The sequence below is a fragment of the Drosophila grimshawi genome, unplaced genomic scaffold (assembly GCF_018153295.1).
Source record: "Drosophila grimshawi isolate 15287-2541.00 unplaced genomic scaffold, ASM1815329v1 contig_311, whole genome shotgun sequence".
Lineage (NCBI taxonomy): Eukaryota > Metazoa > Arthropoda > Insecta > Diptera > Drosophilidae > Drosophila > Drosophila grimshawi.
Genome location: NW_025063098.1, coordinates 25,163,066 through 25,277,606, shown reverse-complemented (window position 1 = coordinate 25,277,606; position 114,541 = coordinate 25,163,066). Strand labels below are relative to the sequence as shown.

Genomic DNA, 114,541 nt, shown 5'->3' with positions numbered 1-114,541 from the left:
ACAACAACAATAACAATAACAATAATAACAACAACAGCAACAACAACAACAATGACAAAAGAGCACAGCCAAAAGTCCCGAGGCCTGAAAAAATATCCGTTCATATTAATTTGTGCTATCTCAGTGACGTTCTACATGCGTGTTGCGTCATTGTTGTTGTTGTTGTTGTTGCTGTTGCTGTTGTTGTTGTTGTTATTGTCATTGTTGTTGCTCTTATACATGTGTATGTAGTTTCTCATTGTTGCTATGACTTTCGCGTGCGCAACTCTAGCAATAAATTTGATTTGTTTAGCAATTTGTTGCATATCGCATTGCGCATACGCCCCGTGCATTCATCTACAGCAGCAGTCACGTCTGTCGTCGTTGTTGCTGCTGCTGCTGTTGCTGTTGCACTTGTTGTTGACCCCCCTTTTCCGCACACTCTGTTTGTAGTTTGCTTTAACGATGAATAACGTGTTTTGCGTTTTTGTTCTTTTCGCTGGCAACTGGCAATGTTATGCGACATTTTATGCACTCCAACTGACAATAATTTATATTGAAATATGTCTGTATATCTACTGATATATCTGTCTCTCTGTCTGTCTGTCTGTCTGTCTGTGTTGTGTTGTGTTGTGTGTATATTGCTGCTGCCTGCTATTAGTTGTGCACACATGGCATATACTCAGTATTTATGCTCAATTTCTTTACAAATTAGTTCGATTGTAGTGCATAAATTTTGAGCCAAGTGCCTAACTTGACGTAGTTAATATATAGTTAAAATAATTTAAATCATACAAACTTCCAGATATTGAAATCGAAGCAATTAACAAGTTTGATTGTAATTTAAGAAATATTAAATATTAACTGATTAAGATCACCATCGAAATCAAAGCGTTTACTGTCTCCAGTGGTAAATATTATCTTTATTTATCTGCTAATGGTTTGAAGAAGATCAACTATTCTCTGGAAACATGCCACAAGTTCAACAGATAAGAAACATGAAATCTTAAATCAAACCAAATTCCAGCCTGCTGGAATAAATCCCCTCAATAATAATATTTAATGTTTCTGATTTTAAATTACATTTTTTTTCTTTTTTTTCGTTTTATTAACTTTTTAGGTACTCCTCGTTGGTTACTGCGTTTAAATTGCTAATTTGTGTGAACGGCGTTACTTGTGTGAATTTGCAGCACTTGCAACAAACTGTCGCACTTGGTCCGTGGGCGAGGCAATGCAGTTGACTGTGGTCACTTGCTCTGTATATTTTCATAATTAATAATAATTTAGCATGCACTTAATTTTAATTATTACTCAATTAGGTCAGTGCAGTTTTTATTTAAGCGCTGAGCGGCGCCTGCGTTGCTCGTAGTCAAGTGCGCGCGTAATTAAACCATTTTCAAGCCACAGACGGAACATTATAGCCACCCAGTTGTCGTTGGACGCTTTAAGGAGTTGCAGGAGGGGGGTAGGGGGGTGGTTAGGTATACTTTTTCGCATGGTTATGTTGTTCGCTTTTCGCTTGTCGCCTGCCACATCATTAGGGACGCTTTGTGTGCAAATTTGATTTCATAACATTTTGTCAGTTTTCGCCTTGATTTGGCGCCTTTACGATGCACATAAATTTTACGACCAAGTTGAACTTATAAATAGTTGACGAGCTGGCGCACTGCTATCACCCAGTCAAGATGAACTGATGATGACGCTGATGATGAGCAGGCGACGAAGTGATGGGAACGGGGATAAGACTGTCATTTAATGCAGCACTTGCGCTAACATTATTGAGTGTGGTCTACTATTCATAACCGGAACCTCACAAAAATTTAAATAAACACATTGCACATTGCGTGTGCGACAAGCTGCAAGAAAATAAAGTTAAAAGTTGTCAAATCAATTAATATGTAAAGTAGTTGATAGGCAAGGATTAATATTTGATATTATTATACTAGAATTGATCTAAGCAATTCTTGTTGCATTCGAATTATTATTTGAAATCCTTTTCTTTCCAAAATTTCCATTTCAATCCATATATATATATATATATACAGTTACTCTTATCTGTTAATTTAAATTTACCTACAGCAAATGCTGTGGCAACCTTTATTTCACGTGCTCGAATCGCTAAGGGCTAAGGGACAAAAACAATTTGAATGTCATTAGGCAAGATACTGACACAAAAATCCTGTACACTCATTTGTATATATGTACACTTGTATATAGAAATACACATATGTTTGTATATGCAACATTGCACTCCAAATGTTAACGCGTGAAAATGTCGAAAAAATGGAAAAACACAGCAAAAAAAAAAAAGCCAAAAAAATATTTTACGAAAAAGCAGAACGGAAAAAAATTCAACTTCATATCTGATTGAATAATAATGTGTGCTTAAGGATTTAATGCGCTGCTGGCAGCAGATGCTGCCTCGCCTCCTGGTCTGGAGAAGAAGAGCGCTGCTTTGTTGTATTTATTTTGTCTTTTGACTTCTGTTTGGTTGCTGTCTCTTTGCAGTAAATAGCACTTGGGATAAAAAATGCGAAATTACATCAACAACATCATTGAGAGCTAAGGGTTCTGGGCCCAGGCGGGTTCGCCGTCCAATGGGGAATTTGTTGTTTGCCTGATGCTGATTGCCAAAAAGTAAAGGCACGCTGAAACCAGTGCTGGAGAACTACTTCTAAATAAACATATACACAAAAATACACACACATCTGTACGTAATACAATACTTTGACAGGACACATTCACTAGCAAGGAGCTGAAGAAAAAATTGAATTTTCTTATCGCACGTTTTCAAATTAACCCAAAAGAGCGCCAACAGCAACCCCACAGGGCTGCGTGTCAAGCTTATTTGAATTTCTAATACCATTTTTTCTTACATTTTTTTCTCCCCACTCAACACCCCTTCCTCACCTAAAATGGCAATGTGTGCTGTCCCGTTTGCGTTTTGCTGGCTATCATCATTAGCAGCACATTTAGATAGACACCCACATGTGAGATGTTCTGGCATTTACACACACCCAACAACCACAAAAAAAAAAAAAAATAACAAAAAAAAAAGCAAACAAAAAAATATAAGAAAAAAAGCAAACCCAATGGGGAACACAAAAAGATATCACATTAGCTTCCAGTTGTGATTTTTACTATCGAGTTTGTAGTCAAATACTGACGTTAATGACAATTTACTGCAAACTGGGGTTTCTACAGGCCATTTTTTGCTTACCCTTACCATTTGTCTACTACATTTACATTAAGTCTTGACGCTTAGCTGAGCTCTAAGTGAGAAGTAGTAGTTGATGCAGATTAAATGAGGTATTTCTATGCTGAAAACACTTTCATGTCGAGAATCTGATAATTAATTTGTACGCAAAATGATTGAATTAATATTTTGTAATTCTAAAATATTATATTTGATAATTTGTAGTATTATTCTTCTTCAATTTGAATTGGAAGATAAGATTAGGGGAATATTTAACTCACGAATTAAAGACACATTTCAAAATTGAACCCACTCTAAATTTTCTTAAAATTTCAGTATCCAGAGCAACAATGCTGAAAATGTCCAGGAAAATAATATAAAATATTTGGAACTGAATGACTTGCTATATGAAGTTGAAGAGCTGCAAGAAAATGTAATTAAATTAAGTCCTTCAATGCTTTATGCAGAACTTACTTCTTTAGCTTCGGGACATTCTCTATAAACTGGCCTTCAACATTGCCAGCCGGGGAATATCTTCCGACCACATACATGGCACCAGATTTACTAAATAGGACTCGTATGTTTAACTTTTACATTATCAGGTATTCCTTATATATGTATACCTCTTGGCTTTTCCGATGCCTAACCATTTGCTAGACATCCAAATCAATTGTGTAAAATGCCCGGTCTCAAGCGAAAATTTTCCTTCGTCAAAGTTGTAATCCTTAATTTCGTCATACCACATCCGAACACATTTTAGTGGATCCCCTGAAGTCATGCACAGATTTTCACCATAATCTCCTGATGAGTGTTCCAGCTGTTCCTTTTGGGCCAGTTCCTAAAGATTCATTTTCCAAACTACCTTATATGTCCAATACGCAACTAATTTACTTACTTCAGCATATACCCTGGAATCCTGGGTTAGTGCATCGTCCAGAAGAAGTGGGGGACAATTGTGCTTATCACGATACATATTATGTTGCCCTAAAGCAGCAATTTCAAAAGGGGTTTCAGCAGGAATGCACTATTGAATATTACATGCAACATAAACAATTAAAGAACAGCGAATAGTAAATCTACTTACGAAAAATAAAATCCAGCATATCGAAAGCCCTAAGGCAAATTTAGTATTCACGGACATATTTAAAATATTTAAAATTTAAATTAATATGGTTATCGAATTTTCAGAAAGGTATTTTGATCCAAACTGATTTTCACACATTAGAGTAAAGGCATAATTTTTCTAGGGCTACTTTGATATATATTGTCATATACTTTATAGTTTTATTTTTATGGTTTTATTCAAATAAGCAGAATAATTTAAAAACCCCCAATTTTAGAACAATAGTTGAAAATATCCATGAAAAGCAACTGATTGGTTTAAGATTTGAGCTGGAAAGGCTGCAAAAATTAATTCGGATTAATTTTAATTTATATCGATTTAGGATTAATTTACAGACTTTTTGTATATATTCGGAACATTATTGACAAAAGTTCCTCTTAGATTGCCAACAGGAAAATATTTTGCTACAACGGTGATCTCTCCATCAGTTTCACTAAAATCGATTGTTTGACACACTTTTTGTATTAATTATGCTTCAATTAAGTTTACCTAATAAATTTTCCAACGCCAAACCATACACTAGATTTCCATATCATTTGCGTAAAGTCTTCGGCCTCATATACATACGCACCATTCTCAAAGTTGTAGTATTTTATTTCATCGAACCAATTGTCAACACAGGATAGTGGATCGTCGTAGGTAAGGCATACACTTGAACCATCAGGCACATCCTCATCCCGATTTGTGCTGAGGAACTAAAAGTTTATCTTACAGCATTAATAAAAAAAGTATAAAAATCAAAATGAATTACTTTTGCATATTCTCCAGCTGATTTGCAAAGACGATTACTTAGTCGAAGATCGGGGCAGCCAAACTTACGCCGATGATTATTTACCCGTCGCAAGAAATCAGTTTGAAAGTTAGATGCAGTTAGAGTATCCTAAGAAACAAAACAAAATTAAATTTGAATTTTGCAATGGGACGATTTTTGTGATATTACCGATAAAGTTACTAACACCATTAAAATGTGCAACACCTTAGTAATGTGCATGCTTCAATAAAGTAAATTTCAAAAGTTCCAAATTTGTATGCAAGCATTGGACGACTTATAATAAATTGTTACCTATTTTGAAAATTATTCAAGGGTTAATTTACCACAGGTTACTTAGATATATGATAAAATTATAATAGAAAATATATTTAAAATATCTGTTGACACTTTTTGTACTCGAATTCTCGGTTTAAACTTAATATTAAGAATCAAATCTTACGTTTTACGTTGTAGTTTTATTTGTTTATATATCAATTTTTATAGACAATATAAAGGCATTCAGTAACTCGTTCTTTGCTTGAAAATTAAGTTATTCCCTGCATATTATATAATGTCAGCAATCATCATAAATTCAAAAAATATCAAAAAAACAACTTTGTTTTTTCCCCCTAACAATTCGCGAGTAATGCATTTTTGCATTATGGTCCTTAAATGTTCATCGCATTGCCATGTGTCGTTTGACTGGCTGACGGATTATCCTCCAAAAAGAATAGCTCGGGGGGCGTGGAAAAGGGTATGAGGCGTCAGCCTGCAGCAGTTTGCTGAATGTCTCCAATTATGTTGATGCTAGTGCGCAACCAGAACAGAGGATAATGCGATGCGTTCCTATCGTCAACGGCAGCAGCATAACTCTATTAGTGTCATACTCACACTCAGTTGCACACACACACACACACTCACACACTCACACACACACACACACACACACTGAGACACACTCGCACATGCTGTGAGATATTAAATTTTTTGCTTAGCTGGTGGGCGTGGAGTTGTGCCAATAAAATATGGCGGAGAGCCAAGCTTGCTCCAGTGTCCTGTATACAGTATGTCCTGGGATTGACAGCTTCAATGTGCACACGTCAAGTGTGTGCGTGTGTGTGTGTGTGTGTGTGTAAGGCGAGGAGCGGTAAGGGGCTGTCAAACGATGGATGAGTTGTTGCCACAACGTATGTGGCTGATGCTTTGGGCCATCATTGTTGACAACAATATCAGCGACAGAAATTGCACCAACAACAACAACAAAAACTACTAAAAAAAAAGCGAAGCGAACAACAACAGCAGTTGGCTAAAGCGCGATTGTCAGTTGCCTGCGTTGGCAACTGCTGCAAGTTACTTTGTCCTCCATTGGGCTTGGTTGTAAAATGTCAATTTGGGCCCATGACGAAGATTTATCGTGTGCAGCGCTTCAGTTTGATAGGCATGTTTAAATATCGCATTCACCATTCTATAAATATAAACAAATACACTGAAAACTCTACCAAAAGTAGACCTAAATACATTGAATATTTGCAGCAACAATTTACAATTTTCTGCAGGACGTGAAACATAAAAAAATAATTTTAAGTGAAACTTACTTTATTATTTAAAAAGTTTATATGTCTTAAAGGTTGGGGTTTTCTAAAAAAAGATACGGGTTTCTTTTCTTAATTCCTTTTCAAAAATTTAGAAATTAATATTGAAATTCCAAAGTGTTCTTTTTTCATTTCTGAACACATAACCGCCCACAGCTGCTATATTCTAACATAACAGTCAACAGAGCAATAATAATTGGAGAGAGGGAAAAACGCTCAACTAAATGCATATTCAAACATATTATTAAATTGCGAAGAAGATTAAATAAATCGACAATATTCACACATACAGCTCGTTAAAACTAATGAAAGTGTGGTCAAGCCAAACAGCATGCATTAAATGTTAAAAATGTGAAACAAACATTTCTTATCTACTACTCTAAATACATTATATTGCTACTTTTCAAAAACTGCAGCTCTATTTTTTTCTTTTAAGTTTTCTATTTGTGAGTGTTTTTTTATATGCATTTTATTTTGATAACCCATTGATATGCACGGCGCCAGTTCAATAAAAGTTGTCAGCGAAAAGGGCTAGCCGGGGATTTGGGATTTGAGCTAAAAACTAAACTAATTTCAACCGGATTGAAAACAAAGTGAGCTCAATCCACACCGCATCGAAACACACCCTTTGCGTTGTCTGAGCGATTTTTCCACAGCGTTTTCCATGTGTCCTGGGCAAGCGCATTGGTGAAATGACAACTTTGGGCAGTGGTAACCAGCTAACCAGATAACCCCACCAACACCACCGGGTGGATCAGTCACACGCACTCTCACACCCATGCATAGATAGCGTTAGCCGTTGCCCAAGAGGCAGCCGTGACCGACATTCGATGAATTGACCAATGCTACTTGTTATTTTTGTGTGCAACAGCGCGTTTCATTTGCTGCCCAGCAAGCGAGGCAAGCTCTTTGGTTGGTCCAGTTGGAGGCGATGCTGCGAAAGGGATGCGGGGCACCTTTGAAAGTTTTCCATTTAGCTAGTTTTTCTGCCGTTCGACAGGTAACGTCTGTTTCACCTGTTTGCTTTGACTGTTCTTGTTGTTTTTGTTTGTTTGTTTTCGTATTATTGCCTCTGGGTGGGAAATTGCGTTTATTTCTGGCTGTGCCTTAGTGTAGGTGTAGTTGTGTCTGTGTGTGTGTCTGTGTGTGTGTGTGTATATTTGTTGTCTATTCGACTGTGCAGGTGAGCGTGAATTTAATGCTGACAATTGTGATTTCCACGTGAATGTTGGGCGGTTGGGGGAGTCAGCGGTTTTAATTAGATTTTTACCTCATTTTCAGCTGTCATTTAGCGAAACGAGTTCAACTTCCTTCAAACATTCCCATTAATGATTTGTTGTTCTTGTGTTTTTATACTCTTGTAGAGGGTATTCTAGTTTTGTGCTCAAACTTGCAATAATATTAATAACAGTGCACATAATTCTCTAATCAATCTTGTTGCAACTTCTTATTGGCATTGAAGTTATCCTGACCAAACTCACAAGATATGCGTGTAATTTTCCTCATACTGTTAAAAAAAAAAAAAACAAAAAAAAAACGAAATAACATCAACATTATCGGTTCACTATATCAGATGACTGTTGAGTCATAATCTGTGGGATCCGGCTAGACGTAGACATATATGTCATCCATTCTGATACAATATAACTATAATATTTACTAAACAGTCTGTTCTGAAATAGTTACCTATACAAAAATACTTGTTTCAAACGCAAAAACAATTGAAAAATATTTGTGTACAGCAAAAATTTCATTAATAAATCGAGAGAGAAAAATAGCGAAGAATTAATTAAATTTCAACTAAAAATTTATATATCAGCAGCTTAACTCCTGTCAAAAAGGGTATGTAATCTTCGGCGTGCCTAAGATAAACCTTACTTCTTATTTTAATTGGAGCTGAAGCTAAGTAAAGCTGACTTCTATAAATACATATTAACAAATATATAGGCATATGAAAGAAAGGACATACTTTGAGTCAGCACTTTCGATTTAATTAAATATTTTCAATTTCAAAATGTATTCGCGTCGGGTGATACTTCAATAATCGATCAATCGATAAGCGATTAAAGTTATCGCATAAGTTTGCTGAATTCACAGCGCTTTCGATTGGCAAACTACGAATTGAGCAAATTCGGGACAGCGATAGAAATAGAAATTTTCTCATCTGAAATTTACAATTGACATCTTGCTCATAATGTCGAGTAAGTGCGCCTAAGTTGGGACTGTGTCTTGTGTATATTGTCAGTCTAATAAACTCCCAAAATCAATAGAGAGAGCAACATCTGCCCTCCAGTCTTCTGCGGCTGCTCAGGGAAATGCAACACCAAGTGAGATTCATAGTACTTTGCTCCTCTTTCTGGAATATGGTGAAAGTCGCATGGACATCTCCAAGAAGCTAATCGCGCAGTTGGAGACAACGGACATCACATCGACTATCATGTGTCTAAACGTGGATCAGCTGGAGAGATTGATGCCAATGCTGGCGGGTAATCTGACCCGCCTGCAACTGGAGATCGCTGATGTAATCCGCATGGATAGACTGTGTCGGGAGGGAGGCGTCTCTGGGCTGGCCTTAGTGAACACCTGCCTGGTGGGCCATGCAATTCCAATGCCAAGCGGCAGCAATTCCAACATCCATTTGCGGCTGCTGGGAAACCTGCTTCCCGGCCTGCTGGTGCTGCATATGAACGCACCGGTTGCGGCACCGTTTCCAGTCAACTTGCGCCAACTGCGCGCACTGCTGCTCCGCAAGAGCATTACGCAGGAGGTGCTGGATCAGGTGTGCCAGAATTGCCCCCAGCTGCGGCAATTGCTCGTGCGAAACGAGGAGATGCCGCTCACAGTGCTGGACTTCTCGGAGATGTGGCGGTGCTCTCAGCTGAGGGAGCTGCAGGTGCCGCTGATGCTGCGCTCGGCGCAGACCTTGTGCCACCTGGAGCATCTGGAGCATTTGTCGCTGCAGCGCAAGCAGCTCTGGCCCCGCATGGACTGGCTACCGATTGCCAAGGAGATCATCAATGCCAAACGCAGTGAGCTGCTCGCCCTGCGCTTCGATGGCACCTGGCTAAGTGCTCCGTTTGATTTTTCGCTGTTGGATCTGCGCTTTTGTACAGCAATGGAGGAGCTGCTGCTGAGCAACTGCAAGTTGAATGTGCGAACGAGGCGACCGGTGCTGCCCCTGAGTTGTAAGCGCTTTTGTTTGACTGGCTGCTCCCTGAACCAGCTGTTCTGCTATTTGGAGGAAGCAGACCAGCTGCACTTGCTCGAGTTGAATGACTGCCCCCTGCTCGAAGAATGTGACGATTTCTTACATCAGCTACTCAGGCAGTGCAAGATGAAGCCAATGTTTGGAACAGTGCAGCTACGCTTCAGCCACATGCCGACCTTGAGTAGAGAGCTAATCAGCTGGGGTCCCAGGCGACGCGAGTACAATGCGGAGTGGCTGCAGGTCCAGGAATCGCATGAGGCAGAGCCCACTTGGAAAAATACGCCCGGCACAATAAGCATGACATTCGGCAGGCCAGTTAACTATGCGCCAGATCCGGAAAAATGGAACGATTGCCCAGATACAACACCAGCCGATTTACTAAAGGAGCTCGGCATGGATTGAATAAAACCAGGAAATGTTACATTTTTTTTAAAATTTAATTTAATTTAATGTTACATATTTATTATTAATCAGGAGATAACGACTAACTTGGCAAGCCGAAGAGAGAGAGACAAAGAGATAGTAAACCGATCCAACCGGTTTGCAGCAATAAAATGGATATGTTCAAAGTACCATTAAGACATCTTTAAGACTAAGGGACTGGTTCGCATGGAAACAGATGCCTCATCATCATATAATTATAATATCTGCAAGGGTTAATAAAAAAGAAAATAATCCTATTAATAATTGTTCTTCTTCTGCTACAAAGTATAATAAAATTATACACTTTTATACTATCGCATTGCCTCTGTTCATTAAATTCATTGATTGAATTGCAATTAGATAATCATTGTGATTGAAAACTACAAAGTTGCTCTTGTTTAAGAAAGACATGAAAATAATATATATAATTATAATAATGATAAACAATAAATAGATATCAAATATCTTAATAATTGCAAATAAGAAGTTATAAAATACTAATGTTTAATAATAATAGAATTGACAAAAAATATTATTAGAATTAGAAATATTTACATTTTTTTACCATATACTGAAATTAAAAACATAAATACTGGATTTTAGAAAGGCACAGCATTTCCGTTGAGAAACATCTTAATGTGCAATGAGTATAATAAATTTAAATTAAAATGCCTTTATTTAAGGGTATCCGTTGTCGTCTAATCGATGTCAACATTTTATGGGTATTATTATACCATATTTTATTAATTAGCATAAAGCTTCTTTGGCATCCACGTGAGCTTGTTGAGTTCTTTCAGGTGAGTCCTTTTACATTCGCATGAAACGTGTTTGTTGTTGCCATTAGGTTCCATTACGAAGATGAATTGTGGTCAGGGCAATAGGGTTGGCAATCTGATACTGTAAACTGGAACTGGGTCGAGGTTTGGTCGGAAGCGTTACCCACTTGACTGTGTCCACCTTCACCGCTTAGCTATGCTTTTCAAACTTTGCTCACCTGTTGTCCCCTGCCACCTTGTGGCCCACACTCTCCTGTGCCCAGTCGCCTATTGGCCTCCCAGGTGCTTGGTTGCTCGTATGTTTATGTTGGTTTAACTATGTCTGGGTTAAGTGCTCCTTAAGCGCTTTTGTAAATGTCATCCATTGTGAAACGCACACATTGCCTGGGGCAAGTTCTGCAGCTGCCTCAGCTGCCAAACAATACATTTCCAATACATGTCGCATAGTCCAATACAAACTAATCAGATGACCAACTTGAAAGGAATAACTGATGCTAATTTGGACTGCAAGGGAAATCTTTGAATTTTGTCTATTTAATGTGATACAATTTTACTTCTAAGTGAGTAGAATATTTTGAATTTCTAAGAAATTCATACAGAGGAAGACCAAAATCCAGTATAAAATTGGAGCAAAACAAAATAGTCACATTTTGAAAAGATTTCCAGCCATTCTTCAGGTTAATCACACGAATATTTATTTATTTATTTATATTTTTAATATCTACAAATATAGTTTCTAATAAAATAAGCGATTATATTTAATATACGATGTTGCATTAATTTTTTTTGGTGTCTTTTTTCTTAATTGTCTTAAGCAGTATACAAATTATTACTTCGAGTTTTACTTAACCAGAAGATTCTTCAGGTTCATCAAACGACAAATTATATATATATATATATATATATATATATTTGTATATATACAATATGTTTAGATTAATAAAATAAAATAAACAAGGTTGTAAGTCTCCTTTTTCTTTATTGTCACAAGCAGCACCACAATTTGTTCAGTATTATTCCGATTTTGAGTTTAGTTTACTTTGCAACCAAATACAATTATATATATAAATTTGTGATTGCGTTTAATTTCTTAACATTTCGATACATATCAAAATTACTATTTGAAATATATTTAATGGCAAGTTCATCCACACATGAAGTCTGCAGAGCAGCTGGTTTACCCCTCTGTGAACCTGAGTCATCTACTTCCGTAGATGAGGTTCATCCGTTTAGGAAAATTCTGTCACCACAACCGGCAAAGACTTTACTGTGTGACTGTGTTTTTGGAGACGACGGCGATGATGATGAGGGGGGTGAGTCGGAGCTGAGTCTGGAGCAGCCCCTAACTGAAGGGGATGATCTACAGCTGGAAGATATACAGGATGAGCTGGATAAGAAGAAGGCGTTCGTTGATCTCATCGGCAAGCGACTAAGCCTGCAGGTACCCGACTGCCCCATTGGGGATGTCTGTGTGGACAAGCAGCTGGAACTGAACAATTTTGACACCCATCCCGAGATTCTCGAGCTACAGCGCAACAATCACAAGCTGAGCCTGCAGATCCGTGCGCTGCAGCACAGCTGCACGGCTACTGATGCATCCCTGAAACACTTGCGCATGCTTCTGGACCGCGAATTGGAGGCAGCCGTTGTACTGCAGCGTCGCCTAGATCGGCTGGACTCCGTAAGGCGCACCATGGAGCACGAGCAGGCGCTGTGCCGCCAGCGCTATCGCCATTTACAGGAGGACAAGTACGAGTGGCAGGATTGCCATGCGTACATCAAGCGGAGCCGAGAGGAGGCATCGCTGGAGCTGGTGAAGTTTGTGCCACGCTTGGAGTACATCCAGCCCAAACACGATGCTGTCCAGCTGCTCAATCAGACCAAGCGGCTTGGGAAGGAGTTGCACGAATTTCTCGTCGAGAACATGGCCAGGCTGAGCCTGCGACTGGGCCTGCGTGCCTCCACAGGCCACCACGCCGAGCTGGGCAACAATCCGCGGCTGGGCACGTTCATTTCCGAGTTCCTGCAACGCAACGAGAGACTCTTTACCGAGGCGACGCCCTAAAGCGAAATCTGCACCAAATTGTTCAATTTGTCATGGCAAGTGAATGTGCCATAAGGCGACAACAGTGGACCTAAACCTACCATCGAGTTCATTTGCATTTGCCATAAATGGTAGGGGAGCCAAACATAACGAAACGCCTTGATTATGTTGTTGTTGGTGTTTGGTGGGTGTGCTTGACCATTTGAAGCGGTCGCATCCACGTGACGCCAGCTGCTGCAAATGTTAGCCATTTCGAATACCCTTGCTGAGGGTCTTCCAGCTTCATGTGACGTAAAAATAGAAATCGAAATACATCGCCGATTTCGCAAGCGGACAATAAACATTGTGTATTAATATTTAATAATATATTTCAATATTTATATTTATATTAATATCCAATTTCAGCTATAGTAAATTGTAATGGAAAGTTTATGTTATAAATGTCTAGAAAATTGGCGCTCTTAAGTATTATTATTAGCCAGTTAGGTAAAATAAATTAGCACGCAAACATTCTTCAGATCTTATGGCTTATTAGTTCTTGCTAGATTTTTATTTTTAGCTGATGTTTAAAATGCACAAACATCCTTTATAGAAATATACTTTCTGAAGAGTAAGTTGAGTTTCCCTTTTTTTTTTTTAGCAAAGGTATTATTTCTTCAGATTTTGCGGCTTCAAAAAAAATAAATATAATTGTTAGATTTGTATTTTAATATGGAAACTAGGCACTTTTGAAAGCTTGCTTAATTTTTACAAATTATATAAATAATCGATTTCGAACTCAGTTAGTTCAAATAGGAGCAATCGATTAGTTTTTCGTAATTAATTTGATTTAGACTCTCTACAAGGGTATGTAGTTATCGGAGTGCCTAAGAAATCTTTTTTTTTTTTTTTGTTGGTTGTCGGTTTGTTGTTTTTGTGTGCTGTTTTTCGGGACTTACAGCAAAATGTATTTAGCATAAAAATTTACGATAATGATGCCAACAACATCAGCATCAGCATCGGCATCGGCATCAGTATGGGCTGTGGCATCAACAGACAACGCGGCAGATGCCGCCGCCTCAGTTGCCACATGGCCCAATAGACAACAAGCATTTGGCGTCCAAAAGGACAACAACAATCGACACAAAAGTGGGCGGCAGACAACAAAACAAAATCTAACAAGGCCTAACAGCGTGCTGCTTGCTACAGGGTGATTCGGGAGATTATGGGGCATACTGCGGTTTGGGGGCAAATGTCATTGCTCTGTTAACGCAAAAAGTTAAATTAATATTTTTCACACTGACACAAAACTTTGCGTTGATTTTTTCCATTTAAATTGACGAATTTTGCGGTTTAACCGCCGCGTCAAAGTCAACTGTTGTCACTTTTTCCCTGACCGCATTATTTTTGTTTTTTTTTTTTTGTTGCTTTTGTTTTTCTCCATTTTCCTATTTGGAGATTTTACATTTCATATTTCATGTTGAATGTTGGTGGCTGTTGGATTTTTAAAGTAGATTAGCAAAGTTTCCTGCAGTCATTTATTTAAACTTTCCTTTGACGGCACCGCAAAAACCACACTATGACAATGTGGGTGCGTCTGTGTGTGTGTGTGTGGGTGTGTGTGTGTGTGTGTATCGGCAGTGGCAGTGGAGTTTTCCAACCAAATTTGATATCGAGATAATCGCATTGGTATTTCAAATAGCTCGTTGACTGTGCAAAAGAAGCGTTTTAAACTTTTTTTGTTTGTTTTTGATGAGCCACAAATATTTTGCACGGCATATTTGTTGCCGGATATAGGGAATTGCCTGAGATAAACAGTTGATGTACGAAAATGTGATAAATAGATTGCTAAAGTCACATTTAACCAATTTCAAAACAGCAATACGACTTTGAAGAAAGCCAACTCAAACATTGTTTAACAACAGTTTCGATTGATGGGCGTTTTTAATTGACAACATTTCAAAAATTTGGTGTGCCATTAAAAGTCAAGGCCAACTTTTGAAATGTCAGAGGAAAATGAAAGGGAAAGTTTAGTTTGGAAAAGTATGCATTCTCTGGGGCAATATGCGGTAAGTTTTGCTACAGTTTGCGAAACTAGTCTGAACAGTCTAGTTTCAACCAGAAAGAGATCTCATATTTGCCATCATCAGAAATGTAATCAACTTTTCAATTAAAAATTCAAAGTTTTTTTTTCTAAGTTCCTTTTAAAACAACTCAAATATTAATTAATATAACGCGTCGAATGAGTAAGAAGTGTGCCTTAAAATCCAATTTAGTGAATTAGTCAAATCACCTTTAATAAAAATTAATTAATTTCTACGTTAATATGAAAATTATAATAATTTTCCAACCAAAAGTGAAACCACATTTAATGAAATTTTCGTTGCTTTCTTTGCTGAAAACATTAAAGAAAAATCACAACAGTTGTTCATAATTTTTGAAAGTAATCTTTTACTTGTTTCTATTAAATTTGCGTGCCAAATGAAATCTAGTTTCAGCATTTACTGTTTCCATGGATATGTCTAGACACTTTTGTTTTCTGGTTGTTTATGTTTTCTCTATCTGCTTTTAGTATATGAAAATATTCATTATGAGTCCTGTGTGGGTTTACCTTTCGTTCTACTTACTTTTGCATATCAGTGTGTGTTTATGTGTGTGTGTGTGTGTGTGTGTATCTGTGTGTGTGTGTGCTTGTGTTTGTGTGTTTGAATTACCCATCTTGAGTGACATTACACTGCATACCTTGTGGTGCAAGGATGCTGTATAAAATAAATATACAAATAAATTGAAGGCAACCGTGCATTTTGCTATTTTATTTTGTCAACACACACACACACATACACAGCTAGTTGAGTCCTTTTTCATTCATGCATGCCTGCACATCTTGAGTGTATGTGTGTGTGTGTGTGTGAGTGTGTTTGTGTGTGGGTTATTGGTCTTCTTCGTCGATTCAATGCAGAGCCACTGACTGCAGTCGGCTTACGCGACATGTGTCAACCCCCTCAACCTCACCCTCTCCCTCCCACTCTCTATCTCCCTCACTCTCTCTCACACTCTCTGTTTCCCTAACTCTTTTTTATTCCCAAAAGCCTGCTGCGCGGCGCTCTGCAAATGCGTCTATAAATTATTCATTTCGTTTGAGATGTTTGATGTGGCAATTCCTGAGAATTCTACTTCCTTACGAATGACCTTACACACATCCTGCTACAGCTTCTGCTGTTGCTGCTGCTGCTCCTGCGAGTTGCGAGCTGCGAGCTGCGAACTGCTTGCAAATCGGGCCACATTTACCCGCATTTCATTGAATTCATTCATTTTTTAGCAGCTTTACGAGCTCTATGTGCATTTTATTTTTGCCTGTCGTTGTTGCTGCATTGCCTGGTGCTGTTGCTGTTTGCCACAGCTTTGCATAAATAAGATAAACACAAGTATGCGTTGTAGGTTACCCGACCACTCCCCCCTCCACTCAACTCCCCTCTCTCTTTCTCACTGTCTCTATACGAGTGCAGCAGCATCTTTGCGAGATGTGATTTATTTTGCACTCAGTGTGTTTGCTAAAGTAAAATTGATTGAAGCGTTTGTTGGTGCATCAATTGATTTCCTCTATGCCTTAACACCCCCCTCCCTACCCGCTCCCCTCCCTCAACAGAAAATGTGCTGCTTCGTTGTGTTTGCACTGGTTAAATTAACTTTGGTCAATTTGGTTTTTTGTCCGACTTGCATTTGAAGAACTTTTGCTTCGCTTACCCATAATGCAGCAATCTTTATCTTCTGCTTCTTTTTCTCTCCATTCTTGTGAAGAATGCCTCAGCTGAGTAATTGCATAGTTTTGAAATGCGAGTAGCATTGCTGAGAGGAAACTAATTGGAGGCATGCCTCATAACACAGGCTGCAATATTGGGTCGGGGTAAAGCTCTTAAAGCTAATGTCAAATAATTTGCAAGCGGATTTTTAATTATTTATTTATTATTTCCGACCAACATAATAAATAAATTTGGTGACAATATATTTACAGTAATCCGATAGCAGGGGTTCTTGTTTTTATATTTAGGTACAAATAATCTGCAAGGGATAAAAATAGAAGATCGATTTCAAACTATAAATTTACTGATTTATATCGTTGACTAAGCGAATTATTTTAGTTTTTTTCTTTATATTATTTCACATCGACATAAAAAATAAATTAAGTCAAAATATATATAAAATATTATTTATTTATTTATTTGTTAAAAAAGCAATCACTGCTCGCACCTGCAATTGGGGAACATTTACAGATTGGCCAATTGATTCGCACTTGTAATTAACACTTGATTAGCCAATTAATTATTCGATTGGGCAGTTAAGGACAAAGGGTGTTTTATTATTTTTATGACCTATCAATTGGTTAGGTGCCGAGTTCTTGGGTTTAATTGGCGACGGGCGATTGTTAAATGTTTTGCACTTAAAAGCGTTGACGTCAGCTACAAAAATGGCAACAATTCATCACATGTCGTGCTGTGATTTTATTAAGTGACGCTGATGGTGATTGAAGCACACCTGCCACATCAACACCTGGCACACGGCACAGGACACAGGACACAAGCCAGTGGAATTCCAGCATCCTGCAACTCCATACGAGAGATGAACTGCAGGCCGCATAAATCTTGGCTGTCAAGTGCAGAAAACAAAAAAAAAAAAGAAGAAAAATAACAAAAAATAAGGGAAGAGAAAGGAGACTAACAAGAAAAAGTGATCTAGTTGAGAGTAACAGACTATCATATATCCTTTACCCAGTGCCAACACACACACACACATACTCACATATAAACACTCTTTTGTTGCCACTTATACAGTTATATAGCACAATTAATACACTTAGCGCTTACAAAAGTGCCTTTTTCTTTGGTATTTCACTTTTGCTTCAAATATAAAACAGTTTTTCCGTTATGTTTCTCTGCTCTTCGCTGCTCTTTTTTCTTGATAATTGAAAACCACCCAGCAGTAAAAAGACCCCATTACGAATTCGATTTGAAGGTATGCTTCGTAGGCGACTTAGCTTCCAGTATATGGAAAGTATGCGTTGCCGAAAGCTTTTTAAGTGCTTTAAAGGCTCGCATACTTTGTGTGAGGGATCGTAGGCGGAATATTTTACGTCTCCATATACAAAGATAGTCTATTGTAATTTAATTCAAGTACTCCCACAAATATGGAAAGTGTGTAGCATATATATATTCAAAATATATTCATGTATACTCAAAATATAGAAAGCTTACTCTGTAGCAATTTTAAAAATAAAGTTTGGGCTTGGCTTAGAAGCCCCCGCATACAACTCTGCAAACAAGGCCATTACTCGGTAATCAATTACATTCAATGCATACAGAATGCATTCGGTAATGAGTAATCATTCACTAGTTTTGCTGCTGGGTTAGTGAAGTTGTCGTTTGTAAGAATTAAGAGAACCAATTGAGAATGCTTCTTCTTGCCAAAGACATATTTTCATGTGTAAAAAAGTAGAAAAGAAAGATGAAACAAATTTGAGAGCGGACAGCGTAAATATGCAGCATATCTCAAAATAAAAAAGGAGGAAGAAGAGACAGGAGCACAAATAGAAGCACAGGCAGAGGAAGAAGAAGAGATATGCATAAACACGCAACTGCAAAATGGCGTTTGGTTTTTATGAATGGGCATTTATCATAATTAAAAATTCTGGCTTTTGCCGGCGAGCAATTGCCACAGTCGTCGTTTCTGACCTAAGACATGCCGCAACGAGTGCGTCACGACGACAAGGACGAAGCGGTGGCAGTGGCTGTTGCTGTGGCTGACAGGCTGTGTGCATATTAACAGTTAGTCCCGTTGCTCCATTGGCTTCATTTCTGCGCTCAACAGCTGTTCGCTTGGGACAATCATATTTTGGGACACGACCATGCAAATAAGCATACAGCTTGTCAACTGCTAACTGTGGCATTGGAAGCCAGCCATAACTCTCTGGCTCTCTCTTAAGCGCTGTGTTGGTGAATTGCTGTCGTAGGTGTCACAGCGACTGCGCTGCGTCCCAAAAGCCCGCGTACAACACACCCAAAATGCCGGCGCGCTCTCTTAAGTATGCAACACTTTGATGCTATAAACCGAGCTCGCTCTCTCTTCACGCGCTTGGCTCTACTTCGAGTATCGAGGATTGTTCGGCTTCTCTCGGTTGACAGCTGCTGCTTCGGCAATGACGGTGGCTGTTTGACGTGCTCGTTATCGAATTGTGGCCACTTCGCATGCCGTTGTCGTTGGCTACAGTTGTGCAGAGCGCGCGCGCTCCTTAATTTTGCAATTCTTCGTTGTTGTTTTGTGCTTCGTGCGTTTGCCGTCGCTGCGTTTTAAGTGAGTGGCGTCTGCGTCAATTTAATCAGTGATTAAGATGCTGCACTTGCCGCTAACCGAATGAGCCCAAGTGAATGCCTAAAATATTTAGTGCCACAAATGAATACAGGCTGACAGTCTGACAGTCTGACGTGTGACAGAAGGGCAGGCAAGGCAGGCGTCAGTTGAGGCAATTTCAATTTTTTGCCGCGCCATGTGATTTTCAACAATAACAACAACAGCAACAAAACAACAACAGCAACAAAGTCGCAATCAGTTTATATATATAGATGTATGCGTGCGTGTGTGCGTGTCTGTGTGCATAAGCACGCTCGTGTTTTTGCGCGTGTGTGTGTTTGTCAGCGTATGTAATCCAAGAAAATCTGTCACGTGCTTTGGATATCTCTTTGTTCTACTTGCTCCACACACGCAGCGTATTTATTGAATAAAATTAAAGGTGAGCAGCCAGCGTCAACACGGATTACTCTATACGCATACACATACACATATACATATACATACTTATATACATGTATGCGAATGAGATATATTTTGTGACATCAACACACTCACACACTCACACACTGACACACTCACACACTAACACACTTACTCACTCGCACATTAAATATTAAGCATGTGAATACGTGAGACGTAAATAAAGCAGACATTTCGTTTGCGTGTTCAGTAATTGAACAGTGGTCCAAATCTAAAATATTGAATTTTTAAAAACTATAAATATATATTTTGAGTCGATACAATATTATTTGTTTTATTGGCGAACATCAAATCAAGGAAATCGCATTCGATGTATTTAGTTGTGTTCAAATACAGTTTGAATTAAAAAATGCAATAGTGCTTAATAGTGTTAAAAAAAAACCAAATTTAAAAATTAAAATAATTAGTTATTTATTGAAATGAGATACTATTTTAATGAGTGTGGGAAAATAACCATAGAAAATCATGAGTTTAATTCGTTATTTATGTTTATAAATTATTTCGATTATATATATTATTATAATATATTTTTGGCTTAAAAATTGTTATAAACTTTATTATATTATTTAATTTTGTTTTGTTTTGATTATGCTGAAAATTATTTGATATTTTAGAAAGGTGTTTAAGAATGGAACATTCAATCAAAATATCATTCAAAATGATTTGAGAAATAATTGACCTAGTTTAGCCCTTGTATAAATAGAGCTAAGGATATCCGATTTAATAATAGTAAATAAAATAAATGTTTTCTAGCGCAGTCTGCGCTGCAGTGATAAATTTATATAAGGCACTTATAATATATAAGTTGCACCAAGGACTATAGAAGAATAAGAACTATCTATCTGTACAAGGAGTAACCCACACTTTATATATACATTATTCTACTGCGCATAAGTCAATCAATGTTTACTTATAATTATAAATAATTGAAATACAATACGCAATACTTCCCAAGTGGCTTTTAACCTTTTGAATATGATTCACAGTTTGTTTTAGTTTATTAACCTTTCGTCAAATTGGAGCCACAAATATTGAACTGTTTTCGGCCTCGACCTGACGAAGGTCTTCACACTAACAACGTTTAACTTTCGTTTTACCAAGTTGGCCCCAAATTAAATGACAAAATTTGATTATTTTTATGCACGCAACAAACGTATTTGTTGAGCGCTCTTCAAATCCCTACCTTCCGCAACACCCACACACTCCACCCCAAGGCCACGCCCCTCAAAAAGTAACTGAAAATCCCACGAGCATAAAAATAAAATGCAGAACAAGTGAATGAGCAGAGGAAGCAGGCAAATGGGAACGGCGAAGCGGCAAAGGGGCACTGAGAGCAGGTGCCTTCAAACTGGTAACTGTTAAACTTTTCGCCCCCAATTGTTTATTTAACAGCTATGAAAAAGTCATTAAGGCATTTTGAAGCACAACTTCAAAAGGTGAATATGCCATGAAAAATGCAAAATAAAGAAAACAAAAAAGTTCTTAATCCAACAATGACGACGAAGAGGAAAACTAAAAATAAAAATACGAGAAAATGATTTTGAATGCTAAATGAAATGGCAGGCAAAAGTGCCTGTTTCCATTACGGCTTTATGCGTGCTTTATTCACATTTTACTTTATTACGAATTTTATATGCTGTGCAGTTTGTTTCTCTTTCTTTTTTTTTTTTTTTTTTTTTTGGCCTTTGCCTGCGGGCCAAGTTAATGCAATTTACTCGCGCACATTTTGGAAATTGGTCGTGTTTTCTGGTTTGTCACCCGACTCGGCTTCAAGTTCATTGTGCATTAATAATGTAGTTGTCGTTGTTGTTGCCATTGTAGTGTAGTGGTTATTGTTGCTGTTCTCCTTGTTGTCCTTGTTGTCAGACATACACTTCACAATTTTACTGGTCGCGTCATTTTTTTTTTTTTTTTGGCGCCATATAATTTGATTTGGTTTTTGTGTCGCCAACTTTTGGCTAGTGCCAAATGGGTCGTCAGCTGTTGGCCAACAGCATGACCATTGTGGCTGCAAGTGTGTCATTTACATTGCAACACTTTTTGCAATTTTTTATCCCAGAACTTGTACCTGCATACTTCCACCGCCCACTGCCCGTCAATATCAGTGGCTCCATTTGGTTGGTTGCAACAATTGTGCGCAGTTGATTCAATTATTTGTTGCCATGCTACATAAAATAACTATCTTCTTTCATTTATTCAATGCATACTTTATCGCTCAGAACAGCTGCAAATACAGTTGAGGTTTGTTTTTTATATATGGTGCACGCTTCACTTCAATTTGGAAATAAATTGTTCAAATGAATTGGTTTTCCATTTCAAAAAAAATATAGACAAATTTTCAATTCCAATATATGCATATATTATTATATACTTTGAAAGGGTATGATAATTTTCTCTTGAAGTGTGTAACCTAATGAATGAGACTTCATAAAGTATATATATTCTTGAACAGTATCTCTAGACGAGGCAATATACGAGTTCATATTAATAATTTTTTAAATAAATACATTTTTTAATTTCAATTTAATTTTCCGCTTTTATTTTTTTAAACTTTTTTTTTCTTAATTTAAATATTTAAATATAAATTAGTTTTCAGACTTTTAAATATCCAATGAATGATATAAAATTACAAATAAATATCCAATTAAATTTCGAATTCAATTCTCTAACAAAATAAATACAAATAGGCAAATCAAATGACATATTTTATTTGCTGTGAGCAATAATCGGATATATTTCAATGGTCTTTTTAACCGATTTACATTTGTTGTGCACTTGTCCTCGACTCGAAACAATGCAGTGACAGACAAAGCGATTACAAATTGCAAAAGAAATTGAATTGAATTGCAATTTTAATTATTTGCTGAGATTTTTGTTGTTGTTCTGGTTGTTGTTGATGTGCCTCGTTCTTTGCTTGTTAGACAGTCCATTTTCTAATAGTCGCCATTGTTCCTTTAGCAAGTTGTCGAGCTGCAAATACAGCTTACAAAGTGGAAAACGCAAAATTCACAGCAGGAGCTGCTGCTGTTGCTGCTGCTTCTTGGAAAATGCAGAATAATGAGGAAAGTAACGAGCCAAGACTTTTCCATTGTTTACTGGTGCAAAAATTGCGCGATTATTAATTTTCCATGCTATTTTGCAGTCCCCGTTTGTTTTTTGTTTTTTTTTTTTTGTTTTTTTGTTGCCACTGTCTGCGGCACATCCTGCTGCCGCGTGCCGAGTTGGCTGCGCTGCCAGTTGCTGCCGCCTCCCAGACGCTGTCGACAGTTCTTCGTATTATTTTGCTGGCCAACGTTGTTGTTGTTATCGTTGTTATTGCCTTCACTTGGCCGCGTTTACTGGTTCTATTTTGTGCTGCCTTTGGCAGCAAGACTTTTAATATTTTGCAATGTTTGCTACGCTTTCTTTTTGCTAGCTGCCTGCTTCCGCCGGGCGTTCTCAGCCAGAACGCGCGAAGCATACCAAAAATGTTGCCAGTGCTGCTCGGCAGCAGCTGTGAAGTGTGGATCCTCTCCACATCTTTCCACATACACGATAGTCTTGAACAGGATGTACTTATACACATGTGTATAAGTGTTTTATTTACTGCCTTCATTTCATCCGACACATTTTCGTGTTTTTTTTTTGTTGTCTACAAAGTCCTTAAGTTATTTGCTTCTTTGCTTATTTGAGCGCATCTATTACTTAAATCGATGTTGCTACTACAGAATCTTAAATAATATTGAGTTGGAAAAAGACTAAAGCCCAGATGTTTCTGATATTTTATTAATTTTATTAAAAGTGCTTCAAACAGAATTAAGACTATTTGATGTGAAACCGAAACTCATCGCAAATTAAAATCTGGCGCAAATAGAATTTTGCAGCAAATGTAAATTTAAAAATAAAAATATATATAAATAATTGAAAGTCCAACAAAAATGGATTGCAAATAAAAAAGAAAATAAACTTGAGGATTAGATACGATTTGCAAAAATCTAAGGAAAAAAGCTTATACGAAGCAAAATAATAGCAAAATCAAGCCGCAGTTTGTTCACGTAGATAAAACTAGTTTGAATACATTTTAATTAAAACAGTTGTTATATGCAAATATATTTAAATGTTCAAAAATACGTTATACAAGAAAAAAAAAAAACAGAAGATAAATAAAATATGAATACAAAAAAAGCAAAATGGATACAATAAATTCATTAGTTAGTTTCTGCCATTGCCAATTAATTGAGCCATTGAGCTTGTGTGTGTGTGTGTGTGTTTGTGTGTGTGGCACACATTCAGTCCCATAGCTCGCATAAATTGTACATTTTGTTAGAAGTGCGGGCCGGGTCAGCGTAATACAAATGTTGTACAACAACAACAACAAAAACTGTTTTTTTTTATGCATACAACAAAGGCAATAAATTGTGGTATTTTTCTCGTATTTTTTCAGGTGAGAGGCTGCAGCCTAAAATGGAACTTGGTAGCTTGTGGCAACACCCACACACACACACACATAGTCGCAGGCATACAAATTCCAATATACATTGTCGCTTGGTAGATGGTCTTCAGTGTCCCACGTTTAGTTGGCATTTGAGCGTATGTAAATACATTTTTAATTTAAAATAAACATGGTTATTAAGTTATGCCCAGAATCAACGGATGCAATATATATTAAGTATATATTTATATATATATGCGTGTGTGTGTGTGTGCGTGTGAGGCCAGTTCCTGGCAATATCCGCAGCGCCCAAATGCTAAAAGAAAAAGCACGATCGGCATCAAATCCAATTAGTTAATATGAATTTTTGATGAAATCATTTCCGCTTCAAATGCAAAAAAGGAAAAAAGTTTTACGCCTGCTCAACATTCACCAATCATCATCATCATCATCATAACCATGCTGATGACTATGTATTTTAGTTTTTTATTTCATACATTTGATTTGATGGCGCAACGTGTGTTTGGCTTGGCAAACTTTAACGCATGCCACTTTTTGCTGCAAGTCATCGGAGTTGGTTCGTTGCTCGTTGTTGTTGTTGTTGCTTTTCCTTTTTTCTTTTCGTGGCATAAAATTATTTATTGTGTGTTTGCCACAATAACCGCAATTTGCAACTTTTTGTGGCATTTTGTCGGCGTGTTGTCAAAATGTTTGTGTGCCCGAAATATTTAAATATTTCATTTGTCACACACTCACGACAGCGGGTCTAAATTAGTTTACGTATACGTAATTTTTTGCAAATTCGCTCTTTACGCATACACACACACACACACACACCCACACACATACACACATACACAAGCCCCTTTTGCCGTGAGGCGATTTTCACTTTATTTTGTGTGCGTTTTTCTTTTTGCGTCTGCATTTTTAATTCCTTCTTTATTTTTGGTTTTATTTCTTGTTCTGTTTAACTTTTACAAAATGGCTTGCTTTTGTCATTTTGTGCTGCTGTTATATTCTCCCCTTTCTCTTTCTCTGGCCGCTGTGGGTTGTTTTGCCACGTGTTTTGGATGCACAGAGCAATTGATATACAATTTTAACGAGGTGCGGTCGCTTTTTGTGCAGAATTCCATTTGCTTTCTTCTTTTGGGGCTTCCATTTTGTTTCGTTATGTGCCTTTCCTTTTGATTTTCTGAAAATGTCACGCATGCTTTCGTTCCGTTTTTTGTTTTTTTTTTTTGTTATATCAAAGCAAGAATTTGCCAAAATTTAAATAATTAGAAGCCAGACTAAAATTGTGAAATATTTATGTACGCCAACAGTGAAGATATTTCTGTGGTTAATTTTTGCGTACATTTTTAGGTATATAAAACTGAAATACAATTTGTCGCACTTATTAAATGATCAACTTTTTTTACAATTCACACAATAATTAGTTGTGCGCATTATTTTAAAATGTACAACATCGAGTTGGAAGGCCGATGCATAATTTAATTTTTTACATTAATGGTTTTAATTGATGTTGAAGGTTATCAATTAACCAAACCCATTTTATTTTATTGCTTGCCGCATTTGCAGTTCGGTTCCAGCTAAATTCCTACTAGCCCGGCCCTCAGTCACGCCTACTTTTATATTTGCCGGCAAAAAAACAGCGCAGCAAAAAATTGACGCGCAACATATTCGGGCTGTCGCACAAACTGAAACTAGTTAAGCTCATTAAATGGGGAAAACCAACTATTTTAATTAAATATGAGTGCTTCAAAAAAAGAACAACCAAATAAATAATTACTAAAGCATTAAAAGTTTGCCACCAAATAATCCTTAAATTCGGCGAAACCTTAACTTATATGCATTGCAATTTGAAAAGGATTTCTAGAGCGCGAAGCAAAAGCTTGAAACTATGAGGAACGTATTCAACCCAATGTAGGACATAAAGAATTGAAAGCATTCATTTTGTCCGCCAAACAAAAATTTGCAAATTTTCACCATTTGTTAAGCGTGGCGCCGTCTGCAGTTGCCGCAGCGAACCGACAATAAATCACCATTAAACAAATTATGTACTCAACTCAACCATTTTAAATGTCTTTGCTGTCCATTGTATCTGCGCACTGACTGCGAACAGTTAGTTATTCAAAAACAAATATGTATTACATATAAAATGAAAAAAACACCAAACATAATAGAATGCGACGAGCATGGAGTATCAAAATATTAAATGAAACTGTTTCACAGTGGTTTTAAAATAGCACAAACTTTTTTCTGTGCCAGCGATATCATTGCTCGAGTCCATTAATAATTCAACGGGTATTCTAATTTAGCAAAAAGCCTTTACATTTAGGAAAATAAATTTGAAAGTATTTCGAGAAGAAAGCAAATTAATTATAACGATCATGAGCTAGAACAATAAATTTCATATCAACAAAGTAAATAAAGTAAATGATATTAAAATATTTCAGATGGATTCTCAATATACGTCTTTAAAATAATTAATATGATGCACACAAACTTTCCTTTATTTTTATTTAAAATCAGTTTCCAGTCCTCATCATTAAATTATGCAATAATATATTAACATATTTTATATTGCATTATTTGCATTATATTTAAATTAAAATATATGGATTCGGGCTAAACTTACTTAACAGACATCGCCATATAGGTTAATTTAATGCTAAACTTGCTAAATTTGCTAAAGATGTTGTAAATACGATTTTAATGGCTTCGTTCCACTGTGCAGCATCAGCAACGGTTGTCCATTATGGTTATTATAGCGTTGCCGCTTATCAGCGTCGTCTCTGCGGCATCATTGACACGTTTTCCGAGCGCCTGCCACAGGCGGCTAGCTCCCCAGCTGGAGACGCACCTTTTTGAGGCGCTCGTACTCGGCTACTGCCACAAGGTGTAAACATTTATGAGGCTTTTTTGTTGCAGGCGACATAAATTTATTTCTAAACATTTACAACGCCAACTTTGAGTTTTCTTCTCCCGCTTTTCTGTATTTCTTTGTCTTCTTTGTCTTTTGTTGTTGCTGCTGCTGCTGCTGCTGTTGTTGTTTGTTCTTTTTTGTATGTTGCCACACGCCACATTTAGTATTTCACAAATTTGCTCATACCCTGGCAACGGGGGAGCACTTACCCGAGCACCACAGCATCAGCATACTGCCCCTCCACACACACAACACACACAACATCCGCCCCCCCCACACCCCACTCCCACCCTTCATCCCCTGAAAAACCCACACAGCATTCGAATTCTTTGGCGACCACAAATTTTCGTGTAGTTATTTTTCTTTGCCTTGTTTTTCCACTGTTCCTGTTCTTTTTTTCGCTATCCTTTTCGTTTTTTTTTTTTTGCTTAGTTGCAAATGTGTTATGTTTTATTTTTACAACTTCCTTTACGGCCCCCGTCCTCGACACGCCCCAAAACGTGAAAAAGTGCCAAAAAACAACAACAAAAATGTAAAAAAAAAATACTGAAAGGAAAGGAAAAGAAAAACAGTTGCTGCTTCTGGCCTGTTAAAGTGTTTCAATTTTTTTGTTACCGTCGCTCGTCCCATGTCTCTGCATCTGCATGCTATGTGTGTATCTTTTTCTATTTGAAAGACGAGTGTGTTGCTTTCTTGTTGGCATTGCCACATCCGGCCTGTGAAGTGCGTCGTCTTCCACTCTTGCTTTGGCGCAAATTACAACGCATAATTTTCACATTACGTCAGCGCATTCGAAATGCGTACCTGCGTATGTGTGTGTGTGTGTGTATATGTATGTGTGTGTGTGTGTGTGTGTGTGTATATGTATGTATGTGTGTTTATATGCATGTGTGTGTGCGTATTCTGCGATTGCCTCAAGTTTCTTGAGTCGCTGTCTCGACTGCGTTCTCTGACTTTCGTCTGGAAATCAATATTCCTAATGAATATCAGCTGGCATTCAAACAGCAACAACAACAACAATAACAACAACCCACACACTTCTCCACATGCTTCCACATACCTGCTTCCTTGTTGGTATTTAGCATTTAAGTGGCATGACATAGTCTCAAAATATATAAATCGTTATTGATGTGCGTGAACAGATAAACACCGGAAACCACTGGATTGATGTGGAACTGTTGCCATGGAATATGTTTCTATGGTCTTGGGCTATATTATGGCTTTAACAAGATTTAAACAGATCTATTCTACAGCTCAAGCCATGGCAAACATCATTTTACACATTCCAAAATAGTAGCATATTTCCCAAATCCCCACTAAAATGATTCAGGAAATACATATGAAAGTAATTGAGGCCATTGCAACCGACTGTTGAATACTCTGATATCAGTATTATACCACAGCACAGATGGCAAGAAATAATCTAGTTTTCAATTTTGGTAGTCTCAACTCTAAAATTGAGGGAAATCAAATCTTGGCAAGTTTCGTGACTCGGATTCATTTGAATAACTTTTAAATATTGGGATTTGTATAGATATATTTATTTTCCGAAAATGAGACCGATTACTGGTGTCTCTGGCTCAAAAACTGTGGAAGATTTAAGTTGTATCGATTTTTAAGAGCTAGAGGCTGCGGGTCTGGGTCCAGACAGAAACAGCCTACTTTATAACGCCAAAAGAGTCACCTTTATAATTTTGTGATCCCAAGAGACTTACATTTCCTTTAATATGCGAAGTTAAGCAAAAATCGGCTGAATAAGGAATAATGTAATAATGTAAAGGGGAAATGCATCTGCTGCGCTTATCAGAATGCTCAGCAAAGCGTAAAGCACTCGAAGGCCATGAAGATATCAGAGTTCGTCAATATGGAGACATAAGCATTTGTCGGAGACAATTTACGAGTGCTCTAAACTGGTGCTAAACTTGTTGTGGCCATTCAGATACGCTCATATACAGTATGACCCACATATCGCAGCGTTTCATAATACACACAGTGCCGGCGAAAAAACAACGCTCACACAGAGAGCAGAAATGAAGCTGGGTATTTGAATTTGTCGTAACTCGTGAATCGTTACACGCTTATCCAGAGAGTAAACAATGGCTGGGTATTTGGCCAACTTGGCCTAAAAGGCAAAATAGATGAAGGCAGCAAAAGCTGAAAAGTAAACTGCGAGTTGTGGCAGAAAGAGAAAGAGACAACAAAAACAACAACAAAAAAAAACAAACGAAATTCCGAAAAAGTCGCGGTAATTTGAACCTTTTTCCATTTGAGTGACTTTTACTGTGGGCGCTGTGGACTGCCCGAGTAATGGTGGGTGTGGCGCCTGTCCTTGCATAGCCAGCATAGAAATCAAATATCAAAGAAAAACTTGAGCCAGCCTATGAATATGTGTGTGTGTGTGTGTGTGTGTGTGTGTGTGTGTGTGTGTGGGAGTCCTATTTATGGAGGAGCAGAAACATTCAACGCATGGGTAATCCCCTAGCAACAGGTTACCAGGCTTTTATTTTGACAACCACCACTGGCCGTCTGTCTGTCAGTCTGTCTATCTGTCCGCCCTCTCTGGCCTTAACGAGCCCAAAAATAAATGCCATAAAAGGCCAACAGCTTGGAGTGGCAACCAATGCGGCGTCAAAGGACACGAGACTTGCAGTTGATTTGCCAAATCAAAGTTGCATGAAACAATGCTAAGCAATCCGGAAAGGCATAGATAAGACCAAAGACCAAAGCGACCAAAACGGGGCAGAGAGCAAGGCGCAAAGACCAACAGCATTGACAATGCCATAAACGACAAATAAGTGAAATCTTTCGGGAAGAGCGTTCAAATAGAAGGATTTACACAATTTAAACAACGCAACTTAACGATTTCGATTGAAATAAGCTACTTTTTTGTTTCCATATCCACTCCCACAACCACCTTTCCCCGCCCGCTTGGGGTTGTCTGTTGATTTGGGAATTGACTTTTACTTAAGGCTGCTTGCTGCCCCTAGCAGCCAAATATAAAGCAGCGTGCCCCACATGCCCCAGCAGCTTGACAGGATGTAATCTTTCATCTTAACTGAGATTTCTTTTTTTTGTTTTCTGTTTTTTTTTTTTCTGGTTGCTTTTTACCTACGTTTGGCTTCGCTTTGTTTTCCCTTCGGTGTGGCGCAGTTCTCAACATTTCAGTTTCGACTGCTGTTGTTCATTTTTTCGTACTTCTCTTTTACCTTGGCAATTGCATAACGAAAATTCTGTTTGCTGTCTCCGACGAATGCGGAACGGATTTTCTCTTGTCCAAACTATCAGCATTCAAATTTATTGCATTGTTACTTATCGATAGTTATCGATGTTTCCCATGTAACCAGTTATTGCTGCTATAAGTGTAATTGTTAAATCCGATTGGAGAGTATTTTATGGGGAAATACTTATTAAAATATGATAATTAAAATTAAATGGTGCAAAATAATTGAAGCAGCGAAAAAAATGTGTATACAAATATTGTTATTTAACAATAAGCAATTATTTTAATTTTGAAAATATATTTGTCTGCCAATTCAGTTGAAAAATTTAATATTTTTAAGATGTGTATAATCTGTTTTCAATTTTAAGTTGTGGTTATTAGAACTGAGGATAATACGATTAATATTTATGATATTTTTAAACAGTATATGTTCAAAGTTATACTTTAACTATTTCAAATTTTATTTAAAGTTCTGCAGCGCTGTTATAAAATGCACAAATAGCACATTCAATTAATAAATTTGCCTAAAGCCAATTTTATTTATTTTTTCGTCAACTATAGAAGAAATATAATGAAACGTTTCCAATTGTCTGTTAGTATTTTGCAAATGCTATAAAACTTTTTTGATTAATTTTATCATGACAATATTTGCCACACCTTATACGTTTGAATTTTTTTTTATCCAATTTGAAATGTAGGTCGAGTGTTCAGCAAACAATACAATGTATATATGTATATATGTATATATATAGTGTTTGTTTTATGTGTGCTTGTGTCTTTATTTGCAACCACACATATGAGAAATGTGCTGCAAATAAAACCGACTACTCGCCACTGCAATAAAACGAGCAATGAAATTAAATACGTTCCCAGAATAAACGCCAAACAGGAACGCGAAAACTAAAGGAGTCCGCCAACCCCAATCCAAAACTCACACACACACACACACACACACATACGCACATAAATCGACCAGGGTTGCCTACACCATTTGCGAGTGTTTTGCGTTTGAATTTGAAACCAAAACCAACTATATGAAAGCATATAAAATCCGCGCTGAGAAAATAAATAATGAAAATAACGAATTTCCTAATTGCCAATTTACATGCAGTCGCTTCTAATTTTTGCCCATTCGTCGGAAAAATAAACTTCAATTCGCATTACACCGACACTTTTCCTCTCCCTCTCTCCCTCTTACTTCATCTCTGTCTCTCTCTCGCTCTCTTTCAACTCGCTACTGCATTTGCCTTATGTTAATAAATTTGTTTATTTAGTGAGCCGGCTCTGTGTCCATGGCTCGCTGCTGCTGCGGCTCTTCATGCTCGCCCATCTCCTGCTGCCACTGCTCCAGTTTCAGTTTCAGTTTCAGTTGTCGTTTCACGCAAATCTTATTTACACAACTGAGTTGCCACCTACCATATTGTTGTTGTTGCTGTCGCTCTCCTTGTTGCCGTCGCTCTCCTTGTTGCTGTGGCTCTCCGGTTTCAGTTGCATAGCATTCCATGGGCCTTGGCTGTGAGTTTTGTATATTTCCCTCATAATGTTGGAACTCTTTTTTTAATTTGGCCAATTCAGGCGCCAATTCGGGCGCCACATCGAGGCTCCATATGCGAGAGTATATGCGATTATATGTTTGCATTGCTGGCGGCTCTTCGGGCCTACCTGGCCTCGTGTGTTATTTATGCAAATGTCAAATATTTTGAAATTCCGCTGCGATGTGAACGAAACGAAACGGAAGTACATTATAAAGTTTCTGGCCGTCGACAGTGGCCCAGCCCCTCCCAAAATTCCATACATCCATCCATCCATCCATCCATTTATCCAGTTGCCAGTGTTATTTGGCCAACCGACAAACCGAAATGTGCCCTAATATGACCCCCACCACTGCCAACCACCAGTCCCAGCCCCACCCACTGTTTCCGCCTGATCCCCTTTATCCACCTCTCGTGTCTTCCGCCATACTCCTAACAACTACAGTAATTGTGGAATTTTTGGGATGCCTACGTTGTTGTTGTAGTTGCTGATGCGGCAGGTGGCGGGTGGCAGGTGGAGCAGCTGGCATTGCTTGGTTACCAGCACAACCTGCAATTGGGCATGGATAGCGCGTTGCCCTCTCAAAATACATTTTTGAGATTATTGGCACGTTAGGTAAATTACTTCGCGGTGAGAATTTTTAATTTGAAATATATGCTGCTGGAAATTGTCTCAAATGCTTGTTAAATATTTAATGTCTGTGCAAAACTTGTTGAATTATCCCGTGAAACTTTTGGAATTATTAGCCGTAAGCCGCTTGAGTGTTAGTGGGGCAGGGGCATGCTAATTAAGCTGCTTAACCTGAAATGGCAATTATTTTGGGCAATTATCTTTGCTTTGGCAGCTGTACCCAGGAAATCAATCTTAAGAGCAGAAATGAAAATGTTCCCAAAATTAAATAACTTATTAAACTGAACAGATTACGAGGAAAAGGTTTGCAATGACCAAGTTTACGAAGTTCACGTTTTGGTTAAATACCATGTATACATACATATATATTTTGCCACAAATTGTATAAAAGTTTACAAAATTTGAACCCATTTTTAACAGTTTCACAGAGTTCACAATTGTTGGCCCATGCTTGTTGTAGCTTTAATTATTGTTGGCAAACAGTTTCTGGCAAAACAAATGCGCCAAGTAGATATTCCAACTTTTCATATCTCAACTAACATTTTTCAAATGTTGGTCGCACTTCAACACATGATTTAACAATAGCTGTTCTTGTTGTTGTTGTTATGTTTTGCTTTTTTTTTTCGGTATTTTGTAACGCTTGGCCACACATTGAAACCTTTGTAGGCAACCTTAACCTTCGTTCTGACCTTATTGTTTGGTCTGCACATGACAGACAGAGAGAGACAGAGACAGAGAGAGAGTGGGAGAGAGCGAGGGGCAGACAGAGCGTGAAAGAGATTTACAGTTGATTTAGCCGCTTGAGCCATGGCTAATGCATAATAAACGTTTTTGCCGCAAACTTTCACGCCACTTCCTCTGCCTAAAACACAAAAAACACTAACACACACACACACACACACTAAAACTCTAACACACACACGTGTGCATGCGTGCGTGTGTATTGGCCAATTTTTGTGTTGCCCTTTTTTTTGAGCCCGAGCCCGAGCCGGCTTGCTATTCTATTTAAGATAGACATCATGTGCAGTCATTAGATTGTTTTCGATTGGCGTGACATGATAATGAATGATTTTTGATTTTTTGTGCTGTTCTTGCTAAGTTTATTGTTTGTTGGCAACATTTTGGGGCAGTCGCAAGCCACATTTGAAGTTGTTAAGACATGCAATTTGGGGCGACGTAAAGTGGGGTTGTGGTTGTTTGACAACTGCTGGCCGTTGGCACTTACCAGTTGGCAGTTGGCAGTTGGCAGTTGGCCATGTTTTGTTTATGACTGACCATAATGGCCGATGAAGTGTTCGACGCTCTCGATTATTGCTTAAGTTTGGTGCTCAAATTAACGGGGAATTGCAATTCAAATTGGCACGACATGAACACAATTGAACACGATCGTATCAAGGACTTGGCACTGAGCTCGTAATTTCAATTGTGTTTCCTTGGAAATGGGCCTTTCTAATCGCATTGTAATTACGGCCATAACCACAGACCGAAACAAAAGAGCCGTAAAACTGGAATATTCAGTTGCTTGACTCGTTATGCAAATATCCTTCGGGACCAATCGGCCCATTGCTGTTTCCACTTCAAGCTGTCACGTTTGATGTCTGTCCTTGACTGCCTGTCGAAGTCGTGTTTATTATTGGAATATCTCGAAATGAAGCAGGTGTTTGGCATGCTCGAGTATTGATTGTATTTATTTCATCATCACTTGAATTGATTTGGGCTCTAAAAGCAAACACAATTTGAATAGATCTTGACAGTGGGCATAAGCTGAAATTGTACAACTCAAAGAGCTATTTAATGTATCATGTGTCACGTATTATTAGTTCGCTTTGCATTTAATTCAAAAAAGGTTGCAAGGGGCTGATAAGAGATGGGATCACTTCCACTTCCGAGAAGCAAACAAGCAAAACTGGCAGTAGGCACGAATTTATTCTGTGGCGCCCTCAACTCGAGTTGTTTTGCTTTTGTTTAGCGCTTTAATTAATATGCGTTGCCAGTTTACTCATGCGTGTCAGTTACACAACCCACTACATACCACCCAACCACTCCCTTCTCAATGCCTTTGACTGCTTCCGCCACGCCCACTGACGCCCCATAGCAACTGAAAGACTAACACGCAAATGCAATTTGTGAGCGTAGCTTATTTTCCGTGTCTACATCGTGGGTGACATAAGTAAAACTCGGAAGCAACTCGAACTCGTCGTACTTAAGTAAAAAGCTTCCGTTTTTACACCCATTCTGATTAAATTTGTATAAATGGGATAAATATATATACATAATATTTGGCGTTTTCAATGTTTCTTAAAATAGATTTCCCAGCCCTCACTTCGAATTAATGAAATTAGAAGTAATGATCATTCTTTGGCTGTTAGATAACTTTTTCTAATTAATTATCCTCTGTTATTTTTTTCCCTATTTTTATGGCGAATTATTCGCCTTGTACTAAAATGTACCTAACTAATTTATTCACTGTGACAACGCAATCAATAAAAAGTGCCAGAGAAGAACACCGCAAACTTAGTCCTTGGTTAAGAATTTTAAATTGATTTAGAGAGCATTTGGAAAGTTTAAAGTTTTTGTTGCGTTCTTCCTATAGTATTTCCTCTTTACACTTCTCAGCTACATATTTGTAACCCAGTTCGGATGAATATAAAACCACTTTGCATTGATTTTCAATTAAGCATTTTTTTACGCCACTTGTAGTTGATTTTTTCTTTTGTGATTGAATCTACAATTTGTTGTTTCATAATTATGAAGCACAATGCTGAGGGGCATTTGAATGCAAGCAGCTCATTAAAATGGTTTGTGTTGTCAATAAAAACAGCAGCGAACATTGTGAAAAAGTGTTATTATTAAAATAAAGTATTAAAGTAAAGTTATGCGATCTGGTTGCGAACAAAAGTGCTACACAATTAAATTCACAACCCAAATGAATTAAAAATGCCTCATTAAATTTTTTTTAAATATTCGATTGAATGCCGATTGATAAGTGTCAGTTTGATGTAAAAGTTAATTTAATCTGATTATTTATCTAACCATTTTTTTTGCTTTTGCGATTTTTACTTAATTATTACAATAAGTATTCATTAATTTCCTAATTGTTACATATATAAATCTGATTATATGTGCAAACATGATTGCAAATGTTTGTTGTTGCTTAGATGTTGCCTTGACTGCCGTGTGGCCTGCAGCATTTTCATTCGTGTTCAGTGAATTGATTACCACTGAGCGTAATATATCAGATATCAAACGATGGCAAATTCAATTCATGTTTAATTCAATTAAAATGTCGATTTTATCAATATTCGATTGCACAACACACGGAAGCTGATGCGCTTCCGCTGTATGTTGTAATTTATATATTATAATTATTATCAAATGTGCGAATTTCTATTTGGCGATATTTTCAATTCAGTTCAATTCAATCCATCATATGAAAAAATAATGCGATCTTAAATACATTATAAGAAACCAAAATTAATTAATTAACTGATTGCTTATCTCATTCTGAAATATGAAAAGTGTTTATCCGTAAGAACAAAATGAATAGCACCAAATATGAAATAAGTCAGAAGTCAAAGGCCTATGGAAAAATGTTAATATTCAAGGTTCCAACTCGTTGTACACTTGAGTAAAAATTACAAAGACTTCTTTATATATATATATATATATTTATGTTTATTATCAACCCCGTGAAAAGCCTGTTTGTTGAGTAATGCGCTTAAGTGCGTATTATAAGCAGTACAAATAGAAAGTTGGGATTCGTGGAAAACAGTCAGCTGGAAAAGTTTTGTAAAATGCGCAAAATGGAAGGCGACTGCAGACGCTTAGCATAAAATATTCATATATTCATGAATACAAACGGATGGCCGCAATTGGCAATGACTTAAGGACAATGCAAATATTATTGCATGGATTTATGTAAATTTTTCGAAATATACACATGTCCCATTTTCAGGCGAGAAATTTACAATTTGCCGTCAGACTAATGCCTGCTGTCTTTGTTTTTCTCCAACAGAATAAGCATAATAACGCACAAATTTATGATACAAGACAGGTATCAGCAGATTTAAATATGCATTTTAATGAGGTATTTTCTTTATCTCGTTTGCCTATGAAGGGGAAAGCGAAACTGATACCGAGAAAAAGCAGACGTGTTTTTTTTAATGGCGTGTTTCATTTTTATCTGCTTCGCTTGACTTTTGCGGGGCTTCAATATTGCGTGACTGATTGGATGTCCGTGTTGTTTGCGTGTCGAATCAAAGCTATTCAGGCATGAATACTACTACATGGCATCATTAGCGATTAATTAGCGCACGTCTGCAACATGTTGGCCCATTGCAAGTGCAACTGCAACTGCAACTACATGAGCTACGTGTTGGGCACTAACTGGGCTTTCAAATGCGCAGTTTCGGTTCACAGCTGCAGCTGCAAATAGTTACAGACTTCATAATCCTGGCAGCGAGTGGAGTGCATTAGGCAGTCAGCCATTTGGAAATTAGCGTGCCACAAAAGGCATTTGAGTGCAACGTTAAGCTATGCAGCCATAAATGCTCGACGTCTGCATGTGGCATTCCATTTTCCGGCTTGCTGCGGCCCCGGCCAGGGCCAGGGCCGTTCATTGGCGGCCGTTTGGCCAAAAAGGGCACTTTAAGTATTTATGTGGCGCGTGCTGCACGCTAAGTGCAACTCTGCGGCAAGTTGCTGCCCTTTTTGGGAAAGTCACTGTTGTACTACTAAGCTCTGCTGCTCTTCCACTCGTTGTTGCTTCGGTTGTCATGGCGTATGCGCAATAAAATTCATTTTAATAGATTATAACGTGCTCATAACTTCAAACCTTACATCGATTACGGTCGCGACTGTCTTGCGACTACGGTAAAGTTGCATTTAAGCCACGGAATGCGCAGCACGCGCATTATGTCGGCAGTAAACAGCACATTTTCAACATCATCGCTTTGACGCACACTGGTACAATGCCAAGTAAACATAACTTGAATTAGGTTAACTGAGTTTTATAGCTTGCGTTTGAATCGAGTCGTCGATTCGAAAAAAATATATTTTATTTTAATTTTCAGTTGTGTTCTTGAGTGGGTAAATAATTTTTAAAGATTTTGTTTTTAATAAATTTGTTTACTATTCAGAGAATACATACGTCTCTAGTCATTCAGTGTTGCTTATTATGTATTTCATGATTTTTATTGTAATCACCCTTAGAAAATACCAAAGTTAAGCAAATATAGCATAATAAATTTTAGAATTTACTTATATGTATTTTTTCTTTAACTTTATTTTCCCAATATTTTTCACATATGTGCTTTTAATTTAATTTATGAATGAACAATGAATGCCTCTAAGAATTTAGATTTTTCTTTCAGTGGCAGGTAATAAAATTTATAACTAAGAGTTGATTGTTATTTTAGTATTTTGTTGTCACAAACTTGTTCTTTCTGACGTTTTCTTATTAATTATTGTTACATAATTAAATTGTATATATTGTACAACACGGTCTATCCAAAGTAGAAGCAATTATTGATTGATGCTGGGTCACTGTGCATAAAGCATCTTCTGGGGTTACTCGTGCAGCTCGACACTCTGCGGTTACCCAGTGCGTTTATTATGCCATTCGCAGTTTAATAATGATAATAACGGCAGGATATTAAGCTTTTCCTGCCTGCCTGCCTGTCTGTCTGCTCTGCTGAGAACGGTCGACGTCAGCACCACCAGCACCACCGTACAACCTGGGTGGCGGCTAGGCGGTTAGGTGGTTGGCTGGATGTGGCCGCTGGGTCTCGCCAGTGAGGCATTAAAACTATAATCAGTTTATGTAATAAAGTAAATTGTGTACGTAATGCGTGCTGATGTTGTCTTTTATTTATTTATTTTCTTATGCGCTACTTTTTATTACAACGGACCAAGCGCTAAGCGCAAGAGCGCCGTGAAGATCCTTGGATTCTACACGGTTCGGGTCAGACAGCTGGCCACAAAAATGTTCAATATTAATAAAAGTTTGGGCCAAGTTAATTAAATTTGCTTTTTAATGTGCAGCCATGCATGAGGCAAGCGCCAATGTAATAAATTGACCGTGCGCTCCTTAATGCCCATATCCAATGCTCTGGCAGCCAAACCGATGTGAGGCAGGAGTCTCTTGAAGCAGGCCAAAAAAACTTTTCATTGATGGCAAAGGAAATTAACTCACATAAACTTGCATTCGCTGACCTGCTGAGAACGGCAGATTTATATCGCATGGCTAGGAAATAAGGAATGTCCGTCCAAAGGCAATGATGAAAATATTAATGATATATGAATTTGCAAATAATCCTAATTTGTATTGCATATTTTGAAACATAAGGGAGAATGAGGAAATTAAGTTCCTGGATATTTTAATTTTCAAATAATATATGTATTTAAAGAACGTAGAAATTAATATCATAACAAGAGAGGTTAGGCAAATATATTTCAAAACGTTTCACACAAGTTTTATTACAATTTTTTGCAATTTACAAATGTATTAACATTTTGAGACTATAACGCAAGATACAACAAAGACTGATATTGACTCAAGTTAAAGAATTGAAACACAAGCTTTATATTATTTTTCCGTTTACATTTCAAGAAAAATGCTCTGTTTTTTTTTTTAAATCTTGCAACTTTACTAAACCACAGTTTGACGGTCATCTAAAGTCTTCTAATTACATCAAAAGCATTGGATTAACAATGTTTTTAAGTATTTAACGAAAGTTTTGCTTTGTTAAGTACGTAATTGAGGAATTTTAATGCTTCACCTGCCACCAAACTCTGTCTGCCCGCATTGCCTCTCACACTCCTATCACATTGTAAATGCCCCAACTTTGGCCTTAATAAAGCACATAAAGTGGAATTAGAGTGGCATAGCGACGACAGCCAACAATGTCGCCATTATGAGTTCTTTTGTGGCATTTTAGACCTCTTTGGCCACGTCAATATTTAATGGCGCCCCGAGCCTCGAGCTTCGGGCTGCTACACCAGGCCAGGGTGGTGCTGCCTCATTGTTGGCAAAGTCCCAGCTGTACTACTGCTGCGACAGACAAGCTGCCTGTCGAACGAATTGCTGCGCGTTTAATTTATTTCCAAAGAGAAATTTTAAAATATGGACAATAATTGGAATTCCTTTAATCAAAGTTCACAAGTTGAAATTTGTGAATATCTGAAACTATTTTTAGCGCTCAGCGCTCCAGTGTCAGACTCGAGTGCGTTTCAATTAATCTTAATTAGCAGCATTTTATCTATTGCTCCACGCCCACTGCCTGCCCCTGCGCACCACAATGCCCCACACAATCCGTGGCACATTCAACTAAAGCGAAAACAATCGAAGCAATCAGGCGAAATCATTGGCAGCGACTAAGGCGCGTGCACGGGATTTCCTGTGTATTAAAGTCTTAAGCAGACGTGGGCGTTCAACGATGCCAGTACAGGGCGTGACAGCCAGTAAGCCAAAAACTTTTGGTAAACGTGGCGTATGAGCAACGCGCTCAACTTCTCTCAACTTTTCAATTTGATTAAGTAGTTGAGACAAGGCCCAATCGACTGTCCAACGAAATTCTCCTTGCACTTAGACAAGTTATGGTGTTCTGGTCGAAAGTGGGCGACTAAAATATACCCTGTAAATCCTCTATGAAAAACTGATTCTTTAATAACTTGATCATGGCTCTATTACTCAATTTGGATACGGGGTATTATATTTTAAAGAGAATCGTTTGAGAGAGTGTGCGTATGCAAGACTTGCTTAAAGCTGATTTTAATTGAAACATAACACAAATCGCTGAAGGCTTGGAATGTCAGGCAGATTTATGAGCAAGCTGGCCACAGCACGGCACTTGACAGCAACAGCAGCAACAACAACAGTGAATGCTCCTCGAGAAAAGCAAGAAGAACTTGGCTAACCGATTTAATAGCATATTTTAAAGTTGTTTGCATTATTGTCTACCACAAACTGAACGCTCGAAAAGCTTTGCTTCATGTATGTTGTCATTTGAATGGTCTTAAGTAAATTACAAACGGCAATGGCCACAACATATTCTCAGAATGCCAATAACCCTCACACACACACACACACACATACACACACACACACACACACCACGCACACACACATTCACGCACACACACAGACACACAAAAGCTCTATAGAAAGCAAATGTCTGATGCTGACAAAGAGGCAACTACGAGCTGGGGGCTAAAAATTGTCTTGGCCCGGCCGCAAAGGAGGACATAGGCAGCCATGCGGTAAAATTATGTAAAAAGTCAACAGTAAACAGTTAGCAAAGAGGGGCAATGCAGGGAGGGTGGAAGAGAAATAGGACTTGGCTACAGGGCAGGGCAGGTCACTAAAATTGTCTGAGTAGCAACAAAGTGAAAGCGAAAACGCAACAACATGACCTCCAGGGCTTCCAGGCCAAGAGAAAAAGAACACGAAAAGTGAAAAAAAAGCTGAAACTGAAAATGAACATGCGACAAACACAAACAGCAACAAACAGAAAGGAAAGCACATCAAGCAGAGAGGAAACAACAATTTCAGAATTGTGTTAAAGCCGGAAGGTGAATGTTTGCCAAGAGATATGAAAGATTAACTTGCTAGCCAGATGTGTGCACGAAAATTTAAAATAACTAAGAATATTTAGTAAACGATGCATTACGAAATGGATAGAATAAAAAATTAGACTCTTTAAACTAAGCATTGTGTAATTTTAATGAAAATAAATTTATCTGCTTGACTGTTTCGTTCTTCTGTTTCTAATCGTATTAAAACGGTCAATTCTACATTTCAAAAATAATTAGCTAACATGCACTGAGTACAACATGTTGAAATAATAACCAAAGCCTTGCCAAGCGTGGTAGAGTTGTTAATTTTTGGAGCAAACAATATATTGCGGCTATGTAATTTTATCAACAAAAAGAACAAACGCTTGCCAACAAATAAATCCAAAATAAAACAAACCCACAACAACCATAAAGTAGTACAAGGGAAACAAACGCAGAACACAAACAAAACACATTCAAAATTAATTGTGGAATTATGTACAACATTTTATAGAGGTGCTTGCCGCAAAGACAAGGAAGGACCAACAAATGGTAGTGAATTATGTGAAATGTCGGCAGGCGTCGAGTAATCGCAACTCGGCGCTAAATTATTAATACATAAGCCAACAAACGCCGAACATCTGTGAGAACAACAACCAAAGACAATATGGGCGCCCCAAATCCGCCAAGTCAGTTGTGGCAAGCATCAGGAGGAGGCAGCCTGGCTGGAGAAAGGTGGCCACAAATTCCACCTTGACGCTGAGGTGAAATTGAGAGAGAGCATGAAGAAATTGTCTACCGCCCCGTGAAGCTGTCGTATGCGGCTCAGGGTCTTGGATTGCTAACAAGCGAAACGAATGACTAAACGGGGGGAGAAGCCCCCTTGCCTCCTCTGCCCTCAATAGGCATACTCACACACACACACCAACACACACAATTATTCTCAGAATGTATAGGCCAAGTGGGATTTGATGAGCTGCAAGGCCAGGGGCTGGCAGAGACTACTAAGTTACAGTGCATAATCTGCTGGCTGCTGGCTGCTGTTGCGGCTGTTTCTGCTGTTGAGGTTAAGGTGAAATGTGTAAGAGGCAAGTGTGTTCGCATCTCTACACTGAGAAAACAACAGATAAATAGCACGCATATATTAAATATGTAAATAAAAATTGAATCAAGAGGGAGATGCAGAATTCTGCCTAGTTTGTCTGTTGATTGTTCTTTGTTTTTGTGGCATTAAATAAATTCAACCATTATGTCTGACTAAATTTAATAAATTCATTCTCATGCTGGAAACCGTAGCTTCCTAAGCACACTCAGGACAAAAATCGCTCTAAGTTTAGAAAAATCAACATAGAACGAACTATGAACAGTTTTTTTTGGCTTAGAAATAGTTTCTAAGTATACGAAAATTACAATACCAAATTACTATTTTTCAGATCTTATCTTTATGATATAAAATAATTCTGAAATTCAATTTTCTCCCCCGAATGCTATGCAATATTAGAGAATTTGACTTAAATATTATAAATGAAATAAAATTATTAAAAATCTGATGTAAGAACACACATATGTATATGGAAAATATACATATTTTTATATAATAATAAGTTGGGTTATAAGTGTGTCGATGCTTTCAGATTCTGACAGATATTTTTTTTGGAAGTTAGTAATTTTTTCACTGGTATAACAAAACAACAACAAAACAACTTTGTAAGTTTAAATATAAATGCCAAAAAAGTCTACAATTTGCCTACACTCGTTCGTGTATGTACATATGTATCTGTGTACAAGTAACTTAAAGTTTTTGGCAACGCAGCAGCCTTTAATTCATGATGCATGCTTAATGTTAACAATTTAACAGCTATTGGTTTATCTTAATGAAGCTGTCTGCCTGCCTGCCTGCCTGTTTGCCTCCCTGCCTCCTTCCCTCCTTCTTGCTTCTGTTTGGCCGTAATCCTGCCCGTAACCTAAATACACACACACACACACACACTCGCGCACAGTTGAGCGACCTTGCGACATGCCTGTTTGGCATGTCTTTAACTTTTATGACGCGCCCAAATCCGCTTGGCATCGCTTCGCAACATTAGACTCCCACTCATCGACCATGTGTGTGTGTGTGTGCGTGTGTGTGTGTGTGTCCTTTTAACCCAAGCGTTTGCCCAATCCCTCATCATATATAAGGCCCGTTAACTGGGCCCGCGGCTTTGGCTTTTGTCTTTAGCCCCTTTTGTCTTTTAGCTTCTGCATTTTTCAGTCCGCCTTAAATATTAAAGCGCTCATTGCGGTTGGCGCTGCCATCGTCTCAGGGATTTCCTACTCCCCAATGAACATGGGTAGGTGGGTGTGGCATATTTGACGATGGGCGCCGGGCGGCTGGCGAAAAGTGTTGACACTCGTGGGAAAATGTTTTAATAATTTGTGTAAAGAGTTGACAGCGTTGCCCCCAAAAAAGGCACACAACGTGTGAAATGCCAAACTTTTATTTTCTATGCTTGGTTTTGGTGCGGAGGGGTTGGCGCTGGTTCCCATCCAATATGCAAATATACATTTGGCCCTATATACGCATACACCTTGCACATATATCTATTTGAATGTGTGTGTATATCGAAAATGATAGAATTGTTGATTGGAGTTTGGGGTTCGTGTTTTTGACATTCGATTTGCCTTTTCTACAGAGGCTAGTTGTCCAATGTTTAGGGCTGCTGTTTAAATATAGTGTATCTGTTTTTGTGTACTCCTAAACAAAGAAACTTTCAAGAGTCTTAAAGTCAAAACATCTAATATTGATACTCAATCTTGTGACTTTGATATTGAAATATTCATTTACAAATGAAACTTGCTTTGTTAAAAGCAGCTTAAATTACAAAAACAAGTCTATTTTTATGAAACTTTATTTGCTTGTTGAATTAATTGACATGGCAACAATGCTTCTGACAGAGAAGTGGAAAGAAAATTCGCATATCAAATTGAAAATAATATATTTGATATAAAAATACTTAAAGACAAATAGTACTTTTAATTGGTTTTCGTTGAAATGAAACAACGAGTAGTTAGATGAAATAAATAACATATGAATGTTTTGGTATAATTAGCCAAACAACATGGAAAGTTGAATTCATTATTGTTGCTATAGATATGTGTGCATTTTAGGCCCTGCCGCGAAGTGTACTAATTCAGCAAATAAGCCCATTTGCAAACACATAAAGTGATCCCGTTCAGATATTTATTAGTAAACAAGGGATTTATTATTGCGAGCATTTGCAGCATCAGCAGTACACAAAGATGTTCGTATTGTTGCAGTGTTTTGCCAACTGTGTTTGTGCATGATATTGCCACATTAATGTTGTTGTTTTTGTTAGTTATGTTGTTTTGTTAAGCACACAAATGCAGCTTAAGTTGCACGTTGTTAAACAAACACTAAATTTACACTCGGATGCATATGTTTATATAGTTTATTAGTGTGTGGGGCACTGGCAAAAATGCACTTTAATTTAATGCAAATTTGCATATGCGTTCATTTGATTACAAAATATGTACCATACAAAATGCCAGAGCATCCGGCTGCGACACGTTCAGATATAGTGCAAAAGCCCTTCTTGATTGCTTGCACTGCTCGATGTTGTTCTCTGAATGCAATTAAGCCACATTTAAGTAGACGATGCCATGGACACGAAAATACGAAAATACGATACAAAATGTTGTGTCCAACAATTGGCTTTAACTATCTCTATGCATACATGAAAATCCAGTTTTAGTGCTGGCCATAGAAAGTCAGCAAGTCGGTGCCGTTAAGTGGATTGTTCAACAAATTATGAAGGGTTTGGGGGTTGGTGGTTTTTGGGGGTTGTGGGTTGTGGTTGTATATGGGTGTAAGCTTGATTGCGTTTGGGATTTGGGCAGCGCTCAAATTATGCTTGTGCGTTTATCAACTAACACTCAAATGACACACACCACACCTCGCTAGCATTAGAGTGTGTGTGCCTCGCAAAGCTCGTGTCATAAATTAAGTTTTTATTAAGTTTAAGGTAATATTTCTTTGTGCTGAGGGGCCAAGTTTTGCCAAATGAATGAATGGCGCAGATATTTTTCTCACACATGAATGCACATAAATACAAACAGAGTTTTACATTTATACGTATATATATTGAGTCCTATATATACAATGCCAAGTCAAACTTCTTACCCCCTGCAATGATTAAGTGCACGCAATTTATTAAAAGATCAAAGTTTAAGGCATTTTCTACCTTACCATCTGTGCACAACGTGTAATTTATCAGCAAAATTTACTAAATTTAGCTATGTGGTGGAGAGTGAGCTCGACTGGAAGCTGGTGTGTCATGGCATAGAAAATAATAAGCATAAAACAATAGTTGGCAATAAAAGTACATCCATGTATAAGTTAAAAACAAATTTATATCGTTATCTATTGATTTATTTAATTTTCAGAAGTATTTTGTACTATTATATTGAGTTTATTTAGGCAATTTATTTTATTTTAAAGTTTTTTGAAAACTACAATTTTATAAATACAAGCATTATATTAATTAAAAATAAAAATACAATAAAAGGAGATATAAATAGTGTTTTATAGTTCGCTGATAAAATTAACTGTTGCGATGGAGTGACTAAAGATATATCTTTATTATTCTGTGATGATAGCCAGAAACAAAACAAAGTTTTCCAGTTTGCAGCTGCCTTGCTCGTCTATTTAAAACTGTTGGAAGCTGTGTCATCAGCTCTCAAATTAAGTAGCTTCTGGCGTCTTTGCGAAACAAATGCTGCAAAGATTTCGCATAGAAAATTTAAACAACAATGAGAAGCAAAAACAACAAGAGCAGCGGGAAGCTGTACCCATTCACAAGAACTGTTCCCAACAAAAATAAAATATCTAAACCTGAGATTTTTATGGTCAAGTTTATTTTTTGTTATTTGTTGCTGTTTGCTGCTGCTGCTGTCAACGTTCCTTTTTTGTTGCTGTTGTTCATTGATGTTGTTGCTCGTTAGCTGCAGAAAGTTGAGCGTCTGTTGTGGTAACGAGTGGCAGCCAACTGCTGCTCATGTAGTCGATGGAGCAATATTTTCTTTTATGGACTTTACGTTTTGTATCCCAATTGCTGTGCATAACCAACCGCCTAACCGCACTCCCAATTTGACTGTGAAACTGACCTCTCCAGACATATTTTCGCCTAGAAAACAAAAGAAAAAAAATATTGACTTTATTTGTGAAGAATATGGTGTGTGTGTGCGTGTTCCGATAAAGAAGTTTGCTATGTGTGTGTATATCTGCGCAAAGTTTTGAAAACGTGCCTAGCGTTTAGTTATCTTTGGTTTTGGGATTGCTCTTATGGATTATGAAAGACATATGCACTCTATTCGGTTGGTTCTCGTAAAGAACAAGAGTTATTTGCCAGCCGCGTGGTTGCTCATGACTACTCCCAAAAGCTACTCTCCTATGCTATTTCCTGATTGCTTTACTCGCATTTCTGATGCGCACAAAAAGACACGACCTTAATCTCAAGAACTACTATAAGGAAAAGTGACAGGGTACTCTTCTCTGGAAGTTTATTTATTTTATTTTTTAAATAACAAATAATTTGTCGAATTTATTAGCACAATTTGAGGGTATATAAACGTAATTCAGAATATTTTTTATCTAAAGAAATTAGTTCAAGGATACATATGTATATAGTAGCTGTATTAAAATAAAATAAACTCTTAAGAAAAATTCTCTTTATTAAATTGAAATATAAATAAATTGAAAAACATTCGAAAGGGTTAGTTCAATTGACTGACTGGTTACATTTACAACGACATCACTTGAGTTGCAATTTGTTTTCCAATTCGGAAAATATATTCAAATATTGAAAATGAACAAAAAGAAGGAATTGTTTGATTTGAGGTATTGAAGCCGAAGGAGAACAGTGTAAATATTTGCTATGGGTTTTTTTTTACACAACACAATAAAAGGCAGGTAGTATATGCATATATGTGCATGTATTTCGTGTATGTGTATATATATATGCCACAGAGGAAAGCCTTTTAAAAACAGCACAAGAGATGCTCGACTTGATGACAGATTGACAAACCGACAAACAGACAGAGAGACATGGCGACGGGCAACCGGTCAGAAGATAGAGAATTCAACTAACTATTTTGCCTGGGATCGAAAGCCTCAGCGCTGAATGTAGACAGTTGCACGTGCCAGGACAATGGACACAGACACAGACACAGACACAAACACAAACACAGCCATAGACATGGACATGTCAGAGAATAAAGTTTGTGCAAAATTTTTGTAGTATACAATATCGTTCCATGAGAATGGGCAATCCATTCCCCTCGCTGCTCCTATAGTTGTCTATATGTGCCTTTATAGTTGCCCAAGATACGCATCTTTCTGAAGCAGAAGCAGAACCTTGTGTGGGGTAACAAAAACATTAATTCAGTCGAAGGTCGAACAGCTCACCCCGCGCCACCTAATACACAGCCTCACCCTCGCCCTCAACCTCACCCTCACAGCGTGTAGCTCGTTATAAGCCAATGGTCGGGTCTATATTTGGGGCGGGGATTGCTTGCTAGCTTCCTACCAACAACCCCTAGTTGGGGTTTTGTTTTTGGGTCGTCAACGCTCTCACTCACCCCAATAACATAAAAATTTGTTGTTGTAAATCTGCTCAGCACTTTGTGCGTGAGAGTGGCACAGTTTAATAGCAACACACACACACACACACACACACACACACACACACACACACACACACACACACACACACACACACACACACACACACACACACACACACCCGCACACACTTAAATACAACGCCGTACACGTAATCTGTTGTGTAATGTCTTTAGTTGTGTCAACTGCGCTGCATGTTGTGCAAACTGAGAGTGGGCATAAAGGCTGAGGCTGTGGCCCACCCCCATCTAATGTTTTGCACGCTGTCAGCAGAGGCAAAAACAGATTCTGAGTGAGTGCGAAATATTGTAACATGCAGAGCTCTGGCCGGGCGATATACCCTACAGTCCACTCCACACCTCCACACACAAGTTGAAGTTTTCAAACAACATTTAGATAAATTTCCCTTGAGAGTTGGCTGAAGCGTTGAGCAAAAAAAGAAAACGCAAAAAAAAAAAAAGAAACACTAGCTGAAAGAATGATGTAGTTGTTCCAACAACTGTAACAATAATAACAACAGCAACAACAACAAATTGCAGCTGCAAATGTAGTTTATAAAGCGAGAGTTAGTTGCTCCACCAGTCACCGTTTTCCTTGTACACTCAAAAAGCAATGTTTGAATTTAACTCGCAGTCAGCTGCAATATTTGATTCGGATCTCATGCCGTAAAGCGGAATTATTTCACATTAAATATACGTTCTTGCATAATTAGCTAATTATAAATTGCAATTGAATTTCTGTAGCTGACAATTGAGTTTAGTCAGTCAATTGAAATTTTACCTAGTTACAAAAGTATTTTGTAAATAATTAGCTCGGTTGTAATTAACATAGCACCACCGGCTATAACTTTAATTATATACAAAATAAATAAACTTGAAATAATTGCAAAATATAAAGTGTTCAAAGCTATTTTGTTGATTTACGCAGTCAGCAGACTTGAATATTGGAACCCTTTAAAACGAATAAATTTCTGAGAGTTGGGCAAAGTGTGGCATTTAGTAAATACGCAAACACTTGAAGGTGATTCAAATGTGTTTAAGTTCAAGTAAAGTACACTAGCGTGACCCTCAACAAATGATATGTTGCATGCTCTTAATAGTGACATTCCTTCTGTCCCCTTCTACACTTATCAATAGTTGAAGCGTCGTAATGGAGAGAAAGTCGAACGACTTTACTCACTTGGAAGTAAATAAGAGTTGCTCAATTTGGTTGCTCAACTATGTACTTGGTGGTTTAGCCATTAAGCTATTATGGGGGGTCATGTGGTTGGGTGGGGATTTCTGTGTCATGGTATTTCGATGCTTGTTTTGATAGCAGTTAGTCTTACTGGGAGAAGCAAACGACACGTGAGCGACGAAAGGAAAACGCAACACAACCAAATTAAACAACATTTGTGGCATACTTGCTGCGAAAACTTTTACCACCAGACCCCTTTTGCGATATTTTATCAAGCTGAATGTCAAGTCATTAATATTCAAACCGTCAGTCTTACAGCAGCACAGCCCGGAACTCGGCAACTGTTCGACTCGACAGCTCAATGTGAACGACTGGCAAATAATATTTAATTTGAGAATTGTTTAGACAGACTTTTTAATTACGTTCATCGCAGTGTGTGTGTGTGTGTGTGTGTGTGTGTGTTGGGTACGGGTATGTGAGTTTGAGTTATTAAGTGACCCGCATAAATCTTCAGTTGTGCCTGGCGCTTCAAATTTTCGTGAAAAATGCACGCTCGACTGCCATCTCTCGTGCCACGCCCTCGTGTCTCCCTGCCGTCCCACAAGCAGAATGCATGGCGCCAGCGAGCTGCCTCCTATGCTCTTAAACTGCCAGACAGCCGGGACAAACTATGCCCGTCAGCTGCATAAATTTTAAGCGACAGCAACATTAAAGTCAACATTTTGCCAGTGGCCTACTTTCGAGAGGGACACGGCTGGAGCTGCTACTGGAGGCTCTGGTTTGGACTGGCGCCTGCTGCTGGTGATGATGCTGCCACTGGTACTTGGTGTGGGAGTGTCCTTAACGGCAGAACTGTCTCCGCTTTTCGCTTTCGCTGACATTTTGCTACGTTGCAGCGATTCTCTCTCTCACACACACACACATACTTGACTATCTTATATGAATATGGGTGTGTGCCTTCATGTAGATGAGTTGACAGTAATGTGCTGAAAATTATGAAGATGAATTTCTCTCTCTGTCTTCTTTTTTGACTCAAAAAATTTGAAAGCAAAAGTGTGCGGCACTCAAATAGCGTCAGATATACAGACGCAACGTGAGCAACTTGCGAGGCAACATCTGCTGCTGGCATATAGAAAAATTACTTGAACTTTGTTGAGAATATTACTTAAAACTTAATTGTATACAAATATGAGTAACAAAAAATTAATTGACAATTTAAGATGCCATTAAGAAGCAACAATATAAATTGACAATTCTACAAAAAGAAACAATAATGTTTATAAAACTGATGATATATTTAAAGAGATACACATGTGGCATATCCAATGCAACGCACTCTTAATTCGTTCCTCGAGCATTTTTCTATATACTTTTCTATTTTAGTTTTCTTGTTTAATTGAATCGATTTAATTGTGAGTATTATTTTTGTTTATTTATTTATTTCATCTGTAAACAGTAAAACAGTCGAATATTTAAAGCAAATGTTTTAAGAATATATATTTTATTTAATTGAGAGCCACAAACAGAATAATAACATTTTAATAGTACACAAATTTATTCAAGCTTAATTATGTTATTGTTTTGGATTTACAATTTCCTTATGATATTTATTTAAGATCTAGTCAATATATTTCGCAACTTAGGGAATAATCAGATGTCATCTGATGTGAGCAGTGTTGTTGTTGCTGTTTTCACGGTTAATTAGAATTAATGCGAAATACAAATACAACGATGCACTTTGGTGGTATTTGTTTGGGCGTTGATTACAAATTGCAGCGGCTGTGGCATGTGGCATTTGACGAGGCCAATTGGGAGCACTAAGTCCGCAAATGGCGTAACTTGAGATAATTAATTGAGCGCAAAGCTAAACACGAAAGCAGCAATTGCAATTATCTACAATAACAATGAGTCCTATATCCACACATACACACACACATACACACACACACCACACACAATAATGCGAAGGTAGAAGCCTGGGAATACATGCAAGCTGACCACACCCAACAAACACTCACAAGCACAGAGACACACACCCAAACACTTACAGATACATTCATCGATAGAGCTAAGTAGAGTAAATCACTTGGCATTTAGCAGTCCAAAATAAATCGATTCCCGACTAATATTAACGGTACATTAAAACACTGATTGCCTTTTGTTTCATTCCAGATAAATACCCACAAAAACGAATCCAATGGATACGAAATTGGCCAGAAACTGACAGATGTTGTTTTTAGCTACTCCACCAAGAATAACAACTCAGCTGAGTAGGTCAATGTGGCGGAGAGAGTGTGCAAAGAACTAGACAATTTGGCCACTAGAGATGGCAAACAGTCCGTGGCCATTTGTAACTCAGAAAGTGTAGTGCTCATAAAAATACAACAAAAGACACAAGCAAAATAAACAAATGATAAACTAATATAATCTCAACAGGAAAATAAATAAATCGCATGCAAAAATTATAAGCGTTCTGCGATTGGAACTGTGAAAAGCATTTGAGATAAAATTGGCAATAAAATCGAGAGAAACCGTCCCATAAAAAAAGCGCCGATTTTTGCAATAGACGAAACAAAATATATATAACTTTCCTTTGACAATTTGTCTGAATGTAAAATTCAGTCAACGTTTGCAGAACTCAACAATAAAACAATTCACAGAACCAAATCTTTGGCGTACAAATATTTATTGCGTATACGCCACGTGTGGCCGTAGTCAGCAAAAAACGATTTTTTCTGGCTAGGTGTTAAATGCGTTTACATATCAGTGGCGCGGCGGTTGCCGCCTCCTTCAGTGCAACTATAGAATAGAAGTGAAAGTGCCGAGATTCGCATTATTTCTGCGTAGGTGAACATTTATCACTGCTCTGTGGGAGGAGCACAGCATGCGCTTGTGGAAAAATCGATCCAAAATGCGAATAGCCACAATTGGCATGGTGCCCACCACCACCACCAGCAGCTACCCCACCACAGCCAGCTTCAGCGCACCACTTCGCATAACGCAGCTGGCACAGTTACTTATCGGCGGTATTCTCTACACAGCAATTGGTAAGTTCTTAAAACTGCAAATAACTTACACAACAATCTTATTAATTCAGAAAAAAATATATTTCAAATAAATTGCATTAAAATACTCATCAATATTTAAAATATATATATATTGGAGTTCAGTTTTCATTAACATTTTAATGAATCCACGCCAACTTAATTAGTTAATCTACTTGGTTCTCTAATTAATAAAGTGCTCTTTGACCTCTAGCTCGCAACTCTTTTGGGTTAATTAATCAAATTAAGAGCTCAAACAACTTGAAATGTGACAAAGCACATTTGAATAAAGCACAATAAAAAAGTAGTAAAATTGTATGCAAAAGAAAGAAGAAGCATCATCAGTTGAATCTATATAATGCACAATGAGAGCTGAAAAAATGTTAATTTTAACGCCGTTTCAATTCCAGATACACATATTATTAAAAATGAATAAGTAGCTGCTGTTGTTGTTGTCAAGTCATTTGGGAGTGAGGCAATTTGAAAATTTACGATTGTTAGCAGTGCTATTCAACTGCTGAACAAACTCCGATAAAAAATATGAAATTAATGTTAACGAAAAAATCAATAAAGTCGACAAGTCGCTATTTGAATACTCTTTTAAACAAACACAATGTAAGTAAAAATTGTAAAAAATTATTGATAGGGATGCATGTACATAAATAAATAAATATGTACACAAGTTGAGGATAAATTTAATTAAATTTTCACCTGCTGAGCGTTACATGCATGCCAACTAATTAGTTTAAACCTTTGCCGAAACAACAGCCGCCATAGTTGGCTGAATAAATTGTTTTTTGTTCAACACGCGTTCAACACGCTCTGCATATTTCATTTTTATTTTTCTGTCAGTGATTGCATTTGCCACGTGCTCTTGTGCAAATAATCGCATTCACTCGTACGTGCACTCTATGTCAAAACAGTTAACTAACTTAGTCAGGCGTCTATCCTGACACATCCGTGACTTTAATCACAGGTCTATTCAGTGTGCAAGTTAACAATTTCACATAATTGATACGCTTATTAGCATATTCAGCTCGAATGCTGGAGTCTCAATCCACTATTCCATATACCCACTAATATTAAGTATTTGGCTCTTTGCCCTCAAGCTATGCAAAAGAAATTAGGAACACAGAAAAGAAAAAATATGAGAAATGTTCGCTTGATTTCGCTTCATTGCTGTCATAAGAAGCTATTAGCGTACTTTTTGCTGTCACTGCTGACTTGAACGGGAGCGCAACAGAAAAAAAAACACTGAAAAAGTGAAAAAAGGAAAACATGAAAACATAATTCATGAGCTCGAGCAAAATGTTGAATTGTAAATGATCAAGCAAGAGGCGGTCTGAAGAGGGATGGGGCAAGAACCAGCTACAGAGACAGCTACAGGAAAGCAAAACTTTAAGCCAACGCAAATGAGCAGACAAATATGCCAGAGAGAGAGAGAGAGAGAGAGAGAGAGAGAGAGAGAAAGAGAGACAGAGAGAGATAGAAAGTTAAGCTAGCTGGTGACCATAAAGAATTCTGTTGGTTTTTTCAAGCCATTAGTGTGTTTGTTGTTCGTGTGAGGGTAAAAACTTTACAGCTGACCCCCCACTTCAACTCTCCGACTACACCCACCACCCACCATCCGACTTGTATCGTAAATATAAAATATCTTTATAGATTTCCTCTCCATGCCTGTGCACTGCTTCAAGTCTTTCTGTAAATTTACTGGCCTGCTTCTCCTGCTCCACAAGACCCCCCCAGCATCATTGACTTTTACCTCAGCTTGTGCTTTTTGGGTGTAAGATTGATTTATTTGCCTTTTCGCTTTTGGGGAGGCGGTGCTTCGCTTTATTTTTAAACATTATTCATAACTTTTTTCATGCGATTGCGGCTTTGTTGAAATTTATTTCGGAGCAACGTAAAATAAATTGACCGAAATTTGTTAGCATTTAAAAATGATTTGCATTCAGCCAGTCAAAATATTCCGCTTCCTCTGATTGGTTTTCAATTTGACTGCTCCACTGGTAGTTGGACTTGTGGCACAACTAAGACTTTGGCTCACTTAAGTACTCTAAAAGCGCACTTAATGTCTGTGCTCTGCCCAAAAAAAGAAGAAAGCATTACGTATACGCCACATTCTTTGTGAAGTGCTATATGCCCTTGCATATAAATTATGGCAATAAAAATAAAATCAGCAACGCTTTCCTTTGTTTTCTGGCCAGTTTAGGTTTGCTTTCATTTCATTTTGCTTTCTTTCGTGTGCGTTTTACTTATGATTTTTATTTATTTTGTTGTTGTGGTAAAACTTTTCACTTTCCTTTTTAGCTGGGGACATTATTTTTCTTCTTTCATTTCCGTCCGTTTGGTTTTATTGCAGTTTTCAGATGTCGCAGTTGCTGCTGTCTCTTTATCGGCCGCACCCTGCAGTCCCATACCCCTCACCGCCCTTCAACTGATCCACTTTCCAGTCACATTTTGGCTGTGTGTGCGCTCGTATTTTTTGTCACCAAATAAATAAAAAAAAAAACATTCGCTTCCAGTTCCGTCTGACATTTTCACGATTTTTTTTCTTCTGGCAGCATAGAAGGAATATTGTGTGCCACTGTCGTATGCTACTTTAGCTTTTGTCGGCGCTCTTTATCCATTGCGTTCGCACATTTTCCCACGGCGCCAAAAATAGAGCAAACAAAAAACCAAAACAATGAAATGAAAAATTATAGCGTACTTTCATCCCCCCTCTCCATTGCAGCGGCTGCGTCCTTCTCTGGCAGTGTAAATGTGTTTTTGCCATCAATTTTTATTGCAAACAGAGTGTATCAATAAATTTTACAGCAATGTGCGGATTTAAAAGCAAAACTGCATTGGCAAGCTCGCATCCTCTTCTGATTACGAATCTATCTATCGTATCTACCTTCCCACTTCCCCTTTAGCAGCTCGTGCGAATCCCCTTTCAGCACCTTATGGGGCCATTGAAATTGGTTTATCACATTCAAAGTTGGGTATAAAATTCTCTTTCGTATTGTGGCTCAATTTGAATGTAATAATGCCGTCTTTAAGCACTGATTTTGTATGTAGATTGCCCATATCTGTGCTATGAGCCTCACCATCAATTAGTCATAATTGGCTTATGAAATGCCGTAAATTTGTTAGAAAATATTTCTTGTTATTGAACTGTGTACATAAACAATAAACTAACTAAAGTATAAATATTGTGATTGACAGCATGTCTAAGGGGGTAAACAAAATAAAGTATTGATACAAAAATCAATATGCTCAATATCAAAACAAATGGAGTTGTAAGCTCACAAACACACACATACTCACTCAAGCTCTAACTCAGGGAAAAAAAGTGTTGACAGCTGCTTTTATTCACCTGTCACACACAGAAGCCGCTAAGCTTTCTATAAGAAGACAGAACTGGCAGCTGTGTGTCACAACGTGTGGTCCAACACCGGCAGCTATGTATCCGGGTATCTCCAAGCTAACCAGACTTGCCCAGGCGAGAGACAAGCGTTATGACAGCCCAGCCAATAAAAATACTTCACAATCATTTATCAATAAGTTCGAGGACACAACGATGGGCGATAAAACACCCCTACATTAAATACAACACGAAATCCCCCCAGGGTTTTCTAGCTTGAGTTGAAAAAGTGTAAAAAAAAAAAATATGGAAATATTAAATAATCATCTACAAGAGCTGTAGAATATATGTCAAGTACTTGTTGTAAAAAGAAAATAACTTTATCGAGCCGCTGTGCTGATCCAAGTACATCCGCAATGTCCAGGCGTTGCTGGACTCTGTCAGACTTTCAAAGTGTCACAAAGTTCGTATTATTATAAATGGCACGGATGTCACTCGACAGTGAAGAATATTTTGAAGAGCCTGATAAAAAATATTTGTCACAAAATAAATCAAAGTGAGTAAAGAGAGAATATGCAATTTTTATTGGGAAATTTAAGAGATAAGCTACACAATTTATAAGCAATTTTTTCCTTGTTTAATCTCTTAAAACTACCTTAAACTATCTTAAATTTATTAAATCTGACATTTTATTATTCACAAAATGTTTATGCTCTAAATTTGATGACTAAAACTTTGCATCTGAGCCGTGGGTGAAAAGTGAAAACCTGCAAAAGGCATTCAGAAAGAAAAAGAAAAAAACAGAATATTTTAATTAATTTTTATCTGCTCTTCTGCTGCTGTTGCTGCCTGCCTTTTGACGTTGGATCGCTTTTTAGCATAAAGTGAAGTGAAAATGTAATTCAATTTTTGGCGAGCAGCAAAGTCAGGAGTGTTTTTACCGAGAGCACGGATGGCTGGGGATGGAATACCATTGCAGCTGACAGTTCAATTCGGTACAAGTGCCTCTGAGAGTTATTTGCTGTCGGCTCACTTTGTTTACAACGATTGCTGTATTGCTGCTGAACGCCTTTTGCAAGGCAAATGAGTGCCAGTGTGCCACGCCCCAATACCGCATCTATCCAGCGGGCAGAGAGCCCACAGCTGGAACCCAGAGCCAAGCTCTCAAACAATATCTGATAAGCTGCATCATGCATTTGCATACTTCCGGCAAATTTGTTTTTGTGCGAACCAAACGAATCGAGACAAATGCAGTAAGCGCACACAAACAAAAAAATGTGAAAAAAAAAACAGAAAACTAACAGAAAGAAACATGCGACGCATGAAGATAAAGCCGAACGAGTGGATGCACTACCGCATCCTGCTGCTGCTCTGGCTGATGCTCCTGCTGCTGCTGTTGCTATTGCCACACAGAACTGCTCGCATTGTGCATTCAAATTATGCTGCCGCATTGTTCCCGTTCCTTCCGTTTGCCAGCGCGTATCCTCATAACCATTCCCCCGATGCCCGATTCCAGATTCCTGATCCTGATATCCACATTCACCCAGCCATACCATCACTCCCGGCAGCGTGTTGTTTATCTACGTTGCTTGCCATTTGTTGTGCGTTGTCTCGCTCTTTCCCTATCACTTTACTATACAGACATAGTTTTCAAAAATATTGTTAGCCATAAATTTGGAGACACGCGCAGAGACAGAGAAAGAGAAAGTGAGAGGGAGACGGCAGTGAGCATGGAGCATTACATTTGTAGTCACAAATTCCGGCATTTGCTTAGAAACTACTTTACCCCGCCAGTTTAATATTTGAACCCTATTCAAGTGCCCAACCTACAACTCCTGAAACATGTGCAATAACAATCTCGTAAACTCTTCTATGTATATTCAGTCGTAGATCTATATTATCATCTAATTGATATGTATGGAAACAGTATTATATAAAACATAATATTCTGTTATATATAAGATTCATTGTCTATTAAACACTATCAAAGGTATCAAGGCAATTCTGCATGCAAGTTTCTTTAATTAGATAATCCCGATTCATAAAGTGAATAGCAATCTTTAGTCATGCTCTTAAATATATACAAAACGAGATTAAAACTCTGAAAATTATTATGAGAAAATTTGTAAATAAATTATGAAACATATAAGGGAGACTTGAAACTTATCAAACTCTTTCGTTTAAATTCATATACACTTCTTTCAATAAGTATTTAAATCAAAATAAAATGAAATAATTCGGATATGAAATTTACTAAAGAAAGTTCCGATCAAATTTTTTTGCTATATAAACCATACTCTGTAATGAGGAATAATAAATAAAACAAATAACAAATCAAGTTGCTGTCAGTTGCCTACAGATTGAAATACACGTGCAAATATTGATGATTTTCTTATTGTAAATACGTGTAGTCCACTTTATCAGATCTGCATTGGACTGGAGTAAATAATGTAAATCGTTGGATTGTTTGCTCTTTCAATATACGTTATTTCTTTTGACTTCCAATAAAAAAGCAACTAGATCGGAGAGCACAAAAAATATTACAAATTGAAACGGCAAATGCTCGAAAACAAATACGTTCAAATGGAAACCTCTAATAAAAAAAACGACATTTCCATTACTGCGATTAAATCGTCGCTTAGACAAAGAGAATGGAGGAGAGATAGAGAGCTGAATATAATAGCATTGAAAGGGTGGGAGAAAGCGTAGGAATGGGAATCCTTGACAACATGCAGGATTTTGGTTTGTAGTCCTTCCGCATCGGCGCGGCGGAGTGCCAGGATGTGATAGGATACGATTTTGCCATTATTTCAATTGTTATTGTTTATATTCATTGGATGCGGCTGTGTCTGCTGTTGGATGCGGCTCTTGTCCATTACAGCTAAAAGCGAAAGCGAAATCAAAATGTTTGCCATTAAATGCATACATGGATAAACATATATTTTTGTGCTTTTCATGTATATTTTTATGGCTCATATAATATTAGCCTGACATAATTATCAATCTTTACGGCCAGCCGAAATGGCCAAACATAAAATGAATCATGGCCAAGCGCGACAGATAGCTGCCTAAACGTTCGCTAACGTTGCGTATGCGCAATGTGCCGAACAATTGTCTCCTAGCCAAATGCCGGAATTGCGCATAAAGGCAAAAGGATTTGCCATTACACACGTGCACACGCTGATAAAATTAGCAATTCCTTATCATTTGGTCGGCAATATTAGCAGCAGATACATTCATGCTGACTACCACCAGTCGACAGTCAACCAGGCGAATTTACGGCCAACAGGGCGTATGAGTGGTGCCGAGCGTGAATTTGGTGCAGCGCTGTTTGAAATGTGGGTGAATGTTTGCGGTTTGGACACTCCTCAGCTAGGATGCGAGGGCCAACAAGGACGACGCTGTCAATGTTCATGTGGTTTCTTCTATTGCAACACTGAAACAAAATACAATTTAAAAATACAATTTAAGTAGTCAAAATGAGTATTTTGAAGTTCATAAATTGACCAAAATATAATCTGACTTGATGAAAGGTACGTATTTTATGTAGTATTTTTCAAATTAAGTAAACGTACTTCTGCATAGAATGCAATCACTCAAGACAATTCTATCACTAATCGAATCGGTAATTTGAATAGGAATTTAAACGAAAAATCAACATTTAAAACATATTTGGTAGCTAGTTTTTCTTTCTGTGTGCCACCCAAAAAGGCAGCAGTCAGCACCACAGGAAAGCGGTGAGTGCGGCCTGCACGCGTGTCGAAGCATCTCAGCCGGAAAATGGGTGACAATTCATGGCTGTGCAATGCGCGTAATTTGCATATAGAGGTTGGACTCCACTGTTCAGTAGGACGGACCCGTGCTCGTTTGGTCCGCTGTTTCCCGGGCTTCTCTTTTTGTCGTCTCTCTGCAAAATGCTATAGTGAATTTTGTTAGCAATTTCGGCTTGCACACTTGCCACACTCTGAAACATTGGCAAAAAATGCATTTTTACTGCATTTTCGGCGCATAAAAATAAAACTCGTTGAAATTTTAAATGCAAATGACAACCAAAGGAGGCAAAGGTGGGAGCTTTGATAAAGATAAGCTAACACAAACTACTAGATTTAAAACAAAATTAGTTTTATTTTAAAAAGTCAATGACAGCTGTTGAAAGCAGTTTGTTTGAACCCGTTTCACAGCTTATTTAAACGCTACGCAAAAATGGCAAAGAGAAAATTAATCGATGCCAAAATGAAAAAAACAGCGTTTGATTTGATTTGACTAGTGGGTGTTGAACCGCTTATGCAAATAAATATTTATAAAGAATATTAGACTTGATTGAGGACACATAGTATTCATATCATGATTTGCTGACGAATTATCTGCACAAATTTAAAAGAATATCATTATGAAAGTGACTCCTTATGAATTATTATATATTCGAGTTTCGGCAATGTGAAAACAATGTAATAAATATAAGTATATTTGATGTATATGTAAATTGAACAATCCTGAATTTATGACATTTCCGCAATTAAGTCAAACAATTTAAGCAGACATTAAGCTCAAAGCAGCGAACATATTTGAAATGCGAATTGTGTATGTCGCTTGGAATGCTAGCAAAAATGCTGGAGGCGCTCAGAGACCTCCTGCCCGGCTGCATACCAGAATAATGGCACTCATTCAGTTACCATACGCTGCTCTCCTCCGCTCTCTCTCTCTCGCTGTCTCTCTCTCTCTCTGTCTCTCTCTCTCGCTCTCTTTCTCTTTCTTTGTCTTAAGGACCAAACAAATAAACACGGACCGTGTGCGGTTGGTTTTCCTTTTATTTCCTTCGACGGCAAACAATGTGAAATACTTGCGGTCTGAATGGCAGACGAAACACACCAGCAAGTGTGCTATAAAAAGGGCGGATATGGACTGGAGGGGATTGGGTTCGTTGCCATAGGTATCGCTAGGTAAATGTAATGGTAACCCGTGGTGCATTATACAAGCCCAAAGCTACAGAAAGCAGCCATCCAGCCAGTGTTCCATTTTCTAAGGATCTAGGGAAATGCAAATATAAAAGAAAACAAGAAGAAACTACTAGTTTAGGCACGCCGAAGATTACATACCCTTGCCGACCGGAGTCGGCAAACTGCTGAAATGCAACTTCAATTATAAACGCCGATTGTTCCTCTGAAAGCCATATGATCTAGCAGTACTCTCAGAAAATCTGGATTGTTTTTCAAGAAAGCCTTCATTCTAAAGGATGAGCTTGCTTAGAAACAGACGTACAAAGCTACATGTTAAAATTAGAATACCCTCCGCAAGACTCTAAATAAAACTAACAAATATCCAAGAACTTCAACAAAGTAACAGCAAAAACCGACAACTGCTGTGCTACTGCAGCCGATTCATAAGTGCAGGAAATGCTTTATGAGTCGGTCGACGTTTCCTCTGCCCCATAAACAGCGAGCAGGCAAATTGAAATCTCGCCGAGTTGGCCAACAACGCAGCCCAAATTTCAAAGCTGGTTTACTTCTCTCCTCTTCACTAGATTTTTTTTTTACGTATTTTCTCTTCTTCCCCGATTTTGGCAAGTTTTTCAGCAATCGCACAGCCAGCCAAACTGGCGTCGACTTTGACTGAATGCCAAGCGCTCTAACTGCTCATAATTTATGCTAACGGCAATTTAAACTTTGCCTGTTATTTATTAAAGTCTGGCAATGCCCCCACAGTTCCTTTCAGTTGGCCCACTGTAAATCGTTATTTTTATCGAAAACAGCAGCCAAAGTAACGTGTCCACGATGGGTGTGATTCATTTGCTTGGCTTTACAAAATATTGAAATGATTAGTTTAATATTCGTATTTTTGTGCAGTTGAGAAGTACACGGTTTGACTTAAAAAGTTTGGTTTTATTTCATATTTTTCATAATATAAGCAATGCAGATCCCAAAGGATTTGATTCTGAGACATTTCACATTGAATTTTAAACATATATAAGAAATCATCAAGATTTTAAAGTATTTTAAATAGATATTGAACTTAATTTGATATGCCTCAGTGGATAATCTAAGGTTATTTTCCCCTAAAAAGATAAGAAATTCATTTCGAATTATTTTGCCTTCTGCTCTTTTAATTAGCCACTCTGGATATTTGTTTAATCGTTCGTATTTTTGTGCTTCATTTACGTAGCCTATTGCCAATGTTTGTTATCGGCAACCCAGATGGACTAGTGTTCAACTGCTCTCTGTTGTCTGCTGCCGGAAATTGACCCAAATTTGCAGCCAGATTTGCAGCCAGTGCGGCGGGTGTGTTACTCTGACTTTGGGTGGATTGCTGTCCGATTCTTGTGCTTGTTTGTTTGCTTGCGCATCTGTCCCCTGTTTCAGCCCCTAAGCACTGTTCCCTCTCGGAGTGACATCGCTCTGTGACTTCAAATTGTTGCTGCTGTAGACTGCTGTAGCCAGACAGAGTTTGCGGCAAATTGTGTGTAGAGTTTTGTATGTGTCCTTTGGTTTGGTTTGGTTTGCACCATCTTTGGCACGTCCCGTTAAACAGTTTGAGTGAGTCACCGCCACCATCAGAATCAGCTTGAACAGCAGCTTCAGCATAGTTGTTGCCTGCAGTCGAGTTAAGTGTTTTATATTTTCGTTTAGCAGCTGAAAGTTGCATCCTTTACTGGATGCTGACTCTCGTCTGTACTAACTGCTGCCGGCTGCGTTGTTTTTATGTAAAAGTTAAGAGGCAGTTTTGTTGCCAAACACACACACACATATACTCGTATACATATATAAAAACACATACACTAACACAATATGAAGCTGAAACCTGGCATTTACTTTGCCATTGCAGCTTAAAGCGCTTTTAGTTTTCAGATTTCAGAAGCTTTATTGGTAAATTGGACAGATTGAGGTAAAGTGATATTAATGTGGACTCTCGCTTCTGCTCCCTTAACGAACACAGTTATAAATTAAAAAGAAAACTTTGTAATCTGCCGTTGTATGTTTCTAGTGGCAGAGAGAAAAAAATTCTCTTTTAAAATAAAGTTGGCACTCAATTGATTAAACTTTGTCTATGCTTGGTATTCTCTAAAAAAAAAAAACTATAATTAATTAGATTCAAATATTTAACATCTTTAAATTGTATTATTTTTATTGAGAGTTTCGCTGATAAAAAAAAATGTAGTTTTACTTATTATTCTTTACATTTTTTACAAAATGTCGGAGTTATCTTGTCAGTTGCAAGCTTCTCCATTCGCCCCCTGGAATGCAGAGTATCGGCTATAAACACGTATGGCGATTATTTTAGAGTTATTTGCTGGATAGTTATGCAGACATGCTGTTGAAAATATGTAGTGCTCATAATTGAAACACACGAAAAAAAAACAATTGAGTTTATTTTTGCAATTACATATTTTTTATCGCGCGCGCGTGTTTAGAACCCGTAACATATGAATACAGATGTGTGTGCTGTGCTGTGTGCTGTGTGCTGCAACTCCATCATTAGGTGGCATTAAAAAATATAAACTGCTCGCAAATGAAATTTTACCTGCTATCAACAAATTGCGCTACTTTGCAGGTTAACTGCAGCGGAACAGACGAGGTGTCCGTGACGTGGCAAGATGAAACGTTTCGAGACGAGACGAGACGAGCTACCAGCTACAACAACAACAACAATCATATAACATACAACATACAACGCAGAACATGCAACAACAACTTCACTTGATATTCCATGACTTGCAACAAAAGCTAGCTGCTCCGCTTTTGAGTGTGTGTGTGTGTTCTGTTGTGCTGTGCGTGTGTGTTGATTGCTGACTTGGGTGTGCTATCTGATAGGCGAAGGGGGGAGGTGTAAAGTACGTTGTGAACTGTTAAAAGCACCGAGTTTACGACGTGTTGGAATTTTTATACGTTTTAAAGTATTTGCTGAGCATCCGGCGATGTTGTCGTGACAGCGTAGCTGAGGCTGGAGCTGAGCTGGGCTGAGCTGAGCTGATATGGGGCATGGTCAGGATGCTGTGCAGTGCCCGTAAAACTGTATTAAGCGGAGAAAGCTAACTTATGCAACGTAGTGCTGAGTTACGGCCAAAGGCAAGTGACTACGTGTGAATACCTATCCACATGCTCATAAAACAAGAAATTGATGTGCGAATACCTGACCAAAAGATACTCTATAGCAACCAAAACTGAATAAATCCAAATATTTGTTGGGGAAGATGATCGGAATTGTAATTGTCATCAAAGAGTCGCCTCCTTTTACCACACAACAACAATATTACAACCTATTCGCTAAATTTCCAAGTGCAGGGTATAATAAGCAGTGGAATCTGAAGGGGAGGCCTACGTGCGGGTCGGCCAAGGTAGTTGTTCAACTCTATGCAGTTTATGACGGGGAGTTTCACTATACGAGTGGCTTGAATGACACGTTGCGGAAGTTGTGGCTTAGTTAAAACGTGTGTGAAAAGGCATCGGGCGACAGTTTATGTCAGTTGTGTATGCGTCCTGGAGCTTAGCTCAAAAATACACCAACTTGTTTGCTCAAAAGGCATAAAACATAAAAAATATACATCCAACCCCACATTCCACTTACATGGTGTGGTTCGAGGTGCGTGCTTTTATGTCACCATTACCGCATCATAAAATCCTTTTTGTGTTCAACTAATGATGGATGAAGTAGCCACAGGTGAGGATTTACACGTACTCGCTGTGTCATTGAAGCGACGCAGAGATGGGATTGTATGGAATTGCTATTATGTCTGTAACTGGAGCACAGGCTTCAATGCCCATTATGAAATTACATATGAACTCAGTCAAGCCCAACGGCACATTTGCAGCAACAAAAACAATATCGAAGCATGTGAAATGCAAATTATCCCATCCATTATCGAATGCATTTTGCGGATTTCGCAGTTTGTTAATATCCAATGAGTACTACGCAAAAATTAGTTTTGCTCTTACAAATTGATAGCTAATGTTCAGGCGCTACACTCATTTGCAGCATATTTTGTGGTAATGCCACAAAGTTAACATTTTCGCCTCATACATTATGCAACAACAGAGCACAACAACGACAAAAAAAAAACTTTTAATTAACTAATTACATATATGATTTGATCAAACAAATTTCTATAAATTCTCCAAATATGCTGAAATTATATAATATAAGCTTGTTAGCATAACCCAAAAACAAATGGAAAATGTTCAAGTACTTAATGAAAAACCTATAAGGTATAAAATGTTTGTTTTAATATATTAGCTCTCCTAATATACGCCAGAAATGAAACTGAGCTGATCAAAAATGTTAATTAATATTAACCAAAGAAATTAAGAAACGCAATTTTTGAGGCAATTGAATGGCAGAACGATTTAAGAATGAAATAACATAAGCCTTCTTAGATTACAATACATTTATCGAATGAAAATGTGAAGAAATGTATTTTGGCTAAATATTTGATTCCATTTAAAGAATTAGTATCTAGCCAAGGAATTAAATTTTATATTCAATATATTTCTAACAGATAATAAATAACTCATCCGGTATAACACTAATAACAAAATCAAATTGATTACAGTGTTTGATTAATCACCCAATATTATCCTGGAAGCCGCTTGCAACTGAAAATGTCAAACCTAAAATTTGAACAGAACACGCTCGGTAAAAAAAGTAGGGATATAAGCCTATATATGTTTTTAGTTTGCAAATGATAAGCACATAATATGGTGTATAATTAATAAATAAATGAAATAAATGGAATAATAAATAAATGTTGAACAAAGCCCGTCAAATGCATTCATTATGCGTGCGCGAATCCAAACTGCAATTTCTGATGGCATAAAGCGACAAGCGAGGTGCAGAAGAGTAGACCGCATACTATTAGGGTTTATTAAGCATGATCTAATGGCTGTCAGCAATTGTAATACATGTTTGTTTTTGTTTTTTTATTTTATTTTGTATTATATTTTCAACATCACACACATAGTATGCATATCCTTGCGGTTTTTTCATTTAAGCGCAAATATTTATTTATGCATTATAATGGTCGCAATGCGTCAAATGCAAATGTTTTGTATTATAAACCCAAACAGTGGTCAACACTTTTATTTCAAGCATAATTAAAATCTGCCACTATTAAAAATACAAACTATACGATAAACATGTATACATTTATTAAAGATTTACGGCTACCTCTGGCTCCCAATTATGTAACATTTCTGTTTTCTATATTTCTATATTTAGCAGCAAGCCATATATGTAATGTCCAAGCCAATGCGACACTTTATGACCTTTATACAAATATTGAACGATTTAATAAGGGTCGCAATCTAGAAGAGTAGTGCGCTTCAGGCGGTTTGGCTTCGTATAAACAATGTTTCGTGTACACATCCAATATTCAGTTCTGCACTCTATCAATTTGCTTTCATTATAGACAAGTTTTCGTCCTAGGTCCTTGGACAAATTTTTCCCGTGCTGCAGCATAGGTAGAATAGAAAGCAAACAACATCTAAAGGGTATGAGTGAGCTACAGTGCCTGCCATTCGTAACGAGCTAACACTAAGATTGACGCCTCAAGGCCACAGCTTGGCTCTGATGCGAAAAGGAAAGGAACGGAGCCAATGCTTGCGGGAGTTGTAGGAGAAGCGACAACCAGGCGTCAAAATTGGATTTTCCATGTTAAAGGGCGTTAGCATACACAGAGCACACAAACAGGAATACTTATTTTTCTGAAGGATTGGTGCGATGATGATATGCAAACAGCTTGTAGACTTAGGCTGCTCTATGTCCAAAACTGTTATAGGTTGCGTATACGCAACGCCAATTTCGTAGACCAGCCTAATGCAATATATTCTATGGCAGTGAAATTTCGATTCCCAGGGAGCCAGAGCGAGAGTGAGAGAGAGAGAGGAGAGGCTAGCGAGAGCATTGTACACAAAGCAGGTCGCATAATTGCTGCCTTCCGGCCTTTTGAAAACTCATTTCCGGTTTGGCAGTCTCAGCTGCTGCAACAGAATATAAATTGTATGCCAATTTGTCGTTAGCCAATATATCTAACCCACTTGCTCTCATATACTCGCCTCGTATCTCTCTGTCTCCTTGCCGTTATGTGTGTGTTTTCCTAACATTAATTAACCCTAATTAAGTTCCCAGTGACTAGACCTACAGCGCACAGTTTAAATGTATCTATAGCTGTATATGCAGCTGTATCTATAGATGTTTCTGCAGCTATATTTATATCTGTACAAATTGTGTGGAATTGTTAGGAAAATGCTTTTGGGCATTTCAAGTGAAATTTGTTAAGTAACTGCCGCAGAATGTCGAACTTAGTTATTTAGTTTGTGCCGCAAAAGACTGCGGGCAATTGGGCGACATCTAACAAGCATTTATTTAAACTTTTCCCTCTATCTGCCTATGTGTGTATTAATGTGCGAGTGTGTGTGTCTGTGTTTGTGTACATCTGCAATGTAGAATGTTTAATTAGAGTATGCAAAGTTGTTGCAACAGCTGTAGAGGCAGCAGCAGCAGCAGCAGCTGTATGCGGAATACAAAATTGGAGTATGTGTATCTCAAGGATTCTTGTAGTTGTCATCGTCGACTTTTGTGCGTAGCCCCTTAAACTTTTGAATATTTTCGGTGCTCTTTGTGTGTGTGTGTATGTGTGTGTGTCTTGTACGTTTGTTTGTTATCGTGTACTAGCCATCCTGTCATGTTGCTGAAATTGATATTTTAATTAATTTTCCGTACACAAAAGTTACGTGTACTAATGCACATAACTTTTAAATGACCAACTTTTACCTGAGCCAAAACATAACATCAAATCGTATCATCTTTTTACTTCATTAATATCCTGCCAGAAGCAGTTCCCCCTTGTAAACAAGGCAATATGTGTGCGAACAAGAGCTGAAAGTAAAGAAATTGTATTTATTTCACTCCACTCTGTGTGAGTGAAGCCAAAGTGGAGTTAGCCAAAGGAAACCTTTAGCAGGAAAATTTAACAAGTTGAGGAAGACAAGTAAAAAAGGTAATTAAGTAGAACTAGCTTAAGCATCCTTCCACTCTTACACTTTCTCTATCCATTCTTGTGCGGCATTCGCGAACGTTTGCATTTTAAACTAGCAGATTTTACCATTTCATTTACAACACTGGGTTTGCTTATTATTTAATGCGGTATGATTTTATTTTATTTGTTTTTTGTTTTTTGGGTCAATTCTCTAACGGGTTATATAGAATTTATGGTGATAATTTGTGCATGCCACATCGTCAATGGTTGGGTGTCTATTTGATAAGACCTTTATAATTTGGAGCCGCAACAAGAATTGCAGCCCTGACTGCAGCAGGGTCCACAGCAAGGACCGCAACAGGGCCCGCAACATGGTCCACAGCACGGACTGCAGCTGACGCTGCAACATGGCCCACAACACGGTCCACATTTACAGGAACAGCAACTGAAGCAGCATGGACTGCAACAGCAAGAGCTACCGCCGCCTCCAGAACATGGACCACAGCACGGGTCACAGCAGGGTCCACAGCAGGGTCCGCAGCAGGGTCCGCAACGGGGTGCGCAACAGGGTCCGCAACAGGGTCCGCAACAGGGTCCGCAACAAGGTTGGCAACACGGTTGGCAGCAGGGTGAACAACACGGTCCGCAACAGGTTCCACAACAAGGGCTGCACATCTTCAATTCGTAAGCTGATCAACAAAAACAATTACACAAAAGTATAGTCCCATTATATAAATTGTATTTCAAACTACACCTTACCTTCAACCCGTCAGAGAATTGAGATTGCTCTCGAATTTTATGTGCTTTCTTGCATAGAAATTGTATATTATGAGTAAGCGCTGCCATTTTGTCATACATTTGAAAGGTCACACGATTTTTAATCGGAAAGCATTTAAAATTTGAGTATCCAAACAGACTTTTTGTCTGTGTTTTTTTTTTGCTTAACATATGTGCATATGTGATTTTTACATCCCTATTATCTTGATCAGCTTCGTCTATTTCTATTTAAATCATCTCCAAATTAGCATTTCTTTTTTGTATTCCCAAATCTGACAACTCACAATTACCGTGGTAACTGCTACCGTTGTGTTCTATTTTTCGCCAGCGGCTCATTTCCAGGAGAAAGCTAAACAAAGCCTTGGAAAATTGTTTGAGTACGAGAGCTGCCTCAGAGGCAGGACAAAATCATGGCATGCTTTGACAAATCACACACTGCTCCTGTCGCTCAACCAAAAACCGACAGCCCGCATCGATGCCACGCCCCAACAGCTACACCAATGCCGCCTTCAATCCCTATACCTATTCAATGGCAAGAGTCTTCAACTCCCGTCACTGACAATTAAACGGCTTTGATCCTTTCAACACGCCTTCAATTTTGGCGTGTCGATTGCAGTGCATGTGTGTTTGTGTGTCTGTGCATATGTGTGATGCCGCCGGCTGTGTATGTGTGCGTGTGTGTGTGTGTGTGTATGTGTGTGCGAATGTCATTCAAAGCACTCATGTGTGTATCTGGCAGCGAGGCAAAAGGCGACAGAACGAAGCATTGATATCAGATATCGCACAGGCATTCGATGCACACACACTTTCACAAACTACGCCAGCACTGCTTCATATAATCTGTGGCTGTAGGACTTACACAGATATGCAGACGAACACACACACACACACTCGCATACGCACACGCAGACATACACTCACTGACAGGGAAATGGAAAAGAGTCACTGCCAAAGGCAGAAGGACACAAAATGGGCAAAGATGAAATGATTGCTGATTTCTGGTGGAGACAGGGGACCCTCATCCTCCTATACTGCATCCCATATCGGCTCCCTGCCAAGCGTACTGCCAACACACATACGCCTATACGTATGTATCCCCTATCTGCCGGCGCCGCCATGCCAGCCGCTCGCAACTTGAGTGACGCTAACCGTCACCGGTGCCCATCAAAAAAAAGGTCGCAGCAATTAAATTGACGTACGAGTTGTCAAACTCGAAATCATTCGCCCTTTTAATTGGGACACAATTTCGGATCAAATCATTTTGCCGCGGGCAAAAGCGCTTGTCTTTTAGGAGCTTTAGCAAATTGCTCAGGTCTTTTTTTATCGATAAATGTTTGGGGTTGTTTTGCATAACATTTTTCGATCAAATTTTCCTTTTTTTTTTTTACTGTATTTGTCATTTGTTTGAAGTGACATCTAAAAAATAATTGGAATAATTTCTTGGGAACTAAAAGCTATGAAAAATGTGGAAAAACAACAAAAAAAAAAAACATAATTTTTAACAAATGTTAAGCAAATATAAATAAATAAGAACAATTGATTGGAAAATTTAACCAATAAAGTACCTTAATTTAAGACAAATAAAATCAAATATTTGTATATTTTTTTAAATTAAAAAATTGGCGGAATAAGTTGGATTGATCAAATATTTGTTTTTCGTTTTCGAATGAGTTTTCTTTAAAACGTGTGCTTCAGACTCGCTGCGCATTGGGGTCACGGCAAACATTTGCCAATTGCAAACAATCAATTCCTACAACAGTTGGTATACATATGTATAGCCACACGATTTTGCTTTCATAAACAAGCGAATAACTGAAAGTGTCAGTGACAGGCTGTTCAAGTGCATCAAGATTCGAAGTTCAATTGCCTCACTGGGGACAGCGTAATATTATCCAAACATTAATTTTCTACCATCAAGAGGGATCTGTGCACTCATCAGGCAAAAATCAAGTGAAAACGCGAGAAAATCAATGGCAATTCGGGGACTGGGAACTTGGTGGGTGGTGGTTGAATTGAGTTTTAGCTGCGAAGCATTTGATTCGGAGAAATTGCTAGTTAATTGGCGTTTCAGCAGATGCCCAACCACTTCCGCACCACTGGGGCGTCGCCCCCTGAGTGGTTGAGTGCGTATTGCCAAATCATCGTCTGCGGTGACGCCGCAAACAACAATCAATTTTAATGAACGCCATTCATTAAGAAAAAAAAAAAAAAACTTTTCAACGCGAAAATCACAATCGGTGGGGTTTGAAGGGAATGGCGGTGAGTAGCATGGTGGCTGGTATATGTTGTCGACGCATACAAACCACTTAAAAGGTGTTGATTAATTCGAAACCAAAATCTGACAGTCGACGCCAAACCAGACACAAGCACGCCATCCATCGTCACATGCAGCTGCCATATATGTGTGTCCTCTTGTGTATGTGTGTGTGTGTGTGTGTGAAGGTGTGGCAAGTCCTCATATCTGTTCAACTCACTTGGCGGTTTTGCTAGCTGGCATTCTGCGGGCTTTGCGTGCATAAGCATTGAGCGCATATTTGCCACATTTTCAATTAATGTTGTTGTTGTTGTTGTTGCTGTTGTTGTTACTGCTGCTGATGACGTTGTGGTTGTTTAACTTTCCACTGCCACTGGCGGCACTTCATACAGCTTGTCAATTTTGAATGTCAAACAAAACGCAGCATAAATTCATTCATCAGTTGTGCCAACAAATACAGTCCATGCTGGAGATTTAGCTCTTTATACCCTAAAACCATTAAAAATTGATAAAATGGGTATAATGACTTCGTGCAAAAGTATGGAACACGCAAAGGCAAACATCTATGAGGAAGATATAAGGAGCTATAAGGAACATGTATGATCACGCGAATCTTTGATGCTATAGAGCTAGAGTCTTCAAATTTTTAACATTTTCTAGTCAATTTTGTTCAAGTGGCAAATGGGTGAATATCAAATAAATAATAGATAACATAATATAAATATTTTAAAAGTTTATTTAGAAATAAATATGAACATAATCCTAAGCAAGTGGTAAATGGGTGAATATGAATTAAATAATAGATAACATGATATAAATATTTTAAAAGTTTATTTAGAAATAAATATGAACATAATCCTAAGCACATATCATATGAAAAGTGTCTAAGAACAAGACAACAAAACGGCAATTTTCGTGCAGCTTCAATAAAGTTGGTGGCATGCGAAATCTCAGCCTCAAGTCCTGGGCTGTTAATCACACACCTATTAATGGGCGTGGCTCACGTGTGCCACGTACGTGACATAAGCTTTGTCGAAGCAAAGCTCAAATTGCCATTTCGATTAACTAGAAAATAACTTTTCTTGTTTTTTCTTTTCCGCTCCGCCTCAAATCAATTTCAGCATCTCATCCACAGACAAGAGCAGCTGCCACCGCAACAGCCACCGTCGCCGCCAGTTTTGATGCGAGTAATGTGGATACATCTTCGTCGGCGGCTGCTAGTTTTCTGGGAGCGGCTCAAGTGTCGTCCTTGCTGCCAGAGGTTGGCGCCCTGATGGCCACTGGTGTCCTTGTTGAGCCCTATCTGGACGGCTATGCCACATCGAATGTTACCACACAGATTGGCACCCACGCGTATCTGCCTTGTCGGGTAAGTTGTACTCTGATCAGCTCTTCGTCGATTTCTGTTTGTCGTATTTCAAATTTATTGTTTTTCATTTTATTTGATTATTATTATTGTATTTTGTAAGATTGCGTGCTTGACGCTGCTGCGTGCATGTTTTTATATGTAATTATCGGGGACTCCTATATTTTCCCCCCTCTCCATTCTCTGCCCAGCTTATCGCATAAGCATCTCGGTCATAGAAAACACATTAAATTTTATTGCGTCAATATTTGCCGTACAGCTCGAAGCACTCAGCCACAAGGTGTGACCGCATCGTGTATTTAACACAAAGCTCAAAAACAAATGCCACCAATTCATGCCGCCAGGCACTGTTTGGGGCAGGAACACTGGGGGTGTAACCAGGGCCACTGTTTGCGCAGGTGTTTAAAGGTCAACGATGGCCGAAAGGCAGGCAGGCAGTCGAACATGCAAATTGTTTGCTTAGAAGTTGTAAATATTGTATTGTGCTCCACCAACAAAAACCCAAAGCCGAAATTAAATTTTCACAAATTAGTTTTATGGCATTACGTGCCTTGTTCAAATTCAACAAATGAAATAATATCCCATGAGACGCTTAAACTAAGCTAGCACGCAGAGCAAGTCAAATTCATTTCCAAATAAATTATTGTAGCTAAATTGAAAACTAGTCTCATTCGAAGTTGTATTTTGTTATTATAATTGGATATAAAAATTCAATGAATCGAATTATTATTATTTAATCTAAAGTTAAGAGTATTTTTCTAGAATTAATGATAAGTACAATGCTGAATAAGCATGAATTAATTAATGAAATCTGTTAATGTGTAGATAATATATTTTAGAGACTAAATATACTAATACCATAAAATTAGATTAAATATTAAAATTGGTGTTCTTAAATTCTGTAATTTTGAAGTCATTTAATGCATATAATCTAAAGTTCCTGCTTATGTGTATATGTACATAGCTGGTCCTTCGAAATTGGCCTATAATAACAATTATATAATTGAAATAAATATATAAAATTATAGTGGGACCTCTACTAATTAGAGGTTCCCATTGAGGAGCCATTACTGTAGTCGCCAAAATATGGCTACTGTTCAACTGTCTGTGAAATGTAAAATTGTGTAGCGAAAACCTCCCCACCAGCGCCTAGTTAAAGTAACAATTATGATAACCATAGAATTTAATTGCATGCAAATGCCGAGATGCTTGCTGTATCTGTCTTTATACACAATATCTACACAGGGCTGGAGTGTCTGGAGTCATTAGAGCTAATTATCACGCCCCAGTCCAATTTGTATCTCGAACAAAGTCATCAATTTTTGTGGAGCACACAAAGGCAGCGGCCAGTAATTGGCCGCCAGGTCAAAGGCAAAATGAAATTCAAATTCTCGTGCGGCTCGCACACAAATTGTGGTCTTGCCCATGAATCGTGAGGCAGACAGCAGGCAGCAGGCGGCTGGCAGTTGGCAGCTGTTTCAACTTCAAACTGAGGAATATATTTAATGCATGGCGCAAGCAACTTGTGTTGTAAGTTGCCCAAAAAAGGAACAATGTTAATACTTCGTTGTCATGGTCAATTAAGTGCCAGCACACTGTAGACAACTGGCGCATGCCCGTTCCCCTCCGTTCCCCCTCACAGCATACAGTTTGAGAGGAAAAATGGAGAACTCGTATCTGAATGTTTGTCAATTACGGCCACTCGTAGCTATATTCCCACTCATACTTGCACTTATTCGCTTTACACTTTATGCCCATCGCTGGAGTCGTGTGGCATGCGTTGCATACGCCTCTTTGTTCGGCAATCGCATCAAGTGGCACAGTTGAGCGACTTCTTGCCTCCGAACGGGGAACTGGCTGACCGTCTAGAGCTCCATTCAAAATTGTTCTCACTGATGTCAGCTGAAGGACGTCCAGAGCATCCTTTTGACTTCGTTCAGGTTGCAATTGGGTTATTCAGAGTATTCCAAGCAGCAGCTTATTGTAATTCCTCCTTGTTAAAGGCACACAAAGACACAGACTACACGCTGAAAAAATGCCATTGAATGGAGAAAACAGCCAGGCAATTAAAGCTCGTTTTACTTTGTCAGAAAATAGATTTTTAAAATCTGGAATTGTTGATTGAAGACAACCGTTTTTACTTTTAAGAAGTTTAAGCATAGACACCGAATTTGTTAAGATTAAATGTATAAGTTCGTATATGTAAGGATATTTAAATTTTTTTAACAGAGATTATATTTTGTTTATTTATTTTGTGGAAAGTTGAGACTGCTGTTTAATGTGAAATTAATTTAATCACACAGTATTTGGTAAATCTTTACCATAATTAAATGTGGCACACTCACTTCGTGCCTAATGAGTCCATTACGACTAAATTGAGGCCGAACATATTTGACGACATTTGTGTCTAGGTCGAAAATCAATAGCAAAGTGTTGAATCGACAAAACAATTTCCCTGTAAATTCAGCAAGCCCAAATGCAGTCACAAGTGCATTTTAGATTTACTAAATGCGACACATTTCGATAATATCAGAAGAGGAGAGGGGGAGCAGTAGTAGGGATGATAGTCGGTCTGGTTGTCTGTTTGATAAGTTAAATGCTTAGTTTCTGCTTTTAATTACATTTCAATGTTTGTATCTGTGACTGCGTTTTGTTTGCCAAGCATTGCATACATTTCGGTGCATTAATTTACTCTCGGTTTTGGGCTATGGCAATTTTGGTTTGAACCAATTACAAAGTCACCCACCCCGGCCTTTTATCAATTACTTGTTGATAACTTGAAACATTCAACAGTGTAATTGCCGCAGGTTGTCCCTTTGTGTTGATATTAATTAATGTTATCTGCTTCAGGTTGCACGTTTGACCGTATCTCAAATTAATAATTGCATTAATTTGTTTAATATTTAGTTTAAGAAAGCATGTTAATCCGCTTTCAATCACACAATTGATAAGCTAAACGCCACACAATTTGCATTTCTGTCGAGTTGCTGTAAGTGTATTCAGTATACAGAAATGATGTGCATATATTAATTGTGTCTATCACACATTGAAAGTAAAGCTCATCAAACAATCGTATTTAGTTTCAGTATTATAGTGAGGGATATAAATGATAACAAATGATAAATAGTGAATATTAAGAATACATACTAAATCGCTACAGATTCATTTTCTTTCAACTTCCGTAGAAATCATTTTATAATATGCTGAAATTGAAATGTTTCCTTAAATGTTATGCATTTTTAATTTTGAAATATATAAAACACATATCCAAATATACTATTAATGTGAATATACAAATTAAAGATAATTTTTTTCTTCCTTTGCTCTGCAGGTAAAGCAGCTTGGCAACAAATCCGTTTCCTGGATTCGTCTACGTGATGGCCACATACTCACAGTTGACAGGTAATTGATGGATATTTATTATTGGCTAATAAATACTTGGAATTTTGTATAGCTTTGCTCAATATAACAAATAACTGATGCAGTGTTAAAATTCAAAATAATTGCTATGAATTCAGGTTTTGCTGCAACCTGAATCTATTATTATTTGCTCTCATTGACACCAAAAATATTCTTCATTGATGAATCACTTACTTATGTGTGCATTGGCCTTGAAGCTGTACAAAATTCCATTTGCAATCCAGCACGCTTGCGCATTTATTATTTCAATTTAATATTTATAATTATTAGAATTATTTCATATCTCCATTTAAGCACATGAGTTCTAATGAACCTCGAGCTCATGAAACTGTTGCTCATTTCTAATTCAGACTCCGGCTTAATTACTTGAGCATAATGTGTTTATTCAAGTTGTTGGCTGAAGCTTTTGGCAAAGGATATAAAATAACATTGATAGACAAATAACGAATTTAGTTTATTGTCTCACGCATACAAAGGAAATCCGTATTGCAGATGTTTTTACATATGTTTAGGATGAAAATACACAGAAACATAAGTGAACGAATGTAAGTTCTGATATTTGTAAATACTTGTGTAAATTGAAATATTTTGAGAAATCTTAAAATGATGCAGTTAAGAGCCTTTTGCAAAATGAAAATCTGAATTCGAACAAATGTGTCGAGAGAGAAAAACTGTCACAAGATACATTTTACATTGGAATTTACATAGATCTATTTATTTTCACAAAAATTGTCATATTGTAGAATATTTTTTTCCCTTTGTCTTTACTGCAACTGCAGTAATGCTCTTGATACGAAAACAATTTGCAGTAAATTGTATAAAGTGTGCCAAGTGGCAACGTGTATTTCAATTTCAATCTGCGTGTCCAATAACAAACCAACGATTGCTTCAGGTGAGCCCTCAATGAAGCCAGTTTTCTATAAGTGCGCACCACTTGAATATGTGTCCAATGTCCTTTGCCAACCCGTCCACGCTTCATCTCACACACAGTCTCTGGATTCTATATGACATGCGAACCAGAAACACAAGTGTGTGCAATTTCTTTGCATTTTTTTTCGAAATCTAGCAAAACTTTACATTCAAGTGCCTTCGTCTCTAGCTTATTCTTTACTATCCGCTTGCTAGTTGGCCGCCTGCTGTTTTAGAGTATAGGGATGTTGTGAGTTGAGTTGCGGGTAGCAAACATGTCCAGCTTATTACTTTGATAGAAAAGTAAAATCAATGAACCTTTCACATTAGATAAGGCGGCTGCCTGTTTGTCTGCCAAACGGATGAATGGCTGCTCCTGAATGAATGACTGTCTACAGCAAGGAAATGCGATTGGGCACACGTACGCATACAACCACGCTCACATACGTATACACACACACACACAGACTATGTGCAACAGCAACAGCAATAACTGCAATGGGGAGTTGCAGCTGGGCAAACAGTGAGGACCATTGAAATTAAGCCGAGATAGTGTCCTTACTGATTGCTTCCTTTGCCATGCGGCCTTCCTGCACAGCCACTTCCTTTCTCGGTCGATTGTGTGCGTGTCCTTTCCTGCTCCACTGTCTTATGTCACATTTATCTAGAAAGTTTTCTTATTCTACTACTGCTATTTCTCCTGCAACTTCTGCCGCTCTCCCAAAGATGTCTCACATACCTATCTTGCCGTCACACATAATGGAAATAGATTTGGAAAAAAAAAACTTTCAGCCACTGCACGTTGCATTTGCCAGGATCCTCAACTCTCAGTTCTCGGCCCGTGTCCTGAAATGTGTATTGTATAATAGCTCAAATGATGTGTTTACACTATCCTATAAATGTCACGTGCTTGGCGCCTTTTGTTTGCCCGTTGGACGCATCCTACTAGACTTTGTAGTAGTCCCCCGTACAACAGATTACTTCTGGTCAGAAGTTCACACAAGACAGCGCACACTCGTATACACACTCACATACACATACACACACACACACATACAAATGGCGGACATTTGTTTTGTTGTGTCTTGTGCTGAGACTGGGTAATTACGGTCAGGTGTAGCATGTCTACTTGTTATCTGTTATCTTCGCACCAGGGAAACATGTCATTTATTACAGGGGAATACTTAATACATTTAATACACACTCACACACACACACACACACACACACACACACGCACACACACCACATTTGCATTCCGTAATAATAACCGTACAATATTGATGGTAATTTAACAAATATTTATCTTTGTCAGTTGAATGGAAACTTCTTGTTAGGGACACAATTGGTTTATAGATTAGGCTGTGCTCATTGCACTGGTGACATTTCAATTAAAAATATTAACCATTTGTAAATATACTTTCTTATTGTAAAATTTTCTTGCAAAATATTTGAATATTCCACAATTTAACTGCTTTTCATATTAATATTAATTGTAGCTATGAAAAAACCGCAAAAAAAATCGATCAAGAACTTTCCAATTATCATACAATCGTAACAATATCATAAAGTTAAACTCTTGCAGCTTTCATCAGTATTGTGTTACCTTTTATGACCCAGCACAATAAACACATTCAAGCATTTGTATGTACAAACTTTACTGTTTTATTAACACATATTTTATGAGGATTTGTTGAATTTTTTATAGGTGTAGAATTTTATGCATCTAGAATCAAAAACTCATGACGAAACTTTTTACGAAGTCCTGTTTTTTGTGTCCTTTTAGACCCCAACATAAACTGCAGATGAAAACTTATGTTGTTACGGGTCGCTTTCTGACACTTGGGTAAGAAAACGTCCGAAAAGGAAGCTGAAGAAAATCGGACAAACGCAAAAGAAATGCAGCCGAGGAGTACGAGTGGAGGGGGGGCAATAGAATGTTGTAAAAATATGGAAAATAATGTGGGAAGAAGTCAACGGAACAGGGAAAAACTTCAAAACAAGATGAAAATTATAAAGTAACTACAAAATCTGGATAAGAAATACGGTCGTGTTGCAGCCGGGTAGAGGGGAAGATGAGAAGAGCGGCCACATGACTAAGCAAAAAGGAGGGCACGCAAAGGAAATGGCAAAAGTCATAAAATGTCGAGTTTTACGAGTGCAAAACGCAAGGGTCTAATCTGGGCTTAGTATCAAAACTTGTTAGTGCACGGGGAGAGCCAGACACAAGCCAAGGGAGTGGGAGACCGGGGAGTGGGAGTGGGAGTGAGTGAAATAGAAGGCGGGCGAAGTCAAGGGCTTGAAGCCGAGCGCCTAATAAGCAATGTCAACGCATGTGTGCAACGGGCGTATAGGGGGCGTGGCATATACGTTTTAGTTTCAGTTGGTGCACTTTCAACTGGAGACGGAAGCACTTTTGCACTTTGTGCAAATGGCAGAGGGAAGTTTCCGGGCGAGCGCCGCACAAAAATATTACAACAATGACATTAAATGCAACTTATTTTAGTGGACCAACCCCACCACACCTCTCTCAGCATCCACTTATTTGCATGACTGCTGTTGTTGTTGCAACAGTTCATACACAACAGTGTCGTTGACTTTTTGGAGTTGGGGGCTTATTTTAGAGCGGGAGGTTGCCGCATGTTTAAATGCCGCAACTAAATAATGTTGAGTGTCTTTTGAGTGGCCATTAGCAGTGGAGCTTAGTAGGCAAGTGGGCCTGTTTTTATAGCCGCTGCTATTACTGTTGTTGTTTGTTTGTTTGTTCCACTGCCACTTGCGAGTGTTGCACATTCACCATGCAATGCAATTGTGGCACTCGGTTCGAGTTGCTTAAGTGTTGGCGTAACTATAAACTCGTAGACTCGCTGACTATCTAAGTCATTGCTTTGACTTATAAGATTGCCGAAAATACTTTAATTATATTCCTTGAAGACCGTAACTACATTTATTCTCTTTCAAGATTAAGTTGGAAAATATTTAAAATAATTTGAAATTTGTATACCCTGAAACCCCGGGCCACAGGGACATAGCGGAAAACGAGGCGGCTGATAAGCAAGCAAGAATGGGGACAGAAAGGCCCCTAACAGGACCAGAACCGTATTGTGGCATAGTCAGTCACATTATACGACTGGAACTTAGAAACGAGGAGAAACAGAGACGGCAACGGAGCTGGTCAGAGGCAGTAGGACTCCGACAAGTCAGACGTCTCTTGGGTGGTTATAATCTTGACCGATTTAAGCAAGTTATAACCATGGGAAAGAACAGCTTTAGTATACTTACCGGTCTATCGACGGGACACTGTAGACTAAGAAGTCACCTAATAGTAGCGATCTGTGCAGGTTTTGTGAAAGACAGGAGGAATCCTCGATGCACATCCTAGCAGAATGTATCACCTTAACTAGAAGAAAACGCAGCATCCTAGGGGTGCATGTTTTGAAGGAGTGCAGAGACATAGAAGACCTCAACCCAACAAAGATCCTCTCGTTCGTGCGGAAGCTGGGGCTGATGGAAGAACTATAGGCTCAGAAGGGGGCACAATAAATCAAATAGGTCGCGGTGCAGTTTACCCCACAATAATAATAATAATAAAATAATAATACCCTGAAACCTTTAAATGCACGCGTCTGTCGCAACTCGGCGGTTTCACTTCTGGCTTGTGAATAAAAACAAATGCTGCCTTGGTTTTTGTTTTCCCTTTCAGTACGTGTGCCAGCCAAAAGAAAATAGAAAAGAGAAATTCCACATCTGCACTTGAGGGAGCAAAGCTCTTTAAAAGGCAATTCCGCAAAATAACTGGAAATATATATTTAACTATATATATCCTAGTCAAACTCACTCGACTACAGCATTCCTGCTTGTTTTCTTTTCATCTGTCTGCAATTTAATGAGCTTGAAAAAAAATAGAGAATTTATAATACCAGTGTAATTTAATGTTACAAAAAGCATAGAATGCAGTTACTTATCCACATTAAATTATATGCTACCTAATTACCTACTCTACACTTTTATTATTACAGAGCTGTCTTCATTGCGGATCAGCGCTTTCTGGCACTCAAACAGCCAGACAAATACTGGACACTGCAAATCAAATATGTGCAGGCGCGGGATGCTGGCACCTACGAGTGTCAGGTCTCCACGGAGCCCAAAGTCAGCGCGCGCGTGCAGCTGCAAGTTGTTGGTAAGTCACAAGGTCCTTGGACAAGGACACGGACATGGACACGGACACGGACACTAATACGGACACAGACACGGACACAGACTTGAACACGAGCAAGAGCCGAGAACTAGTGCTTGGCCAGCTGCAGGCCAGAGCATATTGGGCGCATGCAATTAGGACATAATATGAAAGGTCAAGAGGCAACGAGCATACGTATACATAAACACATGATATGCAAATATACACATATATATATATATATACATCTCTATATAAATATGAATATGTTCATTTGAAAAGTTTTTGGAATGGTGTGCACTTGAGGGCCTTTGCTCAGAGCCACGTTAGGCACGACTGACCAGTGCCACAGCTTGACAGTCCAACGAGTTGGATTGCGAAGGAGTGAGACAGGTGCTGTCTACATGTGCCGGAATCTTTGCATCTTTGATAAGGCGACTGCAGTTGAAATTGTTCACAAAACTGCATTTAAATTGCGGTGGATGCTGTATTTCCATTGAAAATATTTTTGACCCCGCACTGAGCAATTTCTCCCAAGTTTTTTAACGAGAAAACTTTTATGTGAGCTTCTCTTTTTGGGTTCGTTCAACACACACACAAACACAAGAATACGCACACTTCAGGCCAAAAAAGTTAATTAAATTTCATGTGTGCACTCCGAACACACACACACACACACAGAGAGAGACCCCACACACGCACACAAAACACACAATGCAAATGACCATAAATGCCTTGAGGTAAAATAAAATTGAACCGAATGAGGAATGTGTATTGCTAATTGACATTAAATGACTAAGTGGGCCATCACACTTGGTATTAAATTAATGAATGTCAATTTTCTTACCTAAAATGTTCCAAATGGAAGGATTATATACAATCACAGCAATTTGATTACAACAAAGTATTTTGCAATTTTGCTGGTTTTCTTATAGACAATTATTGTGCTCGTAGAAAGAAATTTAGGTACTGAAATATTTCTGAAAATATCCAAGCTTTATTTCAACTAGTTTCCAGCTGTTCAATCGAAAATACTAAAATTATTTATACGATTATGTCTCTCATGCGCCTCTCGAATCCATACCAAGTGTTAGTTCAGAAACTAAAAGTAATTTGCATTTTGACAACCCAATTGATTATCATGCCATACAAGATACACTTTTGATTTTATGTTGGCCAAGATAACGGAAAAAATCGAAGCTAAAAAGCAAACGGATACGGCGCTAGCAAAGGAGGCTAGAACAGCGCAGACTCGATAATAATGCGCTGCCAAAAGTGATTTTCGCATTTCCGGTTAGGCTAATTTGTATGCCAAGCACTTGTGCCCAAGTGTGTTTGCTTGTGTGTATGCTTATAGGCATCGGGACACCACTGTTATGTGGCATGTCGGGGCCAACAGGTATCCCGTATGAATGGGAAGCCCGTGCCAAATGCTCGACAAGCTTGACAAGCAGACAGCAGAAGAGGGGGCCAACAAGTAAATTATATATGCGCGGCCACATTTTGCGTTAATCTAACGACAAGTTGAGCGCATAAAGGATTTCTATGCGTTGCCGAGATCGACTCTTGAATACAATAGATTTTGGGCGCTGTCAAGGGAGGCTAGAAAAGGAAAACAGCCCTGCAGCCTTTAGCCTTTTTCTATTGGCGGATTTCTTGGCCAGGAACAGGAACAGAAATAGGCAGCAACCATTATTTGCAGCCATTTGGCACTGCGCCGCCAGCTCGTGGCCCATTTCGAACTTGGCTTTGTCTAGTTTGTACACTCGGAGAAAAGCAAAGTCTTGTCGAACATTGCATTTGAATTTTTGACAAATTTAGAGATAAATAAAAATATGTTCATATCCAAGTGCAAGAAAAATTGGTTTTGGTTAAAGCTATTTAAGGTGCACATCTATTTTATTATGTAGAGGATATATTTTTTTTAGTGTAGCTCCTTGAAAGCCTGATTTGGATTGCTGACTGTGGTGTTCACTCCGCTGCCATAACCATTATCGCCAGCACCTAGTTCCCTAGTTTCCCAATGCCCCTTTGCTGTATTTTCTGATTTTTCTTTCTCATGTTTTTTTTTTTTTTTTGGCTTGCCTTTTTTTTTTTTTTTTGATTTTGTGCCCTGCCATGTAATTTGTATTTATTGCATCGTTTTGTCTGTGCAAACGACTAAAACTCCCTTTGCATGTTGTCGATTTGCGCCTGGCCGCCTCCCTTCTTTAACACTCCCGCTGCCTCGTGCCCACTTTAGCGCAGTCTGCTCTGTGGCTGGAACTGGACCTGGACCTGGACCGAGTGGTGTTCATGTTGCTCCAGCACCCAACGTGGACCAATTGCCAATGTATTTTATGCTCGGCTCTGTTTGCTGTTGCTCGCCTGCCTGCCTGATGCTTGATTTCTGAGCCCTCTTGGCCATTGGCTCGTTGGGGTAATGGGATCGTAGTTTTCGGTCAATTTGTTATGCCAATGCGTGCGTGTGTGTTCTCTCGAATTTGTTTTCTTTGTTGTTGGTTAAAATGTCAGTTTCTTTGGTTTTGGCTCATTAACTTGATGGTTTTCTCCGCACAATGGTTAAAATGAACGCAACAACTGGCAAATTATTGGAAACGTTTGAATAATTGAATTTATCAGCCAGTTCGTAACATTCATTGTAATGCTTTAAAAAATCATTAGGCTTAAACATCACTTTGTTACTCAAACAGTGACAAACTGAGCTCCACAGTGTGAATTTGTAATCATTGTGCTCTCAATATGTTTATTCTTTATATAGACTAATCACCGCACATGTCTCAAATCTGTTTTATTTATATACATTTTGGTAAAAACCATTCGGAACAGAAAATTGAATTTTCGCCCATTGTGCGCCAATCCACACCCACATTCACACACACACATACACACACACAAATTCATTTGCAATGAATGAATTTATTTTTTTCTGCATCATTGAACGACAAACTAGATTTGGTTTTATGAGATTTGTTTTCTGCTCATCTCATTTGGCTTCCAGCTTCCAGTTTCCTCTTTCCATTCTTTTTTTTTATGCTCATTCATTTACAGCATTTGGTGGGGCTCTGTTCGTCTGCTTATTTAATTTGCTGCTAATCTTGTATAGCCAAATCCGATTTTTTGTGGGGAACGCATTTCGTTTTGACGCTTTCGGTTTTATCTCGCCATCAAAAGTGACAATTTCGAAATAATGTTCATGGCAGACGCAGCCTTTGCCACCCGGTGGGGCGGACTGCAAATTTGAAACTGTACTAATTTCCCTAAAAGCATTTCGCCATAAACCCAATTAATTTAAGTTGCCGTAATTCTTTTCACACTATTCGCCCATTGCTCCCATATTCCTTTGTCCTCCCTGCATTCAGTTGAGAATTAGCTAAAATTGTGGTTAAGGCTTTTGAAAGTTTTCTCTCTGTTCTCTGTGGTCATGTGGTTTCGTTGACGCTTATCTTACTGTCACTTACCAGTACAAATGCACCCAAATTTAACTTATATCTTAATGAATTTTTGTTAAGGATTCCGTTCACCGTTGGATATTTATACAAATTTCAATCAGTTTTTGCTGGAAATAATATTTTGTCATTTAGTTTGTATACACAACAACTCCTGCAGAGAGATTGCCATAGATTTTATATCATTTTTGACAAATTATTTACTAGAGCAAAAAAAGGAAGGGAAGAACTGACTCTGGGACTGGGTGTGGGAATTGGGATTTGGGGTTAAGGGACGCTGGCTAATAATATTGCATATGCTCTTAGCTGTGGTGTGCATATTCAGTCAAGCGACTGGAAAAACTAACATGCACAACACGACGATTTTGACAAGCTGACACAGTTTGGTGTCAAACCAAAAAAGGAAAGAGCCTGCACACACACACACACACACACACACACACATAGTACACACATGCGAGCAGACAGCAAGCATTTTGTGCAAATTCTCAGCACATACGTTCTGCACAGTGTGCGTATGTGGGTAACAGCAGTGTAAACCCGTCGTATACGTGATTTTTGTCGAATTTGAAAGCGCACGTTGCCGTCGCCGTCGCCGTCACCGTCGCCATCACCGTCGCCGTCAACGTTGTCTAGCAGAGCGAGAGGTGAAGGAATTGCAGAGGCCAGCAACATCCCGTGATGTGATGTGTAAATGTATGTGCCAACAATTTCAACCTTCGTCTATGTATTTTTTATAGCATACAAACTCGCATTTTGACACAACTTGTAAGTTGTAACTTGTAACTTGTAACATGTAACATGCAACTTGCCGAGGCATAGTTTGTTATGCATGTGCGTGCCTGTAATGCTTGGGGTGTGATGGCAAATGTGTCTGGGGTGGGGTGGAGTTGGCCAACTGATGGAATCAGTAAGTGAAAAATTGAAAAGTGGATTTGCCCGCCCAGCAGAGCATGGTGCGCAGATTTACGTGTGCGACGTGACTGGCTGCTGTTAATTCAATAGATTAGTGCCAATGTCACAATTTCACACAGACACGATTCCCATTTTCCATTGAGTTTCACTCCTCATCATCATCATCATCATCAACATCAACATCAGCAACAGCAACAGCAACAACAACAAAATTATGACCTCATTGTGATTAGAACATTTCTGTTTGGCATTTGCTTTGCCGTTACAGTTCCTCGCACGGAGATACTTGGCGAACCGGATCGCTATGTCAAAGCTGGCAGCAATGTCGTCCTGCGCTGCATTGTGCGTGGCGCCTTGGAGCCGCCAACATTCATCATGTGGTATCACGGTGCCGAGCAGCTGGCCGCTGATTCTCGTCGCCATCGCACGCAATTGGATCCGAATTTGCCAGAGGCCAGCGGTGAGGGCCAGAGCACGGTGAGTCCTACCAATTGTTCCCTTGTTGATTTTAATTTAATTACTCTTGATTTCAAATTGCTGTTCGCTGTTTTGTGTGCCCATGTCCGTGTCCTGTGCGTTTTGCTCTGTGTCTCTGTCTCCCCCGCTTCATCTATCTTCTTTGGAGCAGAAAATTACAATATTATTTCATACTTGCCTCACTGATGTGACATTTCCTGCCACGCCCCACAGAAGTTTTTAAGGAAAATTGGATATGCCCTTTGGCAACGTGACTCGCACACTCGTTAAATATTTAGCTTACGTGTCAGAGACTTGTCATAAACGTGGCTATTTTATTCTGCTGTTCAAGTTTAAGTTAATGCGTTAAATAGAAAGCACTCTTTGCAATAATACCTTTAATAAATGCAAACATATATATGTTCATTTTTAAATCCGACATTTGCAGATTGGCTCATTAATCATCGAGTCGGCCAAGAAGCGTGATACTGGCAATTACACTTGTAGTCCGTCAAATAGTCCCAGTGCGACGGTAACGCTCAACATTATAAATGGTAAGTGCAAAAAACCACTTTATGACAGAACACGTCTAAAGACTTAAAACTACATTTCGGAAATAGTAAAAGACTATTAAATTTATATATATGTTTTATAAACTTGACAATAAAAAAATGAAAATATATGAATATTATTATTCTTTTTTTAAATTAAAAAAAATAGATAAGAACGATGTTTTATCAAAATGAATTTCCTTGTTATTGAGCTTAAGTTTTTGTGATCATTTTAGGCGAATCATCGGCCTCGGCGGTGACGTCATCAGCGCCTATTACACGGGCATACACTTTCAGCATTCTGGCATTGTTAATCAGTGTTATACTCATTGGGGTTAAGCAACGCACATGACAAGTTGAGGCTGCAGTCATGAATATGATTTAAGCTAAGGAATATTAGGAAATGAGGAAACGCTGTTGAAGCACAGCAGCCATTGGCTTAAGTAATATACAAATATGCAGCCAAAATTATAAATATACAAAAAAAAAAACATAAATAGAAAAAAAATACAAATAATAAAATGCAAAAAAAAATTAATCGAGTACATGTTGTAAGTTAGTTTATTTTATTTGCTAACTAGTTAAATAAAAGGAAAAAAATACGTGGAGAAAAACGAGGAATCTTACAATGGTACAGAAGTTTTTGACTAGCTTCAACGGCAAAGAAAGCAACAAAATTGTTCTACAAGCTCTAAGCATATAGTCGTACAACTTTAGACATAAGCAAGCATACATATACATAAATATGCATTTATATATTTATCTGATTTTCCATTTGAATGTATGTGGAAAAATATGAGTATGTTTGCATAAATGCATAAGCGTAAATATTTATGCAGCATAAAACGAAATTGCATCGATATTTTTAACAACCACTGCATGACTATTTGGATGGAAGCAGAGGCAATGACTCCAGCTCCAAATAAAGCTGAAATCATATTTGAAAAGAAAAACACATTCAGTTGGACCACAGAAACGCATTCCCATTGCAAAATATTATATTCAGAGTAAGATAGAAACAGCGAGTGTGTGAAAGAGAGGGATAGGTGAAGATGCATGCTGCATTATTCAAGTGGCACTCAAATGTTATTTGCCTTGTTTGTCCTCTAAACAATTTCTACCTTGCAATTGAAGCATTCTATAGTCAATTCTTTAATTGAGCACAAATTGATTTTATTAAAATATGGTCCACTGAACCAATTGAAAGCATTCCTGACCAGATCTATACAGTGGCATCTGTAATATTTATCTAATATTTGCCGTGATAAAACTGAATTTTGTTTTTTTTTTCCAAATAATTTAAATGATGCTTTGGAAGATTACTTATATTTATGTTTTGCTTCACAAAAATGTTACATGGTGGATTTATAGATAATTGTTTGCCATAGTTCAACGATATTTGTGTTGGGTCATAAATACTTCCAAATCAATATTGGACAAAAAAAAAATAACTCGTAAACATTCAAATTTACATAAAAATAAAATTCTATAGATAAAAATATGAAAATAATTGATTGAGACTTCGTATGTAAGCATTAAAGGCTAAGGTTCAACTGTACATATAACTGTATTGTGTAATGTAAAACAAACATGTAAATTAATTGATTATACGAATTAAAAAATATATATTAAATAAAAGAAATATAGCACACGAAACTTAAGCTGAGAATTAAGCGCAGAGTATTCAAAATACTAACAAATTGCATTTAAAACGATACGAAAAAAGTTCGCAAAACAGAAAACAGTTCACAAGCAGCATGCGAATTGCATGAATTCATATTTATTTACTCACTGAATGCCATTTTTAATTATGTGAGTAAAATATTATATAAAAAAAAAAAACAGACGTAAATGTACGCGCACGTAATAATAATTAAACAAGGAAATCCATAAAATTGCGCAATTTAATAAAGGCGCTGGCGTTGTCTTTTGGTTTGTTTTTACATGCTGCAGTTGCAATTAAGTTGAAGTCCAATGGGAGCCAAATAAAGAGCCAAAAGTATAACATGCGAAAAAAAAAACTATCAAGGCTTAATTGCAATTAGTCACTGCGCAACAACTTAAAGTCCAAATAATCGAATGTACATTAATTATACTCAATACAAATATAAAAATAAAATACATAAATGCATATGCATGACGATTGGCGTTGCGGGGCGTGTGAGTAACCTTTCGATCATTAATAAAACCAACCACAAGCAGCTGTGACTAAATGAGGCAACACGGTGGTCAACAGTCTGCGGCACCACGTAATTCCTTTTTATATTTTAAGCCCCGGCAAAAAAAAAAAAATCACGTATCAAATGTTTGCGGTCTTTGTGGTCAGCCTTCTTTGAGCGGATGCAAACAAGTTACAACTTTGAAGTCCCTTTTATTTCGAGAAGCAATCCGTGTAATTTCAACCCCTCTTCGAGTCACTCACATAGTTAACTATTTAATCCAACATCCGTTTAAATGTTGAAACATGAATTTAAACTGTAAGTCAAATCGAAATGATAGCAAAAATACTTCAAAACGAAATCAAAATACATTTCTAAGCTCTTAAGTGTTTTTCATAATGCTAATTAATCGTGACATAAGGAAAGCTTTGTCACTAATACTTAATTAAACTAAAAAAAAAAAAAACTTAATAATCGTAACATTCTAATGCAATCGATGCATGCAAAAAGGTAAAACTGAAAATGTTTCAGTGCATTAGTAAATGTTAAAGAAATACTTATTTGTAAATATATGCCACAGTGAAGGAAAGAAAACTGCATAACATGGAGATACATTTTAAAATACATATACACTATACATATACACAGTTATGTGCAAACATATAGCGAAATTACAGTTAAGTACCAACTAATAACTACAAATAAACAAGTACTTATATGTAAACGAAAATAAACTATGTGAAACTCTCAACGGAGAAAATTTATTGCATTAAATAAATAATAATCTGAATAATAAAACAAAAAGAAATTAGTTTTGCATTATTAATTTTGTTATTTATTATTCAGAAAATAAGTGATATATGGTGATTGGCTGCTGTGAAGATGATATTGAAGAAAACCTGGTTTTTGCAGTTGTGTATAAACATGCGCTGATCCAGCTGAAAGAAAATCAATCTGATTACTCTACATATCCAAACTAATTGTACGGGATATACTCACAGCAAATAATTGGCATAATCAGAATGTATCTAAATTGATATTTCATTGACTGGCAGCATTGATTGTGTTATGGAATCAGTAATGATTTGACGTGACTGATTATCCACGGCACAGCCGCGCACGATGATGATCATGTTCGAGTTGTTGATGTCATCTGCTACCAATTGACCTACGGCGAAGGCCTTCAGCTCGCCTGTGTCAGATTTCATCACAATGGCCGGGACTAGGCTATAAATGGTACGATCAGTGTTCACACCATTTTCCAGCATTGGACCGTATATGGCAGCGGCCAGACTTTTGGCAATAGTGTTTACCAATTCCTCACTGATTGTGATATCCGCAATACAGTTATCGACGGCATTTTTCAAAAGAAGTCGCGTTATTTCCGTCGTATTTATAGCGCACTTCATATTGATAAGACACTCGTTGCTATCCTTAGGCATCACACTATACGCAAACGAAAGTGACTCAATAATGTTTGACTGTGTAGCTTTATCCACATCAATCAGCGTCTTGAATTCGTTTGAGGGGAAATTCATTATATGCGTGTCTTTGAATTTTTCGGCCCGTTTACTAGAGTCATCATAGAGTTTTTGAACCTGGAACTGCAAGGACGGTTTGAATAGCAAGCCCATAGCGGAACTTGAAGCTGTATTTACATTTGTAGTTGGTAAGTTATTATCCATATTCACTTTTATGTAAATAAGATTAGTGTGCTAAGGATAACCACAAACGTATTGACGTTGCCAAAATTAAAAGCACGTGTTCCAAGAATCGATTATGAATGACAGATATCGAAAATGCAACTGCTTATCGATACTTAAGGCTACGGTTAAATTGATGACATACATATGTATATTGAAACAGACCGAGACCACCCTGTTGCTATTCGTATACAGCCTCACGTTCAGTTAGATGCCGCTGATTGTAAATTGATAATAAGTAGAGTTCGCTATAAAAATAAGTTCTGGCTGCACCAATATTGGGTAAACTATCTAGCACAATCACACAACACTAAATAAATCTACTCATCACTAATCAGCTGATTCAAGACTTCACTAATTGCAAATGGGAACAAAACTAGAAAACAATATAAGTCAATTGGTGGTTTTATTATTGTTGCCATAAAAACTGTGTACCATTCTGTGGTGCTAGAGGTAAATTTATAATCAGAACCCTAAAATTCAAATTTAAGATGTTTAAAAGAAAGATTTTGATTCTACAATTTTTTATCCTTAAAATACGCAGTGAAATCGATGCTTTCATATATTTCCGACCGCCTGGAAATATCTGCAGTCAGCTGCCAGGCATGAACCGATATGCGACATTATGAAAAATGCAGTTGCGATCCGTTTTTAAGGCTGGGTGCATATATGAGCTTATAATAGCTACGTAGGGAGAAAAATGAAGGCCTGGAAAAGCTGTGACCCTTAATAAAATCTCACTCAGAATAATAGTAGTTCTTATGTACATACCAGATTCGTTTAAATTGATTTGATTGCTTTTGACTTTAGCCGGTTGCCGGAAACTTGTGAAAAATGTACGTGAAATTGTCTCTAGATAGATATACAGTTTAAAGGTAATACGTTTACTTGTGTCTGTTTTTGCTGACCTTGTATATATAAATGACCTGGCTGAAAACGCAATGCGGCAAGTCTTTCCAGGCGATGCTGTGCAGCAAGGTCGGAAATTGTCAAAAGGATGGTACTTTATAATAAACTATTATACTACTATACCGTTGCTATAGATTTATATATATACATTTAAAATTTACAAAAGCTATGGCTACAGTTGGGCCACTTAAAGAATTTGATGTAATTTAATGGGATACGAAGCATTCTGATTGAATGGACTCGCAGAAGTTTGATGGAAAAATTCAATAAAGGAAATGTGAGCAGAAAAGTTTGAAATAAATGCAGCATCCTTGAGAGAAGAGCACCTAAATAAAGTTACAAAAAATCACAGAGTACACAATTTAGAAGATAGCTCGAATGCTGTTTTTAAAGAATTCAATTCAATTAAAGTTGTAAACTAAACGTAACTAATGCCAAATCATTGAATATCAATTAGCAAAAATTGTAAACAGTAAGAATAGTAAACTATAATCAAGGTAAAGTCTGTTTCACCTATTTATTTTTGCCTTTTGAAGTCTTTCGCATGAATCCCCTAATTAAATGACACTTTCCAAAGGCGGATGCCCCAGCATGTACTTTTAACATTGGCACGTCGTGTTCAAATGCAAAAATATGCTCACAGAAGCCGCGTAATTTTCTAAATAAGGTCTAATGAGTGCACATTTATGGTAAAGGAAGCTGGCAAAGAATACTTAGGTTGTAAGCCGAGCAGAGTGTTGTTGGCTGGCTACATGGCCCAAGTTTTTTTCTACTCTTTTTTTGCGCTTATAACAGGGTCAAACTAAGTAGGAAATGCAAAGTGCATTCACATTTTGATTTCATTATTGCCGTTCACTGAAAAAACCTGACTTCCGTGTGCAACGTGGCACTTCCCCTTTTAGCCCAAACATGTTTCCAGTTTGCGCTTGAATGCATTCTATGGCGTCTATTATGGACCAAGACTTCTCTCGAGGACAGAAGGACGTGAGTCAATGCCTGTGGAAAGCAAAGTCGGAAAAGCGACACAGATTTGTCCGCAAACGCCAAGCGCCTTACGATTTAAAACCTCCCCAATTCAGTGTCTGGGCGCTAAACTTTTTTGGTGTCAGTGTTAGTTGGGCGCTTTGAATAAAAGCTGTGCGGTTTGAAAGAGATTTACGTTTTGTGGCAATCAGCCCAAAGCTATTTAACCAACAACAAAAATATCTGCTTACTGATTTCAGTGTGGTTCTGTTATTGGTTTGGATAAAAGGCCTTAAATTATAAATAGATTGTTAGAACCATGCTTACGAGAATTTAATGAAATATTCAAGCGAGCTTTTGGTGAATGCCAAAATATAAACAAATTCTCCGATTTTTGGAGAACTAAATTATATAAACTCTAATGAGCCCATTAAAGGAGAAACACAGAAAAAGTTTCTTTTCAACCATTAATCACCTAAAAAAAATAAACAATTTCTTTCATTTGAAGGCTGTGTCTGACAGAAAACCAGTTTTCAAGAATTATGCAAAAGTAAGAAGTTTTATGGACCTTTTTGGTCAGCAATACTTTAAGATGACAGTCTCACCCCACATAAATAATGTCAAAAAGGCGGAAACATGCAACACCGCACAGGCAGAAAGTAAACAATAAAAAGGACATTGTTCTGAAGGTCGCTGGTTAGAATAACGAATTTCCTTTCCAAAAAGTTCCAGTTAAAAGTTATACATCAATGGCAAGGAGATTAACATTTGGGCAACAACCCCATTAAAAATGGGTGCCAAAACGGAAGCTTAAAATGGTGACACCGGACTTGAAATAATTTCAATTTTGTGCATTTCCTTGCGCACCAGATTGCTTCCGAAAGTCGAAGAAAAATATTAAAACTGAATTTAAAATTTTAATAAACTTTTGCCACATACAACTTTTCTATGCTCACAATTCGACTCTGTCTCCCTCGCTCTCTCGCTCACTCTCTCTCTCTCTCTCTCGCTCTCTCCCTCTGTCTCTCTCTCTCTCGCTCTTTCTCACTCTGTTTCTTTCTTTCAAGCTAGTTGCAGTTGTTGCGGGTAAAATGTAACCTCCGGTTGCCCTTCGTCTACCTCTCGGTCTTCTGCTTTCTAAAAGCCGCAAAGTGGCGCTGCCTTTACACTACTTGGCTCAAATATCCGCTGGGAATGAGGCGTCATTGCTTTACACTTTTCTTCTAGCGCTTTTCATTCATTTAATTTTGGTTCTGGCACCAGCTCCCTATTCTACTTCTTAGCTGCCACTCAGCGAGTGGTGCAGCGGGGCGTGCGAGGTGTATCCAACAGATGCCACTTGGGTATTTAACGTTCGCTAATGCCCCGCAGCCGCTGCGGTGTAAATGGGGCGTGGCTGTAGCCGCAGTCACAGTAGCTGCGACCGGCACCCAAAAAAACGAAGGCGACAGTTGGCGGCCGTTTCCTAATTACAAATCAGCGGTGGCGCCCGAAAAGCAGACCAAAAAAATATCCTTGTTGTTTAAAAAAAAAAAAACCTCAAAGAAATTACATTTCTCTTTTCACTATATTTTGTTGTTGCTTTCTTTCGACTTTCTGGGTCAACAATTATGCAAAATACTCTTATTCGCGGCGCATACCGTCGCATTTATCTGTCCTTTTGGTTTTTTTTTTTTGTTTTTTGGACCTTTCACAAAGACCGATCCCTCCTCTGCTCCAACTCGCAGACCAAGCACCAATGGGGACCTGCTCGCATCCGTTTTATAATTAGTTTGCTGGCCCGCAACACAACACAACAAGAAAAAAATCAAATATATAACAAATAAAAGCGTAACAGAGAAGAAAACAGTTTCTAAACGAGACTTAAAGATTTAATTGCCTGAAATTTTGTTGAGTGCTTTGCACGATTATAGCCTTTTTTATCAACATCGCCATAAAAATAGCCTTGATTTAATTATTCCTCTTTTTTTTTTTGTTTTACTAATAGTACATCACCATCAGGCATCATAAGTACTCTGTGTAGCAAATATATTTTGGATTATGTAAATAAATTGTTATCTATAAAAAATGTTGTTTATTAAAAGTCATAATTGTCGGAAGTAAATTAAAATTCTATTCCGCAATATAAAATTGACAAACTAAGTTGAGATGTTATTTAAATGTTTTGAAATAATAGGAAATAATTCCAGCATTAAACAGCAGAATTCCAATTTAAGGTCTTAATATTTTGCAGACCTGTTAAGTTGCTTTAACTAAAACTTTTAAACATAAGCTTAACATATTTGTTAGTGTACAAGACTCACTCGCACACAAATTTATAAGTTATTTGAGGTGCTTCCATTAGTAAGCCTGGGGTTTAATTTTGGTAGTTCGACTTCCTGTTCGTGCAGTGTATTGTTCGCAAATTAAAAACATGCAGAGCAAATAAACGAATTGACTTTATCTTAAAGGAATTATATGTTGCTTTCTCATTTTATGTTTATGTGAAAGGAAACTAAATTGTGCTCGCTTTCTTATTGTATTGGCCCACATAGAATATACTTGGCTGATTGCTCTGTATCTATAGATTGCAGTGAAGCATTAAGCCATCATATCAACTCACACTTGCTTTAGTTGCTCTGGGGATATTTGTATACTTATTTGTATAATAAGTAATTTTATAGTAAGGGAGTGCCTCTCTCTTTTTCTTGCGTCTTCTATGCGAGATTACGGCATTAGCTTGAAAGTTGAAACAACTGTCATTCCTATGTTTGAGCTTCGTTGGCGACTTTACCTTATCAGCCAACCCTTTGTTCGATTGTATGAGGTTGCGGCTCTGTGTGTTGTCTGCTGCCTACGGCAAGTGCAAGTGACATCATTAACTTTTTCCACTGACTCCCAGTGACACGGGCCTGGATATATTATGGTCTTGCAGCTTTTCCGTTGCACCTTCCGTTTTTCCTGGAAATCAGTAAAAATAAAATGTCTGAAAAAGTTTTGCAAAACCTACCAGCAAGCAGTCGACCAACCAGTTTGCGGTTCTTATTTGCGGCTGCAGTCTGCTGAATACTTTTGAGGTAGCTTTGCCCTCCTCTTAGTCCTACTTTCGTGGGAAATACGCTATCAGGCTAACTGTTGCCTTTGTTTCAGTTCAGCATCAACATGCTGGGGGGTGCTTATTGATTTGTATATTGAAACTGCATTACAAGCTGAAAGTTGTTTGGCTTAGTTTATTTGAACTTTTTTCGCTTGGTCTGGCAAAGTTGCGGATTCTCGTGTTTTTTGCTTTCTCTTATATTTTGTAGACCCTTCAATAGCCACTTCAGTTTATTTAATGTTATTTGTTGCATGTCAAGGGTTGTTCATTTCGCAGAAACTTCATCATAAAAATGAACACAATTCCACACATTTTTCTAAGCCTGATATATATATTTCACATTTTCTCAGCACATAATACCTTCTGGAAGCCGCAAAGAATGCTTTGAATTGCAACAAGCCGTACACAAAATAGAATAGAAATAAAAAACTGTTAGCCCTGACTAAGGACAGAGTATATTTGCTGCAATAGCAGCATTGCCAAGAAAAAGTAGTATGCATATATATTTATATGAATGCATACAATTTGCCAACACACGCGTTAAGAAAACTATTTGGTTTATGTCAGAATGCCAGCACCCGCCAACGAATTTGTATGCGTCTTCTTGTGGCTAGCTGTCCTGTTCTAACCTGGCCCGAAAAGCCAGTCAACGAGACATGATTTTGAACTTGTACGACAAAAGGGCTGTTGTCGTGCGAGTGGTATTTGCAGCTGACATGGAAATACCTAAATGCACACCCACACAACCAAACACACACACACACACACAGACACCCACATGTTAAGCGCTTGTGGTGCATTTAGGCACTTGGGTACACAGGCACACTCACAACTATTCCTTGGGCTGGGCACACACTAGCTGTCTCCGCAGATGCGACCACCCGCTTCTCAGTAACCTCAACCTCATTCATTTGCCAGTTAGCTGGTACAATGGTTGAACAATTCAAATCTCAAGCTAAAGTTGTTGAGTGATAAATTATTATAAATTTATCATAAATTTAAGAAGGATCTATCTGTTAAATAGCAGATGATATAATCTCAAATATATATATATCTATAATATATCTATAAAAAAAAGAATCATTAAATCATATCCAAATATTAATACAATCTAGTGCAAATGATTCCTTTGAGATTCCATTTATATAATATTATTTGCGACATGCTCAGTTCTTCCTGACAAGATGGTTATGATCTATAACTTCTAAGTCCTTATAAGGAAAAATAATTTATTTCAAGTTTAATCATATTTTTCATCTTTTATCTGATGCTTTTTAGATTCGTAAATTTCATTTACAATGTATAGCTGCTGTCATATTGCAAGTCTCGTAATATGCACTCAGTTCCCTTGTCACACAATTTCATTTGTTGTTATGCACTCGAAGAGGTCGTCGTCAAGTACGTCTCCGTCGTTGAGGCTTCATGATTACGCGTCTGCTTTCACTCCCCCTCCCACATCAGACGCAGCTGTTGGCAACTCCTCCACCCCTTTGGATTGGGACATGTGGAATGCTGCAGCATTTTGTTACTTATATTTGTTGCACCCCGCGGTGATGCATTCAAAAGGGAGCAGCGTAAATCCATTGTATGGGTTGCGGAAAACCCTTGTCAATGGGGAGGACAGCCTGTGTGTGCGTCGCTTGATCTAACATCGTTGCATATCGAGGCTAATACTTGACAATAGTTCAACTCGACTTGCTGCACTCTGACGAATTTATTGTTCTTAGCCGCTTTTAGACTTGGCTTAGCGCATTGGTTGCGTATACGCCGCGTCACCATCTTTGTCGTCGTCGCAGCAGCAACTCTCCCTCGCTCTCAGTCATGCTCGTATCTGGATGCTAGCTTGAGTAGTGCCAACTAATATGCAAGACAGCCCTCGACCAACGTAGCAGCCCCCTTGCCTCGCCTTGTCTCGCTTTGCTTCTCTCCTGCTGTGTGTGGATCGTGACCCAATTTCTTTGCACAAATACAACAAGTAAAATCTTAATCATTCAGAATGATCGACTAAGAGATACCATAGCAACTACCGAAAATTTCAAGCAAATGTATTTTATTTTTTTATTTTAGGTGTTTATGCGAATATTAAGTTCTTTTAAAGTCCATGAATTTGTGTATAAACTCATCGAATAAAAGTAATTTGCGTAATACCTTCGCTTTTGTTATTTACGGGTTCTTAGATGATATCAACAGCCGTGACCATTTTTTACTGGGTACAACACGCGTATGTAAACGGTCTGAGAGGGTGTCTTTTGAGTGTGTGTCTGCGGCCTGCAATCGCAAGAGTCTTCAGGTTGTGTGTCAGCCTCTCCACTTGGTCGCCCTTGCGGCACCACTCCATCTGTGTACAAATCGGCATTTGCCTGTACGCAGATTTTCGAGGTTAATGCGTGCAAAACTTTGAAATTAGTAAATTTCCTTTTTGTTGCATTTGCAACGCTGGCAAATTGCTGCAGTGCCGCCAATCCTCTGCACCGTATCTCTTTGGCCCTGGAAAGCCGTTTGCTGGGTTATAAGTGCATCTAATTTATTTGTAGTTTGTATTTGTGTTAGAGTGCGTATACGTGATGCTTGCTCCTTGCTACCGCCTGCTTACAGAAACGATGAAAAACGAACAGCTGCAATAACAGCAGTAACAAGAACAACAACAACAACAATAACATAAAAACAGTAACAGCAACAATGTAGATGACACTGGCACTCGTTTAAATTAAAGTTTTTGACCCAAATTTATGTTAGAAGTTGATATTTTCCTTAGACTTAGCTCTTGGTTTCTACTCTTTACACTCCGTATGTGATCCCTCCCCGTCTTGCAATATTCTAGAAAGCAGCATACGTGACAGTATTTTGTAATTTTGCGTGCCAGCGACAAAATGAGTTCATTCCGAGTTGCGTCTAAGGAAATGCACTTTTTGCTCATCCTTCCCCTTGACTCTAACCCCTTGGAGACTTATGTGGAAGCTGAAAGTCTTTGTGTGCGACTTTAGTTGCAGTAATAGCAAAAGTAAATTCTCTGAAATGCTCATGTTGTGGCATTATGTGTTACCACGTTGCTGCGTTTGTTCTACTCTTGCAAAGGGTATTTTAATTATGTCACGAAGTGTCAAGAGCCAAAATATTTATTAAATTTCCATATAAATTGTCTTCATTCTTGGTCATGTGCGAAAAACATAATTTTTGTAACTTTAAGCGGCTACAATTCTCTTCATTTTACATCGATTTAATTTTGAAGATGGCATTGGACTTATATGGTTAAGCTTTTATTCGATTTGGAGTTAATTTAGATCTTAGCGTAATGTTATAAACACGGAATCAAGCAAGGGTATTTCATCTTTGGCACTCCGAAAAAAGATGTCTTCTTTTATATCTTCAATTAAATTGGATTAAGGATTGGCACAGAAACTGTCCATAGTATTTTGAGTTTTGCGAGCTAAAATCTTAGTGTACTCGTATATATTTATTTATTCAAAATATAAAGTAGAGGGGAACTAGTTGCACACTATATTTGTCCATGTATACAATATTAAATGGGCGACACTCAGTAATTTGAAAAACATTTGGAACTTAACCCTATATAATTGATAATCGCTTCGATAATTTATGTGTTCATTTGATTGGCTCAAAGCACACTTAATTTTCATCCCATTTAGAAGGAATCTAAAAGCAACCAATATGCATATTAGCACAGGCCTGCTAATATACAGAGAATATTATTTCAACTACTTAAATATTGATGGCCATGAAGATTGTGGGACTTCTTTTGTGCAACTGTAATTAGATTTCGCTTTCTGCTCAACAGATTGTAAGTAGCACATTTAAGAGTAACAGTATCTTATCTGGCCGCTTAATTAAACAGCCAGCGGGAAGGTGGGGGCGGGGGTGGTGTTGAGTTGGGTGTGGGTGTGGATGTGAGAGTTAGTGCGAGAAGGCTGTCTCGCAAATTGTTCAAAATGAGTTAGTCAAACAAGGCGCAAGGCCATGCCGTCGGCAACACTGCATATAGAAACGAAAGCGTAAGCAAAAATGAAAAAATATGTCCAGAAAAAATAATTTACTTTTGTTTAGTCGCAATTTGTATACACTTTGCTTAATGTAAAGCAAAGCAAATAATATACATATATAAAATAAGTTATTGAAGAAATAAATTAAATCAACACAAACTAAAATATTATTATAATAATTTTTAGTTAACCAAAACTTATAAAATTGTATGTTTTGCCACAAGATAGTTTATTTTATACAAAACGATATTTTTGTATAAGTCCAAGTTTTCAACATAGCTAGTCATGCTGATCAACTCGTTTCATATTCATATTTATTTCAGAGATCAGAAAAATATTCGAAAAAATGTGTTTTGTACTCAATGAGAAACTGTTGATACACTTTTGCTAGTGTATAGAAAAGAAAAATGCCAGGCAATGTGATGAAAAGAGAGATCGGGGAAGCGGACTTCAGAGAGCAGTGGACTCTGTGCTGAGCCTGGTCACGCTCATAAATATGTATGTATGTGTGTATGTATGTATGTGTGTTATGTGTGTAAGAGTGGACAACTATGTGCTCTGCGTGTTGGTTGTTGGCCAGCGCCGCGTGCTAATTATGATGAAAGATTTCTGCATCTTTTAGCGTTAATCCATTTGGAAAATTAGAAATGAAAATTTAATGAAATTTCCAGCAACTTTGCCCAGCATTTGCGTACAGTACATATATATTTTCCACACTTTTTTGCACTGCCATGGCTCCCATCGTCAGGCAATTAGTGAGTTCACTTCACGTCCCCTTAAATGCAACCAAAAACAGAAACTAATAATTGAATGGAGCCGGTGGAATAGAAATGCCAAAACTTATTGCCAAAAAAAAAAGTTTACAACTATTGACAGACGGCTATCGCTGAGTACTTTCTGAGTGCAAAGTCAATGTGTATCTTCTTGTGGGTTGTTCAACATTTATAGTGTCATCAGTCATTCATTTCGTTTTATGAAGTAAAATGCTCCTTAAACGAACATTACTTTTGCCCAACAGCCAGCAATTAACGCGTTTCTGTTTTCATTCCTCATTTTGCCTCTAACTACGAACCGAACTCACTCCGAAATGGAAAAAAAAGTCCCTTAATGTACGCAGTTGCTTTATAACACGTTTTTAATTACCCGTATTGCAGCACAGGGCAACAATATGGCAATCTAGCAATACGGCAATAAACGAGTGCGACTTGAAAACAATTAAAAATGTCGTAATTGTCGCATTAATGTTTTTCTGATAACATTTTTGCTCTTGGCACGTGGCCAAGTCACCCCGAACCAGTAACAGACTTCTAATTGCAATCACGCAAGCAGCAACAACAAAAATTACCCAAGGACTTCAATAAAAATTTAATTAAAGGAACTTAAAAGATATTTTTATAGACAGATATCATGCATAGCGCACAACAGTCATTTGTCTCCATATCTCTCGCTACTCCTTATGCGGAATTAATAAAAAAGATGCAGAGTAAAAATTTTCAAAGTTTTTCTTTTATATTTTGGCCAAACATGTTTTGTGGCCATAAAACATGGCCGGGTCTGTGCTTAATGACCAATCCAATAGCCAACGTCCGAGCTTTGAATCATTAAACGCACTTGTGCCCCCAATGTGCACCACGACTCTCTCAGCTCTGTTGTTCACTGCATGGGTGCTGTCATCAACGCAGCTAAATCATAGTAAATAGTTTCAAACTTGTCCCGAAGCGTATGCAATTCATTGCGTTATGTTATAAAAATCGCATATCAGTGGTAGTTCGTAGAGATATATTAAATTTTACTTAAAACTTTAATATATTACAGATTACTCTGTAGATATTTTAATTCAATTATGCTTGAATCTTAATTAGAGCTGTAGGTAAAATATTATATTTATTCATTCAATATCAGGTTTCAATTTTACATATTTATTTACTTACTTTCAAGGAGCTTACTATTCGCTTCATTTCTTAATCATTAACATTGAGCAGCAAACATTGTTATTCTTTGCTTAAGCACATACCTATCCAATGACTTTAATAAAGATACATATTTCAATCTTAATGAAAATAGCTACAAGTCAGTCAAGTCAAGATGGCTTCAATAAACAACATTTTCTTATTGCCGGCGCTGCTGTTAATGTAATTACCACAGCATTTTTCTTCAGCTTACAATGCACACGCACACATCCACACTCTCACACTCACACTCACACACACACACACGCGCACTTGCATGGGCTACTCACTGACATCTCCTTAAAGGATGCGCAGAGGACAAACCGTAACTGACAGACTCGCCGGCACAAGAAAACTTGTTCAATTGCCGCAATGAACTTATCAGAAAATGGGCAAGCGAACGCCCATCTTGAGGAGTGAACTGCCTGCCTCTGCGTGTGTATGTGTGTGTGTATGTGTGTGTGTGTGTGTGTATTGGTGCCATATTACGCAGAGCGTGTGTCCATGTGCGTGCTTCTACGTATACTCATTAAAATTGACCAGCCATTATTACAGGAACGTGCCTTCTTTGCTGAGTAATTTATTCGACTCGTTTGATGTGCTACCCGATGTAGGTGTGACTTTTGTTGCTGAACAGTCCTTTCGTGCAGCTAGCGCTATAAATGTAAACGCTTTAATAGCTACACTACATTATTTTGCTGTTGTAACTATATTTATTTAACATTTACAACATGCTTCCGGTCATTATAATTTTAGTTGTGTGCTTTATTTTTAACTGCTTTTCTAGATTAATATGCATCTTCAATACTGAAATATTCATATTACATAAATTAATAAAACTGTGGGATGCTAGTGTTGTATTGATTGGTCTTTTTAGGTACAGTTTTAAGATTAGTTCCAAGTGGGCGACTGTCGGTTTGTATTTATAAGATGATATGTGTCGCTTTTTGTTTGATTTGCCAAAAAGCTCGAATTGAACGCCTACATCAGAATTGACGTGTCTTCAATGCCATTGAAATTTTATAAATCATGTGCAGATTCAAATATTTTTGCCATATATGTATATTCTTTTTTTTTTGTTTTTTTTTGCTCTTCCGTTCCATACACACACAAACACACACGTATATGTATGGTTTGAATGGCTTCGCGTTTATGGGAGAGGCGAAAAGCCACAAAACACATTCATCAAATCCGCAGAGTCATTCATCATGGGTAATATATTTGACATTGTCAGTGATGGATAAATACTACGTAGTGCCATACGGAGAGAGCAGCCCACTGGGCGCAACTATAACAGCCAAAACCAACACAAAAACAACAACAATGAGCAAGGGAGTAGGAGCAGGAGAGTAAAGCCAAACTGAGGATAAGATATTCAGCAACATGAGCTGGACCGGAAGCATATCGTCTGCATGTTAAGCTCGAATTTTGCGATTCGTTGCATGAAAATTGCCTTTAAATTGATTTCTTTTTGCTCGTTGTACACTCTTGGACACAACGATTGGCGCAGGTGATTTGTTGTTCAACATGATTTTACATATGTTGTAGTCCAGTCAGCATATGGTGTGGAGTGCGAAAATCCGACGAAAATCTATGTTGATTTTATTTTCACTTCTGAAATGATGGCAACAATTAATATTGTTGGAGCGAATCGTATTCTGCAAAGCTGCGTGTGTCATATAAATGAGTTTTGCAATCCAATAAGTTCAATATAATATAAAACATTTTGTTCTAATTTTTTAAAATATATTACGAACTTAAGTTCTTCATTATTAAAAATGCTAAGTCGTAAGTAAGCTGAAATACGAAAAATTATCACATTTTGGGCATTTCGAAATTCAATTCTGCTGAGCAACAATTTTTCAATAAAATTGAAATGAAGTTTGAGAGTTCTTCGATTTGGCTAGGGCTGCTGCATGTAACGGACTAAATAGATTCAACTTTTGTGAAAATAAATGGAAACATGCTAATTTTTGACAATCTAAATTTCGCTAATTGGGCTATACTGGATAACATTTCGAAAACGTAATCTTTGGAATAAATGAATGTAAATTGAACGGGTTTCTGTGAAGCCTTCGTAAAGTTTCTTGCTGTTACAAATTCCAGCATTGTATGAGCAAATAGTTTTTCTTTGAAGGGAATTGTTATTAATGGGCAGCACCCATAAGAAGAGACCAATTTCAGCCGTTTTCCCCAGTTCTTTATTTCAATTTCCGGCAGTTTTCATACACAACGCGATAAGTTGCCATTTGGTGACGGGAAAAGAGCACAAAATAGAAATGTAGAATGGGAAAAAACTTTGGAAATAACTTCAAATGCGCACAAAAAGAAAGCGAGAGAAAGCGGCATAAAGAAAATTGAGGAAAGTGCTTCAGAGTGTTCGTTGCTGGGACTCAGGCTGCCAAACTGTTTTTGTGCTTTTAGAAGGCAACTAAGCGCGAAAAGTTTCGCTTTCGACTGGCACAGGACTACAGCGAAGACGACTGCGATGGCGACGAAGATGGTGTTCTAAATAAAATAAATTCGATTCGCATTTGGTAAGCTGTGAACTCCCTAGAACATTGTGAACTGTAGGGTAGGGGAACGGAGGTGGTCGAATCCACTGCCATGGCCCTGAATCTGGGACTGTCCAGAAGTCTTTGCCTCAGCACATTCATCGCTCCACTGCCTCTATTTTGCCACACTTTTTGTGTAACGATTTTTTTTTATTTAGCTTTCTTTGTGTTTTTTTTTTCGCTTTGTTGCCTTTGCCTTCAAGACGCGCTGCCACATTAATTTCACTTCTTATAAATCTCGCAAAATTTTTTACTGCCCGCTGCCTACTGCCGCAGTGCCAGCGACCAAATTTGCTTTCAACGCCATCGCACATAAATTATTTAAAATTAAAGGCAAGCTGAGCGAATGCGATTCTGCTTTAAAATTTTGGCTTAAAGCTCATATATAATTTATTATCGGCTGAATTGGAAAACGCTCTAGTGCATTCACTTGTTTATTTTTTCTTCAATTCAATATTGTCAATATTTTAATCGCTTTCGATTAATTTGAGTTGTGTACATCATTTTTCAAAATGCACAATTTGTTTGACTCTCCATAAATATTAGTCAATTTTTTCCAATTACGCTGGGATTATATTTGAACAAGTCCTCCTTAATCGCAGGATCATTGTTTGTTTTCATGTTAGGATAATGTGTTTTATGGAAGTAGGCAAATTTGTTCAAAGTGGGGTTTTCGCATCTCTTGCACCACATTTGTTTTGGAAATGTGCTTAGTCATTGACTGTGGACTTAAAGCTAAGACTTCGTTTAAAAAAATAAATTGAGAATCTCTTAAAAAGTGCACAGTTTGTGCTAAGTGGAATTTTAAAAGCACTGCTGTAAGCTGTGCTACATAAATTGTCTTCATTTATATTTGAACTTAACAAGCTTTAAAAATCGATTTTTTTGTAAAGAGTGATTTATGCAGACTTGCTAAAATTCCGTTTTGGTCCATCCACTCTGGAAAGAAATATAAGCAAAGTTGATTGTATTTGTTCCTTTTGAAGTGCTTAATTAATAAAAAGAAAAACCAAAAAAATATGCAATAAGTGAAATTAAAAAGTATATTAGCCTAATGCATAAATTGGGTAGTGGCTATAAAATAGTGCCAAATAAAATGCGGCAAAATGTAATGAAAACAAACAAAACTATAAATTCGAACTGAATCATAAAACTTTATTGGGAAAACATTAAGTGTGTACATAAACATAAAAGTCTTATTGTTTTTGTTTTTGTACATATATATATATATATATATATATATATATACGTATATATATATATATATACGTATATATGTTTGTATATTAAATACATGAGAGTTTAATCATGTTAAAAGCCAAGTTTTGCAACTTCTCTGAAAGCCAGCAAAAAAATATTGTTTATTTACCTTTGACTTTCTGCTGGCTAATCGAAATAAAATGTTTTTCATAAATACATTTCTTAAACAAATATAAATTTGCAAAAGTATTATTATTGTTATAGTAGAAGACAAATAGTAAGAAAAATGTATGAGATACAAAATAACAATATATAAGACTTTGGCTTGTCAACTGTGATAAAAACCATCAACCAGCCCAAGCGCAGCAATTTAATCAATGAATAATCCATAGCTGAAAACTAATAAAAAAGAAACAAGAGTGTTCTAGTCGAGCATGACAGACTTTGAGACTTGGAGATGCCCTGTTCACTGCCCAAACATATATCGTGGTTGAGCTCCATCAACATAAGCAAGATATATTGATCGGATTTATTTTAACATATTATTTATACTGGTACAAATTAAACCAATTAGTTAATTGTTATGAGGATTTTCATATTGTCTCGGGCTAACATCTTTCAAATTTACATGTGTCATGCATTAGGAGACCAAAATCAACGAACCGCCCCCAAAAATAACAAAGGCAATAATAACAAGAAGATGCAGAGAACTACCTCAACAATTAAGCTAAAATGGTTCTCTGTGGTTTTCGGTGACCGTAATTATAAGTTAAGCTGCTATTAATTATGGCGCCTAATAGGGCACAGCGATGACTATGAGGGCGGGGCGAGGTACACTAGCCCACAAATACACAAACGCACTCGCATATGCTTAACCTCAATGTCATATACCAACACACACACACACACCCATACACACTCACACCCAACAGCAGTTATCGCTGGAATCAGCAACATTTATCAGGCCTGGCAATAGGCTAATCTGTCTGGCAGGTTGAAGTCACTTCCCTCACCCAACAACCCGCAAACACCTATGACACAACCCAAATGAATTCCAAATTAATTTGTCAATACCGAAAGTTTTGTATTAAATTTGCATAACACTCACGCACACACACACACACACACAACTGGGAACCTTTACTGCTAATTAGCAATCAATTTCCATATTCGCATCAGCTGCTTGAATGTGTATCTGGATATGATATGTTTAGAACCGCATTATGAAATATTGTTGCTGATGTGGGTGGCATTTATGGGCTACTTGCTACAATATTAAATCAATAGAGCAGGGTTAATCAGTTTGAGCAAATTGTGTGTGCTATTTACCAAAGAGCCATTTAGTCACTCTCCTGTTAGGGTTTGCCTTGCATTTCGGGGATTATCCTTATACCAGATGCTCGCATAGCAAGCCATTTTCGCAAGCAATCAAGAAAAAACATTCAGTTACTGTTTCTCTGTCTACTCTAAGACTTGTGTAAAAAAAATAAATCAATATTAAATGAAATGTACACTCCATGTACTCTCCTGTCTGTTGGTCGCTGCCTTTATTTCGCATTCTGTCAAAATCCCAAAGTTCCACTCCTCTACAATCCTCAGTCACATACAATGTGTCTGTATGCTCTACATAAATCCTCTGCGAAAATCTGCATAAAATCAACGCCAACAAGCCCCATCCACAAAAGCCATCCACAACGAACATCTTTGCGACTATCCACCACCCATTCTCTTCGTCTGGACGAGTTATTCCTTTTCGTGGACTCGGAAGGCGGCGTGGGCCGCATTATTGTAACAAGGCAGTGTAACGATCCACATGTTACAATCTTGTCGGCAGTTCGAGTTGTTGAGTGCAGCCAAGAAATGGAGTGGAAGATACAAATCTATTCTGTAGTCTGAGCAATGCAGAAAACTAAAGTCAAAAAGGAAATCACTGCAAAATGTAGAATAGTCGACTTAAAGCAGACTTATAATAACGAAATATAAAAATAACTGTAAGGCGATTACAAGAAATTTTTAGATTCCTCAATTTCTCTCAATGGAAAACATTATAAAAAATAAAACAAATCAAAAATGGACCTCCTGCCACATACTTTTTAGCTAAGCACTCAACATGCTGATAAGCTGCTTTTTTTTTTTTTGACTTACAAGTAAGGCATAAAGATTATCTTCAATACGTGTTCATTCATAAAATAAATTTAAGCTTAAATTTCATTTAAACAAGTATTGCCAACAGAAAGGGTTGGGTTTTACTAGAACTAGCAATTTTGTGTAATCATATGATATCAGTTAACTTGACCCAAATTTGGGAGTATGCGAACTTAAATTATCCGAAAAACCAAAAAATAATCAATTCCAGCTGAAGCGTAACTTATACAAATTACGGCGTCACTTTCAGTTGGCATTCGAGTGGATTGCAATCTGTGGGTGAATTTCACATAGGTGAAGGGACGAAAAGATGACCAGACGACCAACCAATCACTAATTGGCAATCAGGCTGAGCTGTCAGGCAAGCAGGCAGCCAGGCTGGCAGGCCGCTTACAGGCCATTGAACATATTCACCATTTTGAGAGATGACCAATCTGCAGCGGGGGGATGCTGTTGGTGCATACCAACTGCGGATTGTTGAAGTAGAAACTAACTCACTTTAGTTGGGATCAATGTGCAGCAAACTTTACAGCTGCAATTGCTGACTACATATTCAGGAGTTGTAAACTCAGGCAATGCAGACGGAATCGCCTGCCTGGCTGAAGTGCGTGTTCTATTACGACTTTTAGGAAGAGAGGGAACTGCGTGCCTGTTATATGTAGTATATTAAGCAAATCGGATTTCGAGAGGCAAACTGAAGCTAGTAGCAACAACCTACCAAGCATGGATAACAAACGACTTTATGTTTATGTAAATGACGAGGAATATAATGGCATCCAGAGTGCAAAATATGATCAACGCCAGTTAAGGGGCCATTTCAGACAGCTGCACATAAACTTTAAATTGTCGACTAAAACAACACAGGAACTGTGCAAATATGCACACACATATGCCCCAGTATACGGCAGCTAGGAAAGCTACATAAAAATTCCATTTGCAGGCAAACATGAGAAGTGAGTGAATTGTGAGAAAGATGCAAAATCATCCACATTCAAGTCCGCACTATAAGAGATCCGACTGTACATACATACATATACTTATTTAGTTTAGACTACATTTGCATTTGCCGGTGCGGAAGCATTTGCAATGTAAAGCGTACAATGAAAAACTCCCCATCAACAGCAAATGAACCATTCAAGCTCTTTGTAGTAAAAGAAAAAAAAAAATAAAATGTTCTTAAATTATATTATTTTTTGAATTAATTATTTTTCCAATTTTATTTTCAGTGCGCAGTGATAATTCCATTAACAGAATTCTCTCTAATGGCCACTCCCAATTAAATCAAGGAGTAACATATCTTCTTAGTATGACCCAATCCTATGCAGTTACTCTTCTCTGTCAAATCAATGTTGACCAAATTATTATAATTACAACTGAAAAGCAGATATTTTATGTAAGTTATCGACTATAAGATTCCAATTTACTCGTACTTGTTTCTTACCATGGCTTGCATTTGGAATATTGAATTTAAAAACTACGCTTAGATGTGTGCGATAATCAAATATATGTATGTGTCTATATATCTATATGTGTCTATATATACTACTCATTAGCATGACCCATTCTTATCATGTTTTCATTTCGGTTAATGGTCTTCTCTAGGTAGCTTGGCTGCTTCTTCCGCCGCTAATACTCTACTCGTTACTCAGTTGCTCTAGATGGTAAATGATTTTATAGATATATTGTAAATTCGAATATGAAATGACAGTAAATGCCCACAAACATTATACGTTTTGTTAACAAGCGCTTCAAAGTTGTATTCATTACAACTGTCACGTCTGTCAGCCAGCAGTCACAGCCAAGTCTCATTTATTGTTAAAGTGAAATGCAAGAATATTTAATGGCACTTTCAATTACCATTTTCTTTTGAGAATGTGACAATTGATAATTCGACAATTGTCAGTTATTGTACATTTTTGTTGTTATTTAATAGTTTCCGATTTATATTGTTTATTTCGAAACTCCAAACGTTACTCACATAAAACAAAATTGTTATTTAATTGTTATTACTCGCATAGTTGATAAATGGCTATTCTGATCATGAGACCATGCCAAATTAATAAATAGTAAATTCATGTTCTTTTTTCTGTGCGATGCTTCCATGGTTCAAATAAAATCAACATTTATTATGTATTTATTTATTATTAATTAGTTTCAAATCTTTTATCATAGTGGAAGCTGAGATCATCTAGTTGGTAAACTATGTTTTGCTAGTGGATTTTTCTAATAAGTCTGACTTTAAGAGGAAGGATACTTGGATACTCTCCATAAAGAGAGGTTTCCTTATAGAAGAATTCCATTAGCTTGATAGATTTTTGTCAGTTATTTCTTTTATTGGTTATAAGTATCTTCTTTTGTATTCTTAAGCGGAGTTCCCTAGTTTGTCTCGAACAGATTGCCATTAAGTGTAAGTCTAAAGCGACATGCCAGATTTATTACGTATAAGTTGGCTATTCTTTTATGACTCTTAAGTGTAACGAAAAGTCTCCAAAGTGCAATTCCAAATAGTAGTATACGAAATACAAAAGAAACAATCTTCATAAAAACTCGTATAATATAAGCAATTACTCGGGTTGTACGGTGGGGCTTTTTACGATGCCTTACTTATTTGCAGAGCCTGATGCTCGACCCAATGTTGCGGTTACTCAATCAATATTGGATTTTGCCACACTCACACACATACACAATGATAGTGGCCTGGTGGAATACGCGGCGGCACAAACATATGAAGAATTTATTGTATTTGTTGGTGGTTTGGTTGCTGGCCAATGTCAGACGCAGCACAAGAGATAGCAGCAACAACAAAATGTGTGTAAGAGAGATGGGGAGAGAAAGTGAACAAATAGTCTGGATGTGCAAATAAATTAAATTAAAATGTATACAAACATAAATTATTTAGAGATAATGTACTGGGGCCACAGAAAAATGCCAAATGCCAATGATTTGGAGTTTCGGTGTTTCCAGAGGACTACAACAATAAGTAGCCGGCTACAAGCCACAATAAATGCAATAAAAGCAAATTCAATTGGCGGCTCAACGAAAACGAAAATGAAAATCAACGAATGAAGAGAGAGAGAGAGAGAGAGAGAGAGAGAGAGAGAGAGAGAGAGAGAGAGAGCTGACCGACAACAGCTAGAAGTCAGCAGCAAACAAAGACAAATAAACGAAGCTCCACCACCAAATTTCATATAAATCACAAAAAATACGAACTCAAACCCAAACTAAAACTTGGCTGAAATCGGGTCTAACTGAATGAAATATTGTCTGTCATTTATTTGTGTGCCACGCTTTAGTTTTGTTTATACTCTGCTTTACCAAGCGCCACTTCGTGCTCTCCTCCCGAGAGGAACATTCACCTGAGCAGCTGCTCCGACTGCAACGCCGCCAAATTGATTAAATTGGCCAAATTAAATTTCTTAAATTCATTATCGTGTTTGTCAAGTTCTAATACACTTTTTGTTGAATGCACCAAATAACAACTAAGCACATTTTGCTTGCAATATATGCAGACTTCGAATGCCTTATGCATTTTATTGCTGAGGTAAAACCGAACAAAATATTTTAAGTTATTCTGCAAAATAGATATAGGGTATATGTTAAACAAACTAATTAAAAACCCATCGATTCTATCCAAACTTTTATATTCTTAATCAGTAATGTTCAGGTGCCTCTCCGTCCTATAAGATTCATAAGAATTGTTTAATAAATACAAATTTTCAAAATATATTCATAATTTCACACACAAATTGAATCTTTAGATCTGGGTACAGGGTATTTTTGGTCTAATCTCTCTGTCTTTTACTTGTATAGAGCAATTTCTAACCATTTTAGTCCTGCATTTCCATGAAACTTATTGAAATGCAAAATAGGTAATAATACTGAATTGTAAATGGTAAATTTGAGAGTAAGTTTCAAAACTTTATTTTAGAATTCTGTGCATTTGCATTCTGTGCTTGTCAAAGAGCATTTCAGGGTAGTGAAATATGAATAAATATTTTGGTAAAATAACAGTAAACAGTAACAATATGATGAATTCTTTCCATATAATTGTACAAATGGCTTACAACAAAAAAATAAATATTTTGGGCATCGACGGCATTTAAAGCAAACTATTATATAATGAAATTACTTAATTAAGTGGATATCTTAATATCGTATTATATTATTAATGTGAACTATAGTTTACTTGTAACTGCATTAGAATTAAATTTTATTTAAGTTATATTTTTATGACTGCAGTACATGGATGCAATTATTTTATTTGTAAGATAGTTAACCTCAATGTGTGCTCGTAACTTGTAGCTTGTAATTCGTATTTATTTAGTGGAAATGACATATACTTGTCGACAACTTTTAACGAAGCGCTCAAGCTAAAATCTGTCTCAATTTCTTTATCATACCCTGAATCCATTAAAAATGGGTAAAAAGGGTATAAGGGTTTTGTGCAAATTTATGGCAGAAGTAAGCATGTCCCATACAGTATATATATTGTTCATCAGGGTCCGTCTGTCCGTCCGCCTGTCTATATGAACACGCGGATCTCAGAGACCTGCCCTAATTTGTGTGCAAAGCTGTTTAAAGATATATTTTCCAATATAATTATTATATATGTACTTAACAGCTGTGTTCAGGGTATATCGTAGTCGAGCTAACTCAACTACAGCATTCTTGCTTGTTTTTTGTTATAGTTGTTGTTTTCGTTTTTGCTGTTTTAGTTGGGTTGACAGCCTTGGGCTGTGGTATTCCGGTTTTCTAGTTGTCCAACTAAAGACGAAGTACTTGCAAGTTCATAAAATATTCAGCTGCACTTTAGCCAGAAGCCGGATAAAACTGGCGCTAGGAAGTAAGTTGCCGGCAATCATGTAAACAGTATTTGCCCAGCAGCACCTTGACTCAAGTGAAGTCCAGTCAAGTCGTCGTCTTTCCGTGGGCCAGAAAAGGAAATCGTTGCATTGCCAAATAGTAGATTAAAACGGTGTTAGTTGCAACCGCCACCGTTGCCACTTGCGGCCAGCAAAATGGTGCCGCTTACACAGAGGGACTGAATAAACTGCTCACGCGGAATAAACGATGAGTAGAAGTTAGTTGGTGCCACTGAAAAGGACAGTAATTGCGCATAAATGCGTACTCTTGTAGGATTTTTATTTCTATAAGTATTGCTGGCATCATTTAACTGGGGAAACTCGTCAAACAAGTCACATTTTATTTATGGCATGCACATAACTCGCATGCAAATGCAGAAAGATGAATAGAAATCGGGTCGAGGGATATCGAGGGGCATCGGCTGAAACTGACGACAGCAACACCTTCAGCTGCCACAAACAGGACAAATGTTGTTGAAGGACATGCACTGGAAAGCAACAACAACAGCACACAACAGCAACAACAGCGTTAAGGACAACATGAATGCAAAATGTCGTCGGCATTTGGTTGTGTAAACATTTTAATTTCTGCTACAAACAAATGCGCAGTAGCCGCAGCCCCAGTCTTAGCCTCCGCAACAGCAAGGCAAAAGCAACAACCCCAAAAATAACATGGTCCATGTGGACCATGGTCGTCCAATCCTACTGCATTGTCTAACCCCCTGTACCTATAGCTGGTGTATCTGTATGAGCGCGTATGTTTGTGCTTAGCACGCTTGCGAGCGGCATCAAGACGATGATTGCAGCTACATGTGGACACTGGGTAACCGTATTTGAATTTCCGGATTTAATTTCAAAGCGTACGCAAAGGCATTGCAATGCTAAACGAACAATCCCAGCTAACGATGTCCTTGTGTTTAATTAGTTATGCAAGCCTATCAAATCTTGAGAATCACAGAGAAAGACGTAACAGTTTCTCAGTTCATATCAATAATTTCTGAACAGATTTTATTGTGGGATATTATTTAATTTTTTTTGTTTTGTATTTAAGTTTATATATCTTCTATTCCAAGTAGTTAAAATTTGAAGAACACTAGATGACATTATTTTTATAAAAATGATTTATTTACTTCGTTCTGCAACTTTATTTCGTTGCTGCTTAGTCTCTTATAATTAATCGTCAACTGTGCTCATCGCTAGCAGAAAGGCACAGTTTATAAAATCTAAGCTTTTTGTGCATTTTTGCAGCAATTTCCAAATGCCGTTTAGCTTGGACTCATACAACCACACACACACACACACACAACACACAGACATACACATACATACTTTGGCAATAGGAATATGTTTTTTGTTCAGTTTATGGCCTTTCTGCTGCCATAAACACCAACACCCCTCATGCACCATTACTGTATTCGCCAAAAAAAAAGAAGAAAAACCGAGAAGAAGAAGAAAAACAAATAGAAAAAATGCAACTGAGAAGCCGCATTTGGTAACAACACACACACAAACACACATATAATAACATTTATCTGTATATAAGTACAGTCATATACATTTAAATATGAGAATGTATTCATATTCATGGCATAGGGAGGATGCATTCATGCTTTTGTGCATAAAATGGCAGATATGCATTTCAAGGATACAGTTCCAAAGCGAACTGGCTACCAAAGTCCTGTTAAAGCTCTCAGCTACAATGATGAAAGTTTATTTTACATTTAGCACATTGCACACTTCGCGCAATTAATTTTGCAAATATCCAAGCCAACTGCGAGAATGGGGACGAAAGAAAGGAAGCCATACACGAAAAACATTTGTCGCTCGCCTTCATTTGCCTGACAGTTTATTATTTTTAATGAGGCATATTATATGAGTAATCAGGCGGAACACACATCCGAACACCCCTGTCCATGATTTTCGCCTCGGAAATGCCTGTTACGAGTGGTTGCCATTGAGCGTTTATTTTGACAGCAATACAAAATACAAAATATAAAAAAAAAAACAACATAATCATAAAAACTGACACTTTCATTAACATATTAAAAATGAACTCGTACATATTGCATCCTTTATCCTTTATCGTTTTCCATCTGGCATATAGTTCATGGCATTGCATTAATGAATAAAAAATATGTGAAGGTTATGACTACTATTTATCACAGATAGAGTTAGACTGTATGGGAATATATACAAAATACATATACAAACTGAAAAGATGCGATAAATGTACGCAAAAAATGCAATCGAGTGTTCCTATTTTCCCAAATGTATCCTTAGGAAGCTATATACGATACATTAGTCCAGTTGCCCAATATGTATCTTATCGGGCTATCTGCAAAACGAAGGCTCAACTCATGATGGTAATTTATATGGCATATGTGTTGTATGACATTAAAATATATTCACCATTTGCGCAGTGTTGTTGCCAGCTGCAGTGCATAGTTGTGGCATGTTGCGCCTGGCAAAGGTTTCACACCATAAATTAATTCTCAATGTGGCATTAGGTCTTTTGGAAGAGTACAATGAATGACATTTATTATAATTTAGCATATACACAAAGAAGCAAAACAGACAAAAATGTTTCATGGGGAAATATATTCATATTATATTTGGATGTGTGCACTACCAAAAAAAGTATACGGAATCCACGTGTGTGCATCGACGAAGAATACTAAAGAAAATTTACAATTTATAGAGTATAGGGTATAGTCAACGGAAATTAAAATAAAAATACATATTTTAGTGTTCTAAGTCTTCAAAGTCCCACAGTCCGTTTCTTGCAGTGTAGCTGTTTGGTCAGGTCTTGTTGTAGGTACATAAAGCGGAATATAATATGCTCGTTAACATGACCCACCCAATGAGCTCCTGCAATTTGATCTTATACAAACCAGAAGTTTGGGTCAAAGACAAAGGGCGACGTCCTTGGCAGAAGCTGCTGTGTGACTATTATCCTTTGACCGCTGTCGTACTACTAACCTTAACCATAAATTGGCTAAATAGTCACGCAACATGCCAGCGCCTGACAGCGAAGTAAACTACGCCTGACCACTAGCTATGCATCCTGGCAAGTGTGACTGCGTGTGTGTGTAGATATCTGAATGTGTGTGTGTGTGTGTGTGCGTGTTTATGTGTGTGTTTGTGCATGAAGGTCCAATCAATTTATCACTTGAACAGCGACAAGCGAGTCGCTTGCGCTGTGTGTCCCTTGGCACTGCGGATGTGGCTCTGTGGTCCGTTCGATGCTTTTGGCGACAGTTCGCTTATTGACACTGCGGGGCAGTGGGTGGCATTGGTCAGCTATAGAGAAAACAGGAAAAAACAAAAACTATCGACACATACAAATTATATACCCTTTGAACTGCTTCA

The 114,541-nt window shown here is 37.8% G+C and overlaps 6 protein-coding genes and 1 long non-coding RNA gene across 8 annotated transcripts; 4 read left to right on the top strand and 3 right to left on the bottom strand.

Moving 5' to 3' along the window:
• Positions 1-3,400: 3,400 nt before the first annotated feature.
• On the bottom strand, positions 3,401-4,337 carry LOC6568019 (Golgi-associated plant pathogenesis-related protein 1). Its single transcript, XM_001994503.3, has 5 exons — positions 4,260-4,337; positions 4,071-4,199; positions 3,799-4,013; positions 3,650-3,739; positions 3,401-3,596 (listed from the first exon to the last, which is right to left on the bottom strand). Exons 1-5 carry the CDS (start codon positions 4,314-4,316, stop codon positions 3,500-3,502), a joined length of 588 nt encoding a protein of 195 aa, XP_001994539.2. The 5' UTR covers positions 4,317-4,337; the 3' UTR covers positions 3,401-3,499.
• A 114-nt stretch (positions 4,338-4,451) lies between these two features.
• LOC116805839 (Golgi-associated plant pathogenesis-related protein 1-like) lies at positions 4,452-5,321 on the bottom strand. The gene is made up of 5 exons (XM_032740585.2): positions 5,239-5,321; positions 5,050-5,178; positions 4,788-4,993; positions 4,636-4,731; positions 4,452-4,576 (listed from the first exon to the last, which is right to left on the bottom strand). The coding sequence occupies exons 1-5, from the start codon at positions 5,287-5,289 to the stop codon at positions 4,474-4,476; spliced, it is 585 nt and encodes a 194-aa protein (XP_032596476.1). The 5' UTR covers positions 5,290-5,321; the 3' UTR covers positions 4,452-4,473.
• A 3,210-nt stretch (positions 5,322-8,531) lies between these two features.
• On the top strand, positions 8,532-10,261 carry LOC6568020. Its single transcript, XM_001994504.3, has 2 exons — positions 8,532-8,842; positions 8,912-10,261. The coding sequence occupies exons 1-2, from the start codon at positions 8,836-8,838 to the stop codon at positions 10,249-10,251; spliced, it is 1,347 nt and encodes a 448-aa protein (XP_001994540.1). The 5' UTR covers positions 8,532-8,835; the 3' UTR covers positions 10,252-10,261.
• Positions 10,262-12,086: 1,825 nt separating this feature from the next.
• Positions 12,087-13,478, top strand: LOC6568021. The gene has a single exon (XM_001994505.2). The coding sequence runs from the start codon at positions 12,184-12,186 to the stop codon at positions 13,111-13,113; it is 930 nt and encodes a 309-aa protein (XP_001994541.1). The 5' UTR covers positions 12,087-12,183; the 3' UTR covers positions 13,114-13,478.
• A 6,235-nt stretch (positions 13,479-19,713) lies between these two features.
• On the top strand, positions 19,714-51,681 carry LOC122322529. Its single transcript, XR_006246677.1, has 2 exons — positions 19,714-19,852; positions 51,197-51,681. It is a non-coding gene; the product is annotated as an uncharacterized LOC122322529 (long non-coding RNA).
• A 10-nt stretch (positions 51,682-51,691) lies between these two features.
• Positions 51,692-86,134, top strand: LOC6568024 (hemicentin-2). Its single transcript, XM_032740761.2, has 7 exons — positions 51,692-52,071; positions 71,532-71,779; positions 75,108-75,178; positions 80,125-80,285; positions 84,915-85,123; positions 85,551-85,656; positions 85,890-86,134. The coding sequence occupies exons 1-7, from the start codon at positions 51,909-51,911 to the stop codon at positions 86,003-86,005; spliced, it is 1,074 nt and encodes a 357-aa protein (XP_032596652.1). The 5' UTR covers positions 51,692-51,908; the 3' UTR covers positions 86,006-86,134.
• Positions 86,135-88,645: 2,511 nt separating this feature from the next.
• On the bottom strand, positions 88,646-89,534 carry LOC6568025. 2 transcript variants are annotated; one of them, XM_032740633.2, is made up of 3 exons: positions 89,471-89,534; positions 88,812-89,416; positions 88,646-88,750 (listed from the first exon to the last, which is right to left on the bottom strand). In XM_032740633.2, the coding sequence occupies exons 1-2, from the start codon at positions 89,495-89,497 to the stop codon at positions 88,841-88,843; spliced, it is 603 nt and encodes a 200-aa protein (XP_032596524.1). In that variant the 5' UTR covers positions 89,498-89,534; the 3' UTR covers positions 88,646-88,750; positions 88,812-88,840. The 2 variants fall into 2 exon arrangements, with proteins under 2 accessions (XP_032596524.1, XP_001994545.1); XM_001994509.3 differs by lacking the exon at positions 89,471-89,534 and having other exon boundaries at positions 88,812-89,449.
• Positions 89,535-114,541: the final 25,007 nt, after the last annotated feature.

What these genes read in the sequence shown, in the direction of transcription:
- LOC6568019 (XM_001994503.3), bottom strand. Translation starts at nt 4,316, where the DNA reads ATGTCCGTGAATACTAAATTTGCCTTAGGGCTTTCGATATGCTGGATT. An exon ending in TATGCTGGATTTTATTTTTC is followed by an intron (nt 4,200 to 4,259) that starts GTAAGTAGATTT and finishes AATATTCAATAG; the next exon opens with TGCATTCCTGCTGAAACCCC. An exon ending in AATGTCCCGAAGCTAAAGAA is followed by an intron (nt 3,597 to 3,649) that starts GTAAGTTCTGCA and finishes ATTTTCTTGCAG; the next exon opens with CTCTTCAACTTCATATAGCA.
- LOC116805839 (XM_032740585.2), bottom strand. Translation starts at nt 5,289, where the DNA reads ATGCACATTACTAAGGTGTTGCACATTTTAATGGTGTTAGTAACTTTA. An exon ending in TGGTGTTAGTAACTTTATCG is followed by an intron (nt 5,179 to 5,238) that starts GTAATATCACAA and finishes TTTGTTTCTTAG; the next exon opens with GATACTCTAACTGCATCTAA. An exon ending in GGCGTTGGAAAATTTATTAG is followed by an intron (nt 4,732 to 4,787) that starts GTAAACTTAATT and finishes AATCGATTTTAG; the next exon opens with TGAAACTGATGGAGAGATCA.
- LOC6568021 (XM_001994505.2), top strand. Translation starts at nt 12,184, where the DNA reads ATGGCAAGTTCATCCACACATGAAGTCTGCAGAGCAGCTGGTTTACCC.
- LOC6568024 (XM_032740761.2), top strand. Translation starts at nt 51,909, where the DNA reads ATGCGCTTGTGGAAAAATCGATCCAAAATGCGAATAGCCACAATTGGC. An exon ending in TATTCTCTACACAGCAATTG is followed by an intron (nt 52,072 to 71,531) that starts GTAAGTTCTTAA and finishes AATCAATTTCAG; the next exon opens with CATCTCATCCACAGACAAGA. An exon ending in CACATACTCACAGTTGACAG is followed by an intron (nt 75,179 to 80,124) that starts GTAATTGATGGA and finishes TTATTATTACAG; the next exon opens with AGCTGTCTTCATTGCGGATC.
- LOC6568025 (XM_001994509.3), bottom strand. Translation starts at nt 89,446, where the DNA reads ATGGGCTTGCTATTCAAACCGTCCTTGCAGTTCCAGGTTCAAAAACTC.